Genomic DNA, 121,896 nt, shown 5'->3' with positions numbered 1-121,896 from the left:
CATGGTGGTGTTCCAATGGCCACAAATTTTCGAAAGGCCTCCGAGTCCACCAGTTTATATGGCAGTAGTTGGCGGGCTATCAGTTCTGACAAGCCAGCCGTAAACCATTGGGCAAGAGGGTTATCTGGCGTCATAATTTTTTATGCTCGAACATTTGGCCCACGGAAGCCTGCCTTTTTCCAGAAAAACGTGAGGATGGCATGATGGAAGGTGGAGTGGAGGACAATTGTGAGGAGAGAGGAGAAGTAGAAGACGAGGCTGGACGGTGAGAGCCTGGAGTGTGGCTTTGTGGGTTCTGTTGTTCCCACTGGGCTCGGTGATGGCAGCTCATGTGCCTTCTTAAGGCCGGTCATCCCTAGGTGAGTGTTGGGCTTACCGCGACTTATGCGTTGACTGCAAAGGCTGCAGATGGCAACACTATTGTCAGCAGCGGACACGTTATAAAAAAGCCCACACTGCGGAGCCTTGTGCCGGCATCCTGGGAGCGCCAGATGTGACCGTACATGGTTGATGCCTCGCTCCTGATACATTAGCAGTCTGCTTTGTCCCTCCTGTGCAATCTAAGTTCTGCCTGCTTCTCCTCCCTATCTGCTGGTCCATATCTCCCTCTGAACTCCCCTCCTCTTCCTCTCTTGTGGGCACCCACGTGACATCACTAGACACGTCATCATGGACGTCACCTTCCCCACCGATATAATTAGAGATCTCGGAGTAGGCAGCAACACCGGGGACCAACCTCCTCCTTGGACTGATCTGGGTACTGTTGTCGGACTGCTGAGTGGCGGTTGTTGCTACCTTCTCTTCCTGATCCAATGCCAAGAGTGGCTGCGCATCGGAAATGTCTTGATATGGATCGGAAAATAGTTCCTGTGGCTCAAGCGGAAGGTATATGGTGGTGGTGGTGGTGTTGGTGGCAGTGTCTTTGTGGGTGCACACAGCAGAGAGTGAAGAGGGTGCAGATCGAGAGGATGAGGAGGGTGCAGAAGAGTAAGGCTGAGTGAGCCACTCAACCAAGTCTGGTGCGTCCTTTGACGTAATCGCACGCGCCTGCTGCAATTTGCCACTTTGGCTCAAGTCTGTTGCTCCTGCCCTACCCCTACCACCCCTGAGGAAGGGCCTACCTCTTCCTCTGCCTGTCATTTTTTAAATGACCCTGTGACAAAAGTCTCTAGAGAAGTGCAGTATGTATGTGGAAGAAGGTATATAACACCCCGCTTCGATCTTTCGTTTTTGGGGGCCACTGGTCTATCACACCAGTTATAATAATTTTTTTTTATAGCGTTTGTCACTCTTTGTAGTATCGCTGCAGAATTGCTCAGCAGTCACAATGCTGCACAGTGGAAATGCACTATACTATGCTTTCTATATGTGCAAGTATTTTATACGTGTATTACACCACTATATACTGCACACCAAATAGTACACCTATACCAGTCCTTAAAAGGACCTTTGTGGACCTAATAGTAGCTAGCTAGTAGCTAGTGAATTGCAGACTGTCCCGGCTCCAAAAACCAAACTGTCCCTCCCTACACTGAGAAACGACATCTGCAGAATCGGTCAGCAGCACTTCATGCAGTGCACAATAATATGCTTTCTATATTTGAAAGAAAGTATATTATACGTGTACAACCCTATATACTGTACACCTATAAAAGTACCTTTGTGGACCTAGTAGCTAGTGATTTGCAGACTGTCCCTGCTCAGAACACCAAACTGTCCCTCAGTCCCTACACTGATAAAAGACAGCTGCAGAATCGGGCAGCAATCAGCTCAGCAGCACAGCAGTCAAGTATAATATGCTGTCTATATTTGAAAGAAAGTATATTATACGTGTACAACCCTATATACTGTACACCTATAAAAGGGCCTTTGTGGACCTATTAGCAAGTAATTTGCAGACTGTCCCTGCTCAGAACACCAAACTGTTCCTTAGTCCCTACACTGATAAAAGAGAATCAGGCAGCATAGCAGTCAGCAGTGCACCATACTATACTTTGTATATTTATAAGAAAGTATAATATACGTGTACAACCCTATATACTGTACACCTATACCAGTCCTTAAAAGGACCTAGTAGCTAGTGATTTGCAGACTGTCCCTGCTCAGAACACCAAACTGTCCCTCAGTCCCTACACTGATAAAAGACAGCTGCAGAATCGGGCAGCACTCTGCAGCACAGCAGTCAGCAGTGCACCATAATATACTTTGTATATTTGAAAGAAAGTATATTATACGTGTACAATCCTATATACTGTACACCTATACCAGTCCTTAAAAGGACCTTTGTGGACCTAATAGTAATAGCTAGTTATTAAACTGACTGTCCCTGCTCCACACAGCGTCCTGTCCCTACACTGACAAAAGACAGCTGCAGAATCGGTCAGCAGTGCACTCAGCAATCAGCAGCACAGCAGCAGTGCACCAGAACCCTATATACTGTACACCTATACCAGTCCTTAAAAGGACTTTTGTGGACCTAATAGCTAGCGATTTGTGTCACTACAGTCTGTCCCTGCTCCACACAGCAACCTCTCGCTACACTGACAAAAGACAGAATGTAAAATGGCCGCCAGATCAGGTCTATTTATAAGGTAGGGGGAATGTCCAATTGGCCATGTGCTGAAATGTCTCAAATGGCTGTCCTGTACCCCATGATGGATGTGTCATGGGTCAAAGTTCTTCACAATGTAAACAAGTGTGGCTGCCACAGTGACCAAACGCAAATAAAGGTTTACATGTTTCAGACCATAAGGCCTTAGTCATTACCACCGTGTTAAATATGGTGTTATCGGTCTCACTCTCTTATACTGGTCACTGGAAGTTCAACATGGCACCTCATGGCAAAGAACTTTCTGAGGATCTGAAAAACAGAATTGTTGATCTACATAAAGATGGCCTAGGCTATAAGAAGATTGCCAAGACCCTGAAACTGAGCTGCAGCACAGTGGCCAAGACAATACAGTGGTTTAACAGGACAGGTTCCACTCAGAACAGGCCTCGCCATGGTCGACCAAAGAAGTTTAGTGTAGGGTGCTCAGCATCATATCCAGAGGTTGTTTTTGGGAAATAGACGTATGAGTGCTGCCAGTATTGCTGCAGAGGTTGAAGGGGTGGGGGGTTGGCCTGTCAGTGCTCAGACCATACACTGCACACTGCATCAAATTGGTCTGCATGGCTGATGCCCTAGAAGGAAGCCCTTTCTAAAGATGATGCACAATAAAGCCTGCAAACAGTTTGCTGAAGACAAGCAGACTAAGGACATAGATTACTGGAACCATGTCCTGTGGTCTGACGAGACCAAGATAAACTTATTTGGTTCAGATGGTGTCAAACGAGTATGGTGGCAGCCAGGTGAGGAGTACAAAGACAAGTGTGTCTTGCCTACAGTCAAGCATGGTGGTGGGAGTGTCATGGTCTGGGGCTGCATGAGTGCTGCCAGCACTGGGGAGCTACAATTCATTGAGGGAACCATGAATGCTAACGTGTATGGTGACATACTGAAGCAGAGCATGATTCCCTCCCGTCAGAGACTGGGCCGCAGGGCAGTATTTCATTCAACATAACAACCCCAAACACACCTCCAAGACAACCACTGCCTTGCTAAAGAAGCTGAAGGTAAAGGTGATGGACTGGCCAAGCATGTCTCCAGACCTAAAACCTAATGAGCATCTGTGGGGCATTCTCAAATCATCATGGAGGAGTGGAAGAGGACTCCAGCGGCAACCTGTGAAGCTCTGGTAAACTCCATGCCCAAGAGAGTTAAGGCAGTGCTGGAAAATCATGCTGGCCACACAAAATATTGACTTTGGGCCCAGTTTGGACATTTTCACTTAGGGGTGTACTCACTTTTGTTGCCAGCAGTTTAGACATTAATGGCTGTGTGTTGAGTTATTTTGAGGAGACAGCAAATTTACACTGTTATATAAGCTGTACACTCACTACTTTACATTGTAGCAAAGTGTCATTTCTTCAGTGTTGTCTCGTGAAAAGATAAAATAAAATATTTACAAAAATGTGAGGGGTGTACTCACTTTTGTGAGATACTGTGTGTGTGTATATATATATATATATATATATATATATATATATATATATATATTTGTGCTCATAGGTTTACATACCCTGGCAGAATGTATGATTTCTTGGCCGTTTTTCAGAGAAAACGAATAACACAAAAACTTTTCTTTCACTCATGGTTAGTGTTTGGCTGAAGCCATTTATTATCAATCAACTGTGTTTACTCTTTTTAAATCATAATGACAACAGAAACTACCCAAATGACCCTGATCAAAAGTTTACATACCCCAGTTCCTAATACCATGTATTGCCACCTTTAACATCCATGACAGCTTGTTGTCTTTTGTGGTATTTGTGGATGAGGCTCTTGATCTTCTCAGATGGTAAAGCCGCCCATTCCCCTTGGCAAAAAGCCTCCAGTTCCTGGAAATTCTTGAGCTGTCTTACATGAACTGCACATTTGAGATCTCCCCAGAGTGGCTCAATGATATTGAGGTCAGGAGACTGAGATGGCCACTCCAGAATCTTCACTTTATTTTGCTGTAGCCAATGACAGGCCGACTTGGCCTTGTGTTTTGGATCATTGTCATGTTGGAATGTCTAAGTAATTCCTGGCTGATGAATGCAAATGTTCCTCCAGTATTTTTTGATAACATACTCCATTCATCTTGCCATCAACTTTGACCAAATTTCCTGTGCCTTTGTAGCTCACACATCCCCAAAACATCAGCGATCCACCTCTGTGTTTCATCATAGGCCTTGTTGATTCCACTCCAAAATCACCAGGGTATATAGACTTTTGATCAGGGTCATTTGGGTAGTTTCTGTTGCTATTATGATTTAAAGAGTAAATGCAGTTGGTTGATAATAAATGGCTTCAGCCAAACACTAACCATGAGTGACAGAAATGTTTCTGTGTTATCATTCATATTCTCTGAAAAATGGACAAGAAATCATAAATTCTGCCAGGGTATGTAACCTTATGAGCACAAATATATATATATATATATATATATATTATACACACACACACACACACTATTGCCAAATGTATTGGGATGCCTTTACACACACATGAACTTTAATGACATCCCAGTCTTAGTCCGTAGGGTTTCATATTGAGTTGGCCCACCCTTTGCACCTATAACAGCTTCAACTCTTCTGGGAAGGCCGTCCACAAGGTTTAGGAGTGTGTCTAAAGCCCCATACACACTATCAGATTATCTGCTGAGTTTTTCCTTCAGATTTACCAAAACCATGTAGTAGAAGGGCCTGCCTGATTGCAAACACATTGAAACTCCTAAGGTTTGTCCTCATATTATATGGTTTTGGTAAATCTGAAGGAAAAACTCAGCAGAAAATCTGATAGTGTGTATGGGGCTTAAAGGAATGTTTGACCATTCTTCCAGAAGTGCATTTGTGAGATCAGGCACTGATGTGGATAAGAAGGCCTAGTTCGCAGTCTCTGCTCTAATTCATCCCAAAGATGTTCTGTTGGGTTGAGGTCAGGACTCAGGGGTTGGTTTTCAGGACTCTTAAGGTGTCAGCATACCAAGACATTTTGGACAATTTCATGCTCCCAACTTTGTGGGAACAGTTTGGAGATGGTCCCTTCCTATTCCAACATGACTGTGTACCAGTGCACAAAGCGCGGTCCATAAAGACATGAACTTAGTAAAAGGTGGTGGAATATTAACTTCAAGTGCAAAAATTCACATTATAATAGTAACTAAAACATATAGAATTAAGTGTAACCATCTAAAAAATAAAAATTCCAAAGTGATGTAAACCTCCCAACTAAAAAGTTGCACTTTAAGTTACTTTGTATTACAATTATCTGTAGAGGGGTTTCCACCAACCCTGCTATGTTAAAACAAAACGTATGTCTTATTCACATTTTGATGTGTATTATATGTAAAATCACATATCACTGGAATTATTGCACTTAAGGTTAATGTGTATGGCAAATATCTATAGGAGGGGTCTCCACCATCCCCCTTAAGTTTCATTTGTTTCAACTTATTTTCAGTTTGATGTGTATTATATGTGACGTTACATATCGCAGAGACCGATATTGTGGTAATATTGAAGTTTATTGAGATTTCCATACATAAGAGGATTCCACCATTATTGTTAAGTTATTGACCAGTAAGTTGGTGCTGCACTTTTTTTGGTGGTGTAGAAACACATAACACTGCTTAGAAGCAAGCCTTTGAGGCTGGGTTCACATTATTGCGAATTGGATGCAGGTTCAGCCACAGAGGCAGAACTGCAATCTGCCCATGTAAACAAGGCAGATCGTCATCCTGACATGAATCCTGTGTTCCTGCAAAGCAGGGATATGGATCCATGTACACTCACTACTTTACATTGTAGCAGTGTCATTTCTTCAGTGTTGTCACATAAAAAGCTATAATAAAATATTTTAAAAAAATATGAGGGGTGTACTCACATTTGTGAGATACTGTACATGGAGCCGTCAACTTGGCTGTCTCCATGTGATGCATTGGTAGGGTAGCTGCCAGCAGTATTACTATGTCCACCCAAGGCATTAGGGGTGGATGCTTGCCTGTGTTTGCTGGTAGGAACATTTAGTATGGATTAGTGATACATGTACAACCTTTAATTTTTTTTTATATATTATGATACTAATACTATGTCATTGTAGGCAATCTGTTGTTTGTGTCTTGGTCCTGAGGAAGCCAAATTGTTGGCAAAACGTTGACCATACAGACAGTAGTCCATAAGGCTGCATTCACATCTTAGAGTTTTGAATCGTAGGCAGATTTGCTGCGATTCTGCCTACGATTTCAAAGCACAGAGGTGTGAATGACAAATCGCAGAAAGCACATTTGAGTTGCCATTCATCTGAATGGCACCTATAATCACGGTGTGGTTCTGCCACGATTGGCGCACGATAAATCACAACACAATTTTAGGTACCATTCAAATTCGCATGGCCTCTCAAATATGCTTTCTGCAATTTATCTTTCACATCTCAATGCTTTGAAATCACAGGAAGAATTGCTGCAAATCTGCCCAAAGTTTAAAACGCAGAGATGTGAATGCAGCCTAATACATATTATCGTATGGATTGTATGTCCTTGGATGCACACAACCGATTATATAGACCATTCATGTACCATGTACAGATGTAAAGTGACTCTTTGTTCCCCATCTGTTTGGATACATATATTTTTATGAATTTTAACTTTTATAATAAAGATTATGTGATTTTATTTAATATGTCTGTGTTCTGTTGCTGTTATAACCTGTTATTGTAGGATACTGGAGATTCTTTCTCCAGTGTATACCTAAATTCCTCCATGCTATAGTCATTTTAGGGATGTGGCACCCCTAGAAAACAAAAACAGTCTGTCTGACCCAGGTTCTATCAAGTCTTTGTTTTTATCCTATCACGGAGTATTTGGGGTATTTTGAAAATACATCTTTTAAAATGGCTTTATTAATGACTATTCCATCAACCAAACTACAAGCATTTTGTGCCAAAGGATCCTTTCTATGTTTCTTTCTGAATAGAGTGATCCTTTGTCCAATGCTGCCTTTTTTTCAAAAGTGGCTTTATTCCACACCAAATAGGATGTTGTTCTTCTCGCAATCTCTAATTCTTCATCTGGGCTTTTCCGTTGTCCACCATGTACCCAGGTTTTACCCGCATGTCCCTTATTCAGAGTCTCAGAAAGGATTTTTGTTGTTTGTTATCGGGTGAAGAAAGGCATTCAAAGGGCTACTGTATCTTGTATAGTAAACACCTTGCACAAGGCCCAGAAGTGGTTGTAAACCCTGCTTTGTTATTACCTGCAGGTGAGCCTAAGGCTTAGCTGTAGGTAAAATGAGTATCTCCTATCGTGCACTGTTTAGGAGATATTCACCCTGCATGCAGCCGCTGACATCAACGGCGTATGCGCTCTGAAAGTCCAGCATACCGTACTGGACCTTCAGAGCTTCTTGCCAGAGGGCTCTCAATGCGCGAGAGTGACGTCATCAAGGCGCCAGCCACTCACAGCGCTGGAGCCACAAACCTGGAAGAAACACCGGGAGAACATGTCAGCCCTCAGCGGTGAGCGAATGCCACTGGAAGAGCTTCGCTCCAAGGTAAGTATTTCATACTGTGCTAGTATGCATTGCATACTAACACATTATGCCATTGACATGCAGGTTTTTTTTTTATTTACAACCACTTTAAAGTACAACTAAAGGCAAAACATTTTTATTTTTTTTGAGTTTTGGATAGAGTGGAGAATGATTGGAATGCTCGTCTTTTTATTGCTGTCTGTGCCCCATTAGGGAGATTCACCCTCTCTATTTGTCCTGTTTACACTTATTATTAAAAGTAAAATAAAATCCCAACTTTTGGGTTGTCTCCAGAAAAGTAATAGAGGGAAATCTTCCAATGGGGACACTAATTATGATGACCTTGGAGACCCCAAGGAATTCCCTTACTTTGCAGGGATTTCCTCTCACTTCCTGCTTGGTTATGTGATAGGAAGTGAAGGGAAATTTCCACAATGCGATCTCCAAAATGAAAAAAAAAAAAAAAAAACACCTTTTGCCCATAGTTCTACTGCACACGTGTACAATGCAAATTGAAGCTCTGGTTTCCCTGCAAAGAGAAAAATCAGTTGTTCAGCGTTTCACGTCAGTTTTTGATCAGTATCAGGTCAGGTTTACGTCTGGATTTTATCCTGTTCACAACGTAATGCATCTGCAAATCAGATGCGTTCCTATAGAAGATAATGTGCTTGCAATTTGCACTGCAATGCACAAGTTTTTTGGGCAATGCGGAGTGCGAATGCAATGCACATATGTGAATCAGCTTCATTCAAATGAGCGCATTTTAAAATGTCATGCGAATTGGATGCGGTGTAATCCTATGCATCCAATTCACATAGGTGTGTACCGTTCCTTAAGGTTTTCCAGTCTGCGATTAGATATTTCACTAGAATGGGCACATCCTGGGTAGGTTTCTCTAAGGTATTTACAAAACAACAATCTGCAAGGCACCTAACCTGGTCTTTCTTCCGTCATTGTTCACAACCTCAGATTTTTGGATGAAGCAACATTCAGCAGTCCTTTGTTAATGTTTCTAAAAATATATATTTTTTGGTGCATGGCAGCAATCCCTGTATCTCTTGATTGTGCCAAACAGCCCCAGTTATTTTTAGGCCCCAAAACTCATTGGTTTTTGGTGAAAAATATTAAAGAAACAAGATATCATTTTATTTGTTTCTGATTTAAAGGGGTTGTAAAGGTTTGTTTTTTATTTTCTAAATAGGTTCATTTAGAAGGGAAATCGAAGGAAAAAGGTAAGTGAACCAACAATGCACTAACTTAAAGGAACCTATTTAGAAAATAAAAAACAATGCTTTACAACCCCTTTAAGATAGGGATCATTTACCATAAGGTTTCACTCATAACAGGTTTTCTTTAAAATTAAAGTGGTTCTAAAGCCTTAAAAAGGTAAAACTAGATGGAAAGAGTTTTTTTGGTTCATTTTGGATAGAGTAAGGTTTTTTCCCTACCATCTGTGTCCCATTGGGGAGATTTCCCTTCACTTCTTGTCCCGTAGAAAACAGGAAGTGAGAGGAAATCCCTGCAAATTAAGAGAATTTCTTGGGGACACCAGATCACCAGAACTAGTGTCTCCATTGGAAGATTTCCCCAGTATTACTTTTCTGGGGACAACCCAGAATCTGGGATTTTCTTTAACCTTCACTTTCAATACAAAGTGAGGGGAGACCTCTCCAGTAGACCAAACTTCTAACCCTTCCTCCTATTTAAAACAAGTGGAGTTGGGTTTTAAATTGATGCTGCTTTCTAAGGGACACTCTGCTCGCTTTCCTTATGAGGCATCTAAAAGACCAACTTGTCATCAAGGCACTCAAAATGCACAAATGCTTTCTAAGGTTTGGTTAGACACTGTTAAAGCCTAGAGCAGTGGTTCTGAACTATTACCTTATGTTAACCAAGTAAACTGCATAGCAAGATAGGGCCCATGGCTAGGTGTGAACAAACTAGATAGGGAGGCAGTTTATTTGGAATATGGTTGTTGGTCAGCAAGGGCCTTAAAATGTATCTAAAAATGCGTTGATCTAAAGCCAGCATTTTTGAAATTTATTTTGAGTAGTAAAAAAATTAGAACCCATGTAAGGTTTTTATTGCGTTTTGTGTTTCCACAGTGACCACTGATACTGGGTCAGCAAAGGGAAATCAAAAATTTTGAGTTTTCATCAAAACAGGAATAGAGGGGAAATCTTCCAAAAGGGACACTTGTTTAGATGACAACCAACAGAAGATTTTCTTCATTTTGGAGAGTTTTTTTTTTCTTCTTTTTTTTCCATTTCTTGCTACATCTTTAAAACGGGTCATAGGAAATCTCCCCAATGGGACATAGCAAAAAGTAGCCTGACTGCCCACTGTTCCAGTCCTCCATATTACACATATATACACATTATGCCTATTAATCAAATTCACACAAAGCATATTCTTTGTCATTTAATTATAGCCTCAGTATGAGAAAAGAGGGCCGAAGACCTCAGCAGGTAAAATGAACACGGAGAGCTTCTGAAAATTATGTTTAAAACTATATAAAAATATCAGGTGCAAGTTGTTCATTTATTACATTTAGATATACATTCTAAAGATGACTGTGTTGCCCTTGTTGAACTACGATTATGTACAAACACACACGTATATACACACACACATACATATGTACAATATATATACAGGCACATGCATATATATACACACATATGTGTGAGTATATGTAAGATTAATACACAAAAAAAATATATATCCAGATACATAAAGCATGTATCCAGATATATGTATATACAAAAGCAGAAATATACAATACAGTCTCCTCGTGATGGCAGTTTTTGCTGTCTTTGAACATAAGAAAGTGAGAACAACCCATAAAGAGGGTATGCCTCAGTCCAAGTATGAATATATTCATGGTTACTCCAGTTTTACACATTTTCCTGATTTCCTTTACAGTCCTTCATACCCCCCTGAGAAGTAATAGGTTGTGGCTCTTGTCTGGCCCCATTTTAGGGAGTTGTTAAATTGTAGAAATCCTCTCTAAACAAAACTGTTTATTTTGAATCTGTAAAATTTCTATAACCATCAATGTCACTGTCCAACATCATCCTTTGGCAGGACACTCTAGAACTCTAGAAAAAAAAAACTTGGATAAATCCAGATTATTATTCTGGATTAACTGAACTACAGGCAAATACCAATCCACTTATGTTTTATTTAAAAAAAATAAGTAAATCAATGAATTTTTTAATACTGCTCAAACGTCAATGAACCTTATCTAGCAAAAACATGTGAGAACAGCGTTGTTCTCAGCACTGCAGTTGTTTGATTATTGTTTTCTTGTTGTTTGAAATTGGCAACTGGGATTGAATTGGCTGCTATGGAGAAAATTACAATCAGATCTTGTGAAGTCACTGTTTTTTTTTTTAGCATAACCTGGGGGTTAAAAAAAAAGAAAAACCTCTGCTTTGTTAAATTTACACACTATTCTGATGTAGCCATAGTTGTTGAGGAAATTTTCAAGCAAACAAATACCGAACAGATGTTAAAGCTGACCCCCAAGCAGGCAGAAAATTTTACATTTATATATACATTGAAATAGATCCAGACAGCCTTGTATATGACCTAAGCTAAGGAGTCATCACGCCCTCAACACAACAACCCCACACCCCCAGTCTTCTGGCTACAAAGAGTGAGCAGCACACTGAAGAGGTCATCACTCTGTGCCGGGATTGGCTCCTTCTGCTACCTCCCCCAATATAAATACTGCTGTACAGAGGATTACGGGATGCTAATAACAGGACAAATTCAGATACTTAAGCCACCGGTTGCATTTTAAAATACTGCACATTTAAAGGTTCTTTAATGAATATATGATTACATTCATTTGTGTCTCTTAATATCTGCCTGGGGTACCCGTTTAATGAAGAGATGTTCCCCATCATTGAGAACTCCATTTGTTCACCTTTGCCGTTTTACCAGAAGCCTGAACTGAAATATTTAAGCTGAAATCGCTTATTAAAATGTTAGTTGCCTGGATGTCTTTGGGCTTTAATCTTTCTGAGCCTTATGTTGCATGGAGACCTAAAAAAGGGTCAGTTCACTAAAGCATAATGGATGCTATATTTTACACATTGCTTTGCTATTTTTTGCTATCACAATTTAAGGCAAGGTGACCGTCTTTTTAAACCTCACCACCTCAGGGATTAATTGTCCTGTTGGAGCCGATTTAATAATACCTGGTGTTTATGGGTATAGGAGTGCATGTGACCCCCTCTCATGATGCAGTGATCAGGGCTGAAAATCATCAATTGTGTAATCTCAGAAAAAATCCGACAGACTTTACAAGGGGTTAGGACTGCAGAGCAACTGAGTGGCAGGAGAGTGCTGTGAAGGCCAGAATAAGTGGGTCGGTTTTAAAGAGGCTGCCTAAATTATCAGTCTTTTAAAGTGGTTGTTATTTATTTTTAAGTAACAAACATATCTACACTTACCTGCTCTGTGCAAAAGAATTGCACAGAGCTACCCTGATCCTCCTCTTCTTTGGTTTCTTGCCAGCGCTTCTGGCTCCTTCTCTCTTGCTGGTGCCCCTAATAGGAAACCGATTCCCATGGGGGCAACCGTGCGGGCTCGCTCCTGAGCCCCACTGCTGCGTCCATTGACACAGACAGTAGGACTTGGTCCCGCCCCCCTGTTCCCTCAGCACTGGATTTGACTGACAAGAGTGGGAGCCAATGGCTCCCGCTGATATCGATCTGCCCACAGAGGAGGGACAAAGTTAGGAGAGACTCTCGTGCACAGCGTTGGATCGTGATGGGGTTCACGTATAATGCCCCTTTTCACACATACAGGCTATTTGTCAGTTTTTCAGCCATCTGTTGATGGATGAAAAAACAGACATCAATGCATCTCTATAGAAAAACTGATGTAAATTGTTATTATTATTGTGCATGATTTATATAGCGCCAACAGTTTACGCAGTGCTTTTCAATGTAGAGGGGGGGCAGCATAATTAAACTACAGTAGGAACAGGAGGGCCCTGCTCGTAAAGGTTACATTCTAAAGGGAGGGGGTGGTAGTACAAAATCTAATAGTTGCGGGGAATGATTTGATGGGGTGGCTTGAAGACAGTTGTTAGTGGGTGTGGGATAGGCTTCCCTGAATAAGTGTGTATTCAGGGATCTCCTAAAGGTGGATTATCATCTATTTACATCAACATCTGTTTTTTGGAAAGGATAAAAGCCCTATTTTTCTACCATTAAAAAAATGGATCGGATGAAAAAGGGATGTAATTGGATGAAAAAGGGATGTAATTGGATGAAAAAGGGATGTAAACGGACAAATGGTCAGTTTTTTCATGAAACAATGGCTCTGGGACTCAAGTGGTCAAGGACTCTAGCTGGTGAATGTCAAAAATTGATGTAAAAACAGATGAAAAACTGATGAAACTTTTTTTTTTTTTGGAAAAGTGTGACTGAACTGATGAATCAAATGGTCTGTATGTGTGAAAGGGGCTGTCTGTGACACAGAAGGTTTTTTACCTCAGGCCCCTTTCACACCAGGGTTTGATTGTCTGTTTTTCAGGCAGACCTGATCGGACCACCCATTGTTCTCTATGGGGCATGTCTGCAGACATGTGTCCGCTGTCACCCCATCCGATTCGGTCCACTAAAAACAGACATATGAGAATAAGTTTGCCATCTGTTAAACGGATCGGATCACGATCGGATGGAAACAGACATGCAGTCCCTTTCCATCTCACCGCCCTATAGAGAACAGTGGGCTGTGTCCGTGTCTGCTCAGCATAGCAAAGCGGACACAGACCTGTCATCGTCTGCTTAGCGTGAATCAGCAGAGGGATCCTCCACTGAGCAGGAGGATCCGCTTGGACGGATTCTGCCCCGTCTGAAAGGGGCTTAATGCATAGAATGCTTAAGAGGTTGGAAACCAAAAAACAAAAACTGTAAGAGAAAGGCATAATAAGTTAGAATGCATTTCATACAAGCTCATTATGAAATACTTTCCTTAGAACGAAGCCTCCCACAGAAGCGCCCACACACCGCTGAGACGGCCGACATGTTCCCCGGTGTTTCTTCCAGGTTTGCGGGCTCCGGCACTGTGAGTAGCCGGAGCCGTGATGGCGTCACTCCCACGAATGCGCACGGGAGCTGGCGGTCACGGCACACGGATCTGAAGAAACGGTACGGATGGCCGTTTCTTCAGAGTGCATGCGCCGATGACAATCAGTGGGGTATACAGTAAAAATCTACTAAAAGGGTGCAAGTTTAGGAGATATTTACAGTACCTATAGGTAAGCCTTATTATAGTTAGTTTACTTCCTCTTTAAGGTTAAAAACCTTGAAGCTTTAGAACCACTTTAAAGTTATTGTTTTTTTACACCACAAGCATATCCAGGTGATAATTGTGATGTTCTGTAAATTGCCTAATGAGGACTGTAGAAAAAGTAAAGCGAGGTGGAAAAAAAAACCAAACAATACAGATTCAAGAGAAAAAGCTTTTCATGGCTAAATAATTACTTTGTGGAAAGTCCACACCTTTGTATGAGTAATGAATTTTCTAATGAGAAAATCACCATAATTAACACTATGAATGCAGTTAATAGATCTCATACAGCTTAGTGAACTGGACCAATTAAGTGCCACAGTGCAGGTCACATAATCTCAACCTTTTATACATTACACCTGTCCTCCTAAATAAAAATGAAAAAAATAAGGATAAATTCTCAGTGCACTCAATACATCTTTTTTTCATATTTTGAGCTGAAAAGATGATTCTAAATTTAAAGCCTGAAAAACCTCTGGCTGCTCTCTGACTAAACCAAAAAAAAAAATCCCAATAATGGCAGAGACAGAGGACTGCTTAATAATCTTTTTTGCAGGAAAAATTACTAGCATGGCATGTTAACCAGCACACCAGGTTCCTTCTAATACAGATCTAAAAGTGGACCTATCCTTAAAGTGACATTAAAGGTAATTTTATTTTTTTTAAATAACAAACATATCATACTTGCCTCCACTGTGCAGCTCGTTTTGCACAGAATGGCCCTGATCCTGCTCTTCTGGGGATCCCCCGGCGGCTCTCTCTCTGCAACAGATAACCCCCTAGGAGAAGCAGTCTCCCGGGGGGTTTCCTTTGCAGGAGTGCTCCAGAGTCCAGCATTCGGCGCCCATAGACGCCGAATGCAGGACTCAGCCCTGCCATTCAGCAGTGGCGTCATTGCATTCAATTTACAACAGTGGGAGCCAATGGCTGCGCTGCTATCAAAAAACGGGGGGGAAGCCATACAGGGAATATATTCATTTCTGGCTCATTTATTAATATTGTTAACAGTATCCATTTAGATCTGTTAAGCTTCCACGGGATCTTCAGGTTTCCACAATGCCAGAGAATGTTGACATTTTTCTTGTTGCCATACGGGAAGTGTAGGAATAATGTAATGTTGCATTTATGTTACCATTCAACAGTTTACTATTGATACCTACATCTCCATATGAAACAAAAATTGAGCATTTCCAGTAGGGCACAATGGATACTTCAAAAGAGCCTTATGAAATTGAAACAAAGTAAGTAATGGATACTATTTACAAAATGTATTATTTCACTGTCTTACAGAATCAAATTCATCATAAAAGTGGTGTTACACTTTAAACTAATATGAAATAGTACAGGGGATGAAATACTTACCTTATTATCCATGTGATCTCTGCACAGCAGGTACATCAGCATTCAGATTAGCAGATCGTCCCTTTCAGCAGGGATCACACTGCTAATTGCCTAGGCATTCCAGAGGTTTCTTTAGCCAAACAATATATTTTGTGCCTTCTGCAACTGTGCATACACACATATATATATATTATTCATAATATATATATATATATATATATATATATATATATATATACATATACATACATATACATACACACACACACACACACACAAGGCCGCTGATAGAAATCATGGGGCCCCATACAGCCTACCTGACGGGGCCCCCTTCCGCTCCACCCCTGATCCCTCCTTCAGCCCCACCCCTGGCCCGTCCTGAGACCCGCCTTGAAACTGTCTCTGCAGCACATTACGGCATTGGCGGCACTGTCTCTGCAGGCAGCATGTGCATTATGGGCCATAACGCATGTGCTACCTGCAGACAGTGCCACCCATGCTGCCAATGCCATATTGTGCTGCAGACAGTGCCACCCATGCTGCCAATGCCATAATGTGCTGCAGGCAGTGCCACCCATGATGCCAATGCCATAACGCATGTGCTACCTGCAGACCGTGCCCCCCATTCCACCAATGCTGTAATGTGCTGCAGACAGTGCCACCCATGACACTAATGCCACAACGCATGTGTTGCCTGCCAACAGTGCCACCCATGCCGCCAATGCCATATTGTGCTGCAGACAGTGCCACCCATGCCACCAATGTCATAATGCCATTGGCAGCATGGGTGGCACTGTCTCTGCAGGCAGCACATGCGTTATGGCATTAGCAGCATGGGTGGCACTGTCTGCAGCACTTTACAGCATGGGTGGCACTGTCTGCAGCACTTTACAGCATTGGTGGCATTGTCTGCAGGTAGCACATGCGTTATGGCATTAGCGTCATGGGTGACACTGTCTGCAGTACATTACGGCATTGGCAGCATGGGTGGCACTGTCAGCAGGCAGCACATACGTTATGGCCCATAAAGCATGTGCTACCTGCAGACAGTGCCACCTATGCCGCCAATGCCATAATGTATGGATGCTGGTGCAGTAGATTTTGAATCCCCCACAAGCAAGCACCCACCTGTTAGCCGGGCCCCAGGTGTCACTTCCTCCCTGATCCTGCAGTGCTGCTGCCTGGACTCACTGGAGTATCAGTCTGTGTCACAAACAGTCAGATGCCAGCTGTTTTTTTGTTTTCTTCAGCCAAAGCCGCCGCTCATCTCACCGCTTCTTCTCTCAGCCGAGTGAAGAACAGAGCAGAGCGCCAAGAGTGGAGGGAGAGGGATCACTCCTCGGCACCAGGGAAGGACACACTGGCTAGGACTTGAGCCAGCATGAGGAGCGTGCATGGAAGAGAAGAGACTTTCTTCCGCGCCCGAAATACAAGAAATAGTCCCTCCCTGCCGCCACCTACACAAACACTGCAGGTATTGAGATGTTTGGTCAGGGCTGTGGAAGTTTTTTTTTCTTTTTTCTACACTAGTTAGTTCCCTGTGCAGGTTGTCCAGGCCCCCCTGCTGGCGGGCCCGCTACAACAGGGCCAGTGTACCGGGCCCTGTGTGTGTATATATATATATATATATATATATATATATATATATATATATATATATATATATATATATATATGTGTGTGTGTATGACCAGAGGCTATAGGGTTTAATGACAGGTCCACTTTCTAAACAGTTAGTGTTAGACTTTCAATTTTCTAAAATATTATACTGTATCCTAACCAAGCTTCCTTACATTGATCACACATTTAAAAGCAATATATCAAAAGCATTGTTTATGGGTCAACATGTCCACAAATTAATACAAACCTCTTCAAATTATGATATGCATAAAAGATTCACAAAAGTTGTGCAGGAAGGGACGATAGCATATGTTAAATTAATGCAATACTTAAATGTGAAAGTGCGATTTCTGTGGTAGTATTTTCTTTTTGTAGTTTGATTTTCTTTTTTTTTCACTTAAAGTCTAACAGTAACAGCGATTCATCAGTGCATGAAACTGTGACAACCCCCTCCCCCGGGGCAAAAGTAGTTACTTTACCAAAAAAAAAAAAAATAATAATCTGGGATTCTCTGGTTTGGACAATTCTACTTTACAAGCTCACAAGTTCTTCCAAAACGATTTCCATTAAAACAGCATGCTGGTAAAAGCAAAGAGGACGAGATGCTGTCATGCTGGCAGAATGACATTGGCAACAGATTTCTGTCCTTTCATAGGATAAGGCAGGGGACTGTAATATTTATGCAGTAAAACAAGTCTGGAGTGAGTTCGCTTTTTCGCATAAATATTCTCGGTGACCTGCTCGGAGCGCTCGTCTTATCCGTACCGGTCAGGTAGGTCTCTAGATTATGCCATGTAGATGAAAGTGTTGATATCGGACTCATCTCTTCGGATGTACTTGTGTTCTATGAGCCATTCAATTTGTTCTTTGATCATTTTTTTCTGTGGCAAGAACATGTTTTTCAAAATTTCTACTAGTTCAGTCTGGAGCTGAGCATTGGTAATTTTCTTTCTCATCTTCATAATTTGAATAATGGCCTCCTGGAAAATAAATCAGAGGTTTCTACATAAGGAGAAGCTGATAACAGAGAACAGTGAATGCAGTTATAGACAGTTTCCTTCATTTAAAGATGATCTCCAGACAAACAGCTCAATGCACAGATGAAATACATATACACAAGCCGTTTTATTTGCCAAAGGATTGTATTTTGCCCATCCAGACTGGAGATTTTTACAGCTTGCTATATTGCAAAGCTCTATCTGGCAGGACAGGAGACCTGATTTTTCTCTGCTACAGTTCACTAACACTTGCAGGTTTTGTGTCTCCTCCAAGCCTGTGACTGGACAGTCAAAAGAGAAGCAGCACACTGATGAGTTCACCAGTCACTTTGCTCTCTCCACCTGTCAGCATGCGACTTGTTAGCACATAAGCACTGTAGCACAAATGACTGGCCCTTTGTGTTACTTGTTCATCGCCTAATCTGAGCACTGACTGCTGTACAGTAACTGTAAGAGGCTAATACCAGGTCAAATAAAGGCACTGCACTGCTTGGCTTTCATTAATGAATCCAGACCATTCCTCAGCTGTGAGGATACCTATATCTTTCTGCCATTTTGCTTCATTATTTGCCGTGGCATTCATACAGCTTGTCAAAAGAAGGGTATTCTAGATTTTTGCATTTTGAATTTTTGCCCTCTCCTATTCTGTCCGAGGTTATATGCCAACAGTGGTGGTTTTCTTCTATAGCAAACCTGTCACTGATCTTTGCAAGTTTACTTACTATATGTAATATACTATAATGTGCTACTAGGCAGAATATTTAGGTTGTGGTTACTTGGTTTTTGCATGTTCCAGTTCCCCAAGATATCTTTCCCCATTATTTATATTGTACACTATATAGCACCGGAATTTACATACACACAAGTACAAATGTAGAGGAAGAGGTGTTCAAAAAAAAGAGAATACTATCCTGTACATTTTTTTTTTTTATCTTGGAGGAGTATGATACAGGGCTGTAGTCATAGACCATGGCTTATATGCAGGTTACTAAGGATGCGCTCAGGCATGTTCGCAAACAGCACGTGCAGAGTCCGCCTGTCGGCACTGCACAGCACTAATCACAGGCAGCGACACATTTCACTGTCTCCCTGCTTGTGATTAGCGCTCCGTAATGCCGACTTCCCTGCGGCCTTTGCATGTGCTGTTTGCGAACACGCTTGAGCTCATCCTTACAGGCGTCCTTCAGTAAACTGAATCACCTGAAGGTAGCCTGCATATAACCCTAGCAACCGGACAGCGGGCATCAGCCCGTGTGTCCTTTCCTCCATCACGGTGGCAGCGCGTTTCTTTCCCTCCTCCTAGGCATCCAATAGGATCGCCTGTTCTTTCAGCCAATTGGGTGACAGGTCTCAAGACCTGCTTCCAGACTGGCCAGGAGGAGGATCAGTGTTACCATAGGGAATGTTTATTCGCTATCATAACACACCTGGGTGGGATCCGTTCATGTTCTCTGCGCCCCGAGCCCACCCTATTTTGAAGCCTAGTAGAGCTTCTGGCTTTAATCACGTGCTTCAAAACCCCTCCCCCCCCCATCGGAATCCATGAAAGGGGCCAGAAGCATGGATTGGGGGGGCGGCAACCGTGGGCCCTTAACCACTTTAGGACCCGCCCGCTGACGTTTTACATCGCTATTTTGAAGAGGAATATTGTTATGGCAGCAGCTAGCTGCCATAACCCCGGTATCCTCTTCTTCAGCAGGCAGTCTGCTTTCAGATAAAAGTGGTCTCTGCGGCGCGAGATCACTTGTATCAGTGGCGGGAGAGGACACCCCTTCCCGCTGCTCTCCAGTGTCCTCCGCCGCTTACCGGAGCCATCGGTAGCGGCGGAGGTGATCGGGTCCCTGTGTCCGGCATGGAGATGAGTGAGGGGAAGGTGGCCGCCACCCTTCTCCATAACATTTCAGGGCGGAAGCAAAGTCAAAACGTCATTTCCGCCCATAGTACTTAAAGGGACATTTTAGAAAAAAAAAAAAAAAAACATTTTTCCAAATGACATTTAATTAAATATTTTTTTTAATTGCATTTTAGTATTAATATGAGATCTGAGGACTTTTGACCCCAGATCTCATTTTTAAGAGGCCCTTTCATGCTTTCTTTTCTATAAAAAGGGATGTTTACATTCCTCGTAACAGGAATAAAAGTGACACAATTTTATTTTATTTTTTTTTAAAGAACAATGTACCGTATATACTCGAGTATAGGCCGACCCGAATATAAGCCGAGGCCCCCAATTTACCCCCAAAAAAACTGGCAAACTTATTGACTCGTGTATAAGCCGAGGGTGAGACATGCCTGTCCATCCCTGTGTGTGTGTCCGTCCATCCCTGTGTGTCCGTCCATCCCTGTGTGTCCGTCCATCCCTGTGTGTCCGTCCATCCATCCCTGTGTGTGTGTGTGTCCATCCATCCATCCATCCCTGTGTGTGTGTGTCTCCATCCATCCATCCATCCATCCCTGTGTGTGTGTGTCTCCATCCATCCATCCATCCCTGTGTGTGTGTGTATCCATCCATCGTGCCTTGCCTCCTTGCCTCCGTGCCTTGCCGCCGTGCCTTGCCTCCGTCCCGTCCCGTCCCGTCCCTTGCCTTGCCTTGCCTCCGTCCCGTGCCCTCTTCGTCGGCGCCTCGGCGGCCATTGTAAAATTCAAAAGCTGCGCCGCCGCCTTCGCCTGTGATAGGCGGAACACTGAATTTCCCAGCAGCCTGTGTTCCGCCTATCACGTACATCGTATCATCCTCGTCCGTAGTACGAGGATGATACGATGTCCGTGATAGGCGGAACACAGGCTGCTGGGAAATTCAGTGTTCCGCCTATCACAGGCGAAGGCGGAGCCGGAGGCGCGGCTTTTGAATTATAGAATGGCCGCTGTCTGTCTGCTCGACACGCTGATCGAGCGGGCAGACAGCGATGACTCGAGTATAAGCCGAGGGGGGCACTTTCAGCCTCAAAAAAGAGGCTGAAAATCTCAGCTTATACTCGAGTATATACGGTAAAAAGAAATAAGAAAAGTAAAAAAATTTTTACACGCGTCCTGTCCCGTAGAGCTCACGTGTAGAAGCGAACGCATACATAAGTAGCGCCCTCATATGAAAATGGTGTTCAAACCACACATGTGAGGTACCGCCGCGATCGTTAGAGTGAGAGTAATAATTCTCGCCCTAGACCTCCTCTGTAACTCAAAACATGCATGCTGTAGCACTTCTAAAACTGCTGCGCAAATACGGCATGACAAAGTATTGCAACAACCTCCATTTTATATTCTAGGGTGTTAGAAAAAAATATATATAATGTTTGGGGGTTCTAAGTAATTTTCTAGCAAAAAAAATGTTTTTAACTTGTAAACACCAAATCTCAGAAAGAGGCTCAGTCCTTAAGTGGTTAATGGCCCCTGATATAACCCATGGTCTAGGACTACAGTCCTGTGCTGTATGATTAGGATATTTTAAACAATCAATGCTTTGAATTAAGTGCTATACAAGATTATGAAGTGCTGTGGTTACATTAGGTAATCTTTAGACATAATGTAACATACAAAAGTGATCATCTAGAACAATACATCATAAAATGCAGACAATGTCCTGGTACGCACCTGCGTCCTCAGTATTCGGAGCTGTACAATGCCTTCATTTTCTTCTTCCCTCATTCTCTCGGTTGTGAGTTGCAAGCGTCCAATTAAATTGATCTTTCCTCTTTTCTGAACTTTTGCATTTTTTCTTAAAGGGAAGAAAGTGGAAAAAATATTTGCACGCGTTAGGAAGCTTGTAAAATAAAATCTCCACCCTAGATCTCTATAGCATGATTTGTTTGATCAATTTAAAGGGAAACTGCCATGGAAATAAATATTTTTGTGGGAAACCTTACATAAGAGATGCCATTCTACAACTACTGGGCTGCATGCTGACATCAAGGTCTTAGAACTAGCATAAGGTGACTTCATTACTCTTTCTCACGTGTCACAGCACTTGCTTTGCGATTGGTCCAGCACTATCACTATTAGGAGTAGAGGGGAAAATCCCCCAATGGGGACACTAGTACAGGTGACAGTCATCAAATCTAACCCCTTCTCACTTTAACAAATATTAGAAAAGGGTTTTGACTGGAGTTCCACTTTAATCTCATTTTGTTGAGAGCCTGGTTTTAGATATACAGTGGTGTGAAAAAGTGTTTGCCCCCTTCCTCATTTCCTGTTCCTTTGCATGTTTGTCACACTTAAGTGTTTCGGAACATCAAACCAATTTAAACAATAGTCAAGGACAACACAAGTAAACACAAAATGCAATTTGTAAATGAAGGTGTTTATTATTAAAGGTGAAAAAAAATCCAAACCATCATGGCCCTGTGTGAAAAAGTGATTGCCCCCCTTGTTAAAACATACTATAACTGTGGTTGTCCACACCTGAGTTCAATTTCTCTAGCCACACCCAGGCCTGATTATTGCCACACCTGTTCACAATCAAGGCATCACTTAAATAGGAGCTGCTTAACACAGTAAGGTCCACCAGAAGATCCTTAAAAGCTACACATCATGCCGAGACCCAAAGAAATTCAGGAACAATTGAGAAAGAAAGTAATTGAGATCTATCAGTCTGGAAAGGGTTATAAAGCCATTTCCAAAGCTTTGGGAATCCAGCGAACCACAGTGAGAGCCATTATCCACAAATGGCAAAGACATGGAACAGTGGTGAACCTTCCCAGGAGTGGCCGGCCGCCCAAAATTACCCCAAGAGCGCAGCAACGACTCATCCAAGAGGTCACAAAAGACCCCACAACAACGTCCAAGGAACTGCAGGCCTCACTTGCCTCAGTTAAGGTCAGCGTTCATGCCTCCACCATCAGGAAAAGACTGGGCAAAAATGGCCTGCATGGCAGAGCTCCAAGGAGAAAACCACTGCTGAGCAAAAAAAACATCAAAGCTCGTCTCAATTTCTCCACAACACATCTTGATGATCCCCAAGACTTTTGGGACAACATTCTGTGGACTGATGAGACAAAAGTGGAACTCTTTGGAAGGTGTGTGTCCAAGTATATCTGGCGTAGAAGGAACACTGCATTTCATAAAAAGAACATTATACCAACAGTAAAATATGGTGGTGGTAGTGTGATGGTCTGGGGCTGTTTTGCTGCTTCAGGACCTGGAAGACTTGCCGTGATAAAAGGAACTATGATTTCTGCTGTCTACCAAGAGATCCTGAAGGAGAATGTCCGACCATCTGTTCGTGTACTCAAGCTGAAACGAACTTGGGTTCTGCAGCAGGACAATGATCCTAAACACACCAGCAAGTCCACCACTGAATGGCTGAAGAAAAACAAAATGAAGACTTTGGAGTGGCCTAGCCAAAGTCCTGACCTGAATCCTATTGAGATGTTGTGGTATGACCTTAAAAAGGCCGTTCATGCTCGAAAACCCTCTAATGTAACTGAATTAGGACAATTCTGCAAAGATGAGTGGGCCAAAATTCCTCCAGGACGCTGTAAAAGCCTCATTGCACGTTATCGCAAACGCTTGGTTGCAGTTGTTGCTGCTAAGGGTGGCCCAACCAGTTATTAGGTTTAGGGGGCAATCACTTTTTCACACAGGGCCATGATGGTTTGGATTTTTTTTCACCTTTAATAATAAACACCTTCATTTACAAATTGCATTTTGTGTTTACTTGTGTTGTCCTTGACTATTGTTTAAATTGGTTTGATGTTCCGAAACACTTAAGTGTGACAAACATGCAAAGGAACAGGAAATGAGGAAGGGGGCAAACACTTTTTCACACCACTGTATACTAATACAAAAAAACAGGGGGGGACGGGGGGGGGGGGGGGGGGGTAGTACTGCGCTGTCCTTAATATATAAACTAAATCCTGTGGGTATTCACAATGTGTGCAAAAATGGTACATATAGGTGAATAAAACTATTAATCATGAAAATAAATAAATTATTAGTGCTGCACAGTCAGTAGTGCATATGCTTCCCAAATCATAAATCATACCATTAAGTATGAAAGTGCTAGTAGCGCATAGATGAGTAAACGAGTGTTTCAAGGTTGGACACGGAATCAAAAATACAATAATTCTTATGTAGTGAATAAAGCGCTATTCATAGATGAATGGAAAAACAAGTGTCTCAAGGCTGGACACTGAATCAAATGAACATGGAAGTATTGCAGTATTAAAATCTACACAAATCTTCACAGAAATAGTCTATTTGGAAAGGTGCTTGGTGGTCTAGATTAGTGGCTTGATATATTCCTTCACTAGTGTTTGAGAAAGCATATAAATTAAGTGACTTAGCCCCTTCTTCCTGTGTCACCTCTGTGCTCTCAGGCCTCTCACCTTGTATATGCTTTAAATCAGCATATCATCTTCTCTCAAGTGTGGTATATAAATATCAGTTCGCCTCTAAGGGTCCTCTACTTCAGCGATTTCTAGTACTGTGTATCATTGGGGGTACTGGATCTCTATTGGTCCTGCAGGGACGTTTCTTTGCAATAGGCTCCCAAATAAGTGTATAAGAGAAAGAGGAACACTCTCGTAGTGTGATAAGATTTTACTCATCTATGCACTACTAGCACTTTATTCAATATATAAAAGATAAATTATACTGAACGGTAGGATTTATGATTTGGGAAGCATATGCACTACTGTGTAGCACTAATAAATTTGGAGCATATTTATTTTCATGATTAATAGTTTTATTTACATATATGTATAATTTTTGTACACACTTTGAATACCCATAGAATTTACTTTATATATTAAGGACAGAGCAGCACTACCCCTCTTTTTTGTATATTATATTAGCCACGGATAAGTTATTAGCGATAGCCGCTGTTCTGCTTTCTATTCCTTAGGCCGCGTACACACGCGCGGACTGTTTGCCCAACCTTGTTCGTCAAACAGTTTTGGCAAACAGTCCGCTCAAAATTTGCATGAGCGGACTTGCCCACACACGAGCGGACTGTTTCAGCGAACTGTTTGCCAAACAGTTCGCTCAACTTTTGAAATGAACGGACTCGCCCACGTAAGGAGGAGGCAAATCCGCCCATTTCGAGCGCGTGTACAGGTAGGCGGGGCCCGCGAAGGAGACGTCGCGGGCTCCGCCGCCTGGAATGGGCTTAAAGGGGAACCCCAACGCCGAAAAAAATCGGCGTGGGGGTTCCCCCAAAGTCCACACCAGACCCTTGTCCGAGCACGCTACCCGGCCGGCCAGGAAAGGGGGGCGAGCGAGCGCGCCCCCCCTCCTGAGCCGTACCAGGCCGCGTGCCCTCAACATGGGGGGGTGCCTTGGGGAAGGGGGGGCCGCTCGGCCCCCCCACCCCAAAGCACCTTGTCCCCATGTTGATGAGGACAAGGGCCTCTTCCCGACAACCCTGGCCGTTGGTTGTCGGGGTCTGCGGGCGGGGGGCTTATCGGAATCCGGGAGCCCCCTTTAAGAAGGGGGCCCCCGGATACCGGCCCCCACCCTATGTGAATGAGTATGGGGTACAATGTACCCCTACCCATTCACCTGTGAAATAAAGTAAAAAAAAAACACAACACAGGGAAAAAATATTTTATTGCACAGCTCCGGGGATCTTCCGTCTTCGGGGGGTCTTCTCGCCGGACTCCTCCGCTATCTGTGTGTAGCTCTTTTACTAGCGGAGGAGTCCGGCTTTCTTCCTCCCCGCCGCCGGCCTCTTCTCCCGACTTCGGGGGTCTTGTCCCCCTCTTCGGTTCTTCTGCCGGGCCACCGCGCCTTCTTGTAGCTCTTTTGCAGGCGGTGGCCCGGTCTTCTGTCGCCGCTGCCTTCCGCTCTTCTGTCGCCGCCTTCGGTTCTTCTGCCGGGCCACCGCGCCTTCTTGTAGCTCTTTTACAGGCGGTGGCCCGGTCTTCTGTCGCCGCTGTCGTCGTCGCCGCCGCCGCCGCCTTCCGTTCTTGTTCTTCTTCTTGTTCTTCTTCTTCTTCTCCTGGAGATGTTGACACGTCGCTCTCTCCGGCCGGAATGCCAGAGCCGCGCTGTGCGGTCACTTATATAGTGACAATGGGGCGGTGTCACATGGTATATGTCACATGGGTTGGTCACATGGTGACCCTGCCCCCTTACGATGTCATAGTCCCCATGTGACATCAACCCATGTGACCAACCCATGTGACATATACCATGTGACACCGCCCCATTGTCACTATATAAGTGACCGCACAGCGCGGCTCTGGCATTCCGGCCGGAGAGAGCGACGTGTCAACATCTCCAGGAGAAGAAGAAGAAGAACAAGAAGAAGAACAAGAACGGAAGGCGGCGGCGACGACGACAGCGGCGACAGAAGACCGGGCCACCGCCTGTAAAAGAGCTACAAGAAGGCGCGGTGGCCCGGCAGAAGAACCGAAGGCGGCGACAGAAGAACGGAAGGCAGCGGTGACAGAAGACCGGGCCACCGCCTGCAAAAGAGCTACAAGAAGGCGCGGTGGCCCGGCAGAAGAACCGAAGAGGGGGACAAGACCCCCGAAGTCGGGAGAAGAGGCCGGCGGCGGGGAGGAAGAAAGCCGGACTCCTCCGCTAGTAAAAGAGCTACACACAGATAGCGGAGGAGTCCGGCGAGAAGACCCCCGAAGACGGAAGATCCCCGGAGCTGTGCAATAAAATATTTTTTCCCTGTGTTGTGTTTTTTTTTGTACTTTATTTCACAGGTGAATGGGTAGGGGTACATTGTACCCCATACTCATTCACATAGGGTGGGGGGCCGGTATCCGGGGGCCCCCTTCTTAAAGGGGGCTCCCGGATTCCGATAAGCCCCCCGCCCGCAGACCCCGACAACCAACGGCCAGGGTTGTCGGGAAGAGGCCCTTGTCCTCATCAACATGGGGACAAGGTGCTTTGGGGTGGGGGGGCCGCGCGGCCCCCCCTTCCCCAAGGCACCCCCCCATGTTGAGGGCACGCGGCCTGGTACGGCTCAGGAGGGGGGGCGCGCTCGCTCGCCCCCCTTTCCTGGCCGGCCGGGTAGCGTGCTCGGACAAGGGTCTGGTGTGGACTTTGGGGGAACCCCCACGCCGATTTTTTTCGGCGTAGGGGTTCCCCTTTAAGCCCATTCCAGGCGGCGGAGCCCGCGACGTCTCCTTCGCGGGCCCCGCCTACCTGTACACGCGCTCGAAATGGGCGGACTTTCCGAGCCGGAACAGTTTGCTCATTTCGAAAGTAGCCTACACACGGGCGGACTGTTCGCTCAAACACAGTTTCAGCGGACAGTTTTTCGGAATTTCCGAAAGACTTTGTCCGTCCAACTGTCCGCTGAAACTGTCCGCTGAAAGCCCACACACGGGCGGACTGTCCGCCCAAACACTGTTCAGCGGACAAGGTTGGGCGAACAGTCCGCCCGTGTGTACGCGGCCTTACACATATTTATTTAAAGTTGTAGTGCGTGAGTAACACACTATAAACATATACTAATGGCATTTTTTTATAGAGTATATATGTGCAGATTTCTTTCATTGTGTGCCAGCAACTCTTGTGCTATATACATACCAATCAACACAAGCCAAGCTTTTTATCACACTTACATCAAGCTGAACTCCTGGTTAACTGAAAACAAGGTGCCCTCTGTGAAATCTTTAGGAGAATTTACTTGTGGTTCATATGACAGAACTTGCCTCTTCAGTTTTGGGAACGCTACAAGAGACTGAATTAAGTAAAAGAAATTAACACAGTCTCAATGAATATTAACACATAACACAAACTGCCCATCCAGCGCAGCAATAAACCAAAACATAAAAGAATGTGCTTCACTGCTTCCTAGACAATCTGCTCATCTTTGATGGCTCAGTGTATACCCAGTCAAATATAACTAGCATAAGAGATAAAGCAGTTAAGAGCCCACCACATGCAGATAAAACACCCTTTAACTACTTGCTACCCAGGCCAATTCTGACACTTCGCTCCTACATGTAAAAATCATTATTTCTTTGCTAGAAAATTACTCAGAACCCCCAAACATTATATATATCCCCTTTTATCCACTTGATAAAATTTTGTGAGCGTATGCACTAGCAGTTTTACAAATCGGAGCCACAAATACCAGATGGCGAAAAGCCCAGGAGATTTCTACACCCCTGGTAGAATGAGCTCTCACCCTAAAGGGAGGAGCTTTATGTTTCAGAACGTAGGCCTGAATGACCAATTGATGGACCCAATTGGCAATGGAAGCTTTGGAAGCTGCCTGCCTTTTCTTGGGTCCTTTTGGTAAAACAAAAAAGGAGTCTGATCCTCGGATCCCTGCAGATTTAGACAAATAAAACTTGACTGCCCAGACAACGTCCAACGTCCTCTTCTGCCGAACGAGGCTGAGAAAAAAAAAATAAAAAAAGCAAAATAATGTCCTGATTTAAATGAAAGGCCGCCACCACTTTTTGCTAAAAGGATGGAACAGGTCGTAACAGGACCCCATCATGGTGAAGGATCAAGTACGGTTCCCTGCATGAAAATGCCGCTAACTCCGACACCCTTCTAGCCGAGGTGATGGCCATCAGGAAGGCTAGCTTGCTTGCTTGACAGAAAGTCTAATGGAATTTCCTTGATAGGTTCAAATGGTTGTTTCTGTTACACAGACAGCAACAAGTTCAAGTCCCAAGTACACATAGGTGACCTAATGGGGGGAAGCCAGCGAGTTGGTCCCTGCATAAAGGTTCAGACAAGTGAATGGGAGTCTAAAGGCCTTTGGAAGAATACGGATAGGGCCGAAACTTGACCTCCAGTTGTACTGGATTTCCACAGATGACTGTAGAAAAGAGAGACTTCTCCCAATCACGTATGTCCGAGGATGCCATTTTTTGGCTTCACACCAAGCAATATAAGTCTTCAAGAGCTTATGATAAATCTTCCTAGTGACAATTTTTCTAGCATTCACTAGGGTAGACACCACTGGTCCTGAGATGCCACGGCCCTTTAACACCCTGGCTGCAATAGCCATGCCCACAAATTTAGAGACTGTAAACGGGGGGGGGGAATTGAGACCGTAGAAGCATGGAAGCGTCCATGGCCCGTCTATTATTAATCTCACAATCTCCGTGAAGCAGGGCCTTCTGGGCCAGGCTGGTGCCACCAGAATGATTGGAACCCCTCTCTCCGAATCCTGCACAACAAATGTGGAAGGGGAGGGATCAGAGAGAAAGCATAAACCAGAGAGTACTGGCTCCATGGAACTACTAGAGCATCTGCTCCAATTGCCAGAGGATCTCTTGTTCGGGACACAAACTGCTGTAGCTTGTTGTTGACCCTAGATGGCAGTAGGTCGACCTCTGGTCATCCCCAACGTTTGAAAATTTCCTAGAACACCTCTGGCAGATCTGCTGGCGGCTGAGATAATCTGCCTTCCAGTTCTCTACTCCCGGTATATGGACTGCCAATAGAATCGGCACATGTCCCTCTGCCCAGGCTAGTATGTAGTTCACCTCCTTCAGAGCTGAATGAATCCTGGTACCACCTTAGTGGTTTATATAGGCCACTGCAGTGGAATTGTGGGACTAAACCCTGATAGGGCAATCCTGAAGCTCCATAATCTATGACCGTACGGCCAGTTGTACTGCCCATAATTCCAGGACGTTGTTGGGCAGGAGCTGTTCTGTCCTTGACCATTTCCCTTGAGCTGTGAGCCCCTCTAGGGTCACTTCCCAGCCTGGGAGACTGCCATCTGTAGTCAGTACTTTCCAAGTTACCGGGAGGAAGGATCTTCCCCTTCACAGTTTCTGATCCTGGAACCACCAGTTTAGGCTCAAGCGTGCCTGAGGAGATAAGAACATTGGATAATCCAGGGCTTGTCCTCTCCTGTTACAAGCCAACAAGATGTCCTGTTGTAGAGGCCTGTAATGGAACTGGGCATAGGGTACCGCCTCAAAGGAGGATACCATCTTCCCTAGGAGACTCATACAGAGCCGAATGGAGGGTTGTCTGGTGCCCCTTATCTGATGCACCTGATTCTTCCGGGCACAGATCCTTGCGGGTGGCAAGAATACTCTTGCTTGGACCGTAGCTAGGATCAGACCTAAATACTTTAGACCTTGAGCCTGGTTTCAAGGCTGACTTTTTGGTATTTCTGATCCAGCCTAAACTTTGCAAATACTGCACTGTGCATGTTATGCTCTGTTCCAGAGCCTGTAATAAGTGATCTCTGAGCTGGAGTTCGTCCAGATACCCAAGCACGAGGATCTTAAAAGACCCAGTACTGGTGCTAGGACCTTTGTGAAAACCCGGGGAGCTGTAGCAAGCCCAAAGGGTAGAGTCACAAATTGAAAATGATGTTCCTCTACTGCAAATAGCAGGAACCTCTAATGAGGCTGAAAGATAGGTACGTGTAAATATGCATCTTTTATATCGATGGAGGCTAAAAAGTCTTTCATCTGGAGCGAGGCTACAATTGAGCGCACAGACTCCATCCGAAAGGACTGGATTAGTAGATACTGGTTCAGGGATCTTAGGTCCAAAAATGGGCCTTGTAACCCTGTTTGGTTTTTAAACTGTAAGACAGGTTTGCTCTTTCGGATACAGGAACCTGTACAATCACTCCTTGATGCACTAAATGATGTAGTGCCTGAAGCAATAAGTCTCTTTTTGGAGGATCAGAGGGAACGCTGGCTCTTAAAAACCTCCAGCTTGTTACCATGGGATATAATTGAGGCAACCCACTAGTCCTGAATTATCATTCTCCAAGTGTCCACAAAGTACAGTAGCCTTCCCCCCACCCGAAGGAGTGGGGGCGTCCCTTCAAAAAGGAGGGTTTGGTGCTGGGTTTAGAAGAATTTTGGACTCAGGGCTTTTTCTGGCCCTGGCCTTGCGGCTTGCCCCTGATCCTAACGCCCTGTTGGCAGCGGAACTGCCTTGGCGCTGAGACATTTGAGGAAGCAGTCCCTGAAGTTTTAAATGAGGGATGCCTGAACTAACCATTTCGGTCAGTCAGGATCAACAGCCTCTGGGACTCAGAGGCAGACCTCAACTGGGTATCTTTTGTCCAGATTGCTCGGAAGCATACTCATCCGCCAGGCCTCTTGGTGATTGTACAGGCAAGCCGAGAGAAGCACCAAAGGGATGGCGGGGGGGGGGGGGGGGGGGGAAGTCCCCTCGCGCTTCCTGTAAGAATGATCAATTGGATGAACAGCCGATATGATTGTTCTTACGGTACAGGGAACTGTCGGTTCTAAAAGAAGATATCTGAATGATGCCTGTAAGCTGCAGGGTTCATTCAGATATCCCCACTCAAAGTCGACAACGTTATATGGCATTGTTTGGGCGGGAAGTGGTTAGATAATAAAATGTGAATAAATGCACTTACAAAGTAGCAACTTGATCATACCAAACCACTGGTAGATCAACTCCCAGATGTCAGGAGGGGAAGGGGAGAGGAAATAGAGAATATCACACAGTTTGTGCAAACAGTGGCCTGTTGACTCTGTCAGAAGTGCATCTGTGAAGCACACGACCTAGAGTAAGTTCAGGGAGGGGTCTCACTTGGCCACCAGGCAGCCTGAAATCAGGGTCAGTCACTTTCGAGGCAAAACAATGTATATCAGCGAAGTGCTCTCAAGCCTCCTGCGGGCGGCAACCCAACAGTGGGTAAAATAAAAAGTAGACCCTCTGAGAGCACAAGCGAGACCGACCACTAGCTCAAACAGAGTAGAAAAGGACATCTAGCATCTAGCCATGGCAAAATAGAATAAATAAGAAAAGCACCAAAAAAAAAAAAAAAAAGTACTAAAAATATATTCAAAACATATAGGATGCAAAATACCACTGGAGTTTCGAAATAGGTCAACCACATCTGGTTCATGGGCTGATAAAAAAGAAAATGGAGGAAAAAAAAAGTATGAAATCAGGATTGAGGATTCGGCTAGGATTTGAAGACATCTGAACTCATCCACACTAGTAGTATGGATTGATCAAGTTGTTTCTTCACCTTTTATTGATTAAAGGGAGTTTTACCTGCATTAACCAATACACTCCATTTGGCTTTATCTCATAAATTAATCTCTAACAAACAAAACATTTACACATACCCAAAGAGTCCTTCTCAGCTCTGCATCTGGTAATTCTGTTGCTAATTTAAGATTTTCAAAACTAATCTTCTCTTTAGGCCTCTGGTTCCAAGCAAACAAAACTGCCAGCTGAAATGTTGTCACCTCAAGGTCATACTGTCCAACTTCATTCTTAAAGGTTATCTGTAAAGAGAAACAATAGCAGTTTTAAAGATAAAGAAAGGGAGACAATAATTTACGAAATACAGGAGCTGCTTTGATTGACTGCCAACTCCCAGACGTCACTGGCTACATGTACTTGTTTTTAAAAGATGATAAATGGCGACTTACATATTTCTCATTATAAAAATATATACTGAAATGTGGACAAAACACAAAATAAACATACATATATAGTGTCAGCCCTGCCTATCTGCAGAAAATGTATAAAGAAAAATGGAAACACGATACAACTGGGACCACTAGAGTAGAACTGCATGTGTGCAGTATGTAGAATGCCTGTGGACAGGTTTCTTTAACAGCAGAATTCTAGATACAATATATACATTTTTTTCCCCAGTACATCTTGTAGATGAACTTTTTTTTTTTTTTTTTTAATATGACTTATAGTGGATCCAGTAGGCCATATCATATCATATGTAAAACTTTGAGGTATTCATTACCTCCTTAGATATCACATTACTACACCTAAAAATGCCTTCATCGATTGTTCTCTATAACGAGAACACTATCTTTATTTAGGCATTACCACAGGTCAGCATCTATATCATTGACTAAGATGTTGGCTCAGATGACACACTCATCATGGCGGAGGAATGCTCACCTGCTGCTGCCTCTCACCCTGTGACTTGCTAATAGATTACCGTATATACTTGAGTATAAGCCGAGTTTTTCAGCCCATTTTTTATTGGCTGAAAAACCCCTCCTCGGCTTAAACTCGAGTGAGCCGTACCTTTCATTACTAAAACAGCGTGTGTCTCCAGCTGTGTTATGCAGTCTGTTCGGCCGCCTATTGTAACAAGGCCCCACCGCCTCCTGGTCTGTGCTAAAGGAACACTGATATAATGTTGGGAAACTGTAATCGGGTCCAAAAATTTGGACCCGATTCGCACCTGAATCAGTGAACAGGCTGCAGCATGTGTGAACCTAGCATAAAATTATTATGTATCAGCATATTGTCACATGTTAGGAATTTATTCATGCACACTGGGAAAAGAAGGAACCGAAGGGCCAGATTGTATATTCATTTGATAATAGGATTGATGTAACTATTTCAGCCTACTCTATAAAATGCTGCCAATTATTAGTACTACACTGTATAATATAAACGCAACAGCACAATATAGTTGACAACACTATACCCTGAAAACCGGTATTAATGTTCATTAAAGATGAACTTCAGGAAAAACTGATTCTTAAAGGTTAGGTTGCCACCTCCTCACTGTAAGAAACATAAGCCCCTGCTGCATTTTGCAGAAGATCACAGCTCAGATTCTATTTGGGGTGAACTTCTACTGACAATTTGAGCATGTCCAGCAGCCTTCCAGATGTAATGTAGTAATCATTAAAGGTAACCACACTGACCCAATCTAACTTTGAAAATCAACTGTACCTGCCATTCAGCTTAAACACTGTGCTGATTAGGTCATGTGTGAGTAATGACAAGTGTGTTCACCTTTAAAGGATAAAGGATAATTTCACTTTTACAAAAAAATAATAAATGCATTTGTTATTTTTTTGTAATGGACCTGTAAAAGCATTGCACCCACAATCAGCAAATTGTGGATGTAATGCCACAGTCCTGCAGAATGTCTGCAGGACACAAGCACGCAGTTACACTGTGACTGAAGGTTTAAAGAGGAGCTCCAGCCCCCCCCCCCCCCCCCCCCCCCAGCAAAAAATCTGCAGCTACAAATACTGTAGAAGCCCAAGGATCCAGCAACGTCGGCATCCCAGCAAATTTTTCAATCGGCTCTTGGGTGCTACCACCGCCATTCCTAGTAAGGGTTCCCTACTGCGCATGCGTGAAGAAAACAAGCGGAGCTTCTCCTTTTAGGTAGAGCTCCACTTAAACGAACTACCACAGTGCCTTGTAGTTTTCCCATTCACAGAAGACTGTTGTTGTATGATGCAGCTAGGTGGGTGGAGCCCCACACGCCCACATTTTTTTCAGGTTGTGACAGTTAGCGGGATGAGATAAGATCCCCTGCTAGCTGCCAGAATAGGGGGGGCCTGTGCACCTATAACATGTTAAAACCTGAATATCGGTGTAACATGTAACAAAGGGTGTATCAACGGTCTTTACCATGAAATGTATACTGTCTCTGTGTAGAATACTTTAAAACACAGCTACAAATACTTGCAGACTCTGGCGAGCCAGTCCTACGGAAATACTACTCACAATGCCATTAGACATTAAATGATGCCAGTGCAGTTTTCTTCCACTGTGATTCTTTTTGTAGAACTCTTCCACTTCAGGGATGAGGTCTTCCAGTTCAGTGGGGAGAGAAACAAAGACCTTTTCAGAGCTCCTTGACCATGCACCCGCATTTAAAATCTTAATGTTCACAGAATCAGCTGCCATAACAAAACAGAACAATAAAAGAAAATTAGACCATAGAAACAAACAAACAAAAAAAATATGAAAAAATCCCATCTTCCATCAAATCGTAATAGAGATATAGGATCTACCTATTCATTGTACAAGTTCATTCTCATCCTTGCTGCTCTACATGGTAAGACAGTGACTTTGAAAAAGCACACAGGTTAGGAGTCCTGACCAGCCCATAATGGAAGCTCCAATATTTCTATCCTGACAGGATCCCAGCCTCAGCAATGTTGTATATGGCAGCTTGTGGAAGTGCTGGTTTCACGAAGGGCCTTTGTTCAAAAAGCATGTCAGACACAGGTCAGCAGCTTCTTATTGACTACACTGGAGAAGTGTAGATGACAGTGCAGAGGCTGCGTTTGACCTGCTTTATATTTCTTTGGATGCAGCAGGGAAAGCAGGTCAAATGCAGCCTTGTGTTTCGCATTCAAATACATCCATCCGAGTATTGCTGTGTTTGAGCAGAAAAGGCTGCGTTTGACATGAACGCCCGTTTACACAAATACTTGACACTCAGATGGGTTGTGACCTCACACTATCCCCACTAGAGAAAAACTGCATAACAGGACTAGCATCTTTATGGGAGTGGTTGAATTCCTTGCGATTTCAGGTTAATAAATGGAATCTCCTGAAAGGGCCAAGATCTTTCTACAAATTCTCTGATAAGCCAAGTCATATGCAGGCCAGAGTCATCCAGGGTTCACAGCAGAAAACCTATATTCCTCACATAACATACTCATCTGCTGTTAAACTCAGTACATCACAACAGATAAACAAAATAATTGTGTTGCACTATCAAACAAAGTGCTAATACATTAATACTACAACCCATAAGCATAAAGATATTGCCTAAAAATCTTCCTGTAAAAATGAATCAGAATGCCGATTTATTTACTGTACTTGTTTGATTTTATCTGCCTTGTGTGAGTAGTATTCTTTTTTATTAAACTGTTGAAGTTTTATACTACTAAGCTATGAGTTCCTTCCTTATCTCTATATTCCCCTGAGCTTCTTCTGCGGAGTGTTTTGGGAACCCTTAAGAGTTCTGAAGTATACCATCCATCCATCCATCCCAGAAGGGATCTCTCCTGAAAAGTGCAGCCAGGCCTCCATATCTGAGGTTTTAACTGTCTGTAAGCAGTTTGAGAGTTGGGTGTGCACCCGGGTGTGGGGTGGCATATGGTTACATAAGAAGATGGGGCGACATACACATTTACTTCAAGAAATCTCTTGCACTGTTCACTTTTTATTTGGACTGATTTTGCACCGTGCACTTTATTGAATTATTATCTTTGGACACTTTTTTCATGAATTGATTTTCACATGATGATTTTTATGCACTATCCCTATGCTTATGGGTTGTAGTATTAATGTATTAGCACTTTGATAGCGCAACACAATCATTTCGTTTATTGTTTTTATCTGTATGTGGGAGTTTAGTGGGTGCTGCTGTCACAATCTTGGTTGTTGTCAATTGGTTTCGTATGACTAGTAGTTTTTTTGACACTAAGCGCAATCAATACTTCTTTTCTTATTTTTGTTATACACATCACAAAAGATGGCACAAGAATTTCAGTCCTACTATCATAAACTTTACAATCTATTGGAGCAATCCCTGGCATTAACTCATAAGCAGACTTTCTTTTACGTATTTCTTGCAGATTCGGGCCTCCCAAAGCTGATGTCTGAAGTTGAAGAGACCATAGAGGCTTTGCTCTCTGCGGACGAATTACACCTGGCTATTAATTTATGCCAATCTGGCTCAAGTCACAGGGACCAAATGGCCACTCAGTATCATACTATAAAGCATTTAAAGACCTTCCCGGGCCCTTTATTCAGGTTTTCAAGCCACTTAGTGATGGCATGAAATCCCCAATGGATTCCCTTCAAGCGCCCATCACTGCACTTTCCCAAGGATGGCAATGATTTGACTCCGTGTGGCAGCTACAGACCGATTTGCTTTGCTCATCGCGGACCTTTAAATTCTTCTCCAATATTCTCACTAACCGGCTCCTTTCTCATCTTTTTCACACTGACCAAGTAGAGTTTATCCCTCAACGTGAAGCATGAGATAACACTACTTCTTGGGATTAAAATGTTTAAAACTCAGCTATAAGAATGTTTTCAAATTCTAAAATATATAAAAGGCCATTTATTGTCATTCCCACGAGAATATCTTGAAATTCTTCTTTGCTTTGTATCATTCGTACTTCAATATGTCTACTTTTTATTTCTGGTATCACATAATTTGTCTTATATTCTGTACATGTAATTTATTTTAACATAAAATAAAATTTTTGAACGAGGAGATAACACTACTACAGTGATTCATCTTACTCTTCTGGACAGATCGAGGTCTTCCCTATTGATGTTTCTCTCCACAGATGCGGAAAAAGCATTTTGCCATGCTGACTGGCAATTCCTAAGGTCTATGCTCTCCTATATAGGTCTGGGTACCCACATGTTAGCCTGGATCTCTGCCCTCTATTGCACCCACAAGCAGCAGTTCGGCTTAATAAAATATGGTCTGACTTTTTTGGCCTGTCTAAGACAGGGGGACCGGCTATCCTCCTTAATTTTTGTCCTGACTTTAGAGCCTTTGTTATGCGCCATCAGAATGAATAGGAATATTACTGGCCCTATTAGTAAATCTTCACCTCCCCAATCTATCTTTGGCTAGATAAAATGAATATTAGGACCACGGAAAGCCTTAACAGAGAAAAAAAGTGTAGTGCCACCCCTTGGATGGCTTTTACGTGCTCTTCTGCGAACCTGGAGCTGTTATACCCTACAGACGTAGAGGTGACTTAAATTATCTGGATATTAGACCCTTGCTTGTCCTTCAAGATTGGACTGGGAAGTGTTTCTACGAGCCCATGGCAAAGTGAGCATTATCGAATTAGAATAGCCTGTGTTCTCTAGTTCTCCCCCCCCCCCCCTTCCAAGCCCCTTTCCTTCTTTGCATCCCCATCAATTCTTGTCCCTCGATTTCTTTCTTATTCTAGTTCTATCCTCAACATGAAGAAAATGTGGAAAGTAGTATCATATGAACACTGGTAACCTATGGGTGCAGGAGTTCTCTTTCTTTTTCTTGAGACATTTCCCCTACAATTTGCCATAGCAATTGTCTATCTACATGTTAATTAAAAAGTTCTTCCTGTTATGTAAACAACTTGGATAGATCTCTCAGGTGCGCCTTAGATACTCTGCTCTATGATCAGGATTGTATGCCTTGGTCTTTCACTAATTAAAGAATGAAAAAAAAAAAAACAGGACTGCTATGGTTTTTAAAAGGACGCTCCTGAGATGCTTTTCCATAATTGCAGTATGCAGTAAAATGCAGTATAGCCTTGAGGCTCCCATAGCGCCCTACTTCACAACATTTTGTGACTATTACACTATAAACACAGAACTTAAAGATTGCTATTCTTTAAATTACTTTATATCATACCTGGAAGTGCTAATTTATTATTTTTATGCATTTCTTTGAAAGCTTGATTTAAATCTTCAGATACTTTAATGTCTTGGAACATCCGAGCCAGTTTATTTACATAGTCAGCAGGCATTCCGACTTCCTTTAAAATACAAAAAAGTCACATCAAAGTGGTGCCATAAACCCCAATTAAGCATGTAGTTACCAATTCATTTTCAGCAGCCAGGAAACACAAGCTTGCACTGCAGCAACAGAAAAGTCGTATAAAAAATAAAAAGGGTTTTTATTTTTATTTTTGGTGTTCTGGCTATATAGAAGCATATCATAGGGCTTTATTGAGACATTACGCGGCCCTTAGCACACATAAAGGAAGACATCTTTTATATCACGTGTCTGTATAACTATAGGAGGTAGCAAGTTGTAATATTTATATTTAAGGACTACTTTTAATCTGTGCAGTTTATCAAACAAGAGAAAGGTTTACGTTTCCTTATATCTCATTAATTTCCCCTGCCCCTTTTCCCTACAGTTCTTTAACTAAATTTACGAACAAATGTCCAGAAGTGGTCAGGGGAGGGAAATAATATAAGATAGTTGTATCAAAATGTGTAAAAGCTGAGGCAAAAGCTGGGGGCACTTTAAGACCTGCCTATCACTGCAATTATTGTGCCAGTACTAACAAACTCTCCCTGCTCTTCTACATGATGCAATGGAGGGATTATTCTCTCCGGTACAAAAAGCATACACTGTCTTCAGTATTAAACATAATTAAGGGAGGGAGGGGGAGAGAGAGAGAGAGGGGGGGGGAGAGAGAGAGAGAGAGGGAGAGAGGGGGAGAGAGAGAGAGAGAGAGGGAGAGAGGGGGGGGGAGAGAGGGGGGGAGGGGGAGAGAGAGGGGGGGAGGGGGAGAGAGAGGGGGGGAGAGGGAGGGGGAGAGGGAGGGGGGGGGAGAGAGAGGGGGAGAGGGAGGGGGGGAGAGAGAGAGAGGGGGGGGGGAGAGAGAGAGAGGGGGGAGAGAGAGAGAGAGAGAGAGAGAGAGGGGGGAGAGAGAGAGAATCTTATGCTCCATATTAGAAGTAGGAGCGCACACATATGCAGGCTTCTAGTCTTGACACGGCACTGCCACTGGTCTACACCTGTGCCACCTGTGACTTCTGACACCCTGCTGTCACTGGCAGTTGCTGGTCTACAATAACAATCAGGAACATGGTTCATGTGATCACATGAGGCTGGTTTACAAACAAACCTGTCAAAATTCAGCTTTCACTGTGCAATATAAAAAAAGGTTTTCACAACATTGGAGAAACTTACTGGCATGTTGGTATTCATGGATATCTAACATGATTTATATAAAAACTACAACTATACAAGAGAGAAATAATATATTAAGGACATCTTTTTTACCCTGAGCCATTCCACCATGTTTTCTTCAATCTCACTGTCTGCGGAGATGTCCAGAATCAGACGTCTTGTGAGGTGAGCCTTGTGATATCTCATGAACACGTCTTTATTCTGAACATATTTAAGCACCAGCAGCTGTGAACAACAGAAAAGAATGGACTACATGACAAGAAGCCGACCTCATTTAAAAAAAGCTGAATGATCCAATTTCTTTAAGTTGACCGTCTGTCTTTCATGTTCATTAAACACTGCTTCCAAAAATAAAAGAAAGCAACAAACATAAAGCTAAACAAAAAGACTAGTCTTGAGGAGACCTGAAACAGTATAATCATCTACTGCCTAAAGCCGGCCATACACTAGAAGATTTTAGAACCGTGATTCTCAACCAGGGTTCCGTGGAACCCTAGGGTTTCTCCAGAGGTTGCTAGGGGTTCCATCAGCATTGAGCAATTTCTGCCTCTCAGATAAGTTCCCACCGATACCATTGATCTTTTTAGCTATCTGTAAGGAGGTAATTCTTCCCAATGACCACAAGTGTAAGGACCATTCTTCCCACTGACCATCACACTAATGTATCATGAATTGTAGATCTCTACTAATTTGCAGGTGTTCCCTAAGACTGGAGAACTATTTCAAGGGTTCCTCTGTGTTGAAAAGGTTTAGAAAGGCTGTTTAAGAACAAATGTTTATACCAGGGATATGCAATTAGCGGACCTCCAGCTGTTGCAGAACTACAATTCCCATGAGGCATAGCAAGACTCTTAGAGCCACAAGCATGACAGCTAGAGGCAGAGGCATGATGGGACTTGTAGTTTAGCAACAGCTGGAGGTCCGCTAATTGCATATCAATGGTTTATACATTAGTGTGATTTTCTAATTGTTAATGAGGTCAAATCGCTGTTCCTTTTCTACCACAATGACAAGAAAATTCGAAGGAGCAGGATGGAAAATGTTTCTTGAAAAAACAAAATTCTAACAACGTATGTAGTTTTCTCTCAGTAAAGTCCATTCATTCAAAAACTGAATGTTAAAAGCAAGCTAATTTTTAAGTACTTTCAAATGACATTCGTCTAGTCATGGAAAGTAATGAGAATTTTTATACAAATGTTCCTACAAACACTCCTTCGAAAATCTACTAATGTATGGCCAGCTTTTGTCTTTATATGTTCCCTGTGCCCATTGGAATATATTCAAGATCAGATTAAGCCCACTAACTGCCACCCCTCATTCAACTGTGAAATGCTAGAATCTTAGTGGGTCATAGAGGCTTTGCCATAAATTAGCCTTCAGGCTCTTTCACACAAGCTTTCCAATAAAGTCCACCTGTCTGCATTTCAGGGGGACTTGATCGTAAGCTCTATGGCCAGGCTGATGTAAACCGACTTGTCCGTTTACACCCACCTACCTACAAATTCAGTCCAGGTCCAGGAAAAAAAATAATAATACGAGAAAGCATTGCATCCTATTCTGTTTTTCTGGACCTAAACGTGATGGATCAGAGGTAGCATGATGTAAATTGACACAAGTTCATTTATATACGGCAGCCAAAGGACTATCACAGGTCCACCCGTGTCTGCCGGACACAAACTGAACTGGCACAGATGTAAAGGAGAAACTGACATCCAACACGTTCAGTTCCAATTAGGAAGGGGATCTGCTTACATATCTCCTGTTGAACAGAGCAGAGCAGCTCCGTGTGAAAGCACTCTAATGCCGTGTACACACGACTGGACTTTCCGACAGACTAGGTCCAACAGTCTTCCCAACGGACTTTTCAGTGGAGTTCCGACAGACTTTCCGAACGGACTTGGCCACACACAATCACACCAAAGTCCGACGGATTCAAACGTGATGACATATGACCGGACTAGAATAAGGAAGTTCATAGCCAGTAGCCAATAGCTGCCCTAGCTTCGGTTTTCGTCCATCAGACTAGCATACAAACTGATTTTTTGACCGGATTCGAGTCGTCGGAAAGATTTGAAACATATTCTAAACCTAAAATCCGTCAGATTTTGACAGCAAAGGTCTGATGAAGCCCACACACGGTCGAATTGTCCGACGGATTTGTTCCGGTGGACCTTGGCTGTCGAAAAGTCCGGCCGTGTGTACACAGCATTAGAGTGAACCTGTCAGATACACCAAAGAGTACATAATGAAAATAAAATACTCCCTGCACACCTGGGAAAAAATGTGCATCCCATGCCATGCTTGAATACAAGTCTTCATCTGCAATTAAAGTAAATCTAAAGGAAAAACTTTTTTTCTTTTATTGATAGAGCTGGTTAAATCTGGTTAAATCTCAATAGATTATATTTGATTTTTGTATCCAACTTGGGATATTTCATTTCACTTTAACACAGCAGAGTATGTAGAGAAATCTATTTTATACAGTTGAAATCTGAACAACTGTCCCACCGAAAGATTTCTCCTCTATTCTTGCTGTGGGGACAACTCAAAAATTTGGATTTTCCACCACTTACATTCCCAGTGATACTGAAAAAAAAAAGAAAGGTTTCTGCTGAACTGGTTGAATTTTTGATCTGTCTATGGTCACCTTTTAATCCCCAACTATTAAAACAAAAATAGTTTTGGGTTTAGAAAAACATTGCCTAGGCCTGTAATCCAGGGTCTTTCCTAATCTCACAGTAATTGATCTGATTACAAACACGGGTACAAGCGAGCATCACAACTTGCCTACACTTAACAGTATTGTTAATACGTTAAGTTAATACGCTCTGTCAGGCCTGACTGGCACACTGTAGATCAGATATCCGTGTCAACTAAATAGAATTTGACAGGATTAGAACTTGTGTCTGCACTGCTGTGATACTGGCTAGGATTCCCACTATGGAAAACAACTGCATACTTGCTTGTGGTCTCCCTGGGGTTTCCTAGTGTGTTTGTGTTGTGAAAACACACGATAGGCGTTTTTTTTTTTGAGAGCCAGGACAGATGTGCATAACCTGCAAGCTCTATTAAAGTGGTTGTAAAGGCACAAAGTTTTTTTTACCTTCATGCATATGCATGAAGGTAAAAAAAAAAAAAACCTCTGTGTGCAGCAGCCCCCCTAATACTTACCCAGGCCCTCTCTCAATCCAGTGAGGTCTATGAGCACCTTGCCTATCCGGGGACTCGCACTCCTGATTGGCTATTGGCAACAGCGGGAGCCAATAGCTCCCAGTGCTGTCAATCACAGCCAGTGGGCCAATTAAGAGACAGAGGGGGCAGGGCCAAACCGAGTCTCCAAGTGTGAATGGACACATAGAGCAGCGGCTTGGCTCGGATGCCCCCATAGCATTGCTTGCTGTGGGGGCACCCGACAGGAGGGAGGAGCCAGGAATGCCCACGTGGAACCTGAGAAGAGGAGGATCTGGGCTGCTCTGTGCAAAACCACTGCACAGAGCGGGTAGAATAACATGTTTATTATTTTAACGAAAAAAATAAATAAAGCTTTACAATCACTTTTATCACAAAAGTTGTCAAAATGTTATTATATTAGTGCATAAAAATAAACACATACCACTTCCTTCAGCTTTGCTTCAATTTCTTCGGAAGTAAGCTTTTTACTGAGAGGTGTTTTTCTTAACAACATATCACAGTAATTAGCAAGTAACTCCGGGCACTTTGACTCAGGCTGTGTTTTTAATCCCACCCTAAAACAATAAATGCCCATAAAAATCAGTATTATTCAAACTTGTAAGTTACCTAAACAACACTTTAGCATGACAATGCAAATAAAGTTTGCACTATGATATCAATGTTACATGGTTGGTGGAAAATCGATCTGAATAATCTATTTGCTGGGATTCTACAACTATGTAGTATTTATGTCTGTGAATCAAAAATTATCATAAAACAAAGCATGTAGTTAAGGCTAAACTCTGACCAGATTATAAATATCACATGGGTGCTCCCCTTCTCATAGAGTAAGGGCCAATTTACACCACTGTGTTGTGTGTGCATTGTTGCAATGTTGTGCCATTCATTTTAAATATCTATCACACCTCCACACTGCAGGCAGCACACAGTAATGCACTATTACATTGTATGCACTTTGCATAAAAAATGCAGCAGGTATGATTGTTGATCTATTGTGGTGTGTTCATTTGAATGGGTTTTCCTAATGCAATGTGCATTTATTGCACCCCACCAGTCACCCTGGCCTGACTGGACCCTAATGCTCCTTCAGTCTTTGGGGGTATAAAAGAGTCCTCAACATCCTCATGAGATTATTTTACACATGACCAGAGCCGCAGCTTTGTGGGTCTGATCGTGAATACTGGAACCATGGCATGTCCCTAGACTAAACGAACATTAGGTCCTTTCTAAACAAGAGGGGAGCACTCAAAGGCTGTTTTTATAAATAGACCCGTACTCGGCTTTTGAGCCAGGTCACACCATAGAAATTCAGTCCTGAATGCTTTTCTGCATGTGCGTATTTCGTGCGTCTTTTTTACCCTCTTTTATTCTTCACCTTAAATAAGGACATATGTGTTTCAGTGTGTTTTGGTGCGCTTAGGTGGGTTTTTGATGCATTTTACCACGCATGCTCTACTTTTTTTTTCTGGAACTGACTGCACTGGTGCGAATTATGCCATTGAAAACCATATTACCTACTATCAATGCGGGTTTTTTTTCTGCATCAAAAACACACTGGACTGCACTTGGTGTGAACTGGCCCTAAAAGTTACCCAACTATCTTTGCTTATTGACCTTTACAAGGAATTTTTTTCTTAACCACTTCCATACCGACCCAATTCTAGCATTCCTCTTCTACATATAAAAATCATAATTTTTTTGCTAACAAATTACTCAGCACCCCCAAACATTATGGGTCAGTGATGACATTATATATATATATATATATATATTTTGCAGAGACCCCAGGGAATAAAATTCAGGTTTTTGCATTTTTTTATGCCAAAATTAACACTGCTTATAGTTTATAACACAGATCTCTCCATAAAGATGACCTGTCATGTTCTATTCCCATTACAAGGGATGTTTACATTCCTTGTAATAGGAATAAAAGTGATCAAAAAGAAAAAAAAATTAAAGGGAAAGTGTAAGAGATAATAAAAATAAAATAAACAAATACCGTATTTGTCGTAATTGGCAGCAATTTTCGATTTAGTTTTAGTCTTAGGACTAAAATGGCATTTTAGTTTTAGTCTCATTTTAGTCTTCTGTGAGTGTTTTCGTTTTAGTCGTATTTAGTAGGACATTTCAGTCGACTAAAATCGAATGGGTTTAGTTACATTGTAATGCATTATCTAAGCATTTCTCTACAATTTCCAAACTCCTTATATACTCCTGGAGTGAAAAATCGTGACAGAGATTTCATCGTTCTATAAGGTCTTTAATGTAAACTAAGTTTCATACAAGAATATTGCTTTTTTGACAGACATGTAACGTTAAAATAAATCAATAAAAATAAAAACTGTTTGCGTGATGATGCCACCATGCAGTGCACATTTACATTAACTTTTCTGCTTTAAGAAAATATATATGGAGGGGGGGGGGGGGGGGTGGGTTTATGTAATCTTCAGGCCTAAATTTATTTTTTTTTAAGCATGGGTGCAAAAAACAGCTCTGGCAGCAAATGGGTGAACCCTGCACAGATCAGACAGAGTGCTGCTCTTCCGTAGTAGACAAGCTGTGAAGCATATTGACAAGGAGCAGATCTCCTTCAGGGGGCCTTGATATATCAGTATGAAGTGTGAGTGTATGGCAGCGTGTGAGAGGGTTAACTACACAGCCAAGCCTCCCACCATCCTAATAGAACATCCCACTTCAGGCTGCACATAACAGACATCAAATTGATAGTAGTCTAACCTTTCTGCGGACAGCCTCCTATCTAAAAATGTCGGGCTCCATCCAGCGGAAGCAGGAGCTCCATGGAAACTGGAGGTTCTAAGTGTAAATGTCCCTCCTTCACATTTTCGTTTAGCTTTCGCTTGCTAAGGAAAACGGAATTTATTTCTGTCATAGTTTTCGTCAGAGGATGAAAATGTGATATACTTTTAGTTTTCATCACTTCAAAAATGCCTCTGATGAAAACGTTTTTTGTTGACAAACTTATCACTTCTTATAAAAGTATAAGTGCTGGAAAGCCTGAGATGAAAAAAAAAAAAGAAGCTATCTCCGGCTTTCCAGCAAAAAAAATTTAAAAAATCTGCCGGTGACAGACAGGACACCATGACGTCGCTTCCAGCCTCCGAGGCTCTATGATTGATTCATTCTCTGTCTCCCCGATTGCACAGACGAGTTGGGAGAAGCACCAGAGGGTGGCAGAAGGGGGGTGGGGGGGGGGTGTGAGTCCCATCCCATCATCTGTAAAAGCAATCTAGCGGATATGATCACATTTACTTTGCAGGGAATTGCCGGCTGAAAGAAAAAGATATTTGAATGATGCCTGCAGCTGCAGGTATCATTCATATATCTCCACTCAGATAGCTCCGGGATGTCATATGTTGGCCTATGGGCGGGAAGTGTTTAAGGTCAGGTAAATCAGAAATATTGCAAATTATTATTTTGTTATTTCTTTTTGACCAACAAGTGGAGCTTTAGGTACTTTTCACATAAATACCCTTATTTACTCCCACTGATAAAAAAAATATGTTTATAGAACTCAGTAGTTACACAAACAAAACATTACAGTCACTCATCCTCCATCAGAGGGCTCATTCTGAGGTTTAAGTGGCAGCCAGTCTGCCTGAAAGGACAATGCCTGTAATATATTTCTAGCTGACTCATGGTGCGCAGGAAATCCTCCATCATATATGAAATGTTAAAAGTAAATGTTATATATGTATATACAGTACCGTGCAAACACTTTAGACGCTTGTTGTAAAGTGAGGATGCTTAAAAAAAAAGGGAAAAAAAGAATAAAATGAATAATTTGTATTATTTCAAAATCTAGGAGCATAAATTGAAAAAGAAAAATCAAGATAATTTTAAACATCTCCACCCTTTGCCTTTAAAACAGCCTCAATTCTTCCAGGTACACTCGCACATAGCATTTTATAGGAATTTGGCAGGTTAAAAAACAAAACACAGTTCTTCTGCTGATTTAGACTATCTCAGTTGCTTCTGTCTTTTCATGTACTACCAGAAAGACTCAATGTTAAGATCTGTTCTCTATGTCTGAGGCTGCTGCAGAAAGAAATGGGTCCTCCCTAGTATTGTATGGTGGATTTGATTTAGTTTTTTTTTTTCTATTTAAGTACTTTGTAGGTTGTTTATTGATAAATAAAAAGTACTAATTTTCTTATTTTTAAAAGCATCCTTTCTTTACAGCTATTACTATACTATATAAAAGATATAAGACAGCAGTTTAAAAACTATTGAACCTAAAAAATACATACAAAAACAGAAACGATAAAAAAATACAACAGTCCGAAATTACAGACTTATCTAAAGATGAAAAGGGTAGTGAGGGGCAACTAATAAGCAAGAAAGAGCATTACGCTTGTGTCTCCCCATCAACAATAAGAAAAAAGTACTTTACCCTTTTTGCTTTAGTGGTAGCTCCAGTTTAAATATTGTTGCATCATTCACCACAGCCTTGTATGCCTAGAGGATAATAACAGGGACAATGAAAATGTTTATTTCCTTTCTAAAGGATACAAAAGTCACAAATGTAAAGATAGAAACTCAAAAATCACTTGGAAAAATTTTGTACGTAACCAATGCTGCCTAAATGTGAAAATATCCTGCACTAAAAAGGTAATTAAACCCATCCCTGTCATTCCCAAAATCAAATGTTGTTATACACGGGTCTGGCTACCATGCGGCTGTCACAGCATGCTTTGTGAAATAAAAAAAGAAACCAAGAAGTATTGAGGTTTTTTTTTTTAAGCATTGTGTAGCTGTCTTAAAGTGTTACTAAACCCACAACTGTAAAATCGGTCTGTATATGCAGTAAAGCATGCTGGTTATATTCACTGCGTAACCTAAGGGGTTAATCCTCCGCATTGTGAAAAAAGGATGTTTGAACCTGGCTTCTGTGATACTCCCCTCCTTCCACTGTCCCCTGATAATACAGAGTCTATGGAGTCAGGCTGAACAAGCTCAGTTTGGTGTGTATTGCTAGAGAGGTTTTTTTACTTTTCTTGGGAGGGTAAATGTGATCAGCTCAGGGCCATCCAGCACTGTCCAGACAGAGGGTCATGGGTTCTGCATCCTCATTGGATGGTCAGAAAACTCCTCCTCCAAGCTTTAACCAGTGCTTGGTTGGACACTCATAGAATTCACAAGACTGCTCTAACTGCTGATGGGAAAAGGTACTACTAAAATTATTATGCTTACTAAAATAATTGCATTTCTATGTTCTGTGTACTGGGTTTAGTAACACTTTAAGGCTATCTCACAGGGTGATTAAAAACTATTCAGGCCAAAGTTTTAGTTATGCGAGTATACTTAAAGCAGCCTTGTCATTAAGTCAAAATGGTTTAATGGACAGTAGTGATGTGGAAATCAGAAGAAGAAACCACTGAGTGGTGTAGGGGACTTGGGAGATCAACACACTCGGAAGGGTTGGTTGTGTCATACAAGGCACCTGCTTGATTGGTCACTCTTACAAGTGAAAGATCAACAGGGCTGTGTATGTGTACAGGCAACAACAGACACCTAGAGCCACAGTGCTGATTCAGCACTGCTTATTCATAATAGTTAAAACGATCACACCACTGAGCGCTGCAGGGCTGTGCATGTGTAAGAGCAGCCCCTGCTAGAGAGATAGGGGGCAGGAACACTGATGGCCATACCTCCCCCCAATGAAATGCCTATAATTTAGGTTTCAAATGGGGATGACGCTACAGCCAGCATTAAAAGGTGCGTTTAGGGGACAATTGGGTCACCGATCAGAACTGGACAAAGTGCTAAAGTTAAAATAAATAACATTTTCATGAGAGTTCGTCCTAAGGGTAAACCTCTCCAGAAATGGATATGCAAGCTTACATTGCTGGCCTTCTGAACAAAATGGCTGCTTTTGGCTTTTCTGAGGCACTGATCTGAACAAATCATGCAACCAGTGGAGGTCAAAACCACTGATTAACACATTATGTTCTAGGTAAGTAACAAAAAGAGTTCTGAGTTTCAACAATCAGCATGATAGTAATTCAACTGACATTTTTAGAAGGTGATCAGCAAGGGTAGCTTAACATTTCTTCAGACTTCCAAAAATGCAATGGCACTTTGATAGCCTGCAGAATCAAATACACAACTAAATGAATGACAATGTACAACCATGTTTTCTACTTACATTTTTTTTTTTTAAGTAAGCAGCTACAAATACCATAGGTGCTGACTTTTATTAACTGTCCAGGGATGTCGGCACCCCGAGCCGATTCATCAATCGGCTGCAGGTGCAGGCATTGTATTTGCTTCCACACTGAGGCGCTATAGAGCCTGTAAAGAGCCTCTCCTCTCACTCCTTTCACACTGGAGCGCTGAAAGGACGGTAAAAAAAAGTCCTGCAAGCCACTGCTTTTAACCCTTTTCCGGACGCTAGCGGGGGTTAAAAGTGCCCCACTAGTGGCCAAAAACCTCTGCAAAAACAACGGTAAAGCGCAGCTAAATACGGTGGCGATTTACCGCCGACGCCCCCCAACGCCCCCGTGTGAAAGTAGTCAGAGGGATTGTAATGGAAACTGGCAGTGAAGCCTTCAGGCTTCACAGCCAGTTTCCTATTGTGTATGCGCAATTCATGGTCCCGCTGTTTTCTCGTACCTGTGTGTGTCCCAGAAGGCAGAGGGGGGGGGGGGGGTTGGGGGAGAAGGAGCCGGAAATGTCATAGATCCGCTTTAACTTTTTTCTTTTTTTTTTTTTTTGTAATTTAGCAATACCCTCTATGAATACATGGAGAAGAATAGATAAATGAGATATAGCAGACTAAAATTTAGGCCTACCTTGTCTCGAGCAGTAAGAAACCTTGGATCATCCTGAAAAGCTTCTTTTACTAGTTTGCTAAATCTATTAAACAACGTCAGTAATTGCTCTACATACTTCTCAGAATCCTAGCCCAAAAAAAAAGAAGAAAAACTGCATTGGTCTTTATTCAGGTTATAAAGCGCTAGCTAACTTATGGTTTGAGAAAAATCTCCAGTAAATACAGAATGAGAAAAGGGATGTAGAGAGATCTGCTTATTAGAGATAACTAAAAGAGCACTTCATTTTCTTTTTTTTTTGGGAAAACCAACTTTATTAAAAACATGCGGTCACAAACATAGTCAGCATTCAGTAAAACAATCTCATGGAACAGGGTGGTAGCATAGCAGTACAGGCCTATCAGATATTACAGATTCCTCAGGGTACACAACTAACACAGCATACCGTGTTTCACCCGTATACAATACATTTGTTGTACCATACCCCCCACCCCCCCCTCCCCCTGCCCAAAGTTAGTTTCCTCGACTCCCCCATATTTATTACTCTGTGTCTCACTACCGATTCAGTCTGCCTTTGCTATAGTGAGTCCCTACATTCATCCTAGAATACACATTAGTTCACGTGCAGGTTTCCCCATCGCCCAGCCATCTGTCCCATATTAGAGCACTTCATTTTCAAAGAAAACATTTTAACCAAAGCTAACATACATTTTTTCCCAATACTCAACAATGGAGACACGGTGATGAGCATTCATATGAAAATTAAATCAGTAAAACTTTGTAATAGAGTTTGAAGAAGCAACTAAATCCCTGAATGAAATTAAAATTAGACAGGTTTCTTATTTGGGTTTTTACCAACAATTATCTTTTTAAAATACGAAAAATGTGATATTACTCTCATCTCTTAAATTACAGTATATGACTGCTTGTATAGTAAGATAGCAAAATTTATAAAAAGTGTGAATTCATCTCCCAGAGTACACTCTTGTAAATTAGGTAATGGCATGATACTTAAGCTGGCCATAGATGAAAAAATATGAAACCCCCCTCCTCCAGAAAAAAAAAAAAAAAAAAAAAAAAAAAACACAATTCCCCCATTCAAGGTCGATATAGAAATCCTCCCCGTTGTGCTAGTATATTCTGACAGCGGGGACTCCTCCACTCTCAGAATACACTGATCAGTGATCACACTGATACACTAAACAAAAACAGTCAAACAAGAAATGGCCACATTTTAGTTCATGTATGGCTAGATTTACTCATACAACTCTATACATTTCAGCATTACTGGATTACATGGAACATATGAACAGAATACTTACAGTAGTAATGGTTTCTGCAGCTGCCACCATGTCTGCTAATCCAGCACTCACAATGTGCTCCTCAAGGTCCTTTAACATTGGCTCAATTCCACTCGGAACTTTATCCATGAGAGAAAACATTAAGTGCAACTCTATTGAGAGACCAGAGAAGGGCTTTAGCCCAAATGGGATCATCCTTCCAAACACACACAAACCAATATAAACAGGTGCCTGATACAGAACAAAAAAACGGACAAGTGGACCAATGAATATAAACCAGGACAAAAGAGCCTATCAGTAAAAACTGTAGTCAATGTACCAGTTATGTTCCCAAGACCTGAATATCACAGATTTTGGCAACAAATCCACCATTTGTTTTATGAAATTAAATCCTCTGCTGATTTTTTACATTTACCCACTGACAAAGAATAACAACAAAAAAATCCAGAAAAAATAGGATTTTTATTACAGCTTACCTATAAAATTATTTTCTTGGAGTACATCACGGGACACAGAGCCACAGTATTAACTATATGAGTTATAGCCACCTTCAGGTGCTGGGCATGGGCATGCCCAATACAGGAAGTTCACTCCCTATATAACCCCCTACCAGGTTTTTGTAGCAAAGCAATATACTTAAACCCCAGAAAGAGGGACAGGACCTCTGTGTCCCGTAATGTACTCCAAGAAAAGGATTTTACAGGTAAGCCGTTATAAAAAAAAAAAAAAAATACGATTTTTATAAGAGCTTACCTGTAAAATCCTTTTCTTCAAGTACATTACGGGGCACAGAGCCACAGTATTTACTAAATGGGTTATATAGGCACCACTAGGTGATGGACACTGGCACACACACCCTAGACAGTAAGTTTAGTCCCCTATATAACCCCTCCCCTTACTGGGAGTACCTCAGTTTTGTAGCAAAGCAATATATGAGTATTAGAAGAGGGGAGGGACTTCCGTGTCCCGCAATGTACTCGAAGAAAAGGATTTTACAGGCAAGCGGTTATAAAAATCCCATTTTCTTTTTCGTACATCACGGGACACAGAGCCACAGTATTTACTGATGGGATGTCCCAGAGCAATGCTATCTGAGGAGAGGGAGACACAACAAAAGTAGGGTGCAATCAGACCTGAGGACCTTGTACCACTGCCTGCAGCACACTGCGTCTAAAGGCGATATCCTCGTGTCTTCTCACATCCACCTGATAGAATCTGGTGAATGTATGGACTGAAGACGAAGTTGTGGCCTTGCAGATTTGAGCCATGAAGGCCTGGCGATGCACTGCCCATGAAGCACTAACAGCCCTTGCAGAGTGTGCTTTGATTTGAAAAGGTGGAACTTTTCTCTTCAAACCATAAGCTTGAACAATTACCTGAAAAATCCACTTAGCAATGGTGGATTTGGACGCTGCCTGTCCTTTTTTAGGACCTTCAGGCAACACAAACAAAACATTCATTTTGCGAATCTGAGCAGTCTCTTCCAAATAAGTTTTGACCGCTCTCAATACATCCAGAGAATGTAGTGACTTTTCTTCTGTAGAAAAGGGATCTGGAAAAATGAAGGCAGAACAATATCCTGGTTTAGATGAAAACCTGAAACCACCTACGATAGAAAGCTACGACGAGGATGCAATACTAATCTATCCTTGTGCATGATTAAATATGGCTCTTTACAAGAAAGAGCCACCCATTCTGATAACCTTCTTGCAGAAGAAATGGCTACCAGAAAAATTAGCTTCCTTGTCAAAAGGACCAAGTGATTATGTCGTATTGGCTCAAAAGGCTATTTCTGTAATGTCGACAGAACTAAATTCAAGTCCCAGGGGTTCAAGGGTGCTCTAACCAGTGGATTAAGCCACGTTAGGCCCTGTATAAAGCTTCGGACCAAAGAATGCGAAGCAAGCAGACGTTGAAACAATACCGATAAGGCCAAGACCTGGCCCTTGATAGTACTCATGGCCAGCTTCATCTCTAACCCCATTTGCAGAAAAGCAAGCAAGGATTCTCCCTATGACATACTTTCTGGGATGCCAACCCCTGGATTTACACCAGGAGACATATGCCTTCCAGACTCTATAATAAATGACTCTGGAAGCTGGCTTCCTTGCATTAATCATTAATGCATTAATATTACTGGGCCTGAAAGCCCATGACTCTTCAGAATGTAAGTTTCAATTGCCAAACCGTTAAATTTAGCATTTGTAAGGTAGGATGAACACTGGTCCTTGCGATAGCAGGTCTGGATGTGGTGGTAGGGTCCATGGGGACCCTACCGCCATCTTCATTATTTCTGTATACCAAGATCTTTTGGGCCACGCTGGGGCCACTAGAAGCACCGACTTCTTTTCCTGCTTCATCCTGCGAAGAATTCATGGTAGCAGCAGAATAGGAGGGAATGCATAAATCTGTGAAAATGGATGCCACGGAGTCACCAACTCATCTGTCCATCATGCAAGTGGATCCCTTGTTCTTGACACAAAGTTGTCAATCTTCTTGTTGAACCTGGACACAAACAGATCTACATATGGGATCTCCCATCTTTGACATATAGCCAGGAAGATGTCGGAGTGAAGAGACCATTCCCCTGGGAACAACTGCCGGTGACTTAAGTAGTCCGCATGCCAGTTCTCTACCCCTGGAATGAAGATTGCCGATATGCATGGCACATGCTTTTGTGCCCAGATTAGGATCTGGTTTACCTCTCCCTGGGCTGCACGACTCCTGGTGTCCCCTTGGTGATTGATATAAGCAACTGCTGTGGTATTGTCGGATTGGATCCTGACCGGACAACCCTGCAACCTGAATGTCCAGGCCTTTAGGGCTAGGTACGCCCCACAAATCTCTAGAATGTTGATGGGTAAGGCCCTCTCGGTTTTGGACCATCTCCCTTGGACAGATGTCATTTCCACAACTGCTCCCCAACCCGAAAGGCTGGCATCTGTTGTTACCCCCCTCCAGGTAACTGGTAAAAAGGATTTCCATTACCACAGATTCTCGGGTACCAACCACCAACTGGGGATTTGACGCAGTATTGGTGACAAGCGCATTGGAAGATCTAGCGACTGGACTTTCTTGTTCCAGGCAGACAGGATACTGTTTTGCAGCAGTCTTGAATGAAACTGAGCATAGGGAACAGCTTTGAATGAAGCCAGCATCTTTCCCAACAACCTCATACAAAGGACCCTTCTTAGCCCGGACTACCTGAACCAGCTCCTTTATGGCACCTATTTTTGCCTGGGGTAAAAATACCCTCTTCTGGGTTGTATCCATGATCAGACCCAAGTACTCTAGTCTCCTTACTGGTTTTAAAGAAGACTTCTCTAAGTTGAGGTCCCAACCTAGGTATTCCAGGTAGCTGACTGTGGTGACCAAGCTTTGGCCTAAGCGGGCTACTGACCGGTCTATTAAGAGTGGGTTGTCTAGGTATGCTATAACCGTTATACCCTGGGCCCTTAATCTGGCCAGAGGAGGAGCCAGGCCCTTTGTGAACACCCGAGGTGCAGTAGCTAGACTGAAAGGCAGAGCTACAAACTGAAAATAAAAATTTTCCACTTCGAACCGCAGATATTTCTGATGAACGGGGAAAATAGGTACATGCAGGTACCTTGATGTCTACTGATGCCAGAAGTTCTCCTCCTTGCAGGATGGAGACTGCTGATCGAATTGATCCCATGCAAAAAGATTTTTAGGAACCGGTTTAGAGCTTTGAGATCTAGGATGGGTCTGACATCTCCATTTGGCTTTGGCACTGTGAAAAGGTTTGAATAAAACCCCAATCCCTGCTCTTGCATAGGAACCACCATCATTACTTTTTGTGCCAAAAGTCTCTCCAACACTTGAAAGAGACTTCTTTTTCTCTGGATCTTTGGGAACATTTGATCTGAGGAAACAGGAATTCTCGGAACTCTAGTTTGTAACCTAGAGTTATTGTGGAGACCACCCATCTGTCCTGAAACTCATCCTGGCAGACCCTTGAGAACTGTAGCAGTCTTCCCCTCACTCGAACGAGCAGGGGCGCCCCTTTATAAAGAGGCTTTAGCGTTCTGTCTTGTAGATTTCTTCCCCCAGGACTTCTTTTGTCCCTGGGGTTGACTCTGAGTTTTACCTCTTGAACCTGACAGTGGAGGCCTTCGCGATTGCCTGGAGGCTGATGCCCCTGGTACTGAAGAAAGGAACCTCCTTTTCTTAACTGGCAAAAGGGTACTTTTCCCACTTGAGATTTTTTGGATATAAAATTGTCCAAATCCGGCCCAAACAGCCTTACAGCACGGAAGGGAAAACCAGCCAGGAGCTTTTTACATGGTGTTTCGGCTGACCAATTTTTCAACCATAAGATTCTATGCATATGCACCAACCCAAGCGCAAGGCAAAGGGTCTGAAGGATAGAATCTCTGATTGCGTCAACTGCAAAACACAAAGCCGCTGGCAGGTTGGCTAACTCCTGGGCCTGCTGTTCAGGGAAAACTTTGAGCACCTGCTTCAAGTGGTCTTTCAAGGACTGACATACCCCAATTGCCGCCACTGCAGGTTGAGCTACTGAACCTGCCAAGGAAAAAATGTTTTAACAGGAATTCCAAAGTTTTATCGGTTGGATCCCTAAGCATTTGAGCGTTGTCAACAGGACAAGTCAGACTTTTATTCACAGAGGATATAGCGGCATCAATTGCGGGTATACCCCACATCTTTGAGAATTTTTTCCATAAGATAAAGTGTTGAAATCTTTTTAGGAGGGAAAAAATGTTTATCTGGGTGATCTTACTCAGGATAAATAAGCTTTTCCAGAAAGAAATGAACAGGAAAGGCATTCGCAGTTTGAGGAGGCTTCAGTGAACCCAAACAAGACATGGGGTTTTCAACCGACTCAGTTACGAGTAGCTTAAATGTGGAGCGGACCATTTCACTAACAGTTTGCACCAGCAATTTCTCATCCTGTGAAGCTGAAGAGGGTCCTCCTCCACTTGATTCCTCAGAAGAGGAGTAATCAGTCTCATCCCGGTCCTCTGAGGGGGATTCTACTTGAGCTGTGTGCACCTGCAAAAGAGTGCACTTTATAGCTTTGTATAGCCCGCGTTGTGGGCGTTAAACCAAGATGATGTCACGCTAAAGCTCCGCCCCCTCCTCTGCCCACCCATTCGCACCCCACCTCATCTTTTTAAAAAAAGAACACTTTTCCCAAGCGAGCCGAGGGCTTCGATCCTGATTGGATCGCACATGGAGGGGAGGCTGGGGTGGAGGAAGCCAGTGGATGGAGAGCCGCCGTAATGGCGGCGACGGGAGGCGCCTGAAGGATAATGTGGGGGGACATTCCCGAAAAGGAAAAAATCCCCCCTTCCCACATCCTACCTGGAGCATAGGCTCAGAGGAAGCATGCAGCTTGTACACAGAGATGAGATTGACAAGCATGGAAAGGTACATGCTCTTGACAGCCCCTGGCATAGCACACATTTACTTAAAGGAGAAAATCCACAAGAATTAGAAACATTTCTTAGGAATCTCCCTTACATTATTTAGCTGCATGGTTCTGTGCTAACAGACCCAATCTTCACCTCTCACTTTATTTTTGTTTAAATGGGGGATCCCAGCTCTGGGCCTGTAAAGCACCCCACCAGCAATATGGCTGAAAAACCCAAATACTGGATCCCGGGGTCCAGCTCTCTAGAAAGAGAGGCGTTACAGGTAAAACCTTGTTTCTTCGGCCATGAGGTCCGGGTACCATTCAATTCGGCCAGGAAAAGGCACTTTGAATGAATCCGGTTGCATGGCTTGATCGACTCCATGTGAAAGGAGTGGCTCTTCAGGAACAGATTTCGATTTTTTTTTTTTGCTCTAGAATGGGTCTGATATCTCCATTCGGGTTTGGTACCGTAAAGAGGTTTGAATAAAACCCCCAAACTTTGCACTTTTGTGGGGATTTGTATGATCACCCCCTGAGCCATTAATCAGTCTAGTGCCCAAACCAGAGATGGCCTTTTCCCTGGATCTTTGGGAACGTTTGACCTCAGAAACGAGAGGTGGAAAGTCCCAAATTTCAATTTTTTACCCTAGAGTTACCGTGGAGATGACCCATCTGTCCTGGATTTCCTCTTCCAGAGTTCTGAGAACTGCAGAAGTCTCCCCCCCCACCCTGGCGAGGGGGGGGGCGCCTCTTCATAATGAGGCCTTAGAATTCTGTTTTGCAGGTTCCCGGCCCCAGGACTTCTTTTGAGCCTGGGCCTGTCCCTGAGGTTTTCCTCTAGAGTCTGACGGCGTCACTGCCTAGAGGCAGATGCCCCTGGTGTAGGAGAAAGAGTCTGCTTAAATGAAGGGCGTTTATTCTTTCTCTTGACTGGCAAAAGAGTACTTTTCCCACTGGAAATCATTCAGATGCATTTGTCCAAATCGTCCCCAAATAGCCGATCCCCATGAAAAGGAAAACAAGTCAGGAGCTTTTTGTATGGTGCTTCAGCTGACCAATTTTTTAACCACAAGGTTCTACGCATGTGTACTAGCCCAAGAGCAAGGCAGGATGCCTGGTGAATAGATTTAATGGCGTCTATGACAAAACATAATCCTCTTGGTAGTTCGGCCAAATCCCGGGCTTGCTGTATAGGAACCTCTTTAAGGGCCTGTCGAAATTGGTGCTTTAGGGATTGACAGATGCCAATTGCAGTGACTGCAGGCTGAGTAAGGGCCCCTGCCAAAGAAGGGGGGAGAGGAGGCAGAGCCTAATGCAAGCAGGAAGAGACAAAACATGCGAGGTCGAAAACCGGAACACAGACTGACACTGAGCTGAAGTGAAGACAACAGATTAAGGTATGTGCACATACTCCCTCTAGTGGAGAATTACGCATGACAAAATTTTTCCCTAAAAAAGAAAACCATAGGTGGACTTTTATAGTTCCTAGGCTTCTTCCCTTACCTTATCCCCGCCACAGGATTCTGCTGAATTAACAGACAGATCCAACCTTCACCCATCATGGCGGGCTGCGTTAGAAAACCTTCAAGGACCGGGTCCCTTTTTATCGGGCTTCCACTCCCTTGGACCTGTAATAGCACCCCACCAGGAAAAACTTTAGGTAATGTAGCATGACCAAAGCCCTGGGTCCAAGGGTCCAGCCCTGCAAAGAGAGGCGTTACAGGCAAAACCTGGTGCTTCGTATAAGAGGTCCGGGTACCATCCACCTTGGCCTCAGTGGCACTTTGGATGGATTCAGTCTGTAGAGGCTATTTAAATACAGCAAGGATCCCTCCTGGAGCTCCTCAGAGCACATCTTCACTCGTGACCAAAACTGAGGTACTCCTGATAGAAGGAGGGGTTAATTAGGGAGAAATTCCTGTATTGGGTATGCCAGTGCCCAACACCTGAAGGTGGCTATAACCTATATAGTTAATACTGTGGCTCTGTGTCCCGTGATGTACGATAAAGAAAAGGATTTAAAAAAAGTTATAAATTGATTTGCATTTTAGGAGTAAAATAAGTATTTGACCCCCTTCGCAAAATATGACTTAGTACTTGGTGGCAAAACCCTTGTTGGCAATCACAGAGGTCAGACGTTTCTTGTAGTTGGTCACCAGGTTTGCACACATCTCAGGAGGGATTTTGTCCAACTTCTCTCTGAAGATCCTCTCCAAGTCATTAAGGTTTTGGAGCTGACATTTGGCAACTTGAACCTTCAGCTCCCTCCACATATTTTCTATGGGATTAAGGTCCGGAGACTAGCTAGGCCACTCCAGGACCTTAATGTGCTTCTTCTTGAGCCACTCCTTTGTCGTCTTGCGTTTTGGGTGATTGCCATGCTGGAATACCCATCCACGACCCATTTGCAATGCCCTGGCTGAGGGAAGGACGTTCTCACCCAAGATTTGACAGGACATGGCCTCATCCATCGTCCCTTTGATGCAGTAAAGTTGTCCTGTCCCCTTAGCAGAAAACACCCCCAAAGCATATTGTTTCCTCCTCCATGTTTGATGATGGGGATGGTGTTCTTGGGGTCATAGGCAGCATTCCTCCTCCTCCAAACACTGCGAGTTGAGTTGATGCCAAAGAGCTTGATTTTGGTCTCATCTGACCACAACACTTTCACCCAGTTCTCCTCTGAATCATTCAGATGTTCATTAGCAAACTTCAGACGGGCATGTACATGTTCTTTAAGACAGTGCTCCTAATCTAAGATCATTACCTGTATAGAGGACACCAGGGAGCCAGAAATCTCGCTGATTGATAGGGGATCAAATACTTATTTCACTCATGAAAATACAAATCAATTTATAAAACTTTTTTGAAATGCGGTTTTCTGGATTTTTTTGTTGCTATTCTTTTTCTCACTGTTAAAATAAACCTGCCATTAAAATTAGAAACTGGTCATTTGTCAGTGGGCACACGTACAAAATCAGCAGGGGATCAAATACTTTTTTCCCTCACTGTACTTCTCAATTCTGGTCCACCAAAATCAACTAATGTTATGTGTGTCTCATTCATGAGAGAAGTATGGGGGTTCCTGCTGTTGGTCTTCTTTTAAAAATACTAGTGGTCTAGTCATTTCCAGTTACCATACTTTTGAATCACAGGCCCAGAACAAGCATGTTGTAATATGAGTGACAGAAAAATTACAGAATTTTTCTTTCTATATCTCCAGGTCAGTGATTCAAAACATGGAAGACAGTGCATCAATAGCCAGGAACCTAGCAATCTGAGGACAGGTCAGAATTGGCCAACAGGTGCATTTGAAAGCAGTATTAAACTCCCTAACATTTTTTTTTTAAATCCCCTCCCCTGCAGCTTCATGCCATATTGTGCTGGTATGCCATGCAGACTTAAATGTCAAAGGAAGACCTCCTGCGCTGTGCTGTCAGTGTGCACGCGCTTCTATCTTCATCTTGTTTTCTATCCTCATTTGCTCTGTTCGGTCAGTTGAATGGCCAGGTCACAATTACATTACCCCCATGCATGCATGTGGGTGTCACATCACCACGGCACATAATTGGTGCAGTGATATACTCTGAGCTGCACATGCGTGGTTCAGTGTACATTACCGCTGACAGGCAGGAGGAAGCACTTACAGACAGGGTCTCCTCTGCCATAAAAAAACTGTCAGGCAGTGTTTTTTATTTTCAAATTGAATACCACTTAAAAGAGACATTGCCACCAAAGTGATGATAAAATTATCCTTAGAAAAAAAATCAAAAGCTGTGGCAAATCTAATTCCAATTTGGTGGGTCTCATTCCCATATTCGGTAGGTGCTATCATTCAAAATACAGCAGTTTTAAAAAAAAGACCAAATGAAAAATGATAGCCCAACCCCGCAGCAAGGTAAATTTACAATATATACCCCTTTACCACCTCCCTGCTACAGGAGGTTACAACAGGTAAGCCTCTGTGTCAGAGCTTATGCAGGAGAATGTTGCCACGGTCACAAAGACCACGGCAATATTTGGGCCTGGTGTATTGCTGCTCAATACTGTCACTGGTGGAGGTCACACACTCCCCCATATCTAGAATGACTCAGACAAAGTGGGCAGGCAGTGATGTAGTTTGAATCGGCAATTATACCTTGCTAATACCTTGATGAGGGGTGGGATCTTTCAACTGCTAATAATGAATATACAGTAGCTGTTAACCTGACTCATGAAAATATTTTGAGGAAACAAATGAATAAAACTGCAGCTGGAGAACTAAGCAGCCATGGGCAGCTATCAAATATGACCGGTCTTACAAAAATTAAATCCATAAGAAAAAAACTGTTTAAAATTTGATAATATGAATATTTAGCTATATATCATAGTTTCTATGTCGTTTGCATCCAATCTGGCAGAAATCAACTACACTTAATAGGAATTTTTGATTGATAAGAAGTTATCAGTGCTGGTGGAAAATCTCACTGAACTGGACCAAACTATTTTCTTTGTCGTGTTAAAAATGTTTTCAAAGGGGGGGGGGGGGGGGCGTGGCTTGTGCGCACAAGAAATGGCAGCCTAAGTTTGGAGCTCTACTCAGCCGGCCAGACAACCACCGCAAACGGGCAGGTTCCCTACCCCATCGAGACTCCACATCACCTCTGGAAGACCAGCGGACCCTGCAGGCACGATGTCCCGCAAAAGAAAGGAGGAGAGGAACCTCAAAAAACTGACGGCATTATCCTTTCTGCTGGAACGGAGAGGAGACAGGCCAGATGGCGACGCCAGAGCCGCCGTGCGTCCATCATCGGCCTACACAGTCCTCCTGAGCAGTGATCCATGAGAAATAGGAGAACAGTCATCTCCCCTCACCGCCAACCCTCCTCTGCTCTCCCCAATCTCCCAGAGCCCTGCTAAAGCACGGATGCGCTTGGATTCTGCTTACCAGGCCGGGACCACAGTGAGTACAGAATTACATAATGCACACGCGGTATCCTCCCTGCAATCCTCCATAGCAGCCTTTCCTACATCAGGGCAACCTGTACTTGACACCACAATGAAAGATATGCTCTTATCACTGCAGTTCTCTCTCATGACTAATCTGTCTTCCCTGATCCACAAGTTTACCACTGATATGAGGCACATGGGGGACAGAGTGCAGTACATGGAAGACAAAATGGAGGAATACACAGATACAGTGAATGACCTGGTAGATGCTTGTATGGTCCAAAAAGAGGACAATGACTGCATTAAATAAAAGTTAGCAGACCTCGAGGAGCGCTCTCGCCGCAACATTATGAAAATTTGCAGTATACTGGAGATGGTCCCTCCCGCAGAACTACACAAGTATGCTTGCACCATGTTTTCTACCCTGCTGCCTGAGCTAACCCCTATTGAGCTCACTATAGTTCGCATATACAGGATCCCTAAACCACTCCATTTAGAGGAGGCGGTCCCTAGGGACATGCTCCTGCCGATACAATTCTACCAAGCCAAGGAGCAAATCCTTTCCAAAGCACGGGTACTCAATACTTTCCCTGCACCATATGCTGATATTCAACTGTTTGCTGACCTCTCACAGTATACATTACAGATGAGGAGATCACTGAAATCAGTAACAAAAGCTCTCACCAACCTCAAGATGACCTACAAATGGCGCCACCCAGCTACCATCCTGGTCACGCACAATGGAATCCCTCACACCATCTCCACAATTGAGGGGGGGTGGGGGGGGGTGAAGCTCCTACATTCATGGGGCATTGTGCCGGAACTACCGCGTAACGAATCTGCCACCCCAGGAAGATCCAATCCTTCTCCTCAAGGAATCCACTGAAGGCACCATAAATCAAAAATGAATTGAATTTACTTGCCCGTACACACGCCGAGCCACTACACAAAGTTCGGTCTGGCCTACCGCTCGCTTTAATACAGAGTCCGAACTTTCCGCCAAGTTTAGTCAGCACCCAGCTAAAGTTGCGTATTGCTGACTTGTTTGTCTATTTGTCATATTTCACTTTTTTTTTCTTCTTTTTTTTCTCTTCTTGTTTGCTTGACTGTTGCACATTCAGTGTTAGAACTTTATGTGCCTTTCATCGTACTTCAGAGACCTTGATATCCTCACACCTGCTCTGCTTCACTCAGAGTACCCAAGAGGAAAATCCCACCTGTGAACACCAGCTTCTCCCTGAGGAACTTCTGCACAACCCCTTCGAACCGTAAGTTACGGCATCACATCCAACACACCAGCGGTCACTACCATGTCTTTTACTATACTGTCCTTAAATGCAAAAGGCTTGAACCATCCAGCCAAACGCCTGTCCTTGTGGAAAACAGCCTTATCGCTCAAAAGTTATGTGCTTTGCGTGCAAGAGACGCACTTCGCCCCAAGACTCATCCCCCCTGTGTCAACATAAACTATTTCCCCATATAGTCAAATCTCGTTATACATGGAAACAAACAGGAGTGTTAATTGCCATACGAAATACGGTCTCATTCCAGCTTCAGAAATGCGTCACTGATCCCGAAGGCCGCTATATTATCTTGCTATGTATGATCATCAACATGGGGACAATGTGCTTTGGGGTGGGGGGGCCTCAAGGCCCCTTTCCCCAAAGCACCCCCCCCATGTTGAGGGCATGCGGCCTGGTACGGCTCAGGAGGGGGAGGGGGCGCTCGCTCGTCCCTACCCCCTTTCCTGACCGGCCAGGCTGCGTGCTCGGATAAGGGTCTGATATGGACTTTGGGGGGGGGGGACCCCCACGCCGTTTTTCCGCCATAGGGCTTCCCTTTAAGTCCATACCAGGTGACGGGCCAGCGAGGTGTCAATCTCGCCGATGGAGGCGGCGACATTGACTTCCTGCGCTAGTCCCGTCTACCTGGAGCCGCGTTCAAAATGAACAGACGTTTCTCCGTGTGTGGGCAACTCCGTTCATTTCAATAGTCCGATGGACTGTCTGCTAGAAAAGTCCGGTCGTGTGTGGCAGGTACGCTCATTCAGAAGGTCCGGCGGTTAGTCTGGCGGTTTGTCCGCCGGATAGTCCGATCGTGTGTACGCAGCATGACACTACTAAGTTACCATGTGTTGTGATGTGCTGCAACTTATGTGCATTGGAGAGCCATTATCAATGAACGCTGTGGGGGGACATGCACAATGTTGTTTGTCAGTGGCTAATGAAAACTCTTTGTTAGTGAGAAGGGTCTAGGGTAGCCTTTTTTAACCAGGGTGTCTTGGCAAAAAAAAACTGAAATTGCCCAAAAACTGTATACAAGCCAGCAGGTGGATCAAGCCTGCCTATTAGTTACACAAAGCCACAGGTTTTCATTGTGCACCATTACAGTCTTCCAGTCGCCATTGTCCTAACAACCAATGATGTCATTGGTTGATAAGGAGGACATTGAGTACCTGCCCCTCTCCTTCAGCACCAGGGTCACATTAGCCGAGTGAGGGAAAAACCGAGGAAGAAGAGAAACATTGGCATACTAATCAGTACCAGTGTGCAAAGGTCTATTTGCTTTGTAAGAATAAATTGCCACCAATGTTGGGTGTCCTACGCATGTGAATGCTGCTACATTATGTGAAAATATTCGTTTTGTTTTTAATAAATGAGGTGCATCTAGATTGTGTGGAATTTTAATGGGTGCCTTGACTGAAAAGAGGTTGAGGAACACTTCTATTATAAGTTCATGGTAGCTGAAGAACAGATGGAAATGCCATGGCTGTAAGGCTTACTGAGTCAGCTAGCTGTAAGCAGTTTTGTTCTGACATCCTTGTCTGGTACTGTAGGATTACGATATATTTAAAAATGTATGGGAAAAATTAGAAACTGCATCTGGTTTTAAAGTGGAAGTAAACTCCCCTATCGTTTTCAGCCAAGGAAGCTGCCATCTTTGCCTCTGTTTAATCTTCAACTGCTATGGTGCTGCACATATGATTCATTATGACACCAGCCATTGGATGGTTTGATAGTTTGGCTGAGAGCACAGCCAATGTGCAGTTAGCATTCCCGTCATGTCTTTTTTTTTTAACTGTTTAAAATCGATGGGTTCACTTCCACTTTAAATGTGGTCTGTGTATTTCACATGCTGTCCTGACACCCTTCACCTGGTAACCTACACCAATCTTTGCTCTCTTGCAGCTACACTGGCCAAAGAATCTTCAGCATCTGCACACAATAACTGTTTCTACCCTCTAGCTGCAACATCACTTACTTTGTCTTGAACATTGTACTGACGTAGCAGAAAGCGGGTCGAACCACAGAGTGCATCAGAAAGCAAAGGATGATCAGAGATATGAAAGGGGGACAGGTAATAGTAAATTTTTGTGTTTAGAGGCAGAGTAGCGGTTTGTGGGAAAGTCTAGTTAAAAGGGGCACTTATTCTTTACATTAAGAGTACAAGTTTACCAGTAACTACTTACTTTCTGTCTCATTGCGTTTGATCATTCCTTGGCACTCAGCTAAAATGGTTTCTTTGAAAGATGTCACCAGAGCATTAACGCAGCACTCCATGAGCTGTAATTTGGAGCATATGAATTAAAATAAGTATTTATAAAAGTACTTCATGAAAGTCTGTGTGAACAGGTGCACTTAAAACACTTCTAAAAGCCTAATATTTGTTTTCTTTAGTTGTGGATATTGTAGTGAGTGTTTAGAAACACCGTCAGGTTTATATTTCTGAAAACATAAAGAAAAGAAACGGGCAGCTTGCAATAGGTAAATATATAGTACCCAAACAAAACACAACAAAGAAAATATTGCAGCACCTCCAAATAGAGAATATTACCAGCTTAAAGAGGTGTTCCCCTTAAAAAAAATAAAATAAAAGTCAGCAACTACAAATACTGCAGCTGCTGACTTTTAATAATCGGACACTTACCTGTCTCAGGATCCAGCAATGCGGGGGAATGAAGCATTCTAACTATGGGCAACCGGCTGTGGCTTCACAGCCAGGCACCCACTGCGCATGCGTTAGCGGCGCCGCGCAGTCATCTGGGACCTGTCACGTGTCCCAGATGACTGACAAGAGGGAGGGGGCAGAGCTGAGCCCTTCCTGTGCCAAGGGAAAGTGATTTCACCAGCCCAGGCACTGAAGGAGGCAGACTACGAAGGATCCCCTAGCAACAGGCTTTAGAGCCGAGTTAAAAAAATAAAATTTCCAAATGTTTTTTTTTATTTATTTATTTTTTAGGAATTTTAATGAATTCTTTTTTTTTATGTGGAACACCACTTTAAAGCATGTGCTATAAAACACAGCATTCATAATGTGTAAATGACGTCCAATACATAAAAGTCCACAATATGTGATGAATATCACCGCTAAGAAACTGTCTTTCGCAAGCTAATGGAAATCCTCTCCACCATGCATTAGCAACAGAGCTAAAATACACTCACCAACATTAAAGCTGCCAGAGGAAAGCTGCAACATATGCGTTTGTGTCAACAGGATCCTTCACACGTGATTAACCAGCTCCATTCTCACAATGGGGACACCCCGCAGTACTGCTTCTCATCAAAAGAGAGAAGCCAGTTTTAAGCATGGAAGTGGCCGGGAGATGTCAGAGTGTAGCTCCTGCCCCAAAGCATTCCATGCAAGTGTCTTTAGGGGATGCCAGTTGGGGTGGGAGCTACATGCTGACATCTTGTTGCCACTTCCATGCGTGGCACTAGCAGCTCCCTTTTGGTGAGAAGTGGTCTGCGGAGTGTCCCCACTGAGAATGAAGCTGGTTGACCACATGTGAAGGATCCTGTTGACACAAACGCATATGTTGCTGCGTTCCTCTGGCAACTTTAATGTCGGTGAGTGCAGTGTGTGTTAGTTCTGTTGCTCACGCAGGTTGGAGAGGATTTCCATTAGCTGGTGAAAGAAAGAAAAAAAGTTTTTACTTTAGATATACTTTACAGTGACCAGATTATGAGAGAAGTATTATGCTCCATACACGCGGTCAGACATTTCGACAACAAAATCCATCGGATTTATTTAGACGGATGTTAGCCAAACTTGTCCTGCATACATATGGTCGCACAAAGTTGTCAGAATCCGATCGTTCAGAACGAGGTGGCGTAAATTACGTACGACGAGACTATAAAGAGGGCAGTAGTCAATAGGGTTTGTCTCGTAAATTATTCTGAGCATGCGTGGCACTTTGTCTGTCAGAATTGTGTACACACACGATCGGAAATTTAAACGATCGTATTTTGTTGTCAGAAAATTTTAGATCCAGCTCTCAAACTTTGTGCGTCGGAAGTTCAGACGGAAAAAGTCAGATGGAGCCCGCATACGGTCAGATTTTCCGACATAATCCGATCGCACATTTTCCGTCGGAAAATCCGACCGTATGTATGGGGCATAAGGGTTGTAATTGCTGATACCCTTCTAAAAATGACTGTTGTCTGGCTGTATCCAGCATGAATACTTTATAAGTCACAGACCTGGAATATACATGCTATATATTAGTATCAAACATTTTCAGAATTCCTTTAATCTTTATACTTGTAACAGGTCAATGGCTCAATGCACTGAAGTCCATTCAGCAGTAAAGGAAAGGTGAGCAATTCAGCTTGTGAGATTCTCTCATGGCAGGTGTCATGCATTTACAAATACAAGAAATTCTTCCAGCACACTCACCGCTTGCACAGAGTTACATTCTTGCCTTGTCTCTAAGTATCGTTGGGCTCTCTTCTCTTCTTCTTTTAGTTTAGCATCTGCCTGTTCAGAGTGAAATATCCGTTATAAAGAGATTCTCTTCTGGAAGGCACACAGATGTCACACATTTCCAATATCATCTTACGTATTTCATGTAATTCTGTACACCGTTTTGTTGGAGGTAGGAAGGGGCCTGGGTTCGGTAAAACCTCTCTGTAGAATCTAAATAGGCTTTTTCAAAATTATCCCGATAGATCTGCAGTTTGTATTCTGGATTTGAACAAAGATTAACTGAAAACCAAAACACAAGATGAAACCTTTTCAATCAGGAAATCAGAAAACACTTCTACATAAGTAAATATGCTTTGCCTCCCAGTGCTGCCATGATCATGCATCAGACTTAAGACTGAATCATGACGTTGGTCAACCAATAATAATTACTGCCAGCATTGGGGATTTGCTCAGCTGATCGATCGATCAACTTGGGTACATTCAGCCTGCCCATACTTGGTTCGAATCTCGGCTGGTTTCTGATAAACTGTCTATGGCCAGCTTTATTGAACAAAGCAGTTCCTTGCTCCTCTGCAGTCAGCACCGAGATCCTGCTGTGTAGGTGACCCAGGGCAGTGGTGATCTTACTATCCCCAGTCATATGACAGTGCTTGGTCCTACTGATTGTCTGCTAGGCCCAGACTCTATTAAAGGTTAGCAGCTTACATTCTCCTCCATACTTGAAAGTCCCTGGTAGTGTCAATGGCTACAGAGGAGCAAAGGGCTGCAAGGAAGTGCAGGAGATGCAAGCATACTGCAGTAAGAGAATGTCTTATAGACCCTGTCACTTGCCTTGCTTGGGCAAGATGATAGTGTCTTTTTAGGAATCTCATATATACAAAATACAATATAGGACTGTAAAGAACAGTAATAAAAAGGACCGAAAACACTTTTCCTAAAGAAAATGCTGTTTCAGGCTACCTTTTGTGCAGGTTACCCACCTCAAGGCCTAAGCACCTGGTCATGTGATCTAACTAAAGGGGGTATGAGCTGACTGATCCTCCCCTTCAGCACTGGTCATATAATCAAGATTCCAGAAATTAAGACACATTTCAACAAAAAGGAGCTTGGAGCAGCATTATCTCCAGGAAAGGTAATGCTGGGTAAACACAGGAAGACTGTGTCGTGTGTTTTTTGTCATCCAGTGGGCTGAACGACAACATACAGATCGTCGTAATAACACATTTAATGTTAGTACAGCGAGCTCCCTGCTGAGCTATTGTGTTCTGACAGGTGCACTGCCCACCCCATAGGCTGCAGGTGCTGATCAGATGCTTGTTTTCCAGCATATTTGTTCCACAGAAGTCGGTCGTGAGACTGGCTACTGTCTAACAGGGAGCTATACAAATGGGAAGCTGCCAAACTGACCATTTCGGCTCATGTGTACCTAGCTTAGGTGTTATAGCCTTTCTTATTTTTCTTATATCAACCTCAAAAAATATGTTAACAATCCTTTAACTTACCACTTGAGTTTAGTTCCACTTTAGTAAAATAGCAGTATATTACTAAGAGTATAATACACAACAGTAGACAATTATATTTTTGTAGACACTGCATTTGTGGGAGAGGAAGTAAGTCATTACCCCTCACAAAGAAAGAAAAAAAAAATCTGTCTCACCAACATAAGGTTTATATACTGTAAAAAAAGATTGCTAGCACATTTTGTAACACATACCATAGGATTCTCTAACACCAATAACTAGTTGGGAATCAAATGCTTCCCCTAACCGCTCCGCGTGAACCAATTTCATTGCACTATCCTGAAGGCGATTCTTTATATTAGAAAATATAGATTCATTCCACGTATCCAGCATCAGCTGGAAGACAAGAAAAAAAAACAAGTGAAAAAGGAAACATAAGTATATCACCTTGCACAAGAAAAATTGTTTCAACATGAATTTGGAGGCCCCTTTCACAAAAGCGGTCCAATCAGGTCCACCTGTCTGTTCTTCAGGTGGACCGGATTGGACCCTCCATTCTCCTCTATGGGCAGTCGAATGTAAACAGAATTGTGTCCAGAAAGCAATATATGTCTTTTCTTAAAGAGGTATTAAACCCAATATCAAAAATTTTACATTGCAGCTTACCAATCCTTGGATGTGGTGGCTGCATTCGTTTTCTATTGTCTGTTATTTCCCCTGGTGATCCAGCCAGTAACACATTTCTTGTCTTATTGTGTCTGCATTCTGAATGAAGTAGTAAAGCAGACATCAATGGACAGCAGCATTGTTACTCTGAGCAGAGGGTAGTGTTAAACTGGCCATACATGGATCGAAATTCAGCTGGTTTACTAGAAGTCAGTCTACCGATCGACTTCTGTTCAACCACCCTGACGGTATTTTTTCGCTCGATCAGCACAATAGGCAATTGACTGCAGCATTGATTTTCCTACTGTCTAAATTCAAAGATACAGCAGGGAGGATTCCTTCATCCACATTCAGTGTATGGATGGGGGGGGATCTGGTCAGTTTTTTTTTTTTTCGCTCAACCCACTGAGTGAATTGAACAACTCATCTATGACCATTCTTCGACTAGCAGATTTAGATGAATTTCAGCTAACACTTTATTATCAGTCATAGCAAACATTTTTTGAATGACAGTACTTCCAGCTCAAGCTTTTGTAGCAGCACTTCCACACCCGATAAGAGATGGTGATGATCTTACACCATTTGAGAAATTATGCACCACGGAAAAAGTATGAGGGAATATATCTCGGATTTATAAAATTGGCGAGGGTGTAAAAAAACGGGAACTATGGCCCATATATGGTGGGATTGCCCTAAGATCAGGCTATACTGGAAGGAAATATTAAGATATATTAAGGAGACCACGAATATAGATATATCTGAGGAACTATGGACATGGGGTAGATATCCCAATAAAGGAATATAGAAATTTGATGATACCCCATATAATGAATGCCGCAAAAAGTCTGACCCAAAAAATGGAAAGAAGTAGAAAGCCCAAAAATTAGAGAATGGTTTGATAATCAAACCATTCTAAAATTTTTGGGCTTTCTACTTGATAAAATAGAAGAGACATATAACATGGAATACCTAAGATATAGCCGAGAGAAAGTATAGAGGGATTTTTAAAGAGATGGGAAAAGTGAAAAGGGTTTAAACAGACGAAGAATTACAGTGAGGTAAAAAGTCCCTAGAGATGGGGGGAAAGAAGCGTGTAAAAAAGGATAGGGAAATGGGGGGGGGGGGGGGGTGGTGGGGGTATGTTATTGGAAATAAAGTTATGCTAAATAATGTATATCCCTCTGGAAGGGAAAGTGTTTTGTGTATTTAAAATAAATAAATAATAATAATTTTAAAAAGTGTTTCTAAGGCCTCCTAAACATGTTTTATGTTTTCCTTGCTTTAAAAGATGTTAGGCATAAATTTTGGCCCCTCACCCCCCTTTTACTTACCTGAGCCCTCATTCGATCCAGTGCTGTGCACATCTGCAGCTCTTCTCTCCCCCTTACTTCTGGATCTTGCTGGCTTTGCTGGGGCACTGGAAGCCACTGGCTCCTGCTGCTGTCAATCAAAGCCAGTGACGGGGGGAGGTGGGCAGAGTCCCGCTGTCTGTGTCAATGGACGTAGAAGCGGGGCTCAGGAGCAAGCACGCAATGGACAGAGAGGAGGGGCCAGGAGCCCCAGCGGGGGACCAGAGAAGAGGAGGTTTGGTGCTGCTCTGTGCAATTCCCTTGCATAAAGCAAGTACAGAGATGTTTTTGTTTTGTTTTTGTAAAAAAATAAAAAACTATTTCTTTACAATAGCTTTAAAACTGGCTTGTCTCTACTCTCCAACTGCTACGTTATCTGGACAACTTGGTCGGTTAAAGCAAGTTGAAAAATAGCTGACTTACTTGGCAGGGTCACCAGGTGAAAATAAAGGAAAAAAGCCTCAAAAAGAAAATCAAGGCAGCCACCACATCTAGGAATAACGAGCTACAAATTAATACATTTTTCATGGTTAAATACTGCTTTAAATCTTTTCTACAAGTAGGTTATATTGACATGCTTTTATTTCTTTAAGCAGCAAAATCAGCTGTATTAGTACTATCAAGCAGTTATAGTCTATAGTGCAGGCTAGTGTTAGTGTTGGCTCCAGAAGAAAGAAGTGGCGTCTCAGCAGATCTAACTGCTTTTTTAATTTTTTCCATTTGAAGTGTCACATACAGTATATCCAGAAAGTATTCACAGCGCTTCACTTTTTCCACATTTTGTTATGTTACAGCCTTATTCCAAAATTAAATTAACGATTTTTCTCAAAATTCTAAATACAATACCCCATAATGACAACATGAAAAGAAGTTTCTTAAAATCTTTGCAAATTTATTAAAAATAAAAAAGGTGAAAAATCCCATGTTCATAAGTATTCACAGCCTTTGCGCAATACTTTGTTGACACACCTTTGGCACCAATTACAGCCTCAAGTCTTCTTGAGTATAATGCAACAAGCTTGCATGTATATTTTTGGGCAATTTCTCCCATTCTTCTTTGCAGGACCTCCCAAGATCCATCAGGTTGGACGGGGAGTGTCGGTTCACAGCCATTTTCAGGTCTCTCCAGAGATGCTGAATCGAGTTCAAGTCTGGGCTCTGGTTGGGGCACTCAAGGACATTCACAGAATTGTCCCATAGCCACTCCTTTCTTATCTTGGCTGTGTACTTAGGGTCTTTGTCCTGTTGGAAGCTAAACCTTCACCCCAGTCTGAGGCTCAGAGCGCTCTGTAGCAGGTTTTCATCAAGGATGTCTGTACTTTGCTGCAATCATCTTTCCCTCGATCCTGACTAGTCTCCCAGTTCCTCCCGCTGAAAAATAGCCCCACAGCATGATGCTGCCACCATCATGCATCACTGTAGGGATGATATTGGCCAGGTGATGAGTGGTGCCTGGTTTCCTCCAGACATGACACTTGCCATTCAGATTAAAGAATTTTGTTTCTCGTGCTCCGAGAGTCCTTCAGGTGTCTTTTGGCAAACTCCAGGTGGGCTGTCGTATGCCTTTTACGGAGCAGTGGCTTCAATCTGGCCACTTCACCGTACAGGCCTGATTGGTGGAGTGTTGCAGAGAAGGTAGTTTTTCTGGAAGGTTCTCTCTCTCTTCATAGAGAAATGCCGGGGCTCTGTCAGAGTGACCATCGGGTTTTTGGTCACCTCCCTGACTGATTGCTCAGTTCGGCTGGGCTGCCCACTCCAGGAAGAGTCCTGGTGGTTCCAAACGTCTTACATTTACAGATGATGTAGGCCATTGTGCTCATTGGGACCTTCAAAGTTTCAAAGCTCCAGAAAATTTTCTGTACCCTTCCCCAGATCTGTGCCTTGATGCATTCCAGTCTTGGAGGTCTACAGACAATTCCTTGGACTTCATGGCTTGGTTTGTGCTCTGACATGCACTGTTAACTGTGGGATCTTATATAGACAAGTGTCTGTCTTTCCAAATCAGGTCCAAATCAACAGAATTTACCACTCCAATCAAGTTGTTGAAACAGCCCAAGGATGATCAGTGGAAACAGGATGCACCTGAGCTCAATTTTGAGTGTCATGGCAAAGGCTGTGAATACTTATGTGATTTTTTTTTTATTCAAATTGTATTTTTTTTATAAATTTGCAACATTTTTAAACAAACTTCTTTCATGTTGTCATTATGGGGTATGGTTTGTAGAATTTTGAGGAAAATAATGAATTTAATCCATTTTGGAATAAGACTGTAACATAACAAAATGTGGAAAAAGTGAAGCGTTGTGAATACTTTCCAGATGCACTGTACATTCATGTGTCTGCACAGCAGTGCAGTGTGTTGCTGTGGGATGATAAGCGGTGCCATCTAAGGTGCTGTGGAAATATTTAGACAAGCTACACTTTTCTGCACTGCAACACATCACTTCAGTGTTGTGGTGTGAACAGGTGACCTGAGTTTATCAAGTGTGGAAAAAACCATAGTGTCCTTTTTTTTTTTTGGGGGGGGGATATTACATATATTTTAACAAGGAAAATAAGTGGCAGCAAGTTTGAAGCTTTTGCTTAGTGCCAGGATATGCATACTGTTTTTATTTATACATCCATAAAGTGACAGTAAAGCTTCTTTTTTATTTTTTAACTAAAATAACAAACATATTATACTTAATTTCTTTGTTTTGCACAGAACTAATCCTCTTCTTCTCGAGTCCCCTTCCGGTGCTCCAGGCTCCTCCTCTTCAGCAAGTGCCCCCATGGGGGTACCCATGTGGGCTCGCTCCCGAGCTGCCCTGTCTGCTTCTATTGACACAGAGGAGGTGGCTCGGCCCCACCCCCTTATCACAGCATTTGATTGACAGCAGCAGGAGCCAATGGCTCCCCCTGCTATCTACCTGCCCAGGGAAGAGGGAGACAGTGGCAATAAGTTGCTGCTTTCATGTACATCGCTGGATCAGATTGGGCTCAGGTAAGTATAAGGGGGAGGGGGGGGGGGATTCTGCAGCAAAGAAGGTTTTTCACCCAAATGCATAGAATGCATTAAGGTGAAAAACCTTAAGGCTTTAGAACCACTTTAAGCCTAAAGTGGTTCTAAAGGCAAGACATTTTTTACCTTAATGCATTCCTTGCAGTACGGTAAAAAAATGTCCCAGAAATTGTACGCCGCTCCCCCCCCCCCCTTTATACTTACCTGTCTATGGACGCACATAGCAGGGCTTGGGAGTGCACCCACGTCTGTGTCCCCATAGTACCCAGCTTGCACACACAGAAGAGGAAGAGTTTAGAGCATCGGCAGGGGACCCCGGAAGAGAAGGTTCGGGGCCAATACCACTGCACAGAACAGGTAAGTCTACCATGTTTACCATTTTAGGAAAAAAGTATGCCTTTACAACCGCATTAACTTTCCAATAAAATGCCACAAAACAGGGCCTTCAGACTAACATCAACATCTACCTTCATGTGAAATTTTAGGCTGCTGCTCTTGGGAACCTTGGAAGATTGGAGGAGAGGGATGCCACAATGTTATTACAAACAGGGGTCTGATGTAAAATGATAATTTGACCATAAGTGGATTTGTACATATCATGCTCAATACAAACAAGCTTTAGGGCAGTCTTCAGTATTGCTTTACACTAGGACTAAGAGAAATAAAGACATCAGATTGTTGTTCACATCATTACATATTTAATATCCTGAAACAATGGATCTCGGCAGCATAGATATAAAGCAAACATAGCAAAATGTCTCACTGATCATAATTCTCAGTTAGACATTTACCTGTCAATCATGAACATTTGAATGGAAGCCTCCGTTTAAACATTGACAAACCAATTCATGAAAAGAATGCTCTGATGCACATATAATGACAAAAAAATAGCTCAATGTTTCCACTGATCAAGGCTTACCTTTCTAACAATACTGTCTTCCACATTTGATTTCTTGTTACTTCCTTGTTTTCCCATTAAAGTGATTTCTAACTGACAGAAGGGTTTGGGTAAGATGTCACACTGTGTAAAGAACTTACGCCATTCTACAATATACGCCTTCAGTAAAGCAGTGTCATCCTGATGACTGAGTACTCTCTAAAAAATAAATAAAAAAATATTCATACAACACTTACGGGAAATATTAAACCAGTTTCATTAGCCAGTGAGTTCTCTATATATTCCTATGCAGAATCCACTAGAGGATTCTGATACAGCATTTTGTGCTCCGTTCCCTTTACTAGCATGTTTATAGGAATAAATGGTTAACTTGGTAACTAGCTGCAGTCACTGTTTGGCAGAGAATGTTCCACTTGGCTCCTTCAATCTTTCAAATGAAGTCTGTCAAGCCAGGTGGTGCTAAAAGGGCCACCCACGTTTCAAATTTTGCCCAGTTCATTAGAAATCATTTGAAATTCAAGTCATGTATAGTACTATATTATATATTACTATACCCAAAAGAGATGACACAATCACCATAGTCTTCAATCATAGTGCTTATGTGGATTCGTTATTGCCCATTGTGCATTGAGTGAGGCACATAAACAGCTGTCAAACTGTTGTTAAAGACAAAAGGTTTTTACAGTAGAATTCAGGATAAAATACATTTAGTCCTGACCCTCACTATCCCTAAAGAGCCACTGACATTGAACAAGCCTGCAGGAGTTCACACATCACTGGTTGCATGTTTTTTTTTCAAGTCAGTGAAGCTGAGATCAAAGACGTTTTACTTTTAAAGTCAGCATTTGCAGCTTCCATATTTCTATCCACACAGGTTTATTATATGTTGAGTTCTGAGTAGCCAACTATAGCAGCATTCATAATAGCTCCTTGCATATCAGGGGAATAGTCTGATTCCTGGATTCTGTGCAGTATAACTTCCATTGTCAAGGCTTTTTCTTATGGCACCTTCATTCCGTGGCCATTGGCCAGCTACTGATGATGTACTTTCAACTCCTGCAAAACAGCATTACATCATCGCGACATCCAGCTTTATACTCAGCATCTTACTGATCCTAAAGCCCCATACACACTATCAGATTGTCTGCTGAGTTTTTCCTTCAGATTTGCCAAAACCATATAAAATGAGGACAAACCTTAGGAGTTTCAATGTGTATGCAATCAGGCAGGCCCTTCTACTACATGGTTTTGGTAAATATGAAGGAAAAACTCAGCAGATAATCTGATAGTGTGTATGGGGCTTAAGAGTGGTCCAAAAGTATGCCCTTCTCTGTGCTTGGGTCACAGGCAGTGCACACAATGTCAGGAGAAAGGGAAATGTGTTTTTAGGCAGAGGAACTTCAAATGCTAGAAATAATTTTTTAGTTCAACTTTAATTTAAAGGAGAAGTACAGCAAAAGCTTGTCTGAATGTACTTCTCCTGTGGATCATAAGAGAGCAGTTCGTTCTTCACTCCTGTGACCCCCAAAGAGCAGGTGTAGGCTGGGGCAAGGTTGTGACAATATGGTTAGGATCCACTCACAACTCTGGACTGGCACCTGGCTCAGCTTTAGAGCGAGCCACAAAGCAGGGGTAGCAGAGCAGAGAGCCGATGGCTGACAGTCATCAGCTCTCTACTCACAGGGCTCTGAGAACTAAGTGATCAGCGGCCTCTGCTCGCTCAGTTCTTAGTCTTCGAGCCAGAGGGGGACAGATGCAACAGCGGACCAATGCTGCATCCAGCTAGTTAAGTACGAATCTTGAAAAAAAAAAAAAAAACTCGTTTACTCCCTTTCCTGACCTGCTGGGCTGCATGCTCAGATAAGGGTCTGGTATGGATTTTGGGAGGGGACCCCACGCTGTTTTGTATTTTTATTTTCATAATTTCTAATTGCTGGCATGTTTTCTTTACATTCAGCTGTCAGCGGGGAACCTGACATAATTACCAGCACATTTTTCATTTTGCAATACCGCATTATCTGTTTTTTTTTTGGTGAATTTACTTTTTTTACCGCATGCAAACATTTATGCAAATGGATCACATGACCATGTTATCGCATGCAGTAAATGTTAGTGAATTGACCCCTATTCGTCCTGTTTACCATTATCATTGAAAATAAAGGAAAATCTCACATTTCAAATTGTTCCCAGAACAGTAATAGAGGGGAAATCTTTCAATGGGGACACTAACTGTGATGACCTTGGGAGCAGGGATTTCCTCTCACTTCCTATTTGGCTATGGCACTGGAGGTGAAGGTAAATCTCTGCATTGGGACACAGATGGCAAAATCAAATCTGACAGGGGTTATAACCCTCCCTAGTTCTAGCTTAACCGCTTAAGCCTTGGACCATTTGGCTGGCCAAAGACCAGACCACATTTTGCAATTCGGCACTGCGTCGCTTTAACTGACAATTGCACGGTCGTACGATGTGACTCCCACAAATAAAGCTTTCTTTTGGTGGTATTTGATCACCCCTGCGGTTTTTATTTTTGCGCTATAAACAAAAAAAAAAAAGAGCGAAAATTTTGAAGAAAAAAAAAGTCCTCAGTTTAGGCCAATACATATTCTTGTACATATTTATGGTAAATAATAAAAAAAAAAATCACACTAAGCGTATATTAATTGGTTTGCGCAAAAGTTATAGCGTCTACAATATAGGGGATAGTTTTATGGAATTTTTATTAATAATTTTTTTTTTACTAGTAATGGCGGTGATCAGCAATTTTTATCATGACTGCGACATTATGGCGGACACGTCGGACAATTTTGACACATTTTTGGGACCATTGGCATTAATACAGCAATCAGTGCAATTAAAATTGCATTGATTACTGTAAAAATTAGGGGTGCACTGAATGGGTTTTTTGGTACCGATACCGAAAATGAAAAATACACTAGGTTGAAAACCGATACAGCACCGATACCGAAAGTGACTGTTTTAAAAAAAATAAAGAATGTATACAGGAGATGGTCAGAGACTGGGGACGTGGTACAGGAGATGGTCAGAGACTGCAGACGTGGTACAGGATCAATGCAGCTTCACCAGTGCCTGTCAGATGCAGCCTACCAGTCAGTTGTAGCAGCCTGCCTGTGCCCCTTATGCAGCCTCACCAGTGTCTGTGCCAATCAGATGCAGCAGCCCACCAGTGCCCGTGTTGTGCAGCCTGCCAGTGGCCATGTTGTGCAGCCTGCCAGTGGCCATGTTGTGCAGCCTGCCAGTGGCCATGTTGTGCAGCCTTAGCCTACCAGTGCCTGGTAATGCATGTTGCAGTGTGTGGATCTGAATCACCGTGCAGCCAGTTTCATTCCGGCACACCCCTTCAGAGTCTCCCCTCCCTCCTCTTCTCACTCATGTCCTACACAGCCTCCCAGTGCCTGGTAATGCATGTCACTCTGTGTGGATCTGAATCGCCGTGCAGCCGATGTAACGATGTCCCGCCTCCTAGACTGCCTCTTGTGATAGACAGCACTCTGATCCAATGCTAGGAATTATTGTGCCGTGTGACATAGGAGGCGGGACATCATTACATCAGCTGCACGGCGATTCAGATCCACACAGCGTGACATGCATTACCAGGCACTGGCAGGCTGTGTATGACAGGAGTGAGAGGAGGAGGGAGGGGAGACTGAGGGGCGTGCCGGGATGAAACATGTGTGGCACCTGGCGGGATGGCCTGCCCCTTTTTGGCAACATTTCTCTTTTGGCAAATTGCCGAAAAGGCCATTTTCGGCCGATATGTTTCGGCGGCCGAAATTTCAGTGCATCACTAGTAAAAATGTCACTGGCAGTGAAGGGGTTAACACTAGGGGGCAGTGAAGGGGTTAATATGTATCCTAGGGAGTGTTCTAAGTGAAGGGGGGGATGGGACTGTGAAGGGAAGCGAACCGCTCGCTGTTCATACTCTGTATGAACAGACAATCTGTCAGTTCACTGCTCAGAGAACCGGTTCTCCGTGTGCCCAAGCGATCGCGGGAGCCCGGCGGTGATCGAGATGGCCGGGCACTCGCATTTGCTCGGGGAGCAAGCGCCTCCTAGTGGTTGTTTATGCTACCAACGTAGCATAACGGCAATTCGCACAGCCGAGCCATGCTGCCGCATTACAACTGCGGTTGCTGGTCAGCTAGCGGTTAAAGTAAATGTAAACCCGATTCATGAAATTTTAACCTAGGTAGATATATCTGTAGTGTTTACCTATCTCTCTCCAAAGCCCTGTCTTTATGCTGTTCCATTCTTCTGTTATCAGCAGGATAATGTCTGACAAGTTCTCTGAGAGGGGAGATAAAAGCAGCTGGAAATTTGTGTGGGGTTGGTGCTATAAATAGATTAGCAGAGAACTGGTCTATTCACAGCACAGCTCTGCACATTCCTTCCTTCCTCTGCCTATGTGGAGTGGGGTTGTGTGCCTTTGCTCCAATCAGTTGTCAGACAGTGTATGCCAAGACTCCACACACACTGCTGAAACAGGAAGGAAAAAAAAGAAGAACACAATGTTCACCTTCTAAACAGTATATAAAGCTGGAGACAGAAGATATACAAATAAAATAGGGAGATTTGTTTCATTTCTGTGTATCATCTGAGACTATTCACTTCACTGGGTATAGGAGAGGGTTTATATCCACTTTAAGTGCAAGGGAATTATGGCAGATACTCAACGGTATTTAATTTTCTTATATTACATTTATGCAATGTCTCCCAGAGAAATTGAGATAAACTCACTGAACACTCAAGTATTAGGTCAAGAACAGAAAAAAAACAATACTACTCACAGCTTGAGCCTGCTTTATAAACTCTAGAATGTCCTCTTTTAAAGCCTGGTGGATTTTTGCTGGTCCTTTGTCATCCCATAGGCAAACTGCATGCACATCCCTAAAATAAAATAAATAAAAAATGTATCACCTTTCAGAGCCAGATAGTCCACAAAGTAAAGGGAAGAAAATATGTTAAAGAGTCCCCACAAGAAATATACATTTCAATGTAATGCATGACAACAAAATCATGAATTTCACAACCGTAGTTGTAACCCATGCCATGATGGCGGGTTTAAAAGTGCATATAAACCTTGACTGAATAACATTTCGTTTACCAACGCTCATTGTTTTATAAACAATTGCTTTTTTGAAATGAAAATACTTTTTTTCCCTATCCTGCTGCCTCTGCAGCCAATGTGATATTAGTAGACCATGACTGCATAAAGAGCATTGAAACAGCTACTTGTAGTTTGCAGTAGAAGCCTGTGTGCCAGGGTGGCAGCTCAAGAGCACAACTGGACACTTTAAAAGGGGTTATAAAGTCTCATGGTTTTTCACCTTAATGTATTCTATGGATAGATTGATAGCAGCGGGAGCCATTGGCTCCCGCTGCTGTCGATCAAATCCAGTGACATGGGGGCGGGGCCAAGCCCTGCCATCTGTGTCAATGGATGCAGCAGCGGGACTCAGGAGCGCACCCGCACGGGTGCCCCCATGGAAAGCAGCTCTCCGTGGGGGCATCCAATGAAGAGGAGGGGCCAGGCACACTGGTGGGGGACCCCAGAAGAAGAGGATCGGGGCTGCTTTGTGCAAAAACCTTGCACAGAGCAGGTAAGTATGACATGTTTGTTATTTTTATTTTTTTTTAAATGTGAATCTTTACAACCCCTTTAAGAGGAGAAGTATAGCTTAAGCTCATTTGGCTGTACTTCTCCTATGGATCACAGAAGTGCAATTAGTTTTGCACTCATGTGACCCGTTTTTCAGCAGAGAGTGGTCTGAAGTCTGCTCTCTGCTGACATGACAGAAAGTCCAGGCACCGCGTCATCGTGACAATGGAGTTGGGATCTGCCATGTGCCTGGACACTGCCCCCTCCATTTTAATTGACTAAAAATTGTGTTGGTAAATGAAAAATTTATAATAATGCAGTAAGAAGATTGCTATGCTTCTTCCTACTCTTTTATTTGGTCATATAGCAATGCTTTACATATGGCTGTGTTTATCACTCACTATTTTTATATACTTCTGCCAGGGCCCTGCCTGCTTTATGTGGTTTCTTTTGACCTGATTGTTAACCTTCTTACGATAATAATAATAAAAATTATTGAAAGTAAAAAACGTATTTCTGAGTCTAGTCTGTAATCACACACATACATGGGCAGCTGTCGTGCACTTTACATATACAGGCTCTGCTTCTTGTTATGCAGTGAAAGACAGTGTTTAACCACTTAAGGACCGAGCTTCTTTTTGAGATTTGGTGTTTACAAGTTAAAATTTAGTTTTTTTGCTAGAAAATTACTTAGAACCCCCAAACATTATATTTGATTTTCCCAGACACCCTAGAGGATAAAATGGCAGTCGTTGCAATACTTTTATGTCAAACTGTATTTGCTTAGCAGTCTTACAAGGGCATTTTTTTGGGGAAAAAAAAAATACACTTTTTAATTAATAAATAAAGACAACAGTAAAGTTAGCCCATTTTTTTTTTTATTGTGAAAGATAATGTTACGTCGAGTAAACGGATATCCGAAATGTCACGCTTCAAAATTGCGCCCTCTGGTGGGATGCCGACAAACTTTGACCCTTAAAAATCTCCATAGGCATTGTTTAAACATTTCTACAGGTTACCAGTTTTAAGTTACAGAGGAGGTCTAGTGCTAAAATGATTGCTCTTGCTACAACGATCGCGGCAATACCTCACATGTGTGGTTTAAACACCATTTCCATATGTGGGCGCGACTTGCGTATGTGTTCGCTTCTGCGCACGAACTCAGCGTGACCGAGTGCTTTAAAAAAAATGTTTTCTTATTTTACCTTTTATTTTTGCACTGTCTTTTTAAAAAAAACATTTTGGGTCACTTTTTTCCCTATTACAAGGAATGTAAACATTCCTTATAATAGAAAAAAAGCATGACAGGACCTCTCAAAATGTGGACACAGCTGATCACGTGGTAAAGAGCCTCTATCAGAGACTCTTTACCTAGATTGGAGATGCGGTGTGTCAGACTGACACAGCACCAATTGCCATGCTGTGCGTCCGGGCGGGCATGCAATCGCGATCCTGCTGGACGTTATACGATGCTCCCAGTCAGGATAACGGAACCACTTCCTGGCTGCCATTCTGCTACAGGCTGGGTGGGAAGTGGTTAATGAGAATTTTTCAGCAGAATGATATAAAAGTACTACTTTATCGAAGACTTACGAGAAGAGATCGAACCACTGCTGTTTTGTGACGGACTCCTGTCGTAGGAGCTTCAGGACTATAGGTCTCATGAAATCCCATTTGTCCTCAAATTGAAGGGAACCTTTATTCTGTTTCAAAAGAAAAACAAAAATTAGTACTAATGTAAAATTCTTAAATTTTACAGAGAAAATATATAAATAAAATACACACATGCTTTAGAGAAAAAACGTTTAGGGAAACCTGACCATGACATATATATATATATATATATATAAGCTTATGAGACATTCCAAAACTCCACCTCACCCTCACAACCTCCATTCCTCCGGGAAGGCTTTGCACATGATTTGGAAAGGGTGTGTGGGAGTTTGTGGCCTCTCAGCCCAAAGAGCATTTGTGAGTTCAGGTACTAATGTTGGATAAGAAGACTAAAATGTGATGTTCTGAATCACCCCAAAGGTGACAAATAAGGCGAAGGTCAGAGCCCTGTGTTGGCCACTTGAGCTCCTCCACAAACTGGCCAGACAAAGTCTTCATAGAGCTGGTTTTGTGCAGAGACACAGTTTTCTGTAACTGAAAAAAAGACTACCCCGAAACTATGGCAAATTTGGAAACAGCTGTATAAAATGCCTGGAGACTCATTATTGCACTGCTCTTCAGCCCGCTGGGTTGCACGCAAAAAAAAAAAAAACTGTAGTTTGTACCCAACTTTAGGTTACTTTCACATTGCTCTGTAGCAAAATCGCAATTTCCATTCATTTTAATGGTACAAAGATGCAGCATGCAGGACTTTTCAAAACGGACTGCACCTGTAACGCAGTGGTGTGAAAGTCCCATAGGATTTAAAGGGAAACATTTTTCTTGTGTTTTTCTTGTAAGGAAAAAACTGTGGGAAAACATATTGTAAAAGGGCCCTTAAGCCTGTTACACACTAGTATTGTTTTATTTTATTTTTTTCCATTTCGTTCAACCCAGCAGGGATGAACAAGAAAAACCTGACAGCTCAGGAGGAGTAGCTGTACTAACTTTCCAAAATTAGTACATCGATCTCCCCTGCTGTTTTATTGTGTTCTGACAGGGGGACAGCCCCTTGCCAGAAAGCTCCAGTCAGCTCTCTCATGCCGCGTACACACGATCGGAATTCCGGACAGAAAAAGACAGATGAGAGCTTTTCATCGGAAAATGCGTCCGTGTGTATGCTCCATCGGAATTTAGCTGTCCAAATTTCCGCCAGCCAAAAATTGGATAGCACGGTCTCAATTTTCCCGACGGAAAAACTTTCTATCGGAAATTCCGATCGTGTGTATGCAAGTCCAACATGTCAAAAATCACGCATGCTCAGATTCAACTACGAGAGGGAAGCTATTGAACTTCCTTTTTCTAGTCCCGTTGTAAGTATTGTACGTCACCGCGTTATAAACGATCGGAATTTGGTGTGACCGTGTGTAGGCAAGGCAGCCTGAGTGGAACTCTGTCGGAATTCTGTCGGGAAAACCATCAGTTTTTTTTCCGATGAGAATTCCGATCGTGTGTACGCGGCATCAGCCATTGGCTAAGAGCACTGTTTGGGAGCCGATCGGCAGACCTTTTTCGATCATGTCTCTTTTTACAGAAGCCAGCTTCTGTCAGACCAACTCCAGTACACACGGAATGTCAGCTGGTTGCTATTGAACTGGCCGATGTGCCCGACATTTAGCCGTGTGTACTAGGCTTCAGGATATGAGAGGAGGGAAGCACACAGAACAACTACACCCTCCCCTCTGCTGCCCATTCACAGAAGCCTTTGTATTTTGTAACTGTTTTCACATAACACCAAGACTTCTGTGAATGGGCAAGAGGAGGGGAGGGTTGAGGCATAGCAGCTGCAGTGACTCTTGTGTTTAAGATGCATAGCTCAGAAAGTGAAAACAGTAAAAGCTGTCTCCTGAGAGTACTATAAAGCTGATATAAATAATAGAGATAAGCCCAGGAGGTGTCATGCACTTTGCTGGACTTCAAGAGTGCCTTCATTTTTTTTATTTTTATTTTTTACAAAATTCCTGGAATTCAAGTGGTTGTAAAGGCAGAAGTTTTTATTTTATTTTAATGCATTCTATGCATTAGGATAAACCTCCTGTGTGTGCAGCAGCCCCCCTAATACATACCTGAGCCCATATAGATCCAGCAATGTTGCACAAGAGACTCGGCTGTCCGGGATTCTCCCTCCTCATTGGCTGAGATTGCAGTGCGGCGCCATTGCTGTCAAAGTCAGTGAGCCAATGAGGAGAAAGAGGGGGCATGGATAGGCAGTGGCTCCTTGTTTTAAAGGACACAAGGAGCTGCGTCTTGGCTCGGGTGTCCCCATCGCAAGCTGCACTCAACAGGGGGGAGGGGTCAGGAGCGCCAGCGAGGGAAACAAGAAGAAGAGGATCAAGGCTGCTCTGTGCAAAACCACTGCACAGAGCAGGTAAGTATAAAATGTTTGTCATTTTTAACGAAAATAATTAGATTAACACACAAAAAGGAACAGTGGAAATCTACATTAGCGTACACTTCTAAAAACAGGCATTGAAACCCAGGTGCCACAATACAGCATGTATAGCAATAACAAACTGAATTCTGAATTGTCTGCTTAAAAATAATCCTTAAACGCCACACTAGCTAAACCCCATATGGAAAGACTGGAATTTTGCTAATAACCATTAAAAAAAAAAAAAAAAAAAAAAGTATATAAACATCTTTATTATACATTATCCTTGCATGAATAGAGGACACCAGAATAGAAATCTGACAAGTTCCTAGATGGTCCTGCAGCACAGCTATGTGCTTTTCTATAAATAAACAGACCAGGCCACATGCTGGGGGGGTATTATTTCACATGTGCAGCACAGTCCATCTTCCATTCACTATTCATTTACCCACAAAGTGCCTTTATTCCATGTTACATGCACTAGTGTTTTATGTGTTACATTATGGTTTTACCACATACCTATTTAAACATGAAGCACAAAAGATATTTTGCTTTCCTTTTACAGATTTATATTTTTTTTCCAAAAAAGAAAAAAACGGAAGTTTATTGTGGCACAGTAGCTGTGTATGGCACAGTCACTGGCTTTGGACCCAACAGAAGATGGAATCTTTTCACTGGGTTTAACCTAGACTTGGGTCCCAAAACTACGGCAAAAAGGGAAAAGGTAGCACTAAAATAAAATAAATACACCAGTTAGGGCTGAAACAACTAATCGGCAATAAATCGATAATGAAAATTGTTGACAGCTATTTTGTTTTATCAATTAGTTGTTTGGTCAATTAGATGGCACACAAAATGCATTATTTGTTTACTTATCAGTATACAGCTCAGTACACCAGCCATACAGCAAGGCTGGGTTCACACTGGTGTGATGTTAGACATTGCATGCGATTCCCATCACACTGCTGTGCAGATTACATGCAATGTCTGTGCAATGCGAATTCAGCCATTCAGATTGTATGGCTGAATTTGCATCACATTTGCACTGAAATGGTCTAGGACCCTTTTTTGGGCTGCACTGGAATCGGATCGCATGGCTGTTCACACCTATGTGATCCGATTCCTGCACCATTTGGCTGTTCACACTGCGATCCGATCTGGGGGAGTCATTAACTTTGCCTTGACACCTGCAGCGGTTTGCAGAGGTCAGTGTGATCCATCAACAGGTGACATACGATGCTGGAACCTGCACTGGAATCTCGCTGGTTCTTGCATTGCATATATGTGAACCGGACTAAGTACCTGAGAAGCTGTGGATGTGTAAGGAGCAATGCCTTGATCGCTTGGTTCTGACAGCTCCCCGAGCAGAGAGCTGCTGACTGCCAGTCACAACTCTCTGCTCTGCCCCCTCCTCGCTCACTGAAGTGCTGGGCTGTGGAGGGGCACAGCGGCCGGCTCAGGCTCTCAGTGACTCGACTTCTGTGATGTCAGCAGAGAGCGATCTTCAGCCGGGTCACAGGAATGCAAAACAAATTGCACTTCTGTGATCCCATAGGAGCAGAACAGCCAAATGACCTTCGGTTATACTTCTCCTTTAAGGCATTACAATTAAGTCTCGGTTCACACTAATGCAATGTGGGAAACACACAAGATTCACTGCGTTTCCCCCGCATGACATCGCACTCTAAGCAATCGCACATCATCCATGCCATCTGCTTGAGTGTCAATGTTATCTTAATGACACGCCGAAACAAATGACAAAACGCAGTGCCATTGCCAGAATCAGGTGCGACAGAAAAAGATTTTGGTGTGGATGCAATGCAAGATGCAAGTGTGATCCCTGTGCAAATCATATGCATTATATTTAAAGATGATTACATCCATACAAAAAAGTCTCAGCCTTTAGCACTACTTTAATAAATAAAAAATGTATATCCCTCTCCCAATTACAATATGACTTGTGTCATAATTGGATACTATATTCTTTTTTATATTTGTTATTTTCCCATGAATGTGGAGTTACCCTTTAAATGGGACACATTTAGTCTTTAAATCCACACTGCACATTCCTGATCACTGGCCACACCAGTGCAGTGTCATTTTGTACCATTGCCAGCCAGAAGCATGTCCTGATTGCCAACCTGTACCAGTACAACTGATGACAGTACTGGGAAGTATACCTTACAAGCAAATTTGAAGTACGAACCTGAGGAAACATAAAGAGGAACTTCACTTATTTATTTTAAAAGTCAGCAGCTACAAATGACTTTTTAACCACTTGCCTACACATCATAAGGCACCCTCCCAGAACTGGCCGACCTCTCTGCGCCGTCATTGGCTATAGCAGTTGGAAAGTGGTTAAAAAAAATAAAAATAAAAAAATCAGGTAATTACAGATGCTGGGGATTTAGTGCGGTCTTCCTGCAGCTGGTTCTCCTTACCGCTGTGTGCGAGATTGCATGGCACTGTGGAACTGGTTCTGCAGCCTCCTGGGACATATGATGTGCTCAAGGAAGACTGTGGGCAGTGGTTAAAGTGGTTCTAAAGGCTCAAGGTTATTTACCTTCATGTATTCTATGCACGAAGGTAAAAAAACCTTCTGTGTGCAGCAGCCTTCCTAATACTTACCTGAGCCCCATCTCAATCCAGAGGGACTCTCCCTCCTCATTGGCTCCCACTGCTGTTAATCACAGCCAGTAATTCAATGAGAAGAGAGAGGGGGTGGAGACGATCTGCGGCTGTGTGTGTGAATAAACACGCACAGCAGCGGATCGGGAGTGAGCCTGCTTGGGTGCCCCAATAGCAAGCTGCTTGCTCTGGTGGCACTGGGCCTGCAATGCCGGCGGGGTATTCGAAAAGAAGAGGATCAGGGCTGCTCTGTGCAAAACCAGTAAACAGAGCAGGTACCATATTTATCGGCGTATAACACGCACCTTTTCCCCCTTAAAATCAGGGAAAAAGGTGAGTGCGTGTTATACGCCGATCCCCACTGTCTGTGAGTCTAAAAGACCGAGCGCCGCCGAAAAAGACCGAGCCGTCTGCTCGGCTCCGCTCGTAGTCCCGCCTCCCTGCTGTTTCTGGAGCGAGCGCTGCCGAAAAAGACCAAGCCAACTGTACTGTGTACTCGGCTTGGCTCGGCTTGCAGTCCCGTCCATACTGGGCGGGACTGCGAGCCGAGCCAAGCCGAATACACAGTAGAGTCGGCTCGGTCTTTTTCGGCAGCGCTCGCTCCATAAACAGCAGGGAGGCGGGACTACGAGCGGAGCCGAGCAGACAGCTCGGTCTTTTTCGGCGGCGCTCGCTCGGTCTGTCTCGGCGGCGGGATATTTAAACATGGGCAAGGCTGCAAACGGCGCTGGGCAAAACTGGAAATGACACTGGCAAGCTGCAAATGACACTCTGCAAGGCTGCAAACAGCGCTGGGCAAGCTGCAAATGATGCTGATCATTCTGCAATGATGGACAAGGCTGCAGATGCACACTGTAAAGGCTGCATTGACGGGCATTTAAATGTAAGTTTTTTTTCCCTTAAACTTCCCTCCTAAAACTTTTTTCCTTAAAATGCCCTCCTAAACTTGGGGTGCGTGTTATACGCTGGTGCGTGTTATACCCCGATAAATACGGGAAGTATAACATGTTTAAAAAAAATAAAATAAATGCCTTTAATATCACGTTAAGCCTATGGGCATGTCAGTCTCGCCTAGGCCAGAATTGAGGAAGTGGAAGCGGGTACCTGCAAAAATGTAATAAAAAATACCCGCTTTCACTTTTGTAAAGCTCCACTTTAAAGAGGATGTAAGCCCTCTCTAATTGAAAAAAACAAAACAAAAAACACACTGCAGGACAAATACTAGCGCATTATGAATTACTTACCTGAGATCAAAGCCCCCGAAGCGACCCTCCTCCACATCCTCCGTTGCTGCCAAGATACCCAGAGTGACTTACTGGTATCGCTGCTCCGGCACTGTGACTGGCCGGAGCAGCAAAGACGTCACTCCGGTGCATGATCACCTTCACTAATGGCACGCTCAGTGCGCCTGCGCCGTAGACATCGGTGCCCGTTTTTAGGGAAATATCTCCTTACACGTGTAGGTTAAAAGGACAAATTTCTTGCACCTACAGGTAAGCCTTAATCTAGGCTTACCTGTAGGCTAAAGTGGTCTGTAAGAATTTACCAGCACTTTAACTGCCAAGTCTGATTCAGAGGATCTAAGGGTCAGGTGACCCAGGGAAAAAAGTGCTATAGATTCACTCCCTTTATTGATCCTGGTGATTACTGACCCTGAAACAGAAAGCAACGAGAAATCCAACATTTTTGAGTTGTCAAATGTAGTAGGGGGAAACCTTCCATAATTGAAATCTATTCCAGTAACAACAAAAAAAAAAAAAGGAATTTTACCTCGCTTGGAAGAGATTTCCTCTTACTTCCTGCTGTGACAATAATCAAGAGAAATCTCCCCAACAGGACACAGACCAAGGGTGTGGGGGATACTTTCTATACGGGGAAACTGTAGCATGCATTAGAAGTGTACCAAAGAAACAGCCAATTCATATTTAGCACACAAATCCTGTATTTTCACACCAGTGACTTACTTGTCCTAACAAAGAAGGATTTAGGCCAGCAACACTGAAACTATGTGTAGAACACGGCTCAATGAAGCTTAAGCAAAGAGACTGGCAAAATGCCACACATACCTCAGTAAAATCCTGTTGGGTTTTCCTTCTTTCCTGGGTGGACTTTCAAAAGTAATGCGAACAGCAGCATAAAAACTAGAAAGCAACCCATGAGATAGATACACACACACAGTGTCTCATTGTCTATCGCATATTTATATACACACACACACACACACACACATATCTTCTGTTCCTTCAGTCACTGAACAGAAGTTGTGTATATGCGTTCATCCCAGGTACATTGGGCTGCACTGGTCACCCTTGCCCAACACAGTCCCAAAACATGGACAAAGCAAAATGTCCTAATTGTTCAGTTCACAACACTACGTTGTGGTGGTGTGTGCTAAAAAAAATAAATAAAAAAAAAATTAAAAAGTATGGTTTTTCACCACAACATGTCTACATTGCATTGCAACACACTGCAGTAAATAAACATGAATGAAATGACATTTTGTATCCTTCCAGTAAAGTCAGAAAAAAAAAGGACTAAAAAGTAAACAGTGTGATGTGCTGTAATCATAACATTGGCATTGTGTATACCTCAGCTCACACCAGCAACTGCATTACAAATGCCTTGTCCCCTTTCCTCCATTGAAAAGGGAATGTGAGACACTTAGCCACCTCTTGGTGTGTATTTGACATACTGTATATAGACACAACAACTGTATGGGGAAGCAGCCAAGGCGTTAAACAGAACTGGTTATGATTGTAATTAGTATGGTCTTCAACTCACTTATTCTCCCCATGGTTTTCTCCTTTGAGTGTAAAGCTGAACTTCCCGTCTCCAATATCATGTTATGCTCTTAGATTCTGCCATTTTACTGATCCAGATCTCCTGCAACACCCAAAGAGCTCAACAACCGGCAACCTTCTTAGGGAGAGAAGAAAGCAGAAACGGCCTTTCTCAGCTTTAAATTCAGAGTGTTCTGGAGGCCAGAAGAGACCCCAATGTAAAGGATCCCAGGAATCCTTTAACTTGCATAACATGACAACCTTGTTGTGCACCCAGTTAATAATTTAGTACATCAGCTATAAGAGTAGCATTGCATCAAACTACAACCTTTCAACGAGTTCTAAAAAAGACTATTTACAACAAAGCTGCAATCAGACTGCTCCGTTCTCAGTTAGCAAATACATGTGCAACCTAACTCACAACTCTGCTCAGCCAGTGCTGCAATCCAGACAGCATAGCCGAGCCTTGCTTTCACTTCTCTCCAGAGTACTTGCACTCCTCTTGTCTGCCCTCTATCTAATGCTCACCTCACTCTCCTGTTCTGTCCCTCCCTTGGATCGCGGTTTCCAAATGTTGTGTGAGCTGCATGTCAGACCTCCCCGTACTAGGAATCATGGGGTATTTTGCAAAGAGCAGCACAATAATGGTGAGTATAAAGGGTTGGGGTTGAATTAGCAAGACAGACCATCACTGGTAAGTGACATGAACAAACAGCACAACAATGGCATGGGGTGACTTTGATATCTCCTCCTGTCAGCAAGCTACCAGTATTAGACCAACAGCACTGTGCAATGCTATAGTGTCTGACTAGTTTAAAGTGTTAACCATCCTTGATGCTCGTGAACCCAGCAGATTTCATGCACATCTTTTGGCAATGCCCCCATATCTTCACATTCTGGGCAGAGGTGCTATCGTTTATGTACACAGTGACCACTTATTTCAATACCGCTCACAGTGGCCAGTATATAGGGTCTGGTAGAGCCACTAGGCGAGCCTCTAGAACTCTAAATTAGGCTGTTATTGTTCTACGCTAGGAAAATTCTTCTTCAATGGAAACCCCCATCTGCCCCCCCCACCCTAGCAACATGGAAAAATATGGTCAATTCTACTCTGACCCTATATAAGGCCACCTATTTGTTGAGGGGATGCCCTAAAAAGTTCCACAAAGTGTGGGACATCTGGATTGAAACCCCTTCCACTAACGCAGACCCCGATCTTTCTCAGTAGCCCATCTCTGGAGTTTGTGATATGAGTGAAACATACGGTATGTTATTTTTATGAGAAGCAGGAGTTTTATTTTGCAGTCCTTAAAGCAGAGTTCCACCCAAAAGTGGAACTTCCACTTATTTGCTACCCGCCCCCCCAACCAATGCCACATTTGGCATCTTTCAGGGAGAAGGGGGACAGGGGACCCGTTTTGACTGGTCCCCCTTCCCCACTTCAGGAGACAGCGCCATCCCTCGGAAGTATGGCCCCCCTCTTCATTCCTCTGGAATAACATGCGGGGGAGTTTAATTGCTGCAAAAAAAAGAAAAGAAAATGTCTGAAGCCAAAAACAGCAGCTGTAAACACGTCCAGTGTGCATGAGGCCTTGGGCTCCATTCTCATCTATGCCTATGGGGGCTACAAATGTAAAATCTTGCAAATAGAATCACAGGCGTCCCATGATTCTGGTAGCACAATTTTACTGCAATAGTCACCCAATGAATCGTGGGGAAAAAAAAATAAAAAAAATATCGCACTGCATTTGGGGTGCTATTGAAATCGAAGGGCAACACACCAGGAACGCACGGGCGTCCCACGATTTGCCGCTATTGCGAATCGTGGCGATACCGCACGCAATTCAGGTACACAGGAGATATTAATGGAGGCTTAGAATTGAATTTCAGCCTAACTCTAAATATACATAAAATGCCCCCTTCCCCCTCTTGCTGTCTATTCTGTGTAAGAAAGATGTTTATACTTGGCTTTTTTAGGCTCCGTTCACACAGGAGCGACTTGTCCAGGCGACTTCGCCGCCTGACAAGTCGCGCTCCGTTCTGTACTATGGAACCGTTCTAATAGGAGCGACTCAAGTCGCTCCGACTTAGAAAAAAGGTTCCTGTACTACTTTTGGGGCGACTTCAGGCGACTTGCATTGACTTCTATGCAGAAGTCGTTTTGCAAGTCGCCGCTGAAGTCGTTTGCAGGTCTCGTCTGTGAGTCGCGCTGCAAGTCGTGCCGCCCCTGTGTGAACCGAGCTTTAGTCTGCTCCAGTCAAGTCAAGTGATCCTACGTCAGTGAGCTGCAGGGGAGAGAAGGGAGCGCTTGACAAATGCTGGGAAATTGGGGAGCTATGACATCACTCATAGGCTCCAATGTCCCAGCCATTGTTAATGCGCCCTCCTCGTCCCTGCAGCTGCTTTGTATTTTTTGCTAGAAAAATTACTTTGAACCCCCAAAAGTGTGTGTGTGTGTGTGTGTGTGTGTGTGTGTGTGTGTGTGTGTGTGTGTGTGTGTGTGTGTGTATATAAATAAAATTTATAGCAGAGACCCTAGAGAATAAAATGGTGGGTTTTGCAATTTTTTTGTCACAAGGTACTTGTGCAGTGTTTTTTTTTTTTTTAAACGCAAATTTTTGCGAAAAATACATTAATAATAATTTAATTAATTTTATTGCCCATAAACACAAAATAAGAGTAAAATATAAAAGATGGTGTTATGCCGAGTAAATAGATACCTAAAATGCCACGCTTTTAAAATGTGCGCGCTCGTGGAATGGCGACAAACTACGTTGCCATAGGCGATGCTTTAAAGCCTTTACAGGATACCAGTTTAGAGCTACAATAGAAATCTGGTGCTAGAGTTATTGTTCTCGCTCTGATGTTCATGGCAATACCTCACATGTGGGGTGCAATTGCGGTTTACTTATGCCTGCAGGACCAAAGCATGCATTTAGCTTTGTGTACGAGCATGGGGGCGTTTAAAAAAAACAAAAAAAAACTTTTTTTTTTAACATGGTTTAAATTTAACCACTTCAATACAGGGCACTTAAACACCTTCCTGCCCAGACCAATTTTGAGCTTTCAGCGCTGTTGCACTTTGAATGACAATTACGCAGTCATGCTACACTGTACCCAAATGAAATTTTTATCTTTTTTATTTTTTGCTAAAAAAATACTGAAAATTTTGAAAAAAAACGTATTTTTTTTTTTGTTTCAGTTTCAAAAGTTTGTAAATAAGTACGTTTTCTCCTTCACTGATGGGCACTGATAAGGCGGCACTGATGGGCACCAATGAAGTGGCACTGATGAGGTAACATTGATGGACACTGATAGGCAGCACTGATGGGCGACACAAATTGGCACTGATAGCTGGCACGGATTGGCATGGACGGGTGGCACAGGTGGGCATGGACGGGCGGCACAGGTGGGCACTGATAGGCGGCACAGGTGGGCACTGATAGGCGGCATTGTATTATGTTGTACTGTACTAATGGATGCCAATCGGTGCCAAACAATAATGCATGCCAATCAGTGATGCCCATTGTGGGCACTGATTGGCATCCATTATGGGCACTGATTGGCATCCATTGTGGTCTAGGGAGGATTACCTTGTCCTGGTCATCCCTGGTGGTCTGGTGGCGTTTACATGCTAGGATTGCTTTTACATAAAAGCCAGCTGCTAGCTTTAAAAATTATACCGGGGTGATTCCTGTAGCTGCAGGCATCATCTTGGTACAACCACTTCACGCCAAATTAAGCATATCATTTGACTTTAAGTGGTTAACCAGTTCCTGCCCAGAACATTAAAAAATAACGCAGACGGGAACCTTTAATCCCTCTGGGCGGGCGTCATATGACCTCCGCTCATGTATGCCCCTCTGGGATGAGGCATGTCCCTCAGACACAGCCTGTGGCCGATCAGGGTAAAGAACCAATGAAAATGGCTCTTTACCATGTGACTGGCTGTGTCCAATCACAGACAGTCAAAAATGTCAACAAACCGCAGTAACTCATTGTTACTGGGTTCTCCTCCTCACACCGATCCAGTGCCCCCAAAATAAAGAGGACCGGTCTTTAACCCCATCAGAGTACCCGTCTCCAGCCCAGAGTACCCGAGTATCTATAATGGGCACCACACAGTGCAGTACACACAAGTCTGGTAGCGTTATGTTGTATTAAAATTAAGCAGCATGTCACTTTTAGGATTCATCACAACTTATCTGCTGCCTCCATTTATTTCAATGATAGCCGGCTAACACTTTATAAATGCTTCATTAACGCACCGCAAATGTTATTGGTAGGGTTATGGTGCCTTAGTGAAGCATTTATAAAGTGTTAGCCGGGTGCTAGGGGAGAGGTAGTGGAGGTTCCTGTATTCAAGAATGCACTGGGAAAAAAAGAGGAGAACAAGGACAGAGCAACTCCAGCCACTTCCTATCTGCACAGAGCAGCCATGTTATCAGAATTTGCTTCTGTGTGTGGGTAAAACAAAGTCAGCCAGCAATACTGAGAGTGCCAGGTAGGAGCAGAGCCATTGAGCATTATTGTCAGTGGCAATTCTTTTAGTGTCAGCATAGTTAGTTTGGTTGAAAAAAAAAAAAAAAAAAGACAAGTCCATCTAGTTCAACCAAGAAAAAAATATAAAAAATAAAAATATTATACAATCCTATACCCACAGTTGATCCAGAGGCACAAAAAGGAGAAAAAAAAAAACACAGCAAAGCATGATTCAATTTGCTTCAGCAGGGGAAAAAATGCCTTCCTAATCCCCAAAGAGGCAAATCAGATATTCCCTGGATCATCATTACTTATAAATGTTGGAATCCAGTTATATCAGCCCGGAGGGGAAGAAAGGAGAGGAATGGCCGGCCGGATGATGAGCGTGCAGAGGAACATCACAGCTTCATTTCAATTGCTGTGTTCCCACCACTCACTGTCACATACAGCCCCTCCTCCTTGTCCGGGACTTTGATAGACAGATCACCCGTCCAATCCTGGGACATGTGACATCTATCAAAGTTCCCTGGCCAGGAGGCAGGGACACAGTAATTGAAATGAAGCTGTGATGTTCCTCAGCACTCTCATCATCTGGCCGGCAATTCCTCTCCTCTCTTCCCCTGCACAGATATGCTGCATTGGTGGGCATCGGTGGACACAGGCTGCATTTGTGGGCATCGGTAGGCTACGTTGGTGGGCACATATAAAGTTGTTGTTAATATTTATTTTTATAAAAAAGGCTTCATGCACACGAGACGCAAGTGCAAACTCTGCTGGACACATGTTTTTAAAAGCTGAAACCGGCGTTTAGAAACACCGGTTTTGCCACGATTTTTACCGCGATTGTGTCTAGAAGCGTTTAGTTAAGCTAACATCATAGACCCTTCCCAAGCTCAAAAAAACAGTATTAACTATTTCAGCCATTTTGTGAGACCAGAGTGAGTAGCAGCAGCTGTGAGAGCAGCAGTGTACTTGTGTTTAGCGTGTCACTTGCCCCGTCACCTGCCACAAGTTGTGGATTGTCCACTTGCCACGTTACCTGCCACATCACTTGGCACGTCACCTGCCACAAGCTGTGGATTGACCACTTGCCACGTCACCTGCCACGTCACTTGCCACAAGTTGTGGATTGTCCACTTGCCACAAGTTGTGGATTGTCCACTTGCCACAAGTTGTGGATTGTTCACGTCACCTGCCACAAGTTGTGGATTGGCCACTTGCCACGTCACCTGCCACAAGTTGTGGATTGGCCACTTGCCACAAGTTGTGGATTGGCCACTTGCCACAAGTTGTGGATTGGCCACTTGCCACAAGTTGTGGATTGGCCACTTGCCACAAGTTGTGGATTGGCCACGTCACCTGCCACAAGTTGTGGATTGGCCACGTCACCTGCCACAAGTTGTGGATTGGCCACGTCACCTGCCACAAGTTGTGGATTGGCCACGTCACCTGCCACAAGTTGTGGATTGGCCACTTGCCACGTCACCTGCCACAAGTTGTGGATTGGCCACTTGCCACGTCACCTGCCACAAGTTGTGGATTGGCCACTTGCCACGTCACCTGCCACAAGTTGTGGATTGTCCACTTGCCACCTGCCATGTCACTTGCCACAAGTTGTGGATTGTCCACTTGCCACCTGCCATGTCACTTGCCACAAGTTGTGGATTGTCCACTTGCCACCTGCCATGTCACTTGCCACAAGTTGTGGATTGTCCACTTGCCACCTGCCATGTCACTTGCCACAAGTTGTGGATTGTCCACTTGCAAATGCAATTGTTTAAAATATTTTTCTAATGTTTTTCATCATTTGCCATCATTTTTGAGATTTTTAATGTAAAAAAAATAGGTCACCTTTAAAAACGCTTATAAACGAAAACGCGGCAAAACGCGGTACCGGTGTTTTGTGTCCGAACCCTTTTTTTGCTTCTGAAAAAACAAGGTTAAATGCAACTGCATAAAAAAGGCAAAAAACGAGACTGTATACATAGACACATAAGATAACATTGAATGAGTTCAGGGGCAGTTGAAAAAAAGTGTCCAACTGCCTCTGAACACGTGTTTAACAGCATCTTGTGTCCATGAGGCCTTAATTCTGCATAAAACATTTAAGTGTCATTTCATGAGATCATTTATGAGGGCGTGTTTTGGGGTGGGGGAGTCAGGGTAGGGGTTGGATGGAGTGGGGCAACTGGTGGTGAGTAACCCTTGAGGCATGGCTAGTAGCTCAGGACTTGAAATTTTGAGTTACTGTATATTATGTAGTTAGTACATAGAATTAATGGTGCCACTGTCAGCAAGGCAGATATTAATATATCAGTACTCAGAGAAGGTGGGCAGATCCAATACCTGTTACTGCCACAAATATCAGCTATGGAATCACAAGGCAGGGGGACTTGATGGGGTAATTGTCTTGAGAAATGGCAATAAAGAGAATTCAGAGAGATGAATTACTGCAAAGTTAAAAGGAAACTTTCTTCTGGTGACACGGGATGCCTCATATCACTTGTAGCTCTCATCAGTGGGGGACTAAATTTCAAGAAGGGCATCAAACATGGACCTATTTATTTGGGTATAATCAAAGAACTTTTGGAGTGCGCCCACAATTTGTGGTAAAGGAGTAAGGAAATGCCTCTGTTATGCCCCGTACACACTATGAGAAAACCGGGGGAACGATCGGCTGGTTTTCCTCAACGTTTCACAGCAAGTCGGAAGGACAGAAATAAGGTAGGAAAAAGTCTCGTATGACAAAGGCTTTCTTTTGTCATTTGTTGTTTCTGATCATGTGCAGTCTCCTGTATCTGATATTTCTCATACGAAAACAGTACATATTAAACTAAAATCATTCATTCTGTTCTCTGATGAGAAAGATTTTGAAGTTTGTCCCTTTAGAAATTTTTGTTCTGCAGGTTGGAATCGGCTGGTGAAAGTTGTGTACACACCATCAGAAAATCATACGATCATTCCTTGGATGAAAACGTTCGCCCAATTTTCTCATAGTGTGTACATGGCATTAGATTACAGGAAGCAGCTTATAGCAACGCATCCATCCATGCAGCGAATTCACAAAAATGTCCGCTCTCACAACCTAACCACACCTCAAATCACATCATTTCCTCTGCATCACTTCCCACTACAAAGACACTCTCATGGATGTAGAACAAGCTTTTTTTAATGCTTCAAAAACACGTCACAAATGCTATAGGTATGTTAATGAGTGTTGCCCTGCGCTCTGTTTTCAACACAGGTGAATGAAACCCGACAGTCACTGCTGTCTACTCTGAGCAGACTGAGAACTGAGCGATCAGTGGTCATGTGATCGCTCAGTCTTACAGCTGACGTAGGAGAGCATAGAGGCCATTATAGATTTTATTTTTTTCAACCCTGAACTTCTGCCTTAAAGTGGTTGAAAGCCCTTACATAAGTGTTGTGACTATCCTCAGGTGATACACGAAGATTAAACAAATCCTCCTACATAGGTTGTACCTGTCTGTCTGCAGCCATCTCTTGTCCACAGCCAATGAAAATTCAGAATTTATAAAGCTTGTCTGAGCTGTCAGAAAGCAGAGTTTCACTTTCACTCTGCAGAGCTCAGTGAGGAGAACTAGGAGCTGATTGGAGGGAAAGGGCATCCCCCTCCCCATTCACACAGGGACAGAGCCGAGGCAGTAAATCACAGGCTGCATGCTGGAGCTTCAGATGGTCGTTTTTATTTTTATTTTAGTGTCAGGAAAACTTGTCAGAAGTGATTCATAATGATAGAAGACAGAAATTACACTTAGTGCTCTGGACTGAGACAAGTACACACTATAGAGGGATATGCTTTGTTCATATTTCATGTCTGAGGTTTACAACCACCTAAAGTATATTATTTTTCTGAGAGCACATTGCTTGTGTAGTTTAGTGCCCCTTTATAGACCTTGCTTGTGCACTGGTGTGCAGTCATATTGGAACAGGAAGCCATCCCCAAACTGTTCCCACAAAGTTGAGAGCACAAAGTTGTCTTGGTATGCTGACACCTTAAAGCGGTTGTAGACCCGCACAAACCACTTTGACCAAGAAATATCTCCTAAACCTACACGGTTTAGGAGATATTTGCCAAAAGACAGGCACCGCTGTTTACGGCGCATGCGCTGAGCGCGCTGCTAACAGCAATGTGCCGTGAGTGGCGGCTCCCGTGCGCATGCGCGGGAGTGACGTCATTGTGGCTCTGTCGAATGACAGCGCTGGAGCAGCAAGAGCCACCAAGAAGATGGAGGCTCCGTACACAAGGGGACAGGGTTTACTTCCTCTTTAAAGCGGTTGTATACCCGCACAAAAAGAACTATTTTTTTTAAACCTGTAAGGCATAAGGGGCTAGTGCATCGCATACTAGCTCATTATAAAATACTCAGGACAAGGCATTGGCAGCTGATCCCGGTCTCCACCAAGGGAGCTGACATTTCCCCTCGGCGTGTCTTCCGCCGTCACGACTCCAAACGCTGTGAGTGGTTGGAGCCGCAATGTCGCCACTCCCACGTGCCGGGGACTTCTTTCCATCAAGGACTGGCAGCATCAGCTGGACCTTCACAGCGCATGCATGCTAAGTGAATGTCTCCTCAACCGTACAGGTATAGGAGAGATTAATTTTACCTACAGGTAAACCTTATTATAGGCTTATCTGTAGGTAAAAATACCAAAAAGGTATACAACCACGTGAGGAGTTCCCTTCACTGGAACTAAGGGGCCAAGTCCAACCCCTGAAAAACAACCCCAAACCATAATTCCCCCTCCGCCAAATTATTTGGACCAATGCACAAAGCAAGGTCCATAAAGACATGGGTGAGCAAGTTTGAGGTGGAGGAACTTGACTGGCCTGCACAGAGTCCTGACCTCAACCCAATAGAACACCTTTGGAATGAATTAGAACGGAGACTGTGAGCCAGGCCTTCTTGTCCACATCAGTGCCTGACCTCACAAATGCACTTCTGGAAGATTGGTCAAACATTCCCATACACACGCTCCTAAACTTTGTGGACAGCCTTCCTAGAAGAGTTGAAGCTGTTATAGCTGCAAAGGGTGGGCCAACTCAATATTGAACCCTACGGGCTAAGACTGGGATGCCATTAAATATCATGTGTGTAAATGCAGGTGTCCCAATACTTTTGGTAATATAGCATATCTGTGTGTGATGTCAGTGTAATAGATCCATATAACAGTGTATGGTGTCAGTGTTATAGATAGTTTTTATGGATGCATCAGTGTGCGATGTCAATGTTATAGATCCATATATCAGTGTGTGTGATGTCAGTGTTATGGATGTATCAGTGTGTGATGTCAGTGTTATAGATCCACATATCAGTGTGTGATGTCAGTGTTATAGATCCATATATCAGTGTGTGATGTCAGTGTTATGGCTTTATCAGTGTGTGATGTCAGTGCTATAGATCCATATATCAGTGTGATGTCAGTGTTACAGATCCATATATCAGTGTGTGATGTCAGTGTTATAGATCCATATATCAGTGTGTGATGTCAGTGTTATAGATCCATATATCAGTGTGTGATGTCAGTGTTATAGATCCATATATCAGTGTGTGATGTCAGTGTTATGGCTTTATCAGTGTGTGATGTCAGTGCTATAGATCCATATATCAGTGTGATGTCAGTGTTACAGATCCATATATCAGTGTGTGATGTCAGTGTTATAGATCCATATATCAGTGTGTGATGTCAGTGTTATAGATCCATATATCAGTGTGTGATGTCAGTGTTATAGATCCATATATCAGTGTGTGATGTCAGTGTTATAGATCCATATATCAGTGTGTGATGTCAGTGTTATAGATCCATATAACAGTGTATGGTGTCAGTGTTATAGATAGTTTTTATGGATGCATCAGTGTGCAATGTCAGTGTTATGGATGTATCAGTGTGTGATGTCAGTGTTATAGATCCATATATCAGTGTGTGTGATGTCAGTGTTATGGATGTATCAGTGTGTGATGTCAGTGTTATGGATGTATCAATGTGTGATGTCAGTGTTATGGATCCACATATCAGTGTGTGATGTCAGTGTTATAGATCCATATATCAGTGTGTGATGTCAGTGTTATGGATGTATCAATGTGTGATGTCAGTGTTATGGATCCACATATCAGTGTGTGATGTCAGTGTTATAGATCCATATATCAGTGTGTGATGTCAGTGTTATGGATGTGTCAGTGTGATGTCAGTGTTATAGATCCATATATCAGTGTGTGATGTCAGTGTTATGGCTTTATCAGTGTGTGATGTCAATGCTATAGATCCATATATCAGTGTGATGTCAGTGTTAGAGATCCATATATCAGTGTGTGATGTCAGTGTTATAGATTCATATATCAGTGTGTGATGTCAGTGTTATAGATCCATATATCAGTGTGTGATGTCAGTGCTATAGATCCATATATCAGTGTGTGATGTCAGTGTTATAGATCCATATATCAGTGTGTGATGTCAGTGTTATAGATCCATATATCAGTGTGTGATGTCAGTGCTATAGATCCATATATCAGTGTGTGATGTCAGTGCTATAGATCCATATATCAGTGTGTGATGTCAGTGTTATAGATCCATATATCAGTGTGTGATGTCAGTGCTATAGATCCATATATCAGTGTGTGATGTCAGTGCTATAGATCCATATATCAGTGTGTGATGTCAGTGCTATAGATCCATATATCAGTGTGTGATGTCAGTGCTATAGATCCATATATCAGTGTGTGATGTCAGTGCTATAGATCCATATATCAGTGTGTGATGTCAGTGCTATAGATCCATATATCAGTGTGTGATGTCAGTGTTGTAGATCCATATATCAGTGTGTATGATGTCAGTGTTGTAGATCCATATATCAGTGTGTATGATGTCAGTGTTGTAGATCCATATATCAGTGTGTGATGTCAGTGTTATAGATCCATATATCAGTGTGTGATGTCAGTGTTATAGATCCATATATCAGTGTGTGATGTCAGTGCTATAGATCCATATATCAGTGTGTGATGTCAGTGTTATAGATCCATATATCAGTGTGTGATGTCAGTGTTATAGATCCATATATCAGTGTGTGATGTCAGTGTTATAGATCCATATATCAGTGTGTGATGTCAGTGTTATAGATCCATATATCAGTGTGTGTGATGTCAGTGTTGTAGATCCATATATCAGTGTGTGATGTCAGTGTTATGGATGTATCAGTGTGTGATGTCAGTGTTGTAGATCCATATATCAGTGTGTGATGTCAGTGTTATGGATGTATCAGTGTGTGATGTCAGTGTTGTAGATCCATATATCAGTGTTATGGATGGATCAGTGTGTGATGTCAGTGTTATAGATCCATATATCAGTGTGTGATGTCAGTGTTATAGATCCATATATCAGTGTGTGATGTCAGTGTTATAGATCCATATATCAGTGTGTGATGTCAGTGTTGTATATGTATCAGTGTCGGATATCAGTGACGGGACACTGCAGGTCAGTGATGGAGTCTGGTTATAACTCGGTGTTGCCGGTGACAGGGACTGACAGCTCGAGTGGGGGGCCGGGGATCCAGCCATGGACTCTCCCGGTACTGGAGCCGGTGTCGGATAGTGGAGGCCGCCATAAAGCAGCGCTGTGTGTGCCGGGACAGAGCCCGGAGCTCGCTGTGTAGCGGAGGAAGCCATGCTCCCCCCGCCCGCAGGACACGGTCATTGGCCATGGAGGAGGAGTGCTCCCTACCTTTAAAAGATGAGACGTCGCCATATTCCCTCAACTTGTCCTCCCGCCGGATCCCGCGAGATTTCCTGCTCACGGCTACCTCAGGACTCCGCGAGATCTCCGAAGCCGGCCAGGGCCGATCATGTGACCGCGGGCCAGGGCAGGGGATGTCCGCCGGGGATTGTGGGGGGTACATCTCACGTGTTCCTCATCTCCACACATGGCTGCTGATGGGAAATACAAGGTTATTAGATATTGTCTGATAATCCATGGATAAAACTCATCATTACAGTGTGTATTACACAGGAAAATACATGTGCGCTCACCATTCGTGCTTCTCACACTGATTCTCTTGGGTCACATTCACAGGGAATCACCCAGAATGAAGAGGAAAGGACATTCCCATAGCAGAGGACCTATAGAGTTTACCACCTTCCATACCGGGCACCCCCCTTTTGCCAAGACTACTTCATCTTCCAGCGCTATCACACTTTGTATGACAATTGCGCGGTCATTATGGTTGCCGCCTCATCCCTTTAAACCCAAACACGTATTGATTACACAGGTTCTGTGGTTGATTAAGGTGGTAATTAAAGCGGGAGTCCGCCGGGACTCCGCGTTTTTTTTTTTTGAAAGCCAGCAGCTACAAATACTGCAGCTGCTGACTTTTAAAATAGTGACACTTACCTGTCCAGCGCGCCCGCGATGTCGGCACCCAAAGCCGATCTCTAGATCGTCTTGTCGGGTGCTGCCGCCGCCATCTTGGGTATGGGAATCAGGAAATGGAGCCTTTCGGCTTCATTTCCAGGTTCCCTACTGCGCATGCGCGAATCGCGCTGCGCAATAAGGATGGTCCCCGCTGCCTCTGGGATCTGTGTGTTTCCCAGCAGGCAGCGGGGCACTTGCGGAAAGGGGCGGGCACTTGCGGAAAGGGGCGTAATCTACGTCCCTTTCTGCAGAGAGCTATCCCGGAAGTGGGTGCAGAATACCTGTACTGTACAGGTATCTGCACCCTCCTCCCCCCCTGAAAGGTGCCAATTGTGGCGCCAGAGGGGGGGGTTCCGATGAGCGGAGGTCCACTTTAGGGTGGACCTCCGCTTTAAACTCACTTGGTGGCGTATCTGCATTTAATTAGCCTCAGAACCTGTATATTTCAAAGGTGTTCGGGTATAAAGGAATGAGGTGGCAACGCTAGCGGTCATACAACGTTGTACCAAAATAAAAATGTTATCTTTTTTTTTTTATATTTGATCACCTCTACGGTTTTTATTTTTTGCGCTATAAACAAAAAAAGAAGCTACTGACAGGCATGGTTGAGTGGCATCTGAAGGGCACTGACAGGCATTACCGATTGGCGCTGTTGTGGGCACTGTTTGCCACTTTTATAGGCACTGGCAGGAGTTTATTATGGGGCACAGGCTAGCAGGTGATGGGCACTTTTTGGCAGCTGGATGGGCACATGTGATGGGGGCTGCACTAATAATCAGTGTGCTGATTATCAGCACTGACCCCCTCTGACAAGGAGAGCCGCCGATTGGCTCTCCCTGTCAGCGTGAACCGAGGAAAGCCGTTTACGGCACATCCTGGTTCAGCCGATGATAGCTGATCATGTGGTAAGAAGCCTCAGTCCATACCACGTCCAGAGTTGCGGTGTGCCAGACTGACATAATCGCCGGCTTGTTATCCTGATCATGTCATATGACGCCCAATCAGGATAAGTAAACCACTTTGCCGTGGTCATATTGCTATATGGCGGGCAGCAAGTGGTTAACCACTTCAATACAGGGCACTTTCACCCCCTTCCTGCCCAGGCCCATTTTCAGCGCTGTCAATTTCAATGACAATTGCATGGTCATGCAACACTGTACCCAAATTACATTTATATCATTTTTTCCCCACAAATAGAGCTTTCTTTTGGTGGTATTTGATCACCACTGACGTTTTTATTTGCCAAACAAAAAAAGACAGAAAATGTTGAAAAAAAACTTTCTTTGTTTCTGTTATAGAATTTAGTAAATATGTAAGTTTTCTCCTTCACTGACAGACACTGATGGGCAATGATGATGAGGCACTAATATGCAGCACTGACGGGCACTTATAGGTGGCACTGATAGGCAGCATTGACGAGGAGGCACTGACAGACATCCCTAATGGGAACTGATTGGAGGCTCCAGTGGGCATCCTTGATGTGTCTGCACTGATAATCAATGCACTGATTATCATCGCAGACCCCCCCCCATCAGGAGAGCCACTGAACGGCTGTCCTCTACTTGCGCCTTGTCATCGTGCATAAGGCCGGGTTCACACCGCTGCGATGCGGGAACGCCGCGAATCCGCGGCGTTTTCCCGCATCGCATTACTCCCGCCGGCAGTTCACACTGCCCTATGCGGATGGCTGGGAGTGTCAATGATATGTTAATGACACCCCCAGATCCGTCCGCATATCGCAGTGCGATCTGCCGACTCGCACAGGAATCGGATCGCATGGTGTGAACCCCCATGCGATCCGATTCTGTTGCGGACCAAAAAAAGGGTCCCGTGCGAGTTTGCTGCGGGACCGATGCGAATTCAGCCATACTATCTGTATGGCTGAACTCGCATCGCTACGGAGATCGGATGTGATTTGCGGTGCGAATCACATCCGGATCTCCCCCCGCAGCAGTGTGAACCCAGCCTAAAGGAAAAGCCAACAAATGGCACTTCCTGGTTTACGATGTGACCAGCTCTGATTGGACACAGCTGTTTACATGTAAAGAGCCTATATCATAGACTCTTTACCAAGATCGGAGATGCGGTGTGTCAGAGTGACACACCGCACGGCTTATCCTGCTGGACATCTTATGATGCCCAGTCAGGATAACGCAACTACCATGCGGTCGTCATTACCAGGATATTTTTCTGTGGTCTGATAGTGTGACCATTTACTCCATCAAAGCTGTACCCAAAGGAGTTTTTTTCATTTTATTTGAGATCGAGCTTGCTTTTGGGGGTATTTAACCACATGACCTTCGGAATCTTTACACCCCCCCCCCTTCATGAAACGGCACTACGTTACTTTAACTGGCAATTGCCCGGGCATGCAACACTGTACCCAAATCAAATGTAAGTGATTTTTTCCCCCCACAAATAGAGCTTTCTTTTTGTGGTATTTGATTACCACTGCATTTTATTTTTTGCTCTATAAACAGGAAAAAAAACTGCATATTTTTACTTTCGCTTTAAAACGTATTCAATAAAAAAATTATAAAAAAAAAAACGAATTTCCTCATATAGTGGCCAATATGTATTCTGCTGCATGTTTTCGGTAAACAAATCCCAATAAGCGGGAATTGACTGGTTTACACGAACGTTCTAGAGTCTACAGAATATGGGATATATTTATGGAATTTTTGTTTCTATAGTAGTAATGGTGACGATCAGTTACTTCTAGCGGAACTGCGATATTGTTCCGGACAATCAGACACTGATTTTTATAATTTGCAAAGATTAACAAACTTCTTTCACGTTATCATTATGGCAGTGGCATAGCGTGGGGGGTGCAGGGGGTGCCATGGCCCCCGGATGCGACATTTAGGGGGGCACCAGTATGTGTCACTACTGGCTGCCTCCTCCTATGTGTCCCCCGCGCTCCGGCCGTCATCTTAACTGTCCTGCGCCCTGTGATTGGGCATATGGTGGTCATGTGAGGCGTAGAGCTGGCCTGTCTGCGATCGCTCCTGAAGTCACGCCTCCGCACATGACCCCCCTATATGCCCAATACAGTGCGCCGGCCGGACATTGAACATGGCAGCTAGAGTGCGGGGGAGAGAAGCAAAAATCTTAGCCGCCACTGTCTTCTCCTCTTCCGGACCGATGCAGGGCAGGACAAGAAGGTGAGTGAGACATGAGAGTCTTGTTACTGGCCCGGGGGGGAGGACTGTAGGGAGGTCAGTGTAGTTTAGTATGGTGAACAGTATAGTATAGTGGTCAGTGTAGCGGACAGTGTAGTGTAGTGGACAGTATAGTATAGTGGTCAGTGTAATGGACAGTATAGTATAGTGGACAGTATCAGTATAGTGTAATGGACAGTATAGTGGTCAGTGTAGTGGACAGTATAGTATAGTGGTTAGTGTAGTGGACAGTATAGTATAGTGGTCAGTATAGTGGACAGTATAGTATAGTGGTCAGTTTAGTGGACAGTATAGTATAGTGGTCAGTGTAGTTGACAATAGAGTGTAGTGGACAGTATAGTATAGTGGTCAGTGTAGTTGACAGTATAGTGGTCAGTGTAGTGGACAGTACAATGTAGTGTACAGTATAGTATAGTGGTCAGTGTAGTTGACAGTATAGTGTAGTGGACAGTATAGTATAGTGGTCAGTGTAGTGGACAGTACAATGTAGTGGACAGTATTGTATAGTGGTCAGTGTAGTGGACAGTATAGTGTAGTGGTCAGTGTAGTGGACAGTATAGTATAGTGGTCAGTGTAGTGGACAGTATAGTATAGTGGTCAGTGTAGTGGACAGTATTGTATAGTGGTCAGTGTAGTTGACAGTATAGTGTAGTGGACAGTATAGTTTAGTGGTCAGTGTAGTGGACAGTATTGTATAGTGGTCAGTGTAGTGGACAGTATAGTGTGGTGGTCAGTGTAGTTGAAAGTATAATGGACAGTATAGTATAGTGGTCAGTGTAGTGGACAGTACAATGTAGTGGACAGTATTGTATAGTGGTCAGTGTAGTGGACAGTATAGTGGTCAGTGTAGTGGACAGTATAGTGGTCAGTGTAGTGGACAGTATAGTATAATGGTCAGTGTAGTGGACAGTACAATGTAGTGGACAGTATAGTGTAGTGGACAGTGTAGTGGTTAGTGTAGTTCTCAGTATAGTATAGTGGTCAGTGTAGTTCTCAGTGTAGTGGACAGTACAGTATAGTGGTCAGTGTAGTTTAGTGTAGTAGACAGTATAGTGGTCAGTGTAGTTCTCAGTGTAGTGGACAGTACAGTATAGTGGTCAGTGTAGTTTAGTGTAGTGGACAGTATAGTGGTCAGTGTAGTATAGTGGTCAGTGTAGTTCTCAGTGTAGTGGACAGTATAGTATTGTGATCAGTGTAATGTGTAATGGTCAGTAAAGGAATCAGGTTGGTCAGTGTTGAAATCAAGTAGGTTAGTGTAGTGGTCAGTATAGGAATCAGGTAGGTCAGTACTATTGTATTTGAAGGGACTCGGGGAGTGTCCGCAGTTTTGGGGGTGCAAATTACTTGCCTTTCCTGGGTGCTCACAACCCATGCTACACGACTGCATTATGGGGTATGGTTTGTAGAATTTTGAGGTAAATAATGAATTTAATCCATTTCGGAACAAGGCTGTAACATAACAAAATGTAGAAAAAGTGAAGCACTGTAAATACTTTCCGGATGTACTGTATATCCAGTATTACTGACTACGCGAGCTGTAGCAGTTTACAATCAAGGCTGAGATATATTAATGAAAATCTGTATCACTGTCACTGTATTACTGCAAAAAGGGTAATGTATATGTCCAGTAAAGAGTGGAAATTTAGGTACGGTTCACACTACTGCGATAACTTGTTTTGCGACTTTCATACAACTTCAATGTGACTTTACTCACAAAAGTTGATGAGATCAGTTTTTTTTTGTTTTTATAACCCTCACTTTTCTCCAAGGTCATCCTTGCTGCCTAAAAAAACTCTCTTCCCAAGCACATTACATTTTCATCTGAGCATAGCAGAAATGCGTTTTTATCCCTAGCACAGAAAATGCAATGCTAACCGTGATTGGGGTGTCATTACCAATTAGGCTGCATTCACATAGCTGCATGGCAAAGTGCACACTTTCAGTGGGAAACACGCAGGTGTGAATGCAGCGTAATTGTTAATGACACCCCAATGGCCGCGCAAGCACAATGTTCGTTCACAATACACTTCCGAATCGTGATGCAAGACGCGCGTTTTCTGTGCAGGTTGCCGTGTGTTCAGAAATATGCCAATGTGAATGTATGGTGATACTGACACAAAGCGCACATTTTCTGTGTAGGTTGCTGTGCATTCAGAAATACGCAGATGTAAATGTAGCCTAATTGTTAATGACCCCCTAATCATAGTTAGCATGCCATTATAGTGGCAAAAAAAAAAGTGCAGCGCTCTCCTTCTATATAGTCCTTCTATATAGTGAATTCAAATTATAGTTCATACATAAATATCTGCAAAACAGTATAAAAATGATCTATATATAATTTCCGTGAGTTCACCTTTTCTTTTAAATATATATAGAGTCCATAAATTAATGATTCAGGCTCAGTTCACACTGGTACGATGCGATGCACTATACAACTGTAGATCCGACTTTGCCCAGCGACTTCCTGCTTCCGACTTCCATCCGATTCAACAAATGGGATCCAACTTTGATTCCAACAATACCAGGCGCTTTGAGTCTGATATGGATTTTAAGGGGAACACCCCACGCCAAAAAATCAGCGAGGCCCCTCTCCCCAAAATCCATACCAGACCCTTACCTGAGCATGCAGCCTGGCAGGTCAGGAAAGGGGTGGGGAGGAGTGAACACCCCCCTCCTGGACCATACCAGGTCGTATGCCCTCAACATGAGGGGGGTGGGTGCCTCGCCACCCCAAAGCACCTTGTCCCCACCCCAAAGCACCTTATCTCCATGTAGCGCTGGCTCCTGATGAGCAGGCGCTATGGTTTTTTGAAAAGTTAATTTGCCTGAAACCACATTTGGGTTTTGGGACTATTTCTCTAAATTTCTGGTTTCAGTACCAGTCCAGCTGGGTTGCACTGGGTTCTCCTTGACCACAGGTGTTGCTGTCACCGCCGGCAAGAGTAGAAACGCAGTCTAGTTGGGTGCATTGAATTGAGAAATAGGAAACCACCGCTCAAGGTCAGTCCACCAAAAAATTGCTCGTTCTCCAGGCAGGTAGAGGTCCCAGGTGCAGGCTGATTGCACAAACCAAGTAGATAAAGGATGAACAAACTCTGGACAGCCGCACTCCGGATCAGATGAAAAGTAAAAAGTGCCTTTATTTCTTCAAACTAAAAGCTATGAGTAAGCGATAGTTTTAGCGTGAAACGCATCAACAATTTTGTTTTTTATTTTTCCCTTTGCTGCTGTCATTTGCGCGATGTGAGGTTTTTTAGTTTGAAGAAATAAAGGCACTTTTTACTTTTCATCTGATCCGGAGTGCGGCTGTCCAGAGTTCTACTTGGGTGCATTGAATGCCATTATTCTCTCGGAACCAGCCCAGTGGGAGTGTTTTCCTGCTGTGCATTCTGGGAGGTGGCCTTTAGGGTACCGACGCCACATGGTTCGGGGTTCCATCTTTGCTTTTCGGTCTGTTCGGTTCTGGTGGTCCTCCTGACCCAGCCCCATGGCCCTCCTGGCCTGGGGTGTGGAACCATACATCCCGAGTCTAAGGCCGGCTGGCCCGAGGCGACGCAACTGCAGGGACAGGCCCGAGTGAAGTTTCATGGCCTACTGATCCAAGGGTGGTCCGGTGCCATCTCATCTGAATGGAGAGGCCCAGCAACTGAATAACCCCAGGGGAGGACTCTTCAGGAGAAGGGAGTGCGCAAGGCTGGCTTCTCTGAAGGAGCCTGGAGGCTTAGTTGAAGGACGCAGCCTGGATCAACACTCATACGATATCGCCGGATCGGCTGGGAGAACCTGGTACCATATGTTAGCTCTTTAAATTTATCTACGTCCCTCTGTAATGCTCAAGTTTACATCACAAGTCTGTGGCAGAGACTTTGTCAAGCACCCTACCGGCTGCTAGGCCTAGTGAGAGGAGGTCTATCCGGGGGTTGTTAAATCCAGTTCTGAAACGGTTGCTATTCTCTGGATTTTTCTCTAAAGACTTCCATTTTTGCAATACAAGTACCTGAACTCACTCCTAACCCTCTACCCTTTATTGAGAGACTCTGTTTCTGTTCTAAATGAATAAGCCAAAGAAGATTCAGTGTCAGTTTCCACATTCTTTGGGCCATCTATCAGGGGAACCCTAGACAGAGAAGCAAACAAGGAGGTAACAGTAACCCCAAATAAAACCAGCAGCTCCTTCGGGGGTCAATGCTACACCCATTGCATTTCTCTGTTTTGCCTGATATCGCATCCATCTTTATGCCGCCTCAGTTCCCGTGGAGGGAATGTGTCCCTGGCCCGCCCAGCATCCACCGCCGCGCGCTGCACTTGTCGTCCGGACTGGTGAGTTCGCCCTGGCCAAACCATTTACATGTATCAAATCTTCATTAATATGGCTAGTACACTATTTATATATTTTTTATTTTATTCTATAGGAATTCTGTGATAGCATCAGCTCCTGATGAGTGGGGAGACACCCACGAAACGCGTCAAGCCTTTGATTTGATGTCTCAGTTATACTTTATACGGAATCATATTTATTTTATTATGAATTGTTTAATTAATTAAATATTAACTATTTTTAGTGGATGCTTATGTACCATGTGGGCACACTTGTCGATGCCGGGCTTGCTGTCATGGGCACTACCATGCCACTTCATTCATTTACTGCATTTACCATTGTCAAGTGTTATATGGATACTATATATTGTGTTTTTATTGCATTGACGCTTATACATATTATGAATTTGTTCTATTATTATAATTTATGTTTTTCTACTGAACAATTAATAAACATCTAAATATGGTTAAAATTCACCTCCACTATCCAAGTGCTTCATTTAAAGTCCCAAAACTCCCTTTTTACATGTATCGAATTACTGGGATGGAGGCACGTATCCAGGCTTCATTTAAAGTCCCAAAAAAAAAAACCCTCTACTTGCAATGCTACACCCATGTTTTTTTTTTTTTTTTTTTTAACATATAGTTTATTTATAGTTCCAAAAAAAACAAACATACATTAACAGGTTACAAAAAATAGAGCGTGCAGACAGATATCCAAGTTTCAGTAGATACTTATTATATTCATTTCCTAGTAATTCGTATAATCTCTAGTCATTACATTACAGATAGCAGATGTTACCCAGTACCTCCTCCATTAATACAAAAACCATATATGATAACAAGAAGGGATCCCACCGCCCACCACCCCCCAGGCCTAATCAATGGTCAGGTGCTTCGCCTCAACCCATGCCACCCAAATCTTCCCAAACTTCTTGGGGCAGTTCCTGCCAAGATATGTCAGTTTGTATAGCGGCAGAGCCACATTTACCAGGGACTGCAACAGTTGTTTAGTAGGAGGGAGAGGTTGGTTCCATTGCAATAGAACCGCTTTCCTCGCCTTTAGTGTGGTGTAGAAAATAAACAGTTTCTTGCCCCAGGAGATTTCCAAAAAATCGCAGATACCCAACAGGAGAGGTATTGGGCTAAGTGGGATCATAAGATCCCCCACAGCATTAATATCAGCCAGGACGTCTTTCCAGAATTCCACCACCCCGGGCAGGACCACACCATGTGAAAAAAGTCAGTATCGTCCTTGTTGCATCTAGGGCAGGTAGTCAGTCGGTCAGGGTAAATCTTTGCCAGGCGTGCCGGTGAAAAGTATGCCCGGTGAAGGAACTTCAATTGTATATACCTGTCCCTTGCCGAAATTGCCAGGGTCAGGTATTGCTGTATACCCTCCTCCCAGTCCTCCTCAGTAAGTTCTGGAATGTCACTGTGCCAGAGCTCAAACAAATGGGAGATCCTAGTCCTGTCATGTGTAGCCAGCGCATTATATAGCGTAGACATTGTGCGCCCCCCCCCGCAGAACCAAGCATGTTCTCCACTGCTGACACCTCCAGATTCACCCGGGATGGGAATTGAGACCGGAAGGCATGCCGCAGCTGCAGAAATCTGAAAAACATTGTGATTCGGCAGGTCTCTGTCGTGTTTTAGAGCGTCAAAGGAGAGTAGTTGCCCTTGAGACACTATGTCCCCTAGTGTTATAACTCCATGCCTGACCCAGACAATTGGATCAGGGATGGACTAAAAATGGGGCAGGCGGGGGTTTCCCCAAAGGGGGGTCGTCGGGGCCCACACCCCTGGGCCCACCATCTGTTGACTAATTCCCATACCTTAAGGGTCGTGCGCATCGGAAGAGTTATCCCAGGGTTGGATCGGGGTCCCCTATGGATTAAGTTCCTTAATTCCGCATAAGAGCCCAACAACGCTGCCTCCAACGAGGATGCAGGGTTGGCTGGGCCCTCAGAGAGCCACCACTTAATAGTCACCAGAACTGCCGCCCAGTAATAATTCAAGAAACAGAGTAATGCCAGACCTCCCCGTACAAGGGGCAATTGGAGGGTTGTTCTAGCTATTCTAGGGGGTTTACCATTCCAAATGAAGGATGAGATAATGCCGTCTAGTTGCTTAAAGAATCTAATTGGGATATGCACTGGGGTCTGGTGGAAAAGGTAGGTAAACTTAGGCCGCGTACACACGGGCGGACTGTTCGCCCAACCTTGTCCGCTGAACAGTGTTTGGGCGGACAGTCCGCTCGTGTGTGGGCTTTCAGCGGACAGTTTCAGCGGACAGTTGGACGGACAAAGTCTTTCGGAAATTCCGAAAAACTGTCCGCTGAAACTGTGTTTGAGCGAACAGTCCGCCCGTGTGTGGGCCTGTCCGCTGTACTTTCGAAATGAGCGGACTGTTCCCGCTCGGAAAGTCCGCCCATTTCGAGCGCGTGTACAGGTAGGCGGGGCCCGCGAAGGAGACGTCGCGGGCTCCGCCGCCTGGAATGGGCTTAAAGGGGAACCCCAACGCCGAAAAAAATCGGCGTGGGGGTTCCCCCAAAGTCCACACCAGACCCTTGTCCGAGCACGCTACCCGGCCGGCCAGGAAAGGGGGGCGAGCGAGCGCGCCCCCCCTCCTGAGCCGTACCAGGCCGCGTGCCCTCAACATGGGGGGGTGCCTTGGGGAAGGGGGGGCCGCGCGGCCCCCCACCCCAAAGCACCTTGTCCCCATGTTGATGAGGACAAGGGCCTCTTCCCGACAACCCTGGCCGTTGGTTGTCGGGGTCTGCGGGCGGGGGGCTTATCGGAATCCGGGAGCCCCCTTTAAGAAGGGGGCCCCCGGATACCGGCCCCCCACCCTATGTGAATGAGTATGGGGTACAATGTACCCCTACCCATTCACCTGTGAAATAAAGTACAAAAAAAACACAACACAGGGGAAAAAATATTTTATTGCACAGCTCCGGGGGTCTTCCGTCTTCGGGGGTCTTCTCGCCGGACTCCTCCGCTATGTGTGTGTAGCTCTTTTACTAGCGGAGGAGTCCGGCTTTCTTCCTCCCCGCCGCCGGCCTCTTCTCCCGACTTCGGGGGTCTTGTCCCCCTCTTCGGTTCTTCTGCCGGGCCACCGCGCCTTCTTGTAGCTCTTTTACAGGCGGTGGCCCGGTCTTCTGTCGCCGCTGCCTTCCGTTCTTCTGTCGCCGCCTTCGGTTCTTCTGCCGGGCCACCGCGCCTTCTTGTAGCTCTTTTACAGGCGGTGGCCCGGTCTTCTGTCGCCGCTGTCGCCGCTGTCGTCGCCGCCGCCGCCTTCCGTTCTTGTTCTTCTTCTTGTTCTTCTGCTTCTTCTCCTGGAGATGTTGACTCGACGAGCTCTCCGGCCTGAATGCCAGAGCCGCGCTGTGCGGTCACTTATATAGTGACAATGGGGCGGTGTCACATGGTATATGTCACATGGGTTGGTCACATGGGTTGATGTCACATGGGGACTATGACATCGTAAGGGGGCGGGGTCACCATGTGACCAACCCATGTGACATATACCATGTGACACCGCCCCATTGTCACTATATAAGTGACCGCACAGCGCGGCTCTGGCATTCCGGCCGGAGAGCTCGTCGAGTCAACATCTCCAGGAGAAGAAGCAGAAGAACAAGAAGAAGAACAAGAACGGAAGGCGGCGGCGGCGACGACAGCGGCGACAGCGGCGACAGAAGACCGGGCCACCGCCTGTAAAAGAGCTACAAGAAGGCACGGTGGCCCGGCAGAAGAACCGAAGAGGGGGACAAGACCCCCGAAGTCGGGAGAAGAGGCCGGCGGCGGGGAGGAAGAAAGCCGGACTCCTCCGCTAGTAAAAGAGCTACACACACATAGCGGAGGAGTCCGGCGAGAAGACCCCCGAAGACGGAAGACCCCCGGAGCTGTGCAATAAAATATTTTTTCCCTGTGTTGTGTTTTTTTTTGTACTTTATTTCACAGGTGAATGGGTAGGGGTACATTGTACCCCATACTCATTCACATAGGGTGGGGGGCCGGTATCCGGGGGCCCCCTTCTTAAAGGGGGCTCCCGGATTCCGATAAGCCCCCCGCCCGCAGACCCCGACAACCAACGGCCAGGGTTGTCGGGAAGAGGCCCTTGTCCTCATCAACATGGGGACAAGGTGCTTTGGGGTGGGGGGGCCGCGCGGCCCCCCCTTCCCCAAGGCACCCCCCCATGTTGAGGGCACGCGGCTTGGTACGGCTCAGGAGGGGGGGCGCGCTCGCTCGCCCCCCTTTCCTGGCCGGCCGGGTAGCGTGCTCGGACAAGGGTCTGGTGTGGACTTTGGGGGAACCCCCACGCCGATTTTTTTCGGCGTTGGGGTTCCCCTTTAAGCCCATTCCAGGCAGCGGAGCCCGCGAAGTCTCCTTCGCGGGCCCCGCCTACCTGTACACACGCTCGAAATGGGCGGATTTGCCTCCTCCTTACGTGGGCGAGTCCGTTCATTTCAAAAGTTGAGCGAACTGTTTGCCCAACCTTGTTCGTCAAACAGTCCGCTCGTGTGTGGGCAAGTCCGCTCATGCAAATTTTGAGCGGACTGTTTGCCGAAACTGTTTGACGAACAAGGTTGGGCAAACAGTCCGCGCGTGTGTACGCGGCCTTAGGGAGAACCGACATTTTGATTAAATTGACCCGACCCACGGGTGACAGGGGTCGGGATCTCCACACATTACACTTCTGGGCTAACTGGGTGACCACTTGACTCAGGTTAAGAGTAATAAACTGTTTCAGGTCTCGGTGTATTTCCACTCCCAGATACCTAAATTGAGAAACCCTCTGCAGTTGCCCATCCACCTGGGGGTTGCCAGAACCGTCGTGTAGTGGGAATAAAGTCGATTTCGCCCAATTTATTCGTATGCCCGAGAACTGTCCAAATTTGTCGATAATCGACAATGCTGCTTATAGAGAGGCTCCGTCATCTCTGAGATACAACAAGGTATCATCAGCATACAACAAAACCTTTTCCTGCAAAGGGCCCCTGACAATGCCCGAACCTCAGGGGAGGAACGGAGGAGACCCGCCATGGGTTTAATTGCCAGCGCAAAAAGCCCCGGGGAAAGGGGGCATCCCTGCCGGGTTCCCCTGTGGAGGGGAAAAAGCGGGGAGAGGACCGTGCCCGTGCGCACTCTAGCTGTGGGAGCTTTATACACTGCCCTGACCCAGGAGACAAAGACCGGACCAAATTTAAAAATTACGGAGGACCTCCCAGAGGTAGTCCCATTTCACGGAGTCGAAGGCCTTCTCCGCGTCTAGGGAGGCCACTACCTCCTCCCCACCTTCTGCATCCCCCGAGGCCAAGACAGTGTACAACCTACAGATATTAATGTCTGTCCCCTTCCCTGGCATAAAGCCTGACTGGTCCTCATGGATTAGGGTAAGTATGACATCAATCAGTCGCCTGGCAAGGATTTTGGTCAGCACTTTTGCGTCCGAGTTGAGCAGGGAAATAGGTCGGTAGGACAAGCACAGCTGGGGGTCCTTCCCAGGTTTGGGTATCACCACTATAATGGCCTGTGCCATAGATGGAGGGAGATCCTCCTCCTGGAGGGATGTGGTAAACATGTTGTGCATTCTAACAGTCACCTCTTCCAGATAATGTTTATAGAATTCCGGGGGGATCCCATCCTCCCCAGGGGTCTTCCCCGACTGCATGGACCCCAGTGCGAGTCGGACCTCCTCTAGTGTGATCGGGGAGTCTAAGCTGTCCCTGGCCTCAGAGGTGAGGGCAGGGAATGTCACCCCCTCTAAAAAAACATGCAGCTCCTCAGGTGAGTACCTTGCCCTAGAGGAGTAGAGGGTGGAGTAAAACTCCGCAAAACAAGCGTTAATGGCAAGAGGATCTGTCACTAGTTTCCCAGCACTATTCTGGATTTGGGGTATAGTGGAGATTGGGGCCTGCTCCCTAGAGATCCAGGCCAACAGTCTCCCCATCTTTTCTCCCTGTTCGAATATCCTGGTGCCAGGTGACGTTTGCTTGTCTTAGCTACCCTAAGCAGCACCACCTCCCGGTAAGCTACTTTCATATCTTGTGCCGTGAGTGGGTTGGCCGTGAGGGTGAATCGGGTTTCAAGGTCCTGGGCCCTGGCTTCTGCCTCCTCTACCGTGATCCTTACATTCCTGCGCTCCCGGCCAATAGATGAAAGATAACACCCTCTCATGTAGGCCTTAAATGTATCCCAGACTATCCCCCTCGCAGCCGTGCTGGCGTTGGAGGCCCAAAATCTCCGTATTTCTCTGCCCATCTCGATAGCTATAGTGGGGTGCTCAATCCAGTACCTAGACAGTCGCCAAAGTCTATCTCGTTGGGGGGTAGAGGTCTGCAGCGTACACAATAGTGGGGAGTGGTCAGATATGCCCCGAGGGAGCAACTCTATTCCAAGAACTTTGGGGAACATGGGGGGCACTAGCGTAAACAAGGTCAATACGGGAGAGGGTGTTATGGGAGGAGGAATGGCACGTAAACCTGTAAACCTGCGATCTGACGGGTGTTTCCACCTCCAGACATCCTCCAACCCAAACACCCGGGCCCAACGAGAAAGTGGCGAGTCCGTAGCCTGGTCAGGCGATAACCTATCTAGTGATGGATTAGGAGGGATATTGAAGTCCCCCGCTAAAACTACATTGTCAGTATGGAACTGGGCGATCAGGGCAGTCAATTTGTGCAGCAAAGACAGGTTTGCCGGTGGTGGTATATAGAGACCCACCAGCACCATCTCTATCATATCTATTCTGGCATGCACCAGCACATATCTCCCTTCCTGATCTGTAACAATATCAAGAGGCTCAAAATTGAGGATCTTGTGGACCAGAATACTAACCCCTCGGGCATAGCCAGAATGCGTGGCATGATAGTGGTATCCCACCCAGGGCCTTTTCAAGCCCATAATCCTTCCCCCTACTAGATGCGTCTCCTGAAGAATACAAACATGTGGTGCATATTTTTTCATGTAATCGAAAACAAGAGAGCGTTTAATCTTTTGGTTAAGCCCCCTGATATTCCAGGACAGGATCTTCAACGGAGCCATAACCCGGAAGGGCAGGGGGGACCAACGGAGATGGCCGCCTGACCAAGGTCAAGGCACATATATCCCATACTTGATAATGCAATGATATACGCAGTACATTTGTTGTAGTAGAGCTGTCCGCAGTAAAAAACATATAAGCATGTAACAAAAAACCAACTAAAAAACAAACAGAACTCCCCTGCCATCCCACCCCACACCCCAGAAAAACAGCCCCGGGGTGTTTGAGAACCCAAACCAAACTTAATTGAACTCATTCAAAGGAGAAATCTCCTGTGGGGGGCGGTGTGTACCAACCAGCACACCTAGGACAGAGTCTTCTGCGTTAGAGTAGACAGACTCCAGAGCAGCCGCTTCCTGGAGGCAATACATGTCAAAGGGGATCAAATAAGGGTATACGTGACACCTCAGACTGAAGTACAGTGTTCGCTTGGAGTGTATAAGCCCCAATGTCAGGCTGTATCTGTTCTATCTTGGTGGTTAGGGTAGTCTGGCAGCCCGTAATCGCCTGCATGAGAGCCTGGAACTGTTCAGCTCCCAGCGGCGGCGTGTCGGCCTGTTCCGTCTGAGACGCCATGTTGGTCTGCTACACCCATGTTGATGGGGACAAGGGCCTCTTCCTGACAACCCTGAGTGATGGTTGTGGGGGTCTGCAGGCAGGGGGCTTATCGGAATCTGGAAGCCCTCTTTAATAACAGAGACCCCCCACCCTATGTGAATGAGTGGGGTACAATGTACCCCATACTTGTTTATCTAAAAATAAATCATCAAAAATAAAAAACAGTACATAGGTTTTTGACAAAGTAATTTATTAAAACAGCTCTGTGTCATTTCTTCTCCCTCTGGCGATGTCTTCATCCTCTGTTTTTTCTTCCTCCGTTGTCTTCTTCCACTGCCATTTCTCCCCTCTCCCCTGTCTTCTCTTTCTGCCGGTTCTTCCTCCAATGTTCTTCCAGTGTTCAATCCCACTGTAATGCTAGGTCCATCGTGAACTATTACTTCTATAGCAATCGAGCATGGCCACCCGTTGATCCGGAGGCCCCACCCCCTTGTGACGTCACTGGCTCATCATACCATGGGCAGAATACAGCAGAGAGAGGAGAACCATCAGTGGAGGAAGATGTCATCAGTGGGAGGAGAAGAAATTGGAAGGAGAAGAGATGCCAGAGCTGGTTTAATAAATAACTTTTTTTTGGGTGGATTCTGATTCACCTTATGTGAAGATTCTGATAAGGGCCCGCAGACCCCCACAACCACCGCCCAGAGTCCCCATCAACATTGTGCTTTGGGGTGGGGGGGCGCTGAGCCCATCAGAGTACCCTAGTACCTGTCACAGCCCATCTGAGTACCTGAGTACCTGTCACAGTTCATCTTAATACCCGAGTACCTGTCACAGTCCATATCAGTACCCAAATACTAGTCACCAAGCCATCAGAGTACCTGTCACCTGGCCATCAGAGTGCCCGAGTACCTGTCACCGCCCTTCAGAGTACCCAAGTACCAGTCACCAAGCCATCAGAGTACCTGTCACCTCTCCATCAGAGTGCCTGAGTACCTGTCACCGCCCTTCAGAGTACCCAAATACCAGTCACCAAGCCATCAGAGTACCTGTCACTAGGCCATCAGAGTACCCGAGTACCTGTCACTAGGCCATCAGAGTACCCGAGTACCTGTCACCAGGCCATCAGAGTATCCGAGTACCTATTTGCAGCCCATGTCTCATAGACTATACGTTGGGGTGTTTACTTTACAAAATGAGGTCATTTTGTGGGCAATTTCACTGTCCTAGTGGTCCAGGACCTTCAAAAGTGTGATGGGTAGGAATGAAATGAGATGTGTCATTTATGCTCCCAGAACAGCCGAAGGTACTACTTCAATGTTCGGCCTCTCTATGTGACCAGGCTGTGTAAAAGTCCTACACATGTGGTATCGCCATACTCGGGAGGAGTAGCAGAATGTGTTTTGGGGTGTAATTTTTGCTATATACATGCTATGTGTCAGAAATATCTTATAAATTGACAACTTTGTGTAAAAAAAGAAAAAATGCGTTTTCATTTTTTTCCACTTTTTCCAAAAACTTTTGGAAAAAAATGAACCGTTCAAAAGACTCATTATGCCTCACAGATTATACGTTGGGGTGTTTGCTTTCCAAAATGGGGTCATTTTATGGGCAATTCCATTGTCCTGGTACTCCAGGGCCTTCAAAATTGTAATAGGTGGTTGAGAAATGAGATGCGTCATTTTTGCTCGTAGAACGCCTGAAGGTACCTTTTCAATGTTGGTGTTCTGTATGTGGCCAGGCTGTGTAAGTCTCACACATGTGGTATCGCCGTACTTGGGAAGAGTAGCAGAATGTATTTTGGGGTGTAATTTGTTGTATGCATATGCTGTGTGTGAGAAATAACCTGATAATATGACAATTTTGTAAAAAAAATACTAATAAAAAAAATCTTAATTTTGCAAAGAATTGTGGGAAAAAATGACAACTTAAAAAAACTCACCATGCTACTTACTTAATACCTTGAGGCCGGGTTCACACCGCTACGATGCGGGAACGCCGCGAATCCGCGGCGTTTTCCCGCATCGCATTACTCCCGCCGGCAGTTCACACTGCCCTATGCGGACGGCTGGGAGTGTCAATGATATGTTAATGACACCCCCAGATCCGTCCGCATATCGCAGTGCGATCTGCCGACTCGCACAGGAATCGGATCGCATGGTGTGAACCCCCATGCGATCCGATTCTGTTGCGGACCAAAAAAAGGGTCCCGTGCGAGTTTGCTGCGGGAGCGATGCGAATTCAGCCATACTATCTGTATGGCTGTACTCGCATCGCTACGGAGATCGGATGTGATTTGCGGTGCGAATCACATCCGGATCTCCCCCCGCAGCAGTGTAAACCCAGCCTGAATGTCTACTTTGTAAAAAGGGGTCATTTGGGGGGTATTTGTACTTTCCTGACTTGTTAGGCTGGATTCACACCTATGCATTTTTAGTGCTTTTTGCATTTTGCAGATTTGCTCTACAGAACGTGTTCCATAGGAAACCATGTTGAGCTGGCTGTAGTGCAAACCTGCAAAATGCAAAAAGCACTAAAAATGCATAGGTGTGAATCCAGCCTTAGCGTCTCAAGAAATGAGATACACCTGATGTACTGAAGGCCTGATCAGATGTGATCAATTTTCAGCAATTGGCACCATAGTTTGTAGACTCTATAACTTTCACAAACACCAAATAATATACACTAATGTGGGTTATTTTTTACCAAAGATATGTAGCAGTATAAATTTTGGCCAAAATGTATGAAGAAAAATTACTAATTAGCAAAAATTTATGACAGAAACAAAGAAAAAGGCATTTTTTTCACAAAATTTACGTTTTATTTTATTTATAGCACAAAAAATAAAAAACCCACTAGTGATTAAATACCACTAAAAGAAAGTTCTATTTGTGTGGAAAAAAGGACGCAAGTTTCATATGGGTACAGTGTTGCACGACTGAGTAATTGTCATTCAAACTGTGAGAGCGCTGAAAGCTGAAAATTGGTCTGGTCAGGAAGGGGGTGTAAGTGCACTGTATTGAGGTGGTTAGGTAAAAAAAAATTTGGGTCACTTTTATTCCTATTACACAGCTCCACCTAATCCGAGCATGATTATGTCACTGCCCACTGGGCTTTCTCAAAGGTTCAGGCTTTACACATTTATAGCATGCCATTATGGCGATGCAAACACAATGCATGTTTGCAGCGCATTTCGAAAATGCATGGCAAAGCAGGTGTACTCTGTGCAGATTGCTGCACATTGAGAAAAGCGCAGATCTGAATGCAGCCTAATTAATAATGACATCTGAATCATGGTTAGTATGGTGCATGTTTTGTCACATGACAAAACGTACTACAAAAGTGCCACAATGCACACTAAAAAAGTGTAACACTCCACGATCAAAAAGGTTCTTCAACTACAGTGGGGTGTTTGACACGTGTAGGGCAACCCAGCCAAGTGGAAGGACTGCCCTATGAGCTTTCACATGAAAAATACACAAAAAAGGTGGGTCAGAACACACGCTTTTGCTACATTCAGGTGTGAATGAAATGTGCTTGGAAGGTGAGTTTTTAGGATGACCTGGGAGGAGAGGTGAGGGTTAAAATAAAATCTCATCAAAGTCTCATAGGAATTGCCTATTATCTAACTTATCTAATCAACTTCTGTGAGTTAACATATAGGGCTGGAGTCGCACCAAAGTAGTGCAGGAACCTCTTCCAAAATCACACTGTGCTGGGTATGTGCAATTCTTTGAAACTTAAGTTGCATCAGAATTTGCACTAGTGGGCTTATCATAATTTTATTATTTCAGACTTTTATTAAACTGTATATGTTTTTTTATTTTTCATAATGCCGAACTACATTGTTGAAGGATGTTCTTTTCGAAGGCGAAAGAATAATCCAGATGACGCTCTTCACGTATTTTCTAAGGACATGGTAATCATAAGAACATGGCTACTACACATTTATCAGGACTTTGGTGACCTGGAAGAGTTTTGCCATAACCTTTTTAATAGTTTAAAGGGTACTTATCACATTTGTTCACAACACTTTGCCCTAGATACATATAAGATTTGAGGTATGGTGACTTTTTAAAAAGGGATGCCGTGGGGGGGGGGCGTGTCCGGCCGGCGGAGAAGATGGCCGCATAGCTGTGCTCTCCCGCTGCCTCACGCTACATAGCGGCTCATAACGACACACCGGCGAGGTTTCCGTTACTACCCGTTCGTTCCTGACCCGACGAACGTCACAGGCGGCGATGACAAAACTAAGAAAAGGCTCTTAACCGCCGCAGCGGCTCACGGATTTCTATCCGGCGGTGATCCTGTCAGATTCCCAAGATGGCGCCGGCGCTTCTCACAACGAAGGGAACGGACAGCATACCGGCCTTCCACACGACGGGGTGGGTCGGGCTCCTCTTCGGATGGCAGACACGGGGGATATATCACC

General features: G+C 43.9%; 1 protein-coding gene across 2 annotated transcripts; it reads right to left on the bottom strand.

Moving 5' to 3' along the window:
• Positions 1-17,583: 17,583 nt before the first annotated feature.
• On the bottom strand, positions 17,584-101,827 carry CUL5 (cullin 5). 2 transcript variants are annotated; one of them, XM_077483953.1, is made up of 20 exons: positions 101,674-101,827; positions 81,616-81,725; positions 79,211-79,310; positions 74,424-74,600; positions 68,743-68,884; positions 67,162-67,307; positions 66,999-67,079; positions 64,792-64,885; positions 51,020-51,150; positions 49,719-49,826; positions 47,318-47,382; positions 46,632-46,670; positions 43,328-43,460; positions 39,808-39,939; positions 38,422-38,545; positions 34,764-34,939; positions 32,384-32,545; positions 27,902-28,020; positions 21,972-22,095; positions 17,584-18,365 (listed from the first exon to the last, which is right to left on the bottom strand). In XM_077483953.1, the coding sequence occupies exons 1-20, from the start codon at positions 101,695-101,697 to the stop codon at positions 18,171-18,173; spliced, it is 2,382 nt and encodes a 793-aa protein (XP_077340079.1). In that variant the 5' UTR covers positions 101,698-101,827; the 3' UTR covers positions 17,584-18,170. The 2 variants fall into 2 exon arrangements, with proteins under 2 accessions (XP_077340079.1, XP_077340080.1); XM_077483954.1 differs by lacking the exon at positions 46,632-46,670.
• Between the last annotated feature and the right edge of the window lie 20,069 nt (positions 101,828-121,896).

This window comes from Lithobates pipiens, unplaced genomic scaffold (genome assembly GCF_037356315.1).
Source record: "Lithobates pipiens isolate NorthernLeopardFrog02 unplaced genomic scaffold, aLitPip1_a1.2 Scaffold_16, whole genome shotgun sequence".
Classification (NCBI taxonomy): domain Eukaryota; kingdom Metazoa; phylum Chordata; class Amphibia; order Anura; family Ranidae; genus Lithobates; species Lithobates pipiens.
This window is presented reverse-complemented; position numbering and strand designations above follow the sequence as displayed.

Bases quoted from the DNA above. Each gene is read 5' to 3' on its own strand.
- CUL5 (XM_077483953.1), bottom strand. From the start codon at position 101,697: ATGGCGACGTCTCATCTTTTAAAG. The intron at 46,671-47,317 runs GTAAAGTACTTT...TTTTTTTTTAAG, and splicing joins CTACCACTAAAGCAAAAAGG to CATCCTCACTTTACAACAAG. The intron at 32,546-34,763 runs GTGAGTAGTATT...TTCTCTTTACAG, and splicing joins ATTTAATGTCTAATGGCATT to ATAACCTTTAAGAATGAAGT.